Source organism: Pinus tabuliformis, chromosome J (genome assembly GCF_031772625.1).
Source record: "Pinus tabuliformis cultivar Carrire ecotype Pingquan chromosome J, CPIR1, whole genome shotgun sequence".
NCBI lineage: Eukaryota > Viridiplantae > Streptophyta > Pinopsida > Pinales > Pinaceae > Pinus > Pinus tabuliformis.
In genome coordinates, this window is record NC_142295.1 from 1440135364 (window position 1) to 1440279542 (window position 144179).

The window sequence follows — 144179 nt, forward strand, 5'->3', positions numbered from 1 at the left end:
TTCTATGACTCTAAATTCAAATATGTAAATTAGAATCTCAAATGTCATGATTCGTGAATGATAATAGTTATTCAACCAAATTATGATTTTTAATTTATTGAAACATTGGGAATTTGGCACTTGTAAGTTGTCGAGACTCATTTTGCTTCTCACATCATAGTCTTAACAAGGCTTATGCAAGTGAAAGAAACATTACAATCAATAGTATGTAGCTAAGTTGCATGAAACGGGGAAACGGGTACGAGTTTCCGAAACGGGAAGCGATACGAAACGCGACCTCCCCAAATTTTGGAAACGGGGAAACGCGAATATATATATATATATATATATATATATATATCTAGAAAATATTTAAATATATATATATGTGTGTGTGTGTGTGTGTGTGTGTGTGTGTGTGTGTGCAATCATAAAGCATAAATGATACATTATAATTTATTAAACTTAAACATTAAGATTTAATTTACATCACATTTACTCATGAATGATCACATAATGAAAATAAAAATATCGGAATATCCAAAAGCAACCTTTATTAGATATCCAAATCTCAAAATCAACCTTTATTTATATTTATATATGAGGCTGCAAGTACAATAAAGACTATAAGGCTGCAAGAGAGAGATCCAAATCAGGATTTCTGCATCCACATCCCATTCTTTAGAAGGACCACTGTTGTATTGGGAGTCTCCTCCTACATAGTCGAACGACCTTAGCGCTCTTGATTAAATACACGTTTCATACCCTAGTACCCTACATGATTTTGATTATTGGGAGTTTCCCCTGCATAGAGGGCTTGGTTCTCTTGATTAAATAGAAGTTCCATACCCTAGTACATGATAAAATCCAATGGAAACATTGCAACCCCCTCAATCCTGAAATCCTGAAAAACAAATAAGTCTGCTGGATTTTGAGTGAGATCTAAAATTCTACTTTCTCCATATGAAATCCAATGAGGGCGAAACCACTCTCAAACATCCTGAGTCATTTCATGGTAATGTTAAAAATTTAAGTAAAAGGATGAAAATGAAAAATAAAGGAGAATATCACTTTTACTTTAAGAATTTAACATTACCATGAACTGCATGTTAGGGAAAAAATTCACTTTTATAACTTTAGACACACATCTAGAAAATTAAAAAACAAATTTGAAAAAAACAAAAAATTAAAAAAAAACACAATTCAATTGGGAAACGTGGGCTGTACGGCCTGGAAACGCGTTTCCGGCCGTACGGCCACGTTTCCGTTTCGGGAAACGTGGCCATACGGCCGGAAACGCGTTTCCAGGCCGTACGGTACGCAGAAACGCGGGAAACGTGGCCGTACGGCCGGAAACGCGTTTCCAGGCTGTACGGTACGCGGAAACGCGTTTCGTTTCGTTTCCCGGGAGGAAACGACCCCTAGGGCCACGTTTCCTGCAACTTAGGTATGTAGTTTTCTTTAGAATCAATGGAAGCAATCCCAATCTGATAGAGTACACGCAGTGAAAAGGTTGGTTGTTGATGATGAATGGTGGGATAGGGTGGAGTACCTCTTGGCATTTACTACGCCAATTGCGGATTTGCTCCGCCTGTTTGACACAAATATGCCTAATTTGAAAGAGGTGTTTGAGGGCATTGATTCCATGATAGAGAAGATGAGGATGGTTATAAATGCCAAGGAAAAGGACCCAAATGAATTCTTTTACAAAGAAGTAAAAGATATATTGACCAAAATGTGGAACAAGATGACCACCCCATTGCACCTTTTGGCCTATGTAGTGAATCCAAAATATTATGTTGCAGAGTTGCTAAATGATCCAGAAAAAATCACACCAAACAAAGACCCAGAAGTCTCACAAGGATTTAAAAAAGATTTTAGAAAGCTTTTTGTAGATCCTAAAATTGGAATTCAGACTCGTTCGGAGTTTTCTTATTTTGTGGGATCAGAGGGTTGGGGTGTTGATATTGATTGTATGCAGGACAAGACCAGATTAAGTCCAATTAATTGGTGGAACTACTATGGTGGGGAACTTCCACATATCCAAAAAATAGCCATCGGGATCTTGTCACGGGTTGCTAGTTCCTCTTCAGCAGGAAGGAACTGAAGTACATATGGCTTTATCCATTCAGCTAAGCAAAACAGATTGGGTTCTAAGAAGGCTAAGGAACTAGTGTATGTTCATTCAAACCTTCGCCTTCTGTCACACAAGAGAGATGAATACAAATTTGGCTCCGTCAAACTATGAGATGTAGAACCAAAGTTGTCTGACTTGGATATGACATTGAATGCTAGGTCTCATATGAATTTGTTTGATGAAGAGGCACCAATAGTTGAATCTTCAAGTGGGCATGGCAGCGATGCTCCCACTTCTAGAGAGGATGTGGTTCTTAATAACATGAATGAAGACATATTTGATGATATGTAAATGTAATTTATGATGGTGTTTTAAACTTTTGAACAATGAATATCTAATACCATAATATGCCATATGAATTATGAATAATACTAGTACACTACCAGTCATAGTTCATTTTGTAATTTGTACTATGTAGTGTGAATTATTAATTTTGGTGATGATGTTGTAACTTGTCATGTTAATGATTGAAATTTGAAACAGAAACTTGATGATATGTTGAATCATGAATGTTATTGTTATAATAATCATTATTAACTAATTATGATGACAATGTTTACGCTGAATTGATGATGATGATGATGATAGATGATAATTGATTATGTATTTTTAGATATAGAATCTAAATTCTAAAATATGGATGGTAATACGAAATTCTTATTTTTTTATATATGTGTGTGTGTATGCCATTTCTTTTCCGTATCGTATCCAGATTTTTTGAAAGATTGTCGTATCCATTTCAAACCCCGTATCCGCATCCGTTTCCATATTCGTTTCAATGCAACTTAGATTGAAGAAAGTGAAACAAAGGAGCAAGGTGGAAATGCTAAAACAGAAGCAGGGCCGAGCAGGAGAAGTAACTCCCCTTTTGATGCACCTACTCAAAACTCTCAGGCAGATATCCCTCAAGAAACCTTTCCCACTGATACACCAGCAAAGGACTCTCTTATTGAGAAAGGAATGCATGCTGAAACACCAGTGGATGTTACCAGCGAACAATCTGATAGTTATGAATAAGGGGAATATCCTATTATGCAGGAAAAAACCCCTGACAGAAAAAAGTGAAGAAGAGACCATTTAAAACGCCTGAGGGAGGCAAATTCCAAAAGAAAAGGATTAAAATTGGTGTTGCACCATCACCTGATCCATCATCCAAAACCCCCAACTGTTGCTACAGAAGAATTGAAGGAATCAGAGGAGCAGACTAGCAAGGATATGGAGGAGTCTGAACAAAAGTAGGGCGATAATCCACCATAGTGTTATCCCTTATACAAGGCCCCAAGTATGAGAATAATCACAAGGAGACTGGCAATAGTTTCAAAACGGTAAGAGATTTATTGACAGAATTGAATCTCCCACAACGAAGTTGATAGATTTGTAGACAGATTTGTATCTTCCCACTTCAGGAAAAAATATATACATGCAGATGAGGTAACGCAACTATAAATACCCATATATATAAGAGAATGTGAAAGAGCCATCCCCAGTTTAAATATAGAGATCGAAGAACTGAACAAATTTCTAATAATCTAAACATTAAATTGACCCTGACCTTATTGGAATTCTTTCGGTTGAGGAATATTTTGGAATGAAATTTGACTGGCTATGTCTTGATCTTTAGGCCAACAATACTACTTTCAACTCAAGAACATTGAAGTTGAATGACAAAAGGATTTACCAGCCTTTACCAATTAACCATAGCCAATCACCAGCAGCTCCTACAAATAGCCCTGCTATCACAAATAGTACTAATAGATTTCCTAGTGCGTTCTGTTCAGGTCCCTGCAAAATGTCCATACTTTAATTAGTGGAGAAGCTGAAGTAATATATTAATTTTATCATCCTATTATTTGCCTGAGCATAAAGACAGTTAAACACAATTAAATGAAATTATAAAAATGTCCAGGAGCAACCAAAACAGGTCACAATAATCAGACTGTGTGGTAATCTCTTTATCATTCACTATTTAATGGCACATACACACCCACACAACACATTCCACAGATGAGGGGAAGGCCAAGCAAGCACACATATTTATCCCTGTAACCAATTAACTATTATGGTAGTAAAAGGGCTGCTATCTCTGTGGACACCACCATTGGCATATGACTATGGAATGTTTGGATTTATATGCTGCTGCAAACCAAACCTATCACCAATTTGAGATAGCACATAAGAGGAGAGGACTTTTCAAAGCCATAGTAAGTGATTTCCAAGATGTCAAACACACTGTATCCAACAGTTTATTAACTTATTTAACCATTCGATGTTTGTTATATGCACCTGTGCAACGTATATCATAGAAGAGGAGAACCCAAGCAAGCACACAAATTCATCCCACAACCAAGAACAACTTTTAACAACCAGAATAAGGTTCTTTAGGATCATAGATATAACACTAACGCTAATAATAAATTAAACTTTCCAGAAGAGATCAGAGGGAAGAAGCAGCGAGAAACCAACCTTGTATCCTTTCGGCGCAACAGTGAATATACAAACTGTAAGGTATCCATTGGACACGCCGAGCACAATACATAGGAGCAACATCCAACCTTCGGCACCATATTTTGCAGTAAAATAGAAACAAGGAATCAATCCTAATCGAGAAAGCGAAGCAACTGTTAACCAGCGTCTGTTTTCCAGCTTTATAGTTTCGATTAAGGGAATGTATCTCCCAATAAGATCTCCAACATTAAACATTGCTATCAAAACAAGGGCATACCTGCGATAGTACAGAGTCATTACAAAAATCTTGAAACCAGACACACAAACCTGCATTTCAAAACTCTTTCATCCATTACAATTTTTTGTATCTGACCCATATAGAATATTCAATATTGTCATTAACATGTGGTTGTTCGGTTTATTTGGGTAATGCACAATCCAGGCACCAAATGATAGGCAGAACCTTCTGTTAGTTTTATTTGCCTTGTTAGCATTCAAAAGAAGGGAATGAAACCCAAATAGAGGAAGTACTACCATAGCATTTGAGAACCACTCTTGGGCCTAGAAGTAAGGCTAATGAAATATTATGCATAAATACATTTCAAAGAATTAATATAAAAATGTTAAGGAAACACTCGCTTATTAATAATTTAAAAGCAAAATAGTAATCACCTGGCAGATGCCAAGTTCTTCGCTAGTAGGTTCTTAAGGGACTGAAAAAGAAACACAGAATTGCCAAGACTGGCCTTTGAAACATCCAGTGTGGAAACAATGAGCAAATTAAGCATATTTTTTGTGTGGATTTTCCAAGCACCTTTGGATACAGATTGGTTAGATCTCCCATGCTTTTTCTTAGAAGCGCATCCATTAGAAAGATTCTATCTTTGCAACCCAAGTTTCTGTAAGAAAAATGCTCAATGATTTTGGTTCGATTCGTCTTACCATTTTCTCCTTTGTTTGGTCTTTACGATGTAAGATAACTTTCAAAAGCTTTAAAATAATTCTATAAAATGGATTGGCATGATTTTGTAAATGATCTATCAAGTTAAATCAATGCCAAGTCCTTTCTTCTTGGAAAGTATATCATAGCAACACATAACGGAGCATAATAAAAAATGAATGGGAAAGTGAAGTCATGTAAAGCTCTTGTTATATTCTTTCCTTTGTCATATAAGACAGTTTTGTAAACCCCATAAAAAGGTACAGTAGTACATTTTTACAACATTTCCCCCACATAAGAAAGGGGTTGACTTGTCACTTCATTTAACAATAATTACTCTATCTATTCATAGTACAGATTCATTCTTGATTTTTTTTAATTATTTTATTTTTTATGGACCTGAACAGATTTCAGAAATTGAAAACAAAGACTAACTGTGCATACCTTTTCCCAAAGTACAAAACCATTCTTACTCTAATAGCACTCATCCCTAATTTTTCCGTGGATGAACAAATCTCAAAAATTAAACATTGCCTAACCGAGATCTGCTGTTTCTCAAAGAAAACACAGTTCTTGCTAATGACAGTTTCTCAAGATCTAACCTATCTATTGGACTGAGATCCTCTCAGTTTTTCAACATAAGACATGGGAAATTTCTATGGATGCTTGGTGGGTTTATTGCTACTGCTAACATTCATTTGCCAATAATATTTCTGCTACAGCTCACAACATACAGCATTGAGCATACAGAGGAGAGCCAAAAAGATATAGGAAACTCCACTACAGGTTATAAATACTGAGCTTAATTCGATAAATGAAAAAGAAAACGAACAGAAGATCCAACAGGGGTATCCACATCAAGCTACACAGTGATTTTAAACTGGATAAAACCCCTTCAGGAAAAAGATAAAATCAATGGACAAAAATTAAACTGTATAGAGTTTTCCTTAGAGACAATCACCTTACTGAGTCTGATCATTTCTGTCTTTCCAACTGTATGCTCATTGGTGTTGATTGCCAGTTTAACGCCCATGCTTCCTTCAAGCTAAATATTTCCCTTCTCGAGTCTGCTGAATGTTGCAACACTGTTGCAAGGGTATGTAATTTGGTGCCCCCTATAGGGATAATGGATCGCGTAGTTTAAACAGACCACATTTTTGTTTGGAAAATAGTAGAAATTGCGGTAAGATTTTGAGAAAATCTGGAGGAAATGTTTGAAAATCTGAGTTATAGTTTTCATTTGTCAAGCTTCAGGATTTTAAGTGCCCAGGGCTTTTGATGATGCTAAATCATTTCCATCATGATTTAAGCACTCCCACAGTCAAACTTCTTGAAAAAATCTCACCAAAATCCCATGAAATTATGGCCTTCTTAGACAACGCCAATAATGGGTAGGCTCTTTGATGGGAGGCAGTCATTCTGGTCACTAAAAGTTCCTTCGAGGATGGGGTAAGATGGTTGCTAGAAGTCTGCAAGGTAAGATGGAACCAACTTTCCAGCAGGCTTCTGGATGCTCGACAATGGGGGAGATCCTTTTAAATTTTAATAACCAATTTGAATAGAATATCAGTGGATTGGAATCACAGCTCCATCTCTTTGAGGATTACAAGGCAAGAGAGGCTAGGAATACAGGCCGTGTGCAAAGATGGGATTTAGGAATGTACCTTCTAAGTTTTTTTTGGCACTTAAAGCACAAGTATAAATAAAAGGGATTTTTGTCATCCAATACCATGAGTCGAGAGGCTCATTTTACAGTTCAGTATGTGGAAGATGCGTAAGTTTGTCCGTCTGTCCGTCTCCCTTTAAAATAAAATTAAAAATTAAAAATTGTGTTCTAATTGGAAAAATAATGTCGGTTGTAATAAAAAAATTGAATAGAAGTAAAAAATGCAATAATAAGATATTTAAATCTTATACTTTTCAAAAATATTTCAACAAGAGATTTAAATACATTATTTGAATATCTATGTTAACTAATTTAGGTCAATATCAACTTCATATATATAGAGAGAGAGAAAAATGTTAAAATAAAACATTTTAATGATTTATATAAAAAATATTCAATGTGAGTTAATAATAAAATAAATTAATAAGAATTAATATTGAAGTATACTTAAAAATATATTAATAATAAAAAACCATTTTAATTTGTGTGATAAAGTGTCTCATGTAAATGTGATGTAAAATATTTTGATGTAAATCAAGTATATATTATATATCATTTAAAGAAAAATTATGTATATATCATGAAAAAATTAAGTTTTTATGGTTAAAAGTTAAAACGTTTATTTGGTCATATATATACTCGATTTAGCATTCAAAAATACAATTTAAACAATGAAAAAAAGACACTGTATTTTGCACTCTAAAGAAGTTTGCACGTGAAGAAATTTGATCCCTCTCAACTCATGTTAAATCCGTACTTAAGTTGGATCTATACTGGTAGTGTTTAGAGAAAATGAACTAATGTTTTCACATATATCCCATAAGTAATTTCACTGGGGAATTTGACCCTTTACAAAATACTTCTATAAAGCTTGTTAAATAAGTGGTTCTCATTTTATGAAATGATGAAGCTTGTTAAAGGAGTGGTTCTCACTTTGACCTTTGCAGAATAAAGCTTGTTAAATAAGTGGTTCTCACTTCTATGAAATGGTGTGTTTTCTATCGTGGATGAGTTGGATGTCCATGTGGGTGCTCACTAATGACAAGTTTCTAGGTCTTAATGTTCTTTTACTGGAATTCTACAAATAAATGTGTTAGATGGTAACCTTGACATGTTTGAAAATTTGCTAAGAAGCAATTCGAAATGGTGGTATGAGAGACGGTTAATGTTAATCTTGTCAAAGCTTATCCTTAAAAGGGACTTGATAGGTAGGTGGGATTCAATTATTCTTCCCAAATTTCTTACAAAATTCAAGCCAAAACTTTGGTTATGAGAATAAAGTTTTTTCATCACTTAGATCACATGCAAGGAACAACTTCAAATTAAATCTATTAAGGGGAAGAAAATCTTGATAATCTCATAACTTCTTGGGAGACTCTAGAGTGGATGTAGATGTGAAAAAAAGTGAGCAAAATTTTGTTTTTTTAATTGAGGTCAATAATGAATTGAATGGAACTTCAACCCTAACATGTTGGCCTAATTGAGTTTCGCCTCTTTTTATCAATGCTCAATGGCAACCCTCGTTTCCCAGGCATCTGCTATAGTTCGTGTGAATGGCATGACATATGACTCTATTTAGTTGCAAAGCTCTATTCTACAAGGACGCCAAAGGAAAACACTTCAAAGCAACACAAAGGTATAACACTCTAGGCCAATAACTAAACTAAAATATTGATGGAACTTCAACACTAACATGTTGGCCTAATTGAGTTTCGCCTCTTTTTATCAATGCTCAATGGCCACCCTCGTTTCCCAGGCATCTGCTATAGTTAGTGTGAATGGCATGACATATGACTCTATTTAGTTGCAATGCTCTATTCTACAAGGACGCCAAAGGAAAACACTTCAAAGCAACACAAAGGTATAACACTCTAGGCCAATAACTAAACTAAAGAAATAAACTAAAATATTGATGTAATATATATATATATATATATATGAAAATTCGTGATCAAAAAAAACCTTAACTACTGAAGGAAGGAAATTCACTTTTGGAGAGGAAAATCATAAATACTTATACATTGTAGAAATCCACCACAACTGGGAGGCAGTTATCATACATACTAATACAATCCTTCAAGTCTCAAACTTCTAACCGCAAGTCAGCCCCTTTTAGCATTACCCATGTGAATGTGTCATTTTTCTGAGAGTTAGGCTGTCCTTTGTTACTTGGCAAAAACAAAATGACATTTGATTATTTAATTGGGGCCTTTCACTGGCACAGTAACAGAATGAGTAGTAGAATCAGACGAGTATTTTGATTTTGTTTCTTCCAAACAGTTGTGTCTTTTAGAGATGTAGAGATCTCCAGAAGTTTAGAACCACTTAGTTAAAGTTTTGAATGTATGCCACTTCTAAACCAGGTTAAAGATTTCCTTACTTATGGGTAACATTTCATGAGTATGCTCAGAGACAAATGTCTTCGGTTGTAATGAATATATCTTATTCAATTGGAAGGTTCGTCTATGGATCACTTGTAAAACCCAAACCTGTACAATCTTCGATGGGAAAGACGACTGGAATGTCGTATTTGCCAATTTTTATTTGAAATATATGGTTACCATCTACAAATAATAAATAAAAAAACCATTAATCTCATCCTATAAGAAGGCATCTCAAACAATCTAAAAACTAGAAAACATTAAACTCATCTTATAAGAGACTATCCCAAACAACTAAAAGCTTTTATGGCCATTGGCAAACTTTTAGCAAAGAAATAGAAAGACATATAATTTTTCTGCCAAACCATAGTGTTTGATTGTTACTAATATCCTCTGGTCATGGTATGATGTTGCATACTTCTGTGGGACAGCACAATCCTCTCTGTCAAGAAACCTTTTAGACAGCAAAATTCTTCTAACTGAGTTTCCCATATCAGTCAAATGTCAACTTTTCTTTCAACATAATTAAAAATATAAACTATTGCATAGGAATGAGAGCATATGACAAATAAGTCTGATCATAAAGAAATTCACAGTGCATTCTAAAAACATTCATGTATTCAGCATTCATGTAATGTAACAGATCAAACCAAGTTAGGAAACCCACCATGAACCCAACTGATGTTTTCCTGTATCTTCTGATAGGAAACCTGGGAAGATAGATAATGTAAGCACATAAATAGTGAACATATCGAACGCATAATCCAAGTTCTGCCTCAGCAACTCCCTATTGTTTAGACGTTGTGAATCTCCTCTGTCATTCTCCTTCAAGACATAAAAATTCATGTTATTCTCCTTCAACACATAAAAATCCATGCTAGTAACTGCATTTTTTTTGTTAGTTTACAGTCAACAAAGAAAGTGAATAAGCATGATGAGGTTATTCCTTTGTATTCTAACTCTTATGTCTATCTGTTATGAATTCGGTGTTCATTGGAAGTAATTGAAATTGCACTTAAAAGAGAAGAATAGTATTTACATTTAGTGATAGTGTGATGCCTCCTGCTGCCAAGTCTGCGGCAACAGTCTTTGAGCCCTCAGCTGCTGCCTTCAAACGGTAAAATTTGACAATTTGTAGCCGTGGGAAGACAAGCCCGTAGAGAACAACACATACGAGCACAGAAACGGTACATATTGCAAAGAATAACACTACGAAACAGTACAATGTGAGTTCAAGATTTAACCCTAAAACACGTGATAAATAACAAAAATATTTTTGGAAAAACGAAATGTAATTTTGAACAGAGAAGCGCTCTACTATTTTTGAAATAGAAGAAAGTGATTGAAAAAGTAGTAAATCTTGTCTATGAACCAGCGTCTATCAAACTATTAAGAACAACACTTCAAGAATTCTCAGATAATAATCAAAAAATTGCTCATCTGTTATTGAATAAATACTTATATTAATTTAAAATATATATATATATACAAGTTTGATTTCTTTCACTATTTGTTGATGATAACAGCAATATTCTTTCTTTGAGTGGCTGTAGGCGCATAGGACTTGTTTACAACTGCGATGGACAAAACGATATGGAGTTTGCTGGGGTTTAGGAAATGCTACTAATAATGAAATTAAAGTGTTTGCAACCTTGGAAAACCTAATTGCTCTCAGAGATAATGATACGAAAGGACACAATAATTTTGATTAACTCAATAGTGATACAAAAATCTCTCTTCATCGAACTCTTTCCATAACCCTAAAGCTATCAAAATTTGTCGAAGTGCTATCTCAGTGATAGGTGAATTCAAGCATATTGAGTTCTTCCACATCCTCTGAAGCTTCAATATAAAAGTCGATAGGAAGGCCAATCTGGGGATCGTTCATCTAAGAGAAGGGATTTTTAAGACAAATAAGAGGTTTGATTGACAATAGTGTCATTCTCCCCTTCCAATGGCATGTAAAGAATTAATGACAACTAATACGGGTCATGACGCTTGTTAAGGGAAAGAGAATTTAAGATGCATGCTACTCCATTGCTCACTCTAAAGAGTGGTTGATGGTGCCATCTTCTCTCATGCGTGGGGTTTCTTTGAGTTTCCGTTTACTGTTTCACTTGGTCAAGGTGGTTATTCAGGCATATTCTCTAAAGGTGGATTTAGGAATATTTTATTATTAACTAACTCCCGACACATGGGAGGTTGTCACATATTGAAAGAGGTGCTATTGAGGTGGTAAGGAAGGCACCCTGGCTTTGAGGGAACAACATGTGCTATTAAAAAAGAGTTTGTTGGACATTTATTCAAGATGTCTAATTTGTTGATAAGTTTCTTTGGTTTAAGCCCTAATTCATCACCGTGAAGAGCATTGGCTCACGGTTGGACACATATCTTGAAACATATTTTATATTTTGTTGTATTTTATTTTATTTATTATTATAGTTCGTAAGGCAACATGCCTGTGGAACTCAAGATTTTTTGATGGTGTCGGAAAGACAGGCCTTGTGCATTTTTGTTTGGAATGATCTTGGTTTTGGACTTTTGGCTATATAAAAAATCTGATTTAATTTCTTACAAGGAAATTAACAGTGAATAACAGAACTAGGAACTAGGAACAACAAACAATTTTAAACCATGCACACAAAATCAGAACACCAAGGAAAAATAGCAGAACAGCTGAGCCATTTTATTAATTATGGGAATCTGAGTACATAGAAATGGGTAGGAATGATGGAACCTGGGCTTGCTAAGCAAGCTATGAAAAACCTAGGTGGAATCTTGCTGACCTAAATTCTGAAATGGCTCCAAACTGGAAATGTGCACTGCCCAAGAATTTTGTTGTTGGCTGCCAACTGAAACTGAAGATTTTGCCCTGTACATTGCTCAGAAAATTTTGAAACTTCAACTAAAGACTCTCCTCCAAATACCCACAAAAACCTAGAAAAGCTTTGGGCTAGTTCCAAGTGACAAGAAAGCCCTCCAAGAGGTGCATGTGGCTTTCTCGCTGGTTGTACAAACTGCTGAGAAGAAATCTGCTGCTTAAGCCCCAAATCCACCCTTAAAGGAATCCTCCAATCTCTTCTCCTACACTTGCGTAGACTCCGCACACAAAACCCCTGCGCACTGCCAAAGGAGGATAAATTCGGCCCACATAATTGTTGCACTCTAGCCCTGCAAAATCACCACCAAAACTCTGGCACCAAATAGAAAAATAATCCTGCAATTAGCCAACTCCTCCAACCCACTATAGTTGAACCAAAATGTGCCAAATAATCCTACAATTAGCCAACTCCTCCAACCCACTATAGTTGAACCAAAATGTCCACATGTACTACCTTTGCGCCCAGGAAGTGCACAGAACTGGAACTCTACTGCAATTGTAGCCTTGTAGGAGCCCGAAAGTGGACTCTCAAATTCCTCACTAGGTAGACACTTGAAGTTCTTCGAAGATGAGGGTGGAATTTTGCCTGAAATTCCTATGTTGAACAACACTCCAATTCCCAAGAGTGGTCGAATTGCGTATGTGAGATAGTCAAAAGATGCCCTAAATGCCTTCTTTTTTGCCTCATATACTCTCAACCCATGCATAACCCCCATGTTGGCCCCCACAATCCACTAACTGACCTCCTTTTCCCTTGAGGATCAAAATGCCTCCTTTAGTGGGCCCCACATTTCGCTAAGGATCTAATTTTCCCCTTTTTTCTCCCAAGTCCAAATGCCAAAAATGGTCCCCACGCCAAAATTGTCAAAATTGTGGTACACATAAAAAAATTAGGAAATTGGGAATATCACAGCCCTCCCCACCAAAATTTGCTTGTCCTCAAGCAAATGCAATGTTGGGTACTATAAAGCCTGCTCACTCGCCCATGTAGCATCCTCCTCAGGTAAGTCTGTCCATCTGACCAGGAACTACCTAATGACCTTGTTCCTAATTATCCTCTCTCTCACCTCCAAAATGACCTTAGGAACCAGTACTAAATGTCCCTTCTCATCCAAGGGTGGAAGCTCTGTTGAAGTTGTTACCAGCTGTCCCAATGCCTTCTTCAAGCAAGACACATGGAACACATTATGCACTATGCTTCTTACTGGAAGCTCCAACTCGTATGCCTCCTCCCCTACATGATTAGTCACCCTGTATGGTCCATAGAAACGAGTCTTGAGTTTTTCAGCCCCTTTCTACTTGAGATTTGATTTTCAATATGGCTATAGGCGCAAATAGACCATGTCCCCGACCTCAAATTGCCTCTCAACTCAGTGGCGATCTGAATAAATATTTTGTTGATTCTGTGTGGTCTGCAAAGTGTCCTTGAGAACCTTGAGTATCCCTTAGCTCTCTTGGGTCTAATCTTTGGCCCCTAGGGCCCTGTTGTCTCCAAACACCATGTCAACAAAAGATAAAGCATCATAATCATAAAGAGCTTGAAAAGGGGACATACCTATGGACATATGATAGGTGGTGTTGTAGTAGTACTCCACAATATGTAGCCACTTCACCCATGTTTGTTGTTGCCCTATCACATAATTCCTCAAGTAGCCCTCCAACCATTTGTTCACCACCTATGTTTGCCTGTTTGTCTAAGGGTGGTACTTAGTGTTGGGAGTGAGTTCTGTGCCCACCAGTCTCGAGCTCTTGCCAAAATCCCCCCATGAATTTGTTGCCCTGGTCACTAACAATGGTCTTGGGGAGACCATGGAGTCTGAACACCTTCCTAAAGAACAGTTCGGCTACCTGTAAGACCGGGCAGGAATAACAAAGAAATGGGCAAATTTCATAAACTGGTCCACCACCACATAGTGTTGAAATTTGGTACCGGAGGATAGGTGGTTCCCTTAGGCTTTGATCTTTGGCCTAGGGAAAAGTGTCCAAAAGAATTTAATTTTTCTCCTAAAGTGACTTTATAATTTTATAAAGTTAAATCTAATTTAAAAGTGACTTTAAGTGATAAAGTTACTAAGTCTAATTTTAAAGTAAATGAAAAATTAGAAAGGAAAAGTGACTTTGGAAATAAATGACTAAGTGGGTCTTTATTAAAGTGGGGTGAATTAAAAAATAGAAAGTGAGATTTAAATGAGCATTTAATCTCAACCATTGATCTAAATCTATTTCAGCCATTGGATTTAGAGATCACCCAAAAGTCACTTGGATCACCCAAAAGTCACTCGGAGTTATATTAAAGGAGGAAAAGGTCATTCATTCTTTCATGAGCAGATTGGGAGAAGGAGAGCAAGAGAGCAAGAGAGATTTCTGAGCAGAGAGGAGAAGGAGACAGCAGCTTGGCACACATTCCAAGGCAGCAGTTGAGCAGATTTGTACAGCTGATTCAGCACATAGTGAAAGGCAGATTTTTGCACAAAAATCGAGGAGCAGTTTGCTGATTTTTTCTGCACACAAAACGTTGGCCGTACAGCATTTATTGCTGTCTTGTTTGCTGTAATTTCCAGATTGCTGTGAGGCACGGGAAAGGAGATAAGTTGTAAATTTGCTTGCTGATTTTTTGCTGAATAATTCTCACTGTAAAAAGGCAATTTTCAGAAATAAAGAAGAGCTCTCAAACTGGTTTTCCCCAAGAGTTGTAGGGGGTTTTTCCAGGGTCAAGTTGACTAAAAATATCAGTGTTTTAATGTGTTTTAATGGCTGTTTTTGATTGCTGATTTTTAATTCTGCAATTTCCAGCATTCTGAAAAATTTCCAGAATTTGTGTTTTCAGCAATATTTATTTTTTTCAGTTTGTTAAATGTATGGTTATGGGAATGGGCATTTAACTACATGGGAGAAATAAGGAGAAACTGAAAACCGGGGTGGGAAAACAGAAATTTTTACATGGTATCAGAGCTTGAGTGCTGAAGGGCAGTTTGGGACAGCAAAAGGAAAAATTACAGTTGCTGATTTTTCACTCAGAAAATTCCAGCAAGCTGATTTTTCATAAACAGCAGTTTTATCTTTACTACAGCAGTGCTATTTTTCAGTTTTAGGACAGCAGGATGTCACTGGGATTGAGGGTAGAGGATAGGTTGGATGGGCATACAAATTACAGTGTTTGGAAGGAGAGAATGCAGAGTATCTTTGAGGAGGCAGAATTCTGGGATATCATGGTGCATACCGCACAGAACCCTGTTGTTGTGCCCACTGATGTTACTCAGTTGGCTGAGTATAAAAAGAAGAACAATAAGGGTAAGAGGCTGATTCTAGACGGAATCAAAGACCATTGCATTCCTCATGTGAGAGGAAAGAGCAATGCCCATGAGATGTGGACAGCATTGTCCAATCTCTACCAGAGTACCAATGAGAACCGGAAGATGGTCCTGAAGGAGAAGCTGAAGAACATTAAGATGGGTAATGATAGTGCAGCTGGATATCTCACAAAGATTACTAATGTGAGAGATGAGTTGGCAGCGATTGGAGAGGCCATTCCACCCACTGAGTTGGTGCGGATTGCAGTGAATGGCCTCCCCCGTTCATGGTTGAACTTTGCTGATGGGGTTTGTGCACGTGAGACCCTTCCCACATGGGAAAGGTTTTGGGATGATTGCATTCAGACAGAGATCAGGAAAGGACAGCTTGGGGCAGCCAAGCCAGTTGAGCAGGATGAGGACGTAGCACTGGTGGCAGGAGGCAAGAAAGGCAAAGGGAAGAAGCAGGCTTCCACAAGCGGTGGTGGGGGCAAAGGCAAAGGTAAAGGTAAATAGGGGAACACACAGAAGGACTATTCCAAGGTGAAGTGTTGGAATTGTCAAAAGATGGGACACTATGCAGTTGTGTGTCCGGAGAAGAAGAAGAAGAAGGGGAAGAACCAGGACGTGGCAGCTTCAGCAGAGATTGAGGACTTTGCTGGTCGTTTTGACCGAGAGTTTGCGTTCACTACGTGTGAGTCCTCTAGTGCAGGATCACCTGCCACACAGGTTCAGAGGGAGCATGCTTTTCCCTCGATTAGCGGAGCATCTACAGGTATCTGGTATGTGGACAGTGGGGCTTCACGTCACATGACAGGAGTCCGTGAGTACTTCTCAGAGCTTTCAGAGAGTGGCACTGATATTGAGGTAGTACTCGGTGATGACAGAGTTGTTAGAGCAGTCGGGGTGGGGACAGTGACATTTCAGAGGGAGTCCAAACCTCCCTTGAAGGTGTCAGAGGTTCTTTATGTGCCAGGGATGAGGAAGAACCTCATATCCGTCTCAGCTTTGGAGGACAGAGGATATGAGGTACTGTTCGGGGGAGGACAGGTGTTGATGTATCCCAGGGGCACTCCAGCTGATTCAGCTAGAGTGATAGGTGTACGCCATGCAAAGGTGTACAAGTTTTCATTTCAGCCCCTTTTGGCATTGAGCAGTAGTACCGACAGCAGAGCTAGCAGTTCTGAGCTGTGTGAGATTTGGCACCGCAGGATGGGACACATGTATCATGGAGCCTTGAGGACATTGCGGGAGATCACCACAGGTGTGCCAGATTTCAGTACTGATCACTTTGATACTTGCAGAGGTTGTGCGATGGGCAAGTTTGCCAAATCCCCTTTTCCCAGCAGTGACAGCAGAGCGACAGGGATACTTGATTTGATTCATTCTGATGTGAGCGGTCGGATGTCTCATGTTTCCTTGAGTGGATATGAGTACTATGTTTTATTCATTGATGATCACTCCAGGAGGACCTGGATTTATTTCTTGAAGACCAAGAGTGAGGTCTTCAAGCGGTTTCAGGAGTTCAGAGCTCTTGTGGAGACACAGACAGGTCGGAAGATCAAGTCCCTGAGGTCGGACAATGGAGGAGAGTACACCCTTGGAGAGTTTGTTGATTATTGTGCGGAGGCAGGCATTAGGAGGGAGTTCACTGTTCCTTACAACCCCCCGCAGAACGGGGTTGCGGAGAGGAAGAACAGATCCATCATAGGGGCTGCCAAAGCCATGATACATGATCAGGGGTTGCCATTGTTCTTGTGGGCAGAGGCCTGCAACACAACTGTTTACTTGCAGAACAGGAGTCCGCATCGTGCCTTGGGGCACATGACTCCGGAGGAGACTTTCTCTGGGAAGAAGCCTGATCTTGGTCATCTTCATATCTTTGGATGCATTGCATACTCCTATATACCCAAGGAGAAGAGGACCAAACTAGAGCCCACCGCAGAGAAGGGTATCTTTGTGGGCTACAGTGAGACCTCAAAGGCCTTTCGGATTTACATTCCTGCACAGAGGAGAGTTGTTGTCAGACGGGATGTGAAGTTCGAGGAGGACAGGGCCTTTAGGAGGTCACGGGAGTTAGAGTATCTGGATCAGCCAGACCCTCAGCAGCAGTTGAGTCAGTCGCAGGGATCCAGTGGGCAGGGATCAGGAGGATCCGGAGGTACATCTATGAGGATGTCAGGTCCGTCAGTGAGCAGTGGCTCGCCGAGCCAGAGGGGTGGTGCTCCGGGCAGCATGCAGAGCAGTTCACTAGGGAGTCCACTGATGGACAGTTCACACGGTACCTCAGCTTCTACAGGTTCAGGTGCAGGCAGGAGGACAGCAGACAGACAGTCAGGAGTTCAGGCTACTAATGGTGATGAGGAGGAGGAGTTTCATTCTCCTATGGGAGAAGCATGCTCAGGGAAGAGGAAGCCCAAGTGGCTTCAGGACACCTTGAGAGATGCCACATCTGTTGCTGAGCCGAAGAGGCCGGTCAGAGAGAGTAGACCACCTGAGAGGTTTTGTAGCTATATGGCGATGGTTACCAGCATCCTTGACTCTGAGCCTTCTAGCTATGAGGAGGCAGCTAGCCAGCAGGTCTGGAGAGAGGCCATGCAGGAGGAGTATTCTTCTATCATGAAGAATGATGTTTGGGAGGTGGTGCCGAGGCCTGAGGGCAAATCCGTGGTTACTTCCAGATGGCTTTACAAGGTAAAGCATGCTACAGATGGCAGCATTGAGAAATTCAAAACGAGGTTTGTGGCTAGAGGGTTCTCCCAGGTAGAGGGAGTTGATTATGAGGAGACCTTCGCTCCCGTGGCTCGATATACTTCGATCCGCTCCATTACATCGATAGCAGCAGAGATGGGTTGGAAGATCCACCAGATGGATGTGAAGACCGCATTTCTCAATGGCTTCATACAAGAGGAGGTGTACATTGAGCAGCCACAGGGCTTTGAGGTGCATGGGAAGGAGTCCCATGTGTGCAGATTGAAGAAGGCCCTTTATGGCCTGAAGCAAGCTCCCAGAGCTTGGTGCTCCAGGATAGATGCATACTTGCAGGGGATGGGTTTCACAAAGAGTGAGGCAGATCCGAACCTTTACTTTATTGTGATTGATGAGGAGCCTCTCATTCTGGTGCTGTATGTGGATGACTTGATCATTACAGGTGGAGAGAGACTCATAGAGCACTGCAAGAGAGATCTTGCGACGGAGTTTGAGATGAAGGACATCGGCTTGATGCATTACTTTTTGGGTTTGGAGGTGTGGTAGGAGGAGGGGCATTTCTTCATGGGGCAGGGGAAGTATATTGTGGACATCCTTAGCAGATTCCACATGGAGGATTGTAGACCCATGTCGACACCAATGATCACCAACTGGAAGAAGCTTAATGCTTCGGATTCCGAGTTGGTGGATCCCACATTGTACAGGCAGCTGATTGGTTCCTTGATGTATTTGGTCAACACTAGACCAGATATCTGTTTTGCAGTCAACACGATGAGTCAGTTTATGTGTGAGCCTAGGAAGGTTCACTGAGTGGCTGCAAAACACATTTTGCGGTACTTGCAGGGGACAGTGGATTATGGTCTGGACTACAGGCAAGGAGATGGAGTGAGATTGGCAGGGTACACTGATTCTGATTGGGCAGGTTGTGCTTCTGATAGGAAGAGCAGTTCAGGGTGTTGTTTTGGGTTGGGTTCAGCAGTAGTGTCATGGTTCAGCCGGAAGCAGCAGTCAGTAGCACTGAGTTCAGCGGAAGCAGAGTATATGGCAGCCAGTCTAGCTAGTTGTGAGGCTATCTGGCTTCGCAAGATGTTGTTTGGCTTATTTGGTCAGCCGTTGAGACCTTCAGTGATTTACTGTGATAATCAGAGTTGCATTAAACTCACGGAGAATCCAGTATTTCATGACAGGTCAAAGCATATCGGGATCAGATATCATTTCATCAGAGACTATGTTCAGAAGGGAGCTGTGAAGCTTGAGTATATTTCCACTGATGAGCAGGTTGCAGATATCCTTACCAAAGCCTTACCACGGGGCAAGCATGTCTACTTCATAGACAAGATGGGTGTGGTGAGGAACACCTTCCTCGGTAAGAGGGAGTGTTGAAATTTGGTACCAGAGGACAGGTGGTTCCCTTAGGCTTTGATCTTTGGCCTAGGGAAAAGTGTCCAAAAGAATTTAATTTTTCTCCTAAAGTGACTTTATAATTTTATAAAGTTAAATCTAATTTAAAAGTGACTTTAAGTGATAAAGTTACTAAGTCTAATTTTAAAGTAAATGAAAAATTAGAAAGGAAAAGTGACTTTGGAAATAAATGACTAAGTGGGTCTTTATTAAAGTGGGGTGAATTAAAAAATAAAAAGTGAGATTTAAATGAGCATTTAATCTCAACCATTGATCTAAATCTATTTCAGCCATTGGATTTAGAGATCACCCAAAAGTCACTTGGATCACCCAAAAGTCACTTGGAGTTATATTAAAGGAGGAAAAGGAGGAAAAGGTCATTCATTCTTTCATGAGCAGATTGGGAGAAGGAGAGCAAGAGAGCAAGAGAGATTTCTGAGCAGGGAGGAGGAGACAGCAGCTTGGCACACATTCCAAGGCAGCAGTTGAGCATATTTGTACAGTTGATTCAGCACATAGTGAAAGGCAGATTTTTGCACAAAAATCGAGGAGCAGTTTGCTGATTTTTTCTGCACACAAAACGGAGGCCGTACAGCATTTATTGCTGTCCTGTTTGCTGTAATTTCCAGATTGCTGTGAGGCACGGGAAAGGAGATAAGTTGTAAATTTGCTTGCTGATTTTTTGCTGAATAATTCTCACTGTAAAAAGGCAATTTTCAGAAATAAAGAAGAGCTCTCAAACTGGTTTTCCCCAAGAGTTGTAGGGGGTTTTTCCAGGGTCAAGTTGACCAAAAATATCAGTGTTTTAATGTGTTTTAATGGCTGTTTTTTATTGCTGATTTTTAATTCTGCAATTTCCAGCGTTCTGAAAAATTTCCAGAATTTGTGTTTTCAGCAATATTTATTTTTTTCAGTCTGTTAAATGTATGGTTATGGGAATGGACATTTAACTACATGGGAGAAATAAGGAGAAACTGAAAACCGGGGTGGGAAAACAGAAATCTTTACACATAGATGCAATCTCGTCCCTAAACAACTGGGATCCCGGTGATGAAGTCCATGGAGATACTCTCCCACTTCTACTCCAGAATAGATAGAGGCTGAAGTAATCTTGTCAAGTGTGTGTGCTCTACCTTATTCCTCTAGCACGTGTTGCACTCTTGCACATATCATTGCACATCCTCCTTGAGGTCCCTCCAAGTAAAACGCTCCCTAGTCACCCTGTAAGTCTTAAGGAATCATGGATGCCCTACTAAAGGTGAATCATGTGTTGCCTTTAGGATCTTCTCCCGAAGTTGGGAGTCGGGAATTAGTGTTATCAGAATTGAACCAATCATCGAACTAGTAGACCCCTTAAACCGGGAACCAATAAGAACTAGACCAGAACCGGTGAAATAACCGGACCAAAAAACCAATCAACCAAAAACACATAAAATATTTAAATTTTAAAAAAATCCACATATTAATGTGCATCCATATGAATCCAAACCATTTATACACAAATAAACAAAAGTTCTCATTTGCAGAGCATGTAAGAGTGCACATAACCAAAATAACACTGAGTACAATCCATCTTTGAACCAAAAATACATCAAAAAATGACCTAGATGATCTCTAGCATCCAAAAGGAATCATGCTACAACAATTAACTACATATCATTAGAATCTCTACCTATATTGGGATCTTCGTTATCAATATCACCCTATAAGCATTAACATAAGATACAAAATGCTTTGCATGTCAATTAATTAGTAGGATCATGATAGAGGAGTTCAAAAATCAATGCCACTAACATCAAGGTACATAGAGGAATCGGTGTTCTTGACTAAATGCTAGTTCAATACCCCCATGCATGACAAAGTCCAAATGAAACAATGACATCCCCCAATCCTGAAATACTGCAAAACGATTAAGTCTGTTGAATTTTGAGTGAGATCTAAAATCCTACTTTCTCCATATGAAATCCAATGAGGTCGGAACCACTCTCAAACATCCTAACTCATTTCATGGTAATGTTAAAAATTTAAGTAAAAGGATGAAAATGAAAGATAAAGGAAATGTTACTTTTATATAGGGTCATAGGATTGAATATTAGGAACCTATTGTGGACTAGTGCCCAACTAAGACAAAAATTGAAAGAAAAAAAGCAAAGCAAGCCCCATTTATTGCGTTCTACGCAACTTTATCAAACCGGTACCGAACCAGCCAGTTTGGTGAAAATGGTCAGTTCAGTACCGAACCAGTCAATTCAATTAAAGTATCGGCCTATTCAATACTGAATTCGCCAAAACAGTTCAAGCCACTGATCCAAACTAGTTTTTGCCTCAAAACAGATGGATCGACCGATTCAAACCTGTTTAGCCCGGTCCTGATAACACTATCGGGAACCATATAAATCCAGTTCTTGTAATAAATTTACGTCATCCATGACCTTGTACATGTCATTTGCAAAGGCTCCATCCAAATCTCATATGTTTGTTGGTTCTTAGAGTACTCTACTAGGAGTTGTGCCTTCTAATCTTGCGCAACATCCATGAGAGAGAGTGTCGGGGGTCTCTTGGAAAGTGCATCAGCTACTACATTGTGCCTCCCTTGACATACTATATCTCAAAGTCATAAGCTTGGATCTTACTGACCCACTTTTGTTGCCTCTCGTTGAGCTCCTTCTACTTCAAGAAATATTGCAAGCTATTGTGATTAGTCTTCATCCAAAACCGATTACCCACCAAATATTGTTGGAACTTGGCCAATGCATGAATTATGGCCAACATCTTGTCATATATAGAATATAATCTCTCATAGCCATGCAGCTTCCGGCTCTCATAAGCAATAGGATGACCACCCTGCATCAAAACTGCTCCAATGCCCTCTCTTGATGCATCACACTCTAATATGAAGGGCTTTGAAAAATTTGGTAGTGCTAAAACTAGGCATGAACTCATCACTACCTTGAGGTGCTCAAAAGCCTCTTGTGTTATATCGAACCACTCAAACGCCCCTTTTCTAGTGAGATCTGTAAGGGGTGTTGCCCATTGTGAAAAGCCCTTCACAAATCGCTTGTAGTATGTACATATGCCCAGAAATCCTCTCAGATCTGTCACACCTCTAGAGGCTTGGATCTTCTCCTAGTGGACTCGTACCCCATCCTCTCCAATCACATGGCCCAAGTACAAGATCTCCCTCGGGCCAAACTTGCACTTGGACGGCTTGGCGTACAACTGCTACTCCTCCACGATGTGCAACACCTCCTCCAAGTGTTGTAAATGCTCCTCCCACATACAGTTGTATATCAAGATGTCATCGAAGAATACCAACACATATTTTTGCGTAGCTACTTGTCAAACACATGGTTCATGCAAGATTGGAAAATAGCTAGTGTTGAAGTTTCTAAGTTTACTTAGTTAGAAACCCTCCATGCACTTTATCTGATTTATTCCTACCTACTTGTTATTTTCCTTAACAAGTTATTTACAATGTAAATACTAAAAATAAACACTAGTGCATGCTCAACATATTACAGATTAGCAACTAAAAGAAACAGAAACAAACATGCCATATGACACCATTATCTTTGAACTAATGTCCTCGAAAAAACCCAATGTGGGAAACCGGTGCAGCTATCTGAAAGTTTTCTTATTAAGCAATATCAAAGTACAATCTGGGTTCTAAAACTAGCCTACCCAACAGAGAATTTCCTTGGCAGTAATACCTCTCAGTTTCTGACAAATCTTCTAGCTGAAACCCGGATAATCCTTCCGGCAGCTACTCAGCACAAATCTACCCCAGAAACCCCAGCGTCAGCCTCTCTTTGGACTGTGTCAACCTCTCTCTGCCTCACACTGGCCCTGCATCACCCCGGATGGGTCTGCATCAGCCCTGGGAAGCCCTGCGTCAGCCCTCTGGCCCTCTGCGTCAGCAACGTTGCCCTCTCTGAGGCTCTACGTGGCACTATGTGAGCCCTGGCTGGCTCTGCGTCACTCTCCTTGGCTACTGTGCTACTTTCCCAGCACTATCTCTGCCTCTCTGTCTCTCTGTACTCAAATGCCCCTCAGTTGCATCTCCCAATCACTAATTCTATCTCAGCAAATCCTGCTATAGAGAATAGAATGACTGATCACTCTGGTGTATTCTCCAAGTGACCCTCAAGCCTCCTCTTATACTTTTCTTGTTGACATATCAATGGTCAAGACTAAGTCCCTAATCAACGGCTAAGATTAGATCTGGCTTGATCCATGTCTTTTGGACCATTCTAAAACAGATTCATATTAATACACATTAATATTTTATTTTCCCTAAGTTTAGACTTAGGGACTCCATTAAAAATATTAATTATTTTAATATCTCCTAATATGTTTAGAATCTGACCAAACCCTTTCTGAGTATTGGAGATCTCATGTGCCCCAACCTCTCCACCAAATTTCGTGGCTAGAACACATCTGATGATACCCCAAATCAACACTCCCTCTTAGCGAGGACTGTGCTCTAGTAATACTCCTCACTGAGTATTACTCTGATCATTCGGCATCGGTACCTGTGCTGATGCTAGGCCTTCCTACCCAACATCCTCTGCACTGCTGCATCGCTGCCCATGGTTCTGCCACTGCCACTGCCACTGCGGCATCTGTACGACAGCTCCCTCTGCATCTGTGCTGTTGCTGGACCTTTCTCCTAGCACTACATCCGCATTGCACCTCCTCTCATCATGTTGCATCATGTTGCCCACTGTTGCACTGCAACTCAGTTACTAAGAAGTAAGTAACTGATCTCCCAATATGACCTCCCTGTTGGGCTAGAGACACCCACTGATGTTGAAGCTCCCTCTACCGCTGACAAGTGCTCCCTCTCTGACCTCTGCGTTGCTGCAACAACTCCCTGCATCTCGCATCGTTGCATACCTCTCTGTGCCATCCAGCACTGGTGCAACACTCTTGTGCCTCTCGCACTGCTGCAGTCTGCTAGCCTCGCGTTGTCTCGGGACTCCTACACTGTAGCTCTCTCTGTCGCTCCATCCACATCCGTCTCTACGCACATCAGCCAGTCCTGCTACTCCTCGTCGGAGCTCCCGTAGCAAGGTCTAAACCAAGAGGCTGGGTACCTCGAGGATCCTGCCCGTCATCGCCTGTAGTCCACCTGACTATAGCTCGATGTCTCCCCACTTCCGCTCAAGTGGTGCATGTGCACTTATGGCACAGTCATCGTCTGTCAAAACTGCCTTCTCTGCCCGTGCTGGCGCTGCCTTAGTCTCGGAAGACTCTCCCTTACTCCTCTTCCTTGGACACTGGGTCGCATAATGACCCAGCGCCCCACAGTGGAAGCACTTGATCTTGGAAAGATCTTTCTTCTTCCACTTCTCCTGCTTTCCTTCAAATGCTAGGGCCACATCTTCCTCCTCCTGCTTGACTTTGATCCCCTTGCTGCTGCTACCCGTCTTTGACTATCGTCTGATCTCTTCCTGGCGAAGAGTTGCCCACATCTCGTCCCAAGGTGGAAGTGTTCCTCTGCCCAGTATACTCTGGACAAATACTTCCCAGTCTTCTGAGATAGCATTCAGGGTTGTCCTCACCATCAACTCCTGATCTGGTGTCGCCCCTATAGCAGTCAACTGATCTCAAATCTCATTCAGTCCTCCAAGGAAGGTGTCAATCAGTTCTCCCTTCTTCATCTAATACAACCTCAATTGATTCTCAAGCAATATTCTTCTCTACACAGAAGTATGCTGGTACAGCTTCTTGAGAGCCTCCCACATCTCAAATGTTGTTTCCTTCTCGGCTATGTGTGGTACTACATGATCCTTGACCCCGTCAAGGATAATGCTCTTGGCCCTCGCAATCGCCTTCTCATACCTGTCATTATCATTGGGATCGAATGGGATAACTACTACCTTCAAGGCAAAGTTCTTGACACGATTCCTGTCAAGTACGGATAAGATTTTGGCCTTCCAGACTACAAAGTTCGATGCTCCGTCCAGCCTATCCTGGTCTCTTACTCCGTCCATGTAGTGCTATGATGCTCCTCTACTTCCCTCCTGGAAGTTCTTTGTTCGACTTCTCTGGGTCTCTACTTCCTGTCTAGAAGTTCTCTTCTGGACCCCCTCTGAGTCCTGATTTCTCTCCTGGAAATCACTTTTGTTGCTGTCGAGATGCCCCTACTCTTGTGCAACCACACCACTAATTCGAGTTCCTCGGCTAGAAACCCTCGGTAGCAACTCCTTTGGCCTTGCTCTGTCAGGTACTATTCTGACTACAGTACCTCACCAGCCTCACTCTGTAATATTCCCACAGCCTTCCAAACCCCAGCAACCTGAAGGTGAAAGCTCCTAGGCTCTGCACAATCTTGGTACCGCAACTCGGCCTCCTCAGCCAACTGCGTCAGCCCTCCCAGCTACTGCATGGCTCTGCGTGAGGCTTCTCTTGCCTTCCTTCGCCTCTGCGCTGCCTCTTCCCGACTCACCCTTGATGACGCAGGCACTGCGTCACCCTTCCTTGTTGCTGCTCTGCTAGAAACAACTTCTGTTACCTCGAGGCAGTTGTTTTCTGCTGCTATTGCTCTGCTCGGCTAATGTCCTTTAGTCCTTCTGTGATCTGCAATCACACTCTGATACCATGTTGAAGTTTCTAAGTTTACTTAGTTAGAAACCCTCCATGCACTTTATCTGATTTATTCCTACCTACTTGTTATTTTCCTTAACAAGTTATTTACAATGTAAATATTGAAAATAAACACTAGTGCATGCTCCACATATTACAGATCGACAACTAAAAGAAACAGAAACAAACACGCCATATGACACCATTATTTTTGGACTAATGTCCCCGGAAAAACCCAATGTGGGAAAATCAGTGCAGCTATCTGAGGGTTTTCTTATTAAGCAATATCAGAGTACAATCTAGGTGTTGAAACTGGCCTACCCAACAGAGAATTTCCTTGGTAGTAATACCTCTCAGTTTCTGACAAATCTTCTGGCTGAAACCCTGAATAATCCTTCCGGCAGCTACTCAGCACAAATCTACCCCAGAAACCCCAGCGTCAACCTCTCTCTGCCTCACGCTAGCCTTGCGTCGCCCCGGATGGGTCTGCGTCAGCCCTGGAAAGCCCTACGTCAGCCCTCTGGCCCTCTGCATCAGCAACGCTGGCCTCTCTGAGGCTCTGCGCAGCTCCCAGCTGCCTTTGCGTGGCCCTACGTGAGCCCTAGCTGGCTCTACGCCACTCTCCTTGGCTACTACGTTGTTTTCCCAGCACTATCTCTGCCTCTCTGTCTCTCTGTACTCAAATGCCCCTCAGTTGCATCTCCCGATCACTAATTCTATCTCTCTTAGCAAACCCCTCTCTAGAGAATAGAATCACTGATCACTCTGGTGTATTCTCCAAGTGACCCTCAAGCCTCCTCTTATACTTTTCCTGTTGACATCTCAACGGCCGAGATTAAGTCCCTAATCAGCGGCTAAGATTAGATCTGGCTTGATCCATGTCTTTTGGACCATTCTAACACAGATTCATATTACACATTAATATTTTATTTTCCCTAGGTTAAGACTTAGGGACTCCATTAAAAATATTAATTATTTTAATATCTCCTGATCTATTTAGAATCTGCCCAAACCCTTTCTAGGTATTGTAGATCCCATGTGCCCCAACCTCTCCACCAAATTTTGTGGCTAGATCACATCCGATGCTACCCCAAATCAACATCTAGTGCATTAGTTAGCCCAAAGGGCATAACTAGGAACTCGAAGTGGCCATAGTGACAACGGAATACGGTCTTCAGGATGTCATGCTCCCGCACTAGAATCAAGTGGTATCCCAAGCACAACTCTATCTTACAGAAGTACTTAGCTCCTCTCAACTCATCCATCAACTCATCTATGTGTGGGATAGGATATTAGTTCTTCAATGTCTTCTTGTTGAGTGCCCGGTAGTCAATGCACATATACATGTCTCGTCCTTCTTCTTCACCAACACCACAAACGAGGCAAAGGTGCTTGAACTCAACCTGATGTAGCCCAAGGCTAGCAACCCCTATATGGCTCTCTCAAGCTCATCCTGATAAGCATTGAGATGTTTTTAGGGTGCAAAAATGACAACATAGACCCCCTCCTCCAGCTCAATAGTGTGCTCAAATCCTCTATCTCGAGGACCACCTAGAGGAATGTCTCTAAAAAATGTTGAGTGCCTCTCCAACACTGCTAGAATGTTTGGGTATGGCTCCATGCCTAGGTCCCTATCTCTGAAATCCTAAGCTCCACTACCCACGCTATATCTCCAAGTCATAAGTTTGCCTCCATCCAGTTGGGAGATACTGTCTATGGTGGATAGTGTTGACACCTAATCTTCATGATTGGGGAATTTTTAAAATAAATAAATCAGGAATGTGAACAGTCATCGGAAGATGAACTGAACAATCACTCCTAATGTATAAAACAATAACATACCTATGGAATAAACACACCAATCAGCTTTTTCTGCCTTTTGGAGAGTTACTGCGTGGCCTGACATGGTATCAGAGCCAGTTCTAAAAATAGTTGTAACTCCCTTATCTCTACCACTGCCTCTGTCCTGAAATGCTCTGCCTCCATTGCATTGCATTCACCTGATTACTCTGTCCTGAGCGCTGCTCTGCCTCCAGCTATCAATTGAGAGCTACGTGTTGCATTCTACGTGAACGGAGATTTGGAATCGAGTATCCATTGAAATCATTTCTACAACGTAAGGCCGCATTTCATTCTCAAGTGGTTCGACGGTTTGTGTTCCACGAGATCTCTACAGTTCAAGCCATTTGCTAGGCCCTAGATCCGAGCTTGTAGCAGCCAAGGTCGAGTTCACCCTCCTGTGGGACGAGTCTCATATTGGCCAGAGTCATTACCACTGTTGTATGTGGATTCTATTTCTACTTATACATATTCTGGACACAAGGAGAGAGGTCGCAGAGGTTTAAAGTTCGTTGAGTATGCGAGAACCCGTGCAGAGTATCTTTGCTGTGGAGGAGCGGCCGTGCGTGTCAACACAGGAGATGTAGCCAATTCTGTCGAGTCCGCACAGAGGGATTATCTCGAGCCACCCTTTGCAGAAGTCTGTGCAGAGGAGTTGTTTGCAGAGTGTTCGAGAAGTTTGTGTGGGTTAAGATACCTGTTCGGGGGCCTCGAAGTCCTCGTTCGTGGAGTAGTATTTAAGTTTTTGGCGTAGTCAGAGTGTGAATTTTTGGAGTAGTCTGTGTGAATTTTTGGAAATTTCTTCAGGTTCTTTTTTTTGAAATTAATGTAGAAATGTATTTTTAGAGAAGAGTAAAGGTAATTACGCATTTCTATGGCGTTAAGAAAAGAAATTCAGTCCTCGGAAGCGTCCTTTGCTTAACCCAAACATAAAAGAATATGGTTCCCATGGTTCCCTTTACCACTAGTGAAAACCGATGCATAACAGGTTGTTTGCCACGATAATCAGGTTGTTGGACCCGCAGATTTGGTTGTGTTCCCTAAGGGAATGAAATGCACTTGGGAGATGTCTGAAGCAGTTGATAAGCATTACAGCTTTGACTAGCTGCGTATTGTGTCTCATATAAGTCTGTTAGTTATTGTATATTGTTCCTAACGTATATATCTACCTGCATTTCACATTAAAGCCATGGAACTACTGCTGCTATACTCTTAGAAGAAAAACCAGCAAGTTGATTTCTTCATATGTCTTTTATAATGGCTAGTTTTATTTAAAGACGTAGATCAACCTCTGCATCCTTGGAAACATCTGGCTGTTTATATGAGGATCCTTGAAGGGATTTGAAGAAACAGTACATAAAAGTATTTGAAATTTTTTTGCCCTTTTGAGTACAATTTCACTGTATATCAGCAGAAGTATTTTTTTCTATCAGCAGAAGTTTTTTTACAGAATGCATTCAATCATCTCTATGGTAGGAATAGTTCTCACTGGCAAGGAGAACTACCCTGAATGGTCCCGGATGATAAAACACACCCTCATCTTCAATGAGTTGTGGAAGGGAGTGTGTGTCGGAGAAGAAGACAATGATCCAGTGCAGCCTACATCAGACAAAGAGCTCGTCATTTGGGAAAACAAGAACAGCAAAGCCTATGCATTAATTGCAACATCTGTAAATGAAGAAGTAAGTCGCCATATTTCATCATATTCAACTGCCTTTGAAGCTTTACAAAAGCTAAAAGAACTCTATGACTCACATTTTGCACTTGAAGTTGTTCAGCTCATGATTAAACTCTTCACTCTTGAACTGAAAAATAATGATCCTCTTGCTCTTGCATCTGAAGTAAAGTCTATAATGCATGATATTAAATCCACTAAGGTTGAATTGGATATCCCTCTTATTGCTTTTCTCAAGGCACTCTATCCTACCTACTCCAATTATCTTGAGTCTTTACAAGCAAATGGAAATCTTAAAGATATAACCTTTGACTCTCTTGTGAAAAAGTTTGCTGAAAGAGAAAAAGCCTTTGGAAAGAAGACAGCTCCTAAATCTTCTGAAGAGACTGTGTGCCTTGCTCATAAAGAAAAGCATCCTGCTCAAGATTCTACAAGAGGAAGAGGTTGACGAAGAGGAAGAGGAAGATACTTCAAAGGCAGGGGGGGCAGACATTCTCAAGGAGAAAAGGCAGATCTGCATTGCATTCGCTGCAAACGAAATGGATCACATGATGCTTCTACATGCAAGCTACCATGGGACAAAATTGAGCAGAAAAGAAACCAGCAGAAAGGTAAAACTGATGATACAGACAAAGGTAAAGCACCTGAATCCGCTCACTATATTGAGGCACAATGTAACATTGGAGTAAATGAAGATTTGTTTAATGCTTCACTTGCTTCTTCGAAAAATGATTGGTTGCTTGATTCAAGAGCAACCTGTCACATGACTCATAGAAAATATTTTTTTGAAGATTTCACTGACAATGTTGATGGAGCAGTATACTTTGCAGATCAGTCAAAAATCAAGCCATCGGGGCTTGGCACAATCAGGCTTAAACTGCCTGGTCTTCCAGACTTTCTTCTGGATCATGTTCTATATCTCCCACAGCTCAAGAGAAACTTGTTGTCCTTGGTCCACATCCGCCAGCAAGGTCACTCCATTCATATGTTTGATGGCAAGCTTGAGGTAAGAAAAGCATCTGACCACTCACTTGTCATGAGGGGAATAGAAGAAGAAAGACTTCTCAAACTGCAAGGAACCTCTGCTCCTGCACAACATTTCTCATATATTTCTCATCATGAAGAAGGTACACTTCCATCAAGTTTATTATGGCATGCTAGATTTGGACATTTAAACTATGACAGTCTCCACTTATTGAAGAAAAATGGTGTTGCTGGTTTGCCTACAATTCCTAGGAAACATAAGCAATGTGATGCTTGCATTCTAGGAAAGCATAGCAAACAGTCTTTTCATGATTCACATTCAAGAGCACATAAGAAGCTTGAACTCATTCATTCAGATTTATGTGGTCCAATGCCTGTTCCTTCTGCAAATGGAAATAAATATATCATGACATTTATTGATGATTACACCAGAATGTGTTGGGTTTATTTATTGAAGAACAAATCTGATGCTTTTCAAACATTCAAGAATTTTCATAAATGGATTGAAAATGATGCACAATCTCATATTGGGTCTATTCGCACTGATAATGGAAAAGAATATACATCAAATGAATTTGAAAACTATCTTCGCCAACATGGGATCAAACATCAAACAATTGTACCTTATAATCCCCAACAGAATGGTGTAGCAGAAAGAATGAATAGAAAAATTTTGAATATGGTACGATCCATGCTTTTTTTCAAAAATGTAAAGATAATGTTTTGGGCTAATGTTGTTCTATGTGCTGCATATATAAAGAATAGATGTCCATCTAATGCTATAAGAAACAAGACTCCTTATGAATTGTGGTATGGACATGTTCCTTCAGTAAAACATCCCAGGATCTTTGGTTCCACCTGTTATGCTTTGATACCAAAGGTAGATAGAAACAAACTTGGTGCTAGAAGTCGTAAGTGTATCTTCTTGGGGTATTCAAACACCTCTAAAGCATACCGCCTCTATGATGAAGTAAATAAAAGGTTTGTTGTATTTAGAGATGTTATTTTTCTTGAATCATCCAAATCTGACAATGTTGTTGAGCGGCAATTTGATCGCTTGGATAGATTCGCAAAAACGAAATCATTTCAAGAATTTGATAATCAGATTCCACATCTTGAAGGGGGGATTCCTATACTAGATCAACATGTGGAATCTTTTTCTGAAGAACAAACTCCCCTGCATGAAACTCCAACAACGGATGATGCTTTAAGTGATGTAATTGATAGAATTGGGAGACTCAATCTTGATTCAGTCCCAACTCAATCAACGGAGCAGCCTGGACCATCTCAGAAAGGTCCCCCAAAGTGGCGGACAAAGACACTTGAAAGTGTTCATCCTGATGAAATTGGAAAAACAGGAACCAAAAATTCAAACCGACAAAATGGAGGTGATGTAGATGACTCAAATTCACCTGTTGATATGGATGTTACTTATGATTGTGAATTGAACTTGTCTACAGATTTTGAACCAACTTCCTTCAAAGAAGCTGCTTCTCATGATGAAGGGAAAGAAGCGATGCAAAAGGAGTATGATGCTCTCATAAAGAATGGCACTTGGAAGCTGGTTGATCCTCCATTTAGAACCAAACCAATTGGCTGCAAGTGGGTCTACAAGAACAAGTACAAAGCTGATGGCTCACTTGACAAGCACAAAGCTAGGCTTGTGGCAAAAGGCTTTGCACAGAAGGAAGGGGTCGATTATGAGGAAACTTTTGCCCCCACAGCAAAATGGGTCACCATCCGGACACTCTTTGCACTAGCTGCTCAGAACGGTTGGAAAGTCCATCAAATGGATGTAAAAACTGCATTCTTGAATGGAGATCTAAAAGAGAATGTTTTTATGTCCCAGCCTGAAGGATTTGCTGTGAAAGGACATGAACATAAAGTATGCAAACTTGTGAAGTCCTTGTATGGCCTCAAACAAGCACCGCGAGCCTGGTATGAAAAACTAACTGAGCATCTTCTGAAACTCAACTTCAATCATTTTGATCTTGATGATGCAACTTTATTTGTCAAGAAAGTTGGCAAAACAATTGTGTATCTTGTGGTATATATAGATGATCTTTTAATGACAGGGAACAATGAAAGCTACATTGCATCCATAAAGAAGGAATTAGGGAAAAGTTTTGAAATGACTGATTTGGGCTATGTTCATTACTATCTTGGCATTGAAGTAACCCAACATCCAAAATCCATATTTCTTTCTCAAAAGAAATACATTGGAGATTTGTTAAACAGATTTGGCATGACAGAGTGCAATCCTCTTTCTACTCCAATGGAACAAAACTTAAAGCTCACATCCATTGAAGGAAAGGAATTTGAGGATGCAACAAAGTATAGACAGCTTGTAGGAAGTCTCATCTACCTCACTACTACCAGACCAGACATTTCATTTACTGTTGGAATCCTCTCCAGGTTCATGCAAAAGCCTTGTGAGGGACATCGGTCTGCTGCAAAAAGAGTTCTAAGGTACTTGAAGGGAACTCAAGACCTTGGAATCAACTATACACAGGTGGACGACTTCAGCTTGATTGGATACTCTGATTCAGACTTCGATGGAGACAAAGAAACTGGGGTATCTACTTCAGGATATGCTATGATTCTTGGATCAGGAGCTGTCTCCTGGAGATCACGCAAACAATCAGTTCCAGCAGATTCCACAACTGAAGCAGAATACGTGGCAGCAGCTGAAGCAACGAAAGAAATTGTGTGGCTCAGGAAAATTCTTGAAGATTTGCAGGTAAAACAAGTACAATCAACTCCACTCATGATTGATAACACCTCTGCAATAAAGTTGGCCAAGAATCCAAAGTTCCATGATCGAACAAAGCATATCAATACTAAATATCATCTGATTCGACATCATGTTGAGGCCAAAACAATCCATCTCCATCATTGTTCCACAAATGAGCAAATTGCAGACATCTTCACCAAAGCACTTGGAAAGGAAAAGCTTGAACGATTTAGAATGATGCTTGGACTCACCAACATCCCTTCAGATTAAGGGGGGGAATGTTGACACCTAATCTTCATGATTGGGGAATTTGTAAAATAAATAAATCAGGAATGTGAACAGTCATCGGAAGATGAACTGAACAATCACTCCTAATGTATAAAACAATAACATACCTATGGAATAAACACACCAATCATCTTTTTCTGCCTTTTGGAGAGTTACTGCCTGGCCTGACAGATAGGAATGCATGCCCCTCAACACTACCTTCTTCCCATCAGGCCCCATAAACTCCATCTCCAGTGCCTTGTAATCTTTAGTTACATGCCCAAGAGAGTACAACCACTGGACACCCATCACCACATTGGTGTCTGGCACATTCACCACAAAGAAATGGTCAGTGACCAAATGGTTCCCCATAGTCAAGGTTAGCTTGGGGACATATCTGGGACACTGCATGATCTAGTTTCGCGACACTAGTATTGAGAATCCCTCAAAGGATTGTGTGTGTAGCCCTCTCTTCTCTATAACCTATGGATCAATAAAGTTGTGGTGGCCCCATTGTCTACTAGAATAGATACTTGCTTCCCTTGAATAGTGCCTCTAATTCGTAATGTCAAGTACCTCGGAACCCCTGTAAGCGAAGCAATGACACCTCTTGTGGGAACTATGAAACTCTCGTCTCCTCCTACATCCTAAGGCCTATCCTCCCCTCCAATGGCCTCATGCTCTATCTCCTCCTTTGGATCGTTGTCTAAAAATACCTCTATGTAATGGGCCTTGCCCTTAGTACATTTGTGGCCTAAGGCCCATGGCTCCTGGCAAGTGAAGCAAAGCTTCCTCCTCTAGAGATCCCTCCTAATATCATCATCAAACTGCCCTCGTCCTGTCAATGCCCTCTATGGAGGTCTAGTGTCCTTACACCTCCGTGGAAAGATAGTTCTAGGAGGTGCTCTAGTCTTAGGGACTATATCTAGCATGCCCCTATTCCGGGTTATAGCATGATACGGCTTATAAGCCCTCACCCATCCATGCAATGGGTTTTTCAACCCCTCAATGAACAGCATGATCAGTGTTGCCTCCGAAATATCTAAAACCATCATAGCCAGCCTCTGGAACTCCGCCATATAAGCCTGTGCTTCAAATGCACCAACTCCTGAAAGTGCAACTCTGGGTCCTTCCTATCAAAAAGCTCTATGAGTCTCTAAGTGAACTCCATGTAAGAAGTAATGGTTGCATGACCCAGAGTAATTAGTCTACGGTACCACCACTCCTACACATCCCCATCCATGCATAGGGTGGTGTTGACGGTGCTAGACCCGCCAACGTTTAGGGGATCTCCTTGGTATGAAGTCCCAACTATACCTCACACCATTTGGTGTAGGAGTCCCATCCGGTATGATGGCCCGGTTGCCATTATCTTAAAGATATGTCTTAGCTCTTACTTGCCAACACGTGAAAGTGGTATACCTAGTCTTCAAACAGCGAGGTTCGTGTGCCTAGTGAGTGTTTAATGTTGCTTGTGTCAAAGTTCTTTCATTGCAGAGGGAGAGGGTGAGAGTGAGTATCAAGTCGAAAGGGAATAGTCCCAACTCAGTTAGAGACACACAACACAGCAGGATCTGCACAGCTTCTGGGAAAGTAGTCCACACGGATGCGGCAATCACAAACACAAAGGTGAATAGATAGCACGTACAACACCTAGCGGAGTAGTCCACACAAGTGTGATGGTCATTATAACAAGTTTACAAGAATGAGTCTGTCTAGTGTCCAGCGGAGTAGTCCACACGGGCGAGACAGCGATAACAACTGATACAACACATTTCCAACAGCATATGCACTAAAACAACCGAATAGTTCAACTATCTTAGTACAAGTTAAAGCAACATGCATTACAAGCATCCAAAGAATAGTCTTACAAATGAATACAATACATGTGTGAAAATGTGCTGGCCTGTGACGAGCTTCTGAGTTAAGCAAAAGTTCCAAGACACATTTGTACACCATACATCACTTACCCCAATAGTGGAGCGTTGGGGCCACTGGTCGCTCCTCAAAGAAAAGATTACACACTCTCAAAGATATGTGGGAGGAGCCAAGGTGAAAATTCATTTGCATGTACAAATGAGGGGTATATATAGCCAAGGGTGAAACTAGCCCTTGTGACTCTTTGACTTCCCTCATCACTGTTCGACTTACATGACTCTTTAACTTCATCCGTGGGTCTCTTGGACTTCGACATTACATTACATTGATTACACAAGTATGACCCAAAGTAGTGATGTGGCCGAGGTGACTCAAGACACAACTCGACATGACACTGTTGTTGAAGAAAAGTGTAACTAGGTTCGGTATTTGTCAATATAATTTTGATCTTTGTACTTGTCAAGAAAAAAATGTATATATTATTTTTATAAATTATATGAACGACTTTCTTGCTCATTCCATAGGTTTAGGAAAATCAAAGAGTCAAAATTATGTTAAAGAGAGCTCTTCTTGAGCATTTATGTAATGTATATGGGTCAACCTAGTGTCAAGTAGCCCTTCAAGACAAGCACCATCCTCCAAAGAAGAATGATCTTTGTCCTTGTCAAAAAAAAATATTATTTTTATAAATTATATGAATGAGTTTCTTGCTCATTCCATAGGTTTAGGAAAGTAAAAGAGTCAAAATTATGTTAAAGAGCTCTTCTTGAGCATTTATGTAATGTATATGGGTCAACCTAGTGTCAAGTAGCCCTTCAAGACAAGCACCATCCTCCAAAGAATAAGATTGTCAGCAACACGATGAGAAAGACAGCCAAGTCGGCTTCATAATATATAGAGATTACATATCGGCTCAATAAATAGACACCACGGTTCGTTGGAAAATACTGAGAAGGGGGGTGAATCAGTATTCCTTAGCAGTAATCACTTTTAAATCTTTTCAGAGCATTAGTTAATCTTCAATTATTATTAACGTTTATGCAGTAATAACAGTAAATAAAAGAACCCAGGAGGCACAAAGATTTTAGGTGGAAAACCCCCTCCGGGTCAAAAACCACCGAACGCTTTTCTAATAAATTCTTTAATCTTCAGCCCCAATTGAAATGAAAGCAACAACTTCCTAGAATTCTAGAAAAGCATTCTTCTCCAGCTCCCACTGGATGGACGCTCCAACGCCCGAGATTCTTCAGTAGTCAACTGAACAGATGCCCCAACACCCAATGAGCTACAACTCACCCTAGCACCACCCTACCACCCTAAAGTTTTCACAGGCTTGAACCTGTTGGTGACTTCATGACCTAACCTAGCACCACCCTACCACCCTATAGAAGAATAAAGGAAGAATGGACTCCCGTATTAGGAAAAATGGTCCACTTTACAATGCTATAGAATGATGTAGAAGAAGAAGACACACTAGACCATAACCCCAACTATGACACAGCCACCTAATGATGATCCTAGACCTCCCGACACTACCTCTTCAACTCTTAGCAGATAGACACTTGTACAACTTTTATAATGATGCTTTTACAATGACTCTGTACAATGATACTTTTACAATGATTGTATGCAGTGCTTCCCACTTGAAGACTTCATATGGTGAACTTCTTGCTGCCATTTTGCACCTTGATTGTTGCTCTTGCCATGCTACCCTTTCTCACTCTTCAGAACATTAGATTATGCATTGAATCTTCTCTTGATGAATATATAATACCTGCAAAAAGTCTTCAAGGAAATACCCATGACATGATAAAACAAAACTTACCTAATCCTGCAGAGCATATGTCAGTGCTAAACAAAAACAATAAATTAGAATACAAAGAACCTAATACAATTAAGAAATGAACATGCATATACAGAAGATACTTACCTGTAGCTTACCTCTGTTGCATCATTTTTCTGCACCTTGCTCTTTGCTGCCCTAGGAAGTCTGGTCCTTTGCACCCCTTGACAGCACTTGATCTAGTTTTTCTTGCCTTCTAGGAGCACGATATTTAATCTGATGTGTCTCTGTGATTTCATATCCTCAATATGTGATCTTTAGTCTTGTAGTATCCCTCTGAGTCTTCTTTCCAATGCCATAGGTCTGACCTGATTTGGACTCTTCAAGACAAAGTTATGCCCAATCTCTCACAATGACCTAATTATGGACTAGTTCAGTAGAGCGAACTTGTACGGCGTGCCACATGTCACTGTTTCCTCCTTCGGCTCTGAAATTGATACACAGAAACCCACCGTCCATGCATTATCCGCCACTTCTTATAGAATTCCAATCCTCTTCTCAGAGAGAGTTATGACGATTTTCCCAAGGTCACTTCTTTGAGATGAAATTCGGGAGCCTACAAAAACCCTAACTTCCACAGATCATATCTCTGAAAATATAGCGAACCAAGATCTAAAATTCAGTCACGACATTCATCAGGATTGCGAATCAAATGGGTTTTCATTTTAGAATCTAAGACTTCGCAAAAATTAAGGTATAGCTAAAATGCCACGATCACACATTTTGGAGGATATATGAGATTTCTTTTTATAGAGTTGAGAGGGGCTTCTACAAAGAATGTTGGAGGGATTTTAGGAGCTTAAAAAATTATTAATTATTGACTATTCAATGACCAAAACCAATTATGAGTGCCATGCCACAACCCCATAGGATTTTAGCCCATTAACTAGGGTTACTAACTTCAAACATGAATATCTCTCAAACCGTGAAGAATTACTTGGCGTGCCATATATCAACGGAAACATCTCGACGAGTAGAATCCATCTAGAAGATCCTTGACTCAAAACAGAGTAAGTTTTCAAATCAAAATTCCCTTGCAAGATCAAGGTAGCCCCTGGTGCTGCTTGGGTTGACATCAATGACAACCTTAGATCATCTTTAGATCAACACGGTTCACAATGACACGTCGGCTAAAATGGAAGATGAACCACTATATATACCCCATTAGGGTCTGCACAAAACAGGGGTACAGAACTCGGATCCTCTGAAATCTCGGATGGGTACAGTGACTCAGAAATTTCGGATAAGTGCAGGAGTTTAGGTTTTTCGGATGGATGGATCTCTGTGTTTTTCATTGATGTTTCAGCCTCCTCACAGTCTCAATAAAGCACTGTCTAGGCATGCTAAAACACAATCCCAATCTTAGAATATATGCGTTGAAATACACTCTCAGCATACCTCTGTCTCAAGCATACAGTCTTGGTATTTTTGTGAAGAAGAGGATCTTAAAGAATCACCCTCAGTCTCGGCATACACTTAAGATGCAATTATATTCCGAACTTAGAAGTAACAGTCACAAGCATGATGATGATCTCAAGTAACAGTCACAAGCATGATGATGATCTCGATATATATATCTTAGCATAAAGATCTCGGTGATCCTACAGGAATACTCTCAATATACATACATATCTCGATATGGACCTCATTGTTATGATGGTGATCTCGATGAAGGTGCAGAGATGATCTCAGTAAAGGCATAGTGGTGATTTCAATGAGCAGTCATGGTGCAGCGATAATGATGATCTTAGTAAAGCAGTAACGATCATGATGATCTCAACAGTAAGAAGAGGATTGGTGTCTTGGTCTTGGAGTGGCTTGATAGGTCAAGGGTCATGGTCTTGGTATTCGTCAATTGGAATCTCTATAAGAAGAATTTTGAGCAGGTTTTCCTCTCCAAGAGGGAGAGGTTTTGGCCCTGGCAGAAAGCCAACTTCTTGTGTTCTTGTCTCTTTGTTTTTGGCAGCTATTTAATTAAATAAGAAACACACACTCTAATAATGTCAACAAGAAGATTGTACTAATAGGAAAATTAAAATGCCTCACAAATAGTTATCATGCTAAGAAGAATCTCATTATTTCAATCTGCCCTAGATTCTTCAACATCGTATCAGAGTTAAAGTACTGAAGTCAAATGAAGGGCAGCGAAAGAGGCATATAAGGATCTGTCTTCAAGGACATTAAAGTAGGTTGAAGGGATTAAAGGAGCAAGTATACAACAAGCACGTCTACAACAGTCATGGAGTATCAACTTTAGTAATCACAATCATGCACTCAACTCATACTCAATTTGATGGAGTATATCAGTGATCCTCACTTCTTGATCACTGAACTTTCTCCATGCCATAAAAGATAGTCTCAGTATATATATATATTGCAGAAGTAATCCAAGGAATACCTCTCACAATCCATGATTACATCATTGTCTCAGTATAGTCATTACATCAAGATAGTTTCGGTGATGAGACAGTCTATCTATACAGTGCCACCCACAGTTTAGTTATGTTATTCATTGACAAGTTTGGGCTCTCAATACATTGCCTCTGTACACAACGCACATAGACAGCACTGTGCAGTGCCATATCAATACACTTGTCACAGTCTCGAATTATGTCTATGATTATGATCTCAATAGCATGGTGCTCTGATTATAACATAGTATCACTAACATGTCAACAATATGTTGAAGTCAAAAGTACCTTAAAATGGATTGGGAAGGTCGTGAAGCAGTCTGGGTGATGTCAAGACCACTGATGTCATGGTGCTAGAAGGCCTCCAAGGAATTCGTGATGAAAGGATACTAATGATGGGCAGTTCAAGCAAAAGAAGCATCAAGGTGAAGATCTCCTCATCACACCAAGTAAGTATCTTTCAATTTTATAATCAGATTTGGTTAAATGCTTTCATGATTGCAAGGGGATTTATAAATCAATTAGATAATCAAAATTCCTTGCATAGAATAAGGAGGATTGTCATAATCCTCATAGAAAAGAGAAATCATTGATATCTATGAAAAGGTCAAGCATTGTTTGAATCCATCAAGAGATTCATAGGATTCATATGATATCACTCAAAATTCCTCTCATACCTAAATAACAGAACAGGAGACATAAAGAGAGATATATGAAATGCTAGACATACTCTCGGAAATTAAAGTAAAGAAGGTCACTTAGACCTACACAATAGTAAAGGTATCAAAGAATGAAGGAATAACTTCATGAAGATCTAGAAAAGATGATAAGAAGGCAGTCATCATTGATGAGCAAGATAACAAATATCAATGAACAAAGAAGGTTACCTCACCCGACAATTTGTGGTCTCTATGCTAGATAGAGAAAGACAAGTTGCAGTGTATAGTATTAAAGGATAAAAGAATTCAACCATGTGCAGAAAGGAAAGGCAAGGTTGGTCCTCAAGCAAAGACAAAAATAAGTATAGTTAAGATTCAATGCTATAGAAAGATTTTGGAAGCTCATATCACTGAAAGATGGAGGAAGCTGAAGAAAAGGGCCAAGGAAAGAGGGAGCAACAAATCTATCCTATGAGTAAGATAGTATCCCTCACAAAAGGGTCCTATCATAAGCTCTTAAATCTTGTGTTATAAGATATGACAATGATAATAAGATGCATCATGGCACCATGGAAGCATTATAAACAAGAGCTCGTAACATCTCCATAAGGATCATGAAGGACAAAAATCCGTAGTAGACAACATAGAGATCTTGGGAACCTCAGTGGACATTGAAAGAAAGAAAGGAGTCATCTAAGGCTCATCATACATCAAGTCAAAAAGGAAACATCTGCCAGTTGGGGATATACAAGATCCTCAAAATTCTCTAATGGAATCATCATCGTAGGGTTCACTAATCTAGAGAGGAAGCAAGTGTTTCAACAAGAACTCCAACGTATGGAATCCATGAGATGATGATATGACATGAAATAGATCAAAGGATTGAAGATCTTTTCAATCAAGGAAGTTGCTGGAAGAAGGCTCGATGACCTCAACGTAAAATAAGGTATGTATTTTTGTGTTTAATATTATAATGTCATGTCATATGGTTGCAAGTAATATGGATATTTGCTTCTATCTTAAGAAGCATGATCAAGAGAAAAATGATATCTTCCTCTGAAAAGATGCATGAAAGCATAAGTCGCACTAGATGAAATAAACATAATATGTCCTCATATGAAGTATGAGGTGATTGACTACAATAAAGAAACTTTGATTGAAAGCTATGAAATGTGTGAGGAAGGAAGAGATCGTGAGATATGCAACCATGATGAAGGCAATCAACATCCAAAAGACCAAGAAGATTTGACTAGGAAATCTCCTAGAAAGATATGAAGACTCTAATGAAAGTCTGAAAAGAATGAAGACCCTTGATAATGGATATCTTTGGGAGATGTGACAATATGTGTGCAGGATGCTCATACCTACAAGATGTCATGATGAAGAACCATCTCGTAAGGTATGATTTAATTTAATTTAATGTTTTAATTTCTTGAATAATATCTGGATGAGTTCATGCAGGGCTACTAGAACAAGACTTGTAAGTACAAGTGCAACCAACATTCATGCGATGGATGGAAACTCCTGAAAGAAGCATGGAGAGAAAAGAAGTAGCCATATGAAGAAGGTTCCAGATATGTACCAAGAAGGCCACTTTCCATGAAGAAAGGAATGACATGACGGAATAAGAAGGAAAGTGATCGAACGTTGTTGCCCTACAAGGAAGAAGCTCAACTAAATTTCATGACATCAAGGAGAGAATTTGATTAAGCAGCTTAAGGACCCACAAAGAAAAAGTTGCTGATATATAGAAGAGTCCCTAGCTAAGTGTAGTAGATCTGACCGGAAAATATAATAAAAATACCAAATATGCCCAAGAAATAACACAATAGAAGATAAGAACTTCAAATCTTTATTAATCAAAACCCTTGAGGTAGGGTAACACCATACAATCAATCCTTAAGAAAGAATAACACTCCACAAGTCATATGCTTGCCAATACAATGATCCTTGACATCTTTCAATGGGGTGTCTCTAGCCTCTATATAGGCTTCATACATACAATATCATGGGTCTCTCAATACCATATATCTAATACAATGGACTTATCACATTATTCCTAACTACTTGTGGTCCCTTACATGATGCGGGTTAACCACTTTATTTATTAACTATGGCCCATCACATTATTACATTATTCCCTTGGGTGCCTCCCTTTGTACCCCGTAATATCCCCCCTAGGTATACTACATTCCACCCCCCTTAAACATGTTTCGTCCCCAAAACATAAAAGAACACAAATAATAAGATCTACTCAAAATAGTAATCAACTGATATCATGCATGTGCATCTAGCCATCCTAGAGACAGGTGATTACTCGATTTAGCGAGTGCCTCGCTCGCTTGAGATGGGAGCTAATCCTGGCGGTTCCTCTATGTTATGATGTGGGTGGATCGTCACACCTCTCTATCTGTCGTGCAGGGGTTGTTGTCCTTGTTGCTAATTCGTTGCCATCTTGTTGGTTGTTTTTTTGTTGGGTGATGTGGGTGATGATATGCTGAAGTTTTAACCAATGGTGTATCTTTCTTTAATTCACCACGTAATGGAGCCTGAGTGGTATCTGGTACATGTTGTGGCATCTGCGATTGTTGCTTATCTTCCAGTATTACTTCAACCACGAACTCCTCATCTGATGTGTTAGTACCTGCAACATTTTCTGCTTCAGCCTCCTTGGACTCTACCTGTTTATTGATGGAAATATCCTGTAATGTAATTTTCATCTTTTTATACCAGAGCTTCAGGAATTTCTTCTGCATTTTAATATTGATAGTACCAACAGATTCCACCCAAGGTTATCCCAAAACAACATCCACATTAACCATATCTAAAACATAAAAATCAGAATGCAATACATACTTCTCCATAGACATCTTCAAATCTTTATAAACTTGAACAGTCTCATTATCAACCTGTGTGTTTTCAATGTGTTTTGTTGGAACGTGCAATTTTTTTGCCAAAATAATATTGATAAAATTATGCTTGCAACTAGAATTTATAGAGACAATGATCTTCTCCTTCTGAATACATCCATGAACCTGTAATAAGGAGATACCAGCGGAAAATAGCCCCTTATGTTCCACATTATCCTGTTTTCTAGCATGAGACCATTTGTCTAAAAGGACTTTTCAAATTCTTCATTAGGAAGGCTTACCATCTTTTTGTTGTCAAGTGAGTCCCACCATATGGCCGCCTCATCTTTAAAATAAAGCCGTGCTATATTTTTCCAAAGTGTTGGCCATGTTGACTTAAGATTTTTTAGGAATTATTCAATAGTAGGACCATTATCACGTCCTATAAAAATCATTTCAGTAGAAGCCATGAAGTAGAATGAGGATTTTGAAAAAAAAATTACTTACTTTATGCGGCAAATTTAAAATGGCCACAACTTGGTTAATAGGCTCAAAATCCTTATTATAGCTTGTTTTCGGAAATGAAACAACCATTCTGCATCTTTTTGTGTGATAGAAATCCTGATACGGGCGCTCTGAACTTTCAAATTCGCACTGGAACTGTCCTTCCATCACAAAAAATTCTGAAAAAATAGTTGATTTTAAATCAGCGTATCTCCCTCATCTGGATTCCAATTCGACCAATTTTTTTTCTCCAAATTGGGTAATTTTTCAAAAGGAGCTCAGATCAACAATCTATTTTCTTGAACTCTGCACAAAACTCTGAAAATTGACAAGAGAGCCGTCGTCCACGAATTGTCGTCAGAAAAATTTCTGCAACACAATTGATTTTAAATCAACGATATCTCCCTCATCCAGACTCTGATTTAGCCGATTTATTTTTTGAATTTGGGTATTTTTCCGCAAAGAACCTAGATCTGCTATTTGTTTTTGCAAATTTAGCACTAAAAATTTCAGATCTGATCTGCAAACTCGCTGCCCCAAAAAATTCTTGATAAGAACAAAATAATAAATTTAAAATTTAAAAAAATTGCTCCCCCTCTTCGCCCAAGAAAGTGCTCTAGTACCACTTGTAGTAGATCTGACCTGAAAACATAATAAAAATACCAAATATGCCCAAGAAATAACACAATAGAAGATAAGAACTCCAGATCTTTATTAATCAAAACCCTTGAGGTAGGGTAACACCATACAATCACTCATTAAAAAAGAAGAACATTCCACAAGCCATATGCATACAATACCATGGGTCTCTCAATACAATATATCTAATACAATGGGCTTATCAGTGTATCACATTATTCCTAACTACTTGTGGTCCCTTACATGATGCGCGTTAACCACTTTATTTATTAACTATGGCCCATCACATTATTCCCTTGGGTGCCTCCCTTTGTACCCCATAATATCACCCCTAGGTATACTACACTAAGAGGGAGCTCTGACAGGTCCCTAATCAAGAGGGAGTTTGAATTAAGATCACCCCTAATTACAAAGGAGTGACAATTGTGTTTTTCCATGTCATGGGTCATGCACTAGACCAGGACTAACAGCTGTAAGTCTAGATGAAGGCCATGAATGCAAATGTAGACACATGGTAAGCACAACATCCTTGTCTTATTTTTGTCTTTACTTGGGAAGAAAGAGTGGGAGGATTAGGTAATCATCTGGCATCTGATACTCTTTGAGGATGTGTAGGGCATCCAAGGTAAGAGTAGGCAAGAGGATCGATATTCTTTGAAAGTTGGGAACCCAAGATAAGAATAGTCCTAGAAGGTCATACTCAGTGAACACCCGGGTGAGTATGTACCTTGAGAGAAAATGATGAAGGTATCTATAAATCATTGATCTCGCTAGCATTGTAGCTCATGGTCTCGTGGAGATATGGAGTTGTTAGTCAAGGCCTTGCACTATGACAATGTTAATTGATATGATGCTATACAGATGGGATTACCAATCTGATTCTTCTTATGAGAAATTCTTCAGATTGAGAATAACCAAGTACCATTGTAAATACCTCCCTAGTTAAGAGGGAGTGTTGACGAAAAGTGTAACTAGGTTCGGTATTTGTCAATATAATTTTGATCTTTGTACTTGCCAAGAAAAAGAAATATTATTTTTATAAATTATATGAATGAATGAATTTCTCATTCCATAGGTCTAGGAAAGTCAAAGAGTCAAAATTATGTTAAAGAGCTCTTCTTGAGCATTTATGTAATGTACATGGGTCAACCTAGTGTCAAGTAGCCCTCCAAGACAAGCTCCATCCTCCAAAGAAGAATACTGCTAGCAACACAATGAGAAAGACAGTCAAGTTGGCTTCATAATATATAGAGATGACATGTCGGCTCAATATATAGACACCACAGTTCACAATGACAGGTCGGCTAATATGGAAGACAAACCACTATATATACCCCATTAGGGTCTGCGCAGAACATGGGTACAGAATTCGGATCCTCTAAAATCACGGATGGGTACAGTGACTCAGAAATTTCAGATAAGTGCAGGAGTTTAGGTTTTTCGGATGGATGGATCTTTGTGTTTTTCGGTGATGTTTCAGCCTCCTCACAGTCTCAATAAAGCATTGTCTAGGCATGCTAAAACACAGTCCCAGTCTTAGAATATATGCGGTGAAATACACACTCGACATACCTATGTCTCAAGCATACAATCTCTGTATTTTTGTGAAGAAGAGGATCTTAAAGAATCACCCTCAGTGTCGGCATACACTTAAGATGCAATTATATTCCGAACTTAGAAGTAACACTCAGAAGCATGATGATGATCTCGGTATATATATCTTAGCGTAAAGATCTTGGTGATTCTACAGGAATACTCTCAATATACATATATATCTCAATATGGACCTCATCGTTATGATGGTGATCTCGATGAAGGTGCAGAGATGATCTCAATAAAGGCACAGTGGTGATTTTTGTAGAAATTTCTAAGTCTGAAATGTTAGAAATCCCTACTACATTATCTGGTTTAATTTTTCCTACTTGTTCATTCCATTAACAAGTTATTTATAAATATAAATACTCAAATAAACACAAATGCAGCCTTAACTCATATACAGATCAACAACTGAAATAACTGAGACAAACACACAAGGGACACCGTTATTTTTGGACAATCGTCCCCGGAAAAACCCAATGCGGGAAAACCGGTGCAAAAGATATGAGGGTTTTATTATTATGCAGTTTCTAAATACAACCAAGGTGCCAAAAATGGCTCACCCAACAGAGAATGTCCTCGGTAATAATACCTCTCCTCGGAGACAAATATTTCGGCTAATCAATCACCAGATGAACGATCCCACAACAACTATGGTAGCTCCTTCGTTGGACAGTGAAAGTTGCTCCAAGCTTCTCCTCTGTTCTGCATCACTCTAATAGGGGCTATGTCACCCTCTCAGCTCACCAACACTCAGTCTGCCCCACAAAAAATCTCCTAGCGTTGCCTCTTGGCCCAGTGTCATCTCTGCTTGCCTCTGTGCAGCTACTGAAGCCTGTGCGTCAGCCCCTTGGCTCTCTGTGTCAGCCCTCTGCATAACCCACACTGGCCTCTTCAACTTTTGCGTAAGTACTAGCTGCCTGCGTCAGCCTCTCCAAGCTCTGCGTTATCTGTCTGGCACTATCTCTGCCTCTTTGCTATGTATTCTCGGCCTCGTGCCGAACTGCCCCTCGTTGTAACAAATCACTAGCTCGATTCTCTCAGTAAAACCCCACTCCATAAAATCGAACTGACTGATCAATTTGGTGTATCTCCAACTAACCCTCAAGCCTCCTCTTATACTTTTCTTGTTGAGTCTTCAACGGCCGAGATTAAGTCCCTAATAAACGGCTAAGATTAGATTTGGCTTGATCCATGTCATTTAGAACATTCTCACCCAGTTTTGTATTAATACCCATTAATATTTTATTTTTCCTAAGTTTAGACTTAGGAAAATACCCAACGGCCGAGATTAAGTCCCTAATAAACGGTTAAGATTAGATTTGGCTTGATCCATGTCATTTAAAACATTCTCACCCAGTTTTGTATTAATACCCATTAATATCTTAATTTTCCTAAGTTTAGACTTAGGAACCCCATTAAAAATATTAATTATTTAGTATCTCTCAACCGGGTGGAATTTCCCCAAACCATTTCTGGGTCTTGGAGATCTAATGTGCCTTAGCCTCTCCACCAACTTTCATGGCTAGAGCACATCCGATGCTACCACAAATCAACAATCCCTCTTAGCGAGGAATGTGCTCTAGTAATGCTTCACCATTGAAACATCACACTGATCCTCCACACCAGTACCTATGTTGATGCTTGGCCTGCTGCCTCACATCATTTGCACTGTTGCTTCTTGTACTACTGCCCATGACACTGCCATAGCCACTGCTACATTTGTACTGCAACTCCCTCTCAATATGTTGCCCATGCTACCTCTAGCACTGCCACTGCTAACTACTGCACTGCAACTCAATTACCGAGAAGTAGGTAACTGACTTCTCCCAAATACTGACATCCCAATCAGTCTGAAGCCTCGTGAAACTGAAGTTGCCTCTACTGCTATTATGTGCTCCCTTTGTTGCAACTGCGTTGCTGCATACACCTCTGTGCCTCTCGCACTGTTGCAACCTTCACTGCGCTACTACAGACTTTTGCACTCTAGCACTACCTTTTCGCTCCATCACACCTTGCTCCACCTGACACCTGTCATCATGCTACTGTCATTAAGGGCTCCTGTAGCCCGATGTGATCCAAGAGTTTCGGCACCTCAAGGATCCTGCCCCTTTTCTGTAGTCCTCTCGACTACAGCTCAATGTCTCCCCACCTCTTCTCTAGAGGTGCATGAACACTCATGGCACAATCGTCATCAGGCTCGACATCCTTCTCCACCTTCGTTGGAGCAGCCTTTGAGTCGGAAGCTTCTACCTTGCCTTTCTTCCTAGGACACTGGGATGCATAATGCCCCAGCTCCCCACAATGGAAGCACTTCACCTTGGAGATGTCCTTCTTCCTTTTCCCTTGTTGTCCCGCAGATGCTAGAGCCGCATCCTCCTCCTGTTTCTTGATTCGTCCTCCTTTGCCACTACTCCCCGCCTTGGTCAACTGTATGATCTCTTCTTGGCAAAGCGCTGCCCACATCTCATCCCATCCTGGAAGAGTGGCCCTACCCAAAATACTTTGGACAAATGCCTCCCACTCCTTGGAGACTGCATTCAGGGTAGTCCTCACCATGAACTCTAGATCCGATGTAGACCCCATGGAACTAAGTTGGTCAGGAATCTCCTGCAATCTGAGAAGGAATGGATCTATCTGCTCTCCCTTCTGCATTTGATATGACCGCAATTGGTTCTCTAATAGCATCTTCTGCTGCACAGAAGTGCCCTGATACAAGGTCGTCAAAGTATCCCACATCTCCTTTGATGTGTTCTTTGCAGCGATATGTGGTATGACATGATCTTTGACCCTGTCTAGGATCATGCACTTCGCCCTTGGCATTGCATCCTCATACTACTCATTCTCAACTGGGTCGACCAGGATAGCCACGGCTCTCAAGGCAAAGTCCTTGATGTGATGTCGATCCAGGACTACCAGGATCCTGGCCTTCCAGATGACAAAGTTGGAAGCCCCATCCAACCTGTCCTGATCCCTTAGTCCGTTCACTGCCATTTCAGCTCCTCTTCTGGACTCCCTCTGAGATTCGACTTCCCTCCTGGAAATCTCCCTCTAAGTCCTGATTTCCCTCCTGGAAATCCTCTGGCCAATTGTCGAACCGCTCCTCTCCAATCCTCCTTGCAACTGCAACTCGGATCTGGATTTCTTGGCTAGAAATCCGTCAAGGTAGTGACTCCCTCTACCTTGGTTCCGTCTCCTTAGGTATTGTTCTGCACTGAGAGAAACAGCACACCACCAGCTTCTCAATCAAAATCTGCCCACAGCTCCCCAAGCCCTAACAACTGAAGAAACTGAACCTTTCAGGCTCTACGCAATCCCGCCAACGGCAAAATCTGTTCCTCCTGGACACAGCGTCGATCCTTCATGGCTGAGAAAGATGATCGGGCACTATGTAGGTCTGATCTACCTCACTCTGCTTCTGCGTTGACCCTCCTCCTAGCTCGAAGTGATGACGCAGGCCCTCTGCGTCACTTCTTCTTTGTTGTTTCCGCTCTGGAACAACACTATCTCTTGGGACAGCTACTACTGCTGCAAATTCTTCAAATTACTACTAGTGCCTTCAGTTCTCCTGTGATCTGCAACACTCTAATACCATGTTGAAATTTCTAAGTCTGACACCTTAGAAATCCATACTGCATTATCTGGTTGAATTTATCCTACTTGTTCATTCCATTAACAAGTTATTTATAAATATAAATACTCAAATAAACACAAATGCAACCTTAACTCATATACAACTAAGCAACTAAAATAACTGAGACAAACACACAAGGGACACCATTATTTTGGACAATCATCCCCAGAAAAACCCATTGCAAGAAAACCAATGCAACAGATATGAGGGTTTTATTATGCAGTTTCTAAATACAACTAGGGTGCCAAAAATGGCTCACCCAACATAGAATGTCCTCGGCAGTAATACCTCTCCTCGAAGACAAATATTCCGACTGATCAATCACCGGATGAACGATCCCATAGCAACTACGGTAGTTCCTTAGTTGGACAATGAAAGCTGCTCCAAGCTTCTCCTCTGCTCTGCGTCACTCTGATAAGGAATGCGTCACCCTCTCAGCTCACCAGCACTTAGTCTGCCCACGAAAAATCACCCAGCACTGCCTCTTGGCCCGACGTCAACTCTGCTTGCCTCTGTGCAGCTACTGAAGCCTCTGTGTCAGCCCCTTAACTCTCTACGTCAACCCTATGGCCCTCTGCGTCACCCGCGCTGGCCTCTTCAGCCTCTGCATAAGTCCCAGTTGCCTCTGCATCAGCCTCTCCAGGCTTTGCGTTGTCTCTCTGGCACTATCTCTTCCTCTCTGCTATGTAGTCTCGGCCTCGTGCTGAACTGCCCCTCGCTGCAACATATTACTAGCTCGATTCTCTCAACAAAACCCCGCTCCAGAAAATTGAACTGACTGATCAATTTGGTGTATCTCCAACTGACTCTCATACCTCCTCTTATACTTTTCATGTTGAGTCTTCAACAGCCGAGATTAATTTCCTAATCAACAACTAAGATTAGATTTGGCTTGATCCATGTCATTTAGAGCATTCTCACCCAGTTTTATATCAATACCCATTAATATTTTAGTTTTCCTAAGTTTAGACTTAGGAACCCCATTAAAAATATTAATTATTTTAATATCTCTTCGACCGGGTGGAATTTCCCCAAACCATTTTTGGGTCTTGGAGATATTATGTGCCTTAACCTCTCCACCAATTTTCATGGCTAGAGCACATCCGATGCTACTACAAATCAACAATTTCAATGAGTAGTCATGGTGCAGCAATAATGATGATCTCGGTAAAGTAGTAATGATGATGATGATCTCAGCAGTAAGAAGAGGATTGGTGTCTTGGTCTTGGAGTGGCTTGATAGGTCAAGGGTCATGGTCTTGGTATTCGTCAATTAGAATCTCTATAAGAAGAATTTTGAGCGGGTTTCCTCTCCAAGAGGGAGAGGCTCTGGCCCTGGCAGAAAACCAACTTCTTGTGTTCTTATCTCTTTGTTTTTGGTAGCTATTTGATGAAATAAGAAACACACACTCTAATATTGTCAACAAGAAGATTGTACTAACAGGAAAATAAAAATGCCTCACAAATAGTTATCATGCTAAGAAGAATATCATTAATTCACTCTGCCCTAGATTCTTCAACCACTGCTGGTATGCACATGCTAGTTGTGTTGTCCGTGTCGAGTTGTTGTGTTGTTGAGTGATGAGTGTGCCCGTGGTGTACGATAGCTTCAACTCTGCATGGAAAACTGCGCGGAGTCTTCAATGGTCTTGGCGTTCGCTTGATGGTTCATGCATGCGCATGTGTCTCCTTCGCTTGCTACTTGGTGTGCTTCATGTGTTCATCCAACCGCGAGCGAGTCTTCTAGCATGCGTTCATTGTTCATACCGTTCGTCGTCGCACCATGTTTCATCCATGTACCTGTTTCTGCAATCACTCATGACGAGATGACATCAAATCCAGAAATCCCCTAGTCTACCATGATGCATTGTCTTTCGTTTCTGGGTGCAGGTGACCCAGAGAAAGGACAAGGCTCCAAAACAGCGCAGAGCACATGTCAGACCGAGATGTGAGGTTCCGAGACACTGTCGGGACAAACTGCACAGGGGTCACTGAGAGGTTGGAGTGAGCAGTCCAGGACAGTGGTGACATCTGCGAGATCTGGCTCAGCTGGGAGGTAGAATTGCACAGTTTTTATGGGGAAGATAGTGCAGGCAACAGGAGGCACTGGTAGTTAAAACTGCGCAGATTTCCAGAGGAGGTCAGGATTGGGCTGCAGGAGCCTGCTGGTCAGAATTGCGCTGATCTGGGAGGCAGTCAAGCAGGTTGATGTCTACGCAGTTTCTGGGCTGAGCGAGATGTCGAGCAGCAATTGGACTGCCTGAAAAAACTGCGCAATTTCAGGAGTGGCAAGCAGGCCGGCAGGGGCACTACCTGACAAAACTGCGCAATTTCCTATGACAGTGCAGTGACAGGTAGCGGGTGCTTGTCACTCATGTCTGTGCAATTTCTGGGGATGAGTGTAGCCCTAGGTCACTGCTTAAGTCAAATTCTTTGGTTGACCAGTGGGAGGCTTGATAGATAGGCTTGTGGGAAGCACAGACTAAGATGGCTTCTTGGGAAACTTTTGCACAATTTTGGATGATAGCCAGCCAGGTTGATTCCAGGATTATGCAGTGCAGACTGCCTAGAGGGCAGCCTCAAGCTCTGTGCAGTTCTGGGTAGCAGTGCCTAGTCACTGAGGGTTGAGACTGCGTAGTGCAGCTCAATGGAGGTCCGACCAGTGAAACAGGAATCGGGAAAAAATCGGATTAATCGCGAGTGCAAGTCGGATCGGCGGCAGAAAGATCCGTTTCGAATCTGGGCGTGTCAACTCGCGTTGACCGAGTGGTTTCCACAAACTTCCATAAATTTCTTCCGATTTCGTCCGATTTCTTCCGATTTCGTCCGATTTCCATAAATTTCTTCCGATTTATCTATGGAATTTACACGAACAAAACGCTCAACGGGTTTAAATGATTATCCTTGTCTGGAAATCGAGCTGAAGTGTAGATGGCCAAATTTCAGCATACACATAAAATGACTTGAATCCACCTAAATGGAGGTTTTGGGGCTGGTTTAAGATTCTGGTCGAAATTGCATACCATATATATCACTGCAATCTACCACATGGTCTTTGCATAGCACGCAGCAGACCACAGCCTCGATGTATATACTAGGGCCTTCAATAAAAAATATTCAACGCGATTTCCAGATTTCGTCCAGCCTCAACGTAGGAAGAGTTTAATTCACACCGTCGAATCCACCTAAATGGAAGTTTTGGGGCTGGTTTAAGATTCTGGTCTTTGTATATATGAGAGTTAACATTGATATATACTTCGAACTAATGGGAATATCATTCGGGAGTTTACGAATTCGTAAATTCATTTTGTTTTTGGGACTCATGCTTTTGTTGGGTGTCATCGCTTCCCAGTCAAATTTATTTGCTAGTATTTGCACGGGTGTGAAATGGAGAAGGGGAACATGCAAGTGTGAGGGACACTAGTTTAGATTTTATGTTAGATTTTGTGAGAGATAATGAACAGTATGTTGAAAAGTGTGTTAAAGATAAATCTTATTATAGAAAAGGTTTTGGGTTAATTAGAATTTTAATTAAATTTTAAATTTTTATAATTTGTAAATTTATTTTTATTATTTTTAATTTTTTTAAATAAAATATTTTTTTAATTTATAAAATTTTGAAAATAAAAAATATTATTTAAAATATATGAGATACTTATTTATTCATGATATTTTGGACATCTATTGATATTATGCATTGTTTGGACATACCTTTACCCAATATTAATGAAAAATGGTTTTTTTAATTCAATATATGTGTATATTTTTATTTAATGAATTTGCCGATTTTTTCCCGATTTTTTCCCGATCCGATTAAAACTCTTCGCTCTTTTGCCTCGCCGATTTATTGCCGATTCCGAGTCTGGTAACATTGGGTCCGACTGATGGAGGGTGGTCCAGTCAACAGATTTTCCGAAAAAAAAGGCTAAGTGTGTAAGCGAGTGAACTCGTGTATACATGACCTTGCGAACACACACTCAACATGACTCGATGACAAGACACCTCAAACCACAAGACAACATATGCTCAGTGTGACTGAGTGCGGGACTGTCTAATGGTGAAAGCAACAAGTGCAACACTTTGGATAGACCTTCGAACGACCATGACAAAACTTGTGTGACAGTGCTTACACATTGTGTGTGAGTTTGACAGTGTTTACATAGTCGAAACAACTCATGCACACGAAGACAAACCTTCGATATCACCAAAACAAGGTCGCAAGCATGACATGACAATCAACATGTCGAAGACGATAGTTGGTCAAACAAGCGAAAAGGAAGCAAGACATGTAGAGGAAACACATGAAATGACTTTTTTGTGTTTGCACACATGCATGTTACTGAAGACAGGATGATATGACAATGACAAGCAGTCCTGCAAACTCAACTAAGAGGTGTACTTCGAAAGGTGTTCTTTACTTACCATACTTACCCTCAAGATGATCATGCATCCGACGGAGTTTGCATGCGGTCCTGATCTTTTTCCATCACTTGGTTCCTTGGTCCTTCTCCTCAACTCCTTGGGAGTGATCTCAGCATGTCACCTTTTCCTGTAGTCACTGAGAGATAGATCAACGCAACTTCAACGGGCAGCGATTGTTGTCGGGATGAGGCCCTAGGAGGACAGCTCTGTGCAATTTCTGAGTGCAACGCAACCCGGGCAATTGAAAGGAAATACTGTGCTGTTTTTGGATGCAAGGCACTGCTGCACCACTGAGGGACAATAGTGCGCAATTTTTGGAGACAGTGAGTTCCGACTGGGGGAAAGACACTGGAGGAAACCACTACACAGGTTTGGATGCCAAGGGAGGCTGGGGTCTCTGCGCACTGCGCAGTTCCAGCAAGCAAGGGAGAAAGCTTGAGAGTTGCAGAAGCAAAGTGCATAGTTCCATGACGCTGGATGAGGCTAGGTTGCTCGGGACATGAGCTAAGTGTGAGATCAGTGAAAAACATGTAAACAGTTATAGGACTAGACTATGATCATACAAGAACACTTAGTGATACAACGTAAACCATCCAGAATGTATACAACATACTTTTCTTAATGCAACAACCTTTGTGACAAGGGTGCGTGAAGTGAGTGTGAAACATGTCTATGTGACGATAAAAACTCATGCGTGCATGCTTTCTCTTGAAGCAAGACAACATTCCCTTTGCATGACAAACAACAATCCCTATTCCCAAAGATGACACATGCTGTATAAAGATGAGAACATGAACAATTCTTAAGATCAAGGAGGGGAAGCTTGAGATCATCAGCTTACCAATGAGTGACCAAGGAACGAATGATCGCAAGATCCAAGGTAGGCTTCGAAATTTTCATGCGAGCCAAAATTTTGGAGGGTGGTGAACTTAATCGCATCTACCTCCCTCATTGAGTTAATCTGGAAATAGGTGTCCAGCTTTTGCACCCATGCCTTAGCCAAACGTTGGTTGATCCATCAAAGTTGGGGAGGGTTATTTTCCCCACTATCCTCTGCACATGTTGTTTTTGCTGACCTCCCCGATGTGACGACCCAGCTCCACCTTTGTGCTTCTCCTTCAGGTGACAAAACTCCCCAAAGGACATAGCCATTTTGATCCTTGTGTCCAATGCATCATACTCATCAATCCTCTCTAAAAACGACCTCAACAAGACTGTGAAAGAATCTAGCTCTCCTGTAGGTCCATCAATAAACTGTGGCATGGTGGGATGACTGGAAGGCCATTCAAGCATGGGGTCCCTGGCTGGTTGGTGCGTGCGTGTGTTTGGCTCCCTCATCGGTTCAAGAACCACCCTCACCACTGTTATCCTGCATGCCCCGGTTCTACCACTGTACACTAGCTAGCTACGCTAGCATGTCCATCATGAGTTTCTGCTACCTCGCCAACTCTGCAATCGTCAATTCCTTGTCTCTTTGTCCAAGTTGTTCTTTGTTCTCCATGGGTTCTTCGTCTTAGATTCCAAGTTCTCTGGCATGCTCTACTTCAGTATCTGAGAAAGGGTCACGCCCTCTTCTACCTTGGCCCCTGCCTCTGTGAAAAACAACACCCCCAAAACGAGGTGGCATCACCAGTTCTTGCACTCATAGTTGGCCAAGAACATGCTCTGATACCATTGTAATATTCTGACTAGGAAATTAACAGTGAATAACAAAATTATGAATTAGGTAACAAACAATTCTAAACCATGCACACAAAATCAGAACACCAAGGAAAATTCGCAAAATAGTTAAGGCATTTTATTAATTATGGGAATTTGAGTACATAAAAATGGGTAGGAATGATGGAATATCGGCTTGCTAAGCAACCTATGAAAAATCCAAGTGGAATCTCGCTGACCCAAATGTTGAAATGGCTCCAAACTGGAGTTACGCACTACCTAGCAATTTTGCTACTGGCTGCCAATTCAAACTAAAGATTTGCCATGTATACGACATAGAAAACTCTAAAACTCCAGCTAAAGGCTCTCCTCCAAATACCCACAAAATCTCAGAAGGGGTTTGGGCTAGTACCGGGTGACAAGAAATCCCTCCAAGAGGCGCGAGTGGATTTCTTACCGGCTATATTAACTACGAAGAAGGAATTTGCTGCTAAAGCCCCAAATCCACCCCTGAAGGAATCCTCCAAGCTCCCTGTAAAATATCCTCTGAACACCCTATTAGGGTTCTATATTATATAGGATCAATGATCATTGAGTATTTGCTTTCAGTATTTCAAACTGTAAATAATATAGCTTTCTGCAAATGATTTCCAGAAAAGTGAATAAAAAATGAAAAGAGGGTATAAATACAAAAGCAAAAAAAATTAAAATTAAAATTAAAAAATGATAAATGAACCCCATAAAAAATGAATAAACATGAAAGTGACGCTAACTTAAGTGCCACTACTAGACTTCTGGCTTTGTAAAAGAATAAATAGATGAAATTGTGTGCAGCTTGTTTAAAATGCCACAATACTTTTTTGCTTGAAGCATATTGTTTAATCATGCTCAAGTTGTCTTCAATTTATGTAAATTAGGTTAGAAGGAATAACCCAACCAAACAGAGTAATCTTGGTTAAGATTAGATAGGTAGAAATAGGTGAATAATGTTAATCCAACTGTTTAATATGGATTAATTTAGCTTATTAGATTAGTCTAGTGTTTGAAATAGATAACCTTTGTCTTTGAGAATAAGAATTCAAGGGGTTTGCATGCCCAAATGCACCCACTTTCGTTGTTTTTTAGCATTAGAATTGGCAAATGAGGATTTTTTATGTAATATGTCTGAAGTATTTCATTATCCAAAGTTTCATACTTTGGGTTATATTTTATACACCAAAAAGATTTGGCGGGCCCTCCGGTGTTAACATCCCCGCACTTACCTACCACCCGATCATCCCCCGCTTACATCCGACGGCCCATAAAGAAGTTTGGAACCCCCCGAAGCAACAAGGTTTAACGACGACGGGAAGGAGTTCAAAAATCGGTTTACCGCTCCCGACGTGGTGCCACCAGGTGAGTTCGGACCCCCCCCCTAAACTCGATACCACCGCACCCCCCCGAAAGTGGTTTTTCCTTCCCACCTATCACAAATTCCCGCCAATGGTAGCCTCCACATCTTATCACAGCCGCCACTCCCATTGCGCCACCTCACCCATGTCATGTCATTCCCGCCAATGGTCCCACTCCACTCTTTCCCCAATCCCCAACTGCCACATCAAAGACCATTTCAAATTTCAGCTTCCATTAATATCCTAACCATTTACCCGTGTCATTACAGGGAGTTTAATGCTTTAAGAGACTGTTTATCTAATGGTTAAGACTAGTTTCACTACTGATAAATACAAAATTTCACACTCCGATCACACTTTCTTTCTATCGCTTGTTCAAAAGAATTCCCTCCCCTTTCCACAGCATTTCTACTGCACATCATTCATTAATCGCCAGTGGTCTTCCACTCTTAATTTCCCAAATTACTCGACTCACTTCCTTACTATTGCAGTCTTTGATTCTCATCCTACAAACCACCATGGCACCTAAAACTGCCCCTGTGATCAATCCGATGCTAAATCCCCCTATTGATCTAGACCATATTCCACTTGCAGACCAAGATTATAAAATCACTGAAACTCAATGTGAATTCGACTTGTTGGAATTGCGCTGTTGGTTCAGAGACAACTTCCTTGACCAATCCGACGAAATACATCTCTGGCAATCCAAACTCCCTCTGTTTGCTATTCCTCAATCCCATCATTTTCTTGAGTTTTTCCTAAGATGCCAAAACTCTTACCTTGCAAGCAAGAGGGCCATAATTTCCCCAAATGGTGAAATTCTCTTCACCATCGCAGCTGACAGCATTAATCAAATTATGCAAGTTCCCCACTGTGATTCCCTCTCCCCTTTCTCCATTGAAGCTCTCAGAGAAATCTACCAGAAGTTAACTTTTCCCTAGAGAGCAGTTATCTTTGAAATTTTCCTCCCTGAAGATTCCCAACTCCCTAAGAAAAATCCCCCATATCCCTCTTCTATGTTCCCTCAAAGAAAAAGACAGATTATTTCTGTTTTGTCTTCCATTCTTGGTTACTACTCAGATGAGTTCGTAGATGAGCCTATTCTAGGCTTTTTGTCCACTATTTCTTCAAAAGAAGGACCATCAATCACCTTTGAATATGGTCACTTCTTATCAAATATAATTCATGAACAATTCCTTCAGTTTTTGACTGAAGGAATGTTCAGATTCTCATCTATTCTTATGTACATGTTTATATTTTTCCAAGCAGATAAGTTTCCATTCTCAGTGCAAAAACTAGATCAGCAAGGAGAGCCACAGTCAGTTGTTTTCTGGACTTCTTTAGTCAGAAAACAATCACAAGAGTACAACTTTTCAGAGTTTATAGATCAATTTGTATATCCAGCCACTTGTGTGTTGAGTGGCCAGTAGGTTCCAAGGATCAGCGAAGAAATTCATAAGGTTCTACAGCTCAATGAACAGGTTAAAACAGGGGATTGGTACCTTTACCAATCATTTACAGAGATTAGAGTGTATGGTTCAGAGCTGCCACCATACAAACTACCCAAATACTTACCCATGAGGATATTTTCCTTGGAATATATCAGGCAAATAATTCATTCTGACAATATTCACTTTGTGGCAGCCAAGAAAAAATCCCAGTTCAGGATTAAGACACAAGTTGGACCATTCATCTACAACACTAGAGCAGCAGGAGAGGAAGCAAACCTCCTGCTGAAACAAATGAACTTCCCTCTCAGTTTCACTTGGTCTTATGACCCCTTTGGGGTAATTTCCAAGTTGAGAGTAGAGAAAAAAACTACACCATATGTGCACACACAGAGGCCTGAAATTGAAAAGTATATGAACCAGCACACTTGGGTGGAAAACACGTTGCAGGAGGCCGAGGAGCAGGTACTTTCAAGGATAGCTTCAGAGACTCCACTACCCAAAGAGAAATCAGAAAAGAGAGCAAGGGAGGATGATTCCCCAGTCACCGAAGTATCAGCTAAGGAATTTAAAATATATACTAAGAAGCTTAAAGTTGGCTCCAGTTCTAAAATAGAATTTCCATCACTGGATGACACACAAGGCACCATTGTGCTCTCAGGTTTGAAGACTTTCAAGCTAGACAGTGGAACTATAGAATCTCCATCATCTTCCTCAATTACAAAGGATATTCCAACTATTGTCCCTCAAACACCTAAAACTTCTACAGAGTAGAGACAGTTGGACATTTTTCAGAGATACAAGGAAATCAAGCAAAGGAATGAGGCCATTCATGACAACATATCAACTCAGTTCAGAAAAAACAGTCCTCTTCCATTCAACACAGACTCATTTCAGCATATGATACAGAGAAGGGAAGAATGCATATGGCATTCTTGCAGGCCCAGGTCCCTCAACCAAAGTCAGCAACAGACTTCAAATAGACCACTTTTGAATTTGAGGCAAAGGATGTCCATCCTTTGGATCAAAGGTGAGATGGTATATTCGACTTTCACACAGACTGCTATCACTGCCTCAAAATTACAGCTCACTCTAAATAATGTGTAGTCTCAACTCAAATTGGAGAAAATCTCCTCATTGGCCAAGGATACCAGAATCAAATACTTGGAGGAGATGATAGTCAAAGCAGGCCTTGATCCAGAAAATGCAAAAGCTACAAAAGAAATAATCAAAAAGAAGAATGTTGATATTGCAGCATTGAAGAAGCAATTGAAGTTGCCAGCAACCGAAGACCCCCAGGCTAAAGAACTTGGAGAGACAGAGCTACAAAAGGAAGAAATGCTAAAGCTGCTAGTGGAGCAAGCTACCCAGATTAAAGAAATGGAAGCAGAAATGGATAAGTTAATAAAGGAAAAGGAGCATAATTCACAGCTTGTTGTGGTTCCTCTTGATGCAGTTCCTATTGCATCTCTGCTTCAGACAGGAGTCTCTACAGCAACTACTACTGCCGGAACATCTTCCTCAACAGTGCTTCCCACCTCAGTGGTGGATGACTCAGTCAAATTGGCACAATCTATGGAAAATATGACAATACAGGGAGAAGAGCTGAAGAAACTGAAGCAGGAGATAAAAGTTTTGCAGGAGCAGAGTGCAAGGCATGAAAATGCCTACTTGACAAAAAGACAGAAAACTCACAGTTTGTCCCAAAGATTACAGAAAATGGAAGAAGACTGTGCCATGGGCAAAACATTGGCACAGGTGAAGGAAAACATCTGGAAAACAATTAATGAAGACATGGGAGAAATTTGGCCTTCCATCCAAATCATTTTTGAACAGAAGGAACTTTTTGAAAGGTCAACTGAAGCCATTGAGCAAGTTAGAAAGCAGCTAGGAGACAAACCAAATGAAGCTACTGAGCTGATAAAATTTCTAAATTCCAAGAACAGTCAAGAGCTAGAAGAATTAGAGATTGAAGACAAAACTGAGACAATTTTGGAAGTTAGGAAGGTGCTGACTAAAAGGAACCTGATGAGACAGCTGGAGGAGAAAGGGAAAAACATGAACACAAGCATACAAAGATTCTTTTCCAAGCTGGAGCCTCTCTACAAGAAGGGACTTCCAAACCTGTTAGTTATAAATGACAAACTCAGTACATGGCCAGATTACAGTGCACAGATTATGAATAAGGCGAGAGACAGCTCGAAAGTTACAGCCGGAAGACTCAGCATGACAGGAAGGGTGTTTCTAGAAGCACTATCGTTTGATCTCGACATCCAGTATGCAATTCTGAATTTGTTCATCACCCGGCCGACATTTTCCAGGTATACCAAAGTTGATGAAGTGTACAGAAAATTAATGAAGATGAATATCCCAAGCGAACAACATTGGGATAAACTCTGTGAATTACTAGAGTAAATGGTAAATTTAGCAGCACAGCTCAGCATCACAACACATCCAGTTTTTCAGCACCAGACAACCAATTGTTCCTTCATTTCGGTGCCACCACTTCAGACAGTTCGATTTTCCTCATTTCATTGTAATAAGTTAGCTTAATTCAGTCCTATCATTTTGTAGATACATCCTTGTCATCTTGACAGGATATTTTTGTAATTTAGTTATAAATACTTCAATTGTTGAAGTAGTACAGGTTGGTTTTTGTACGAAGAAACACTATTGTATATCTTTTGTTGAAGCATCAGCTGATTTTCCAAAGTAATACAGAAGCTCTTTCACAGGATTCATGTGTCAAATTGGTGGTGAAGTACATCTATATGTTATATGTGTTTATATCTCTCTGTTTATAGCACATGATTGTTTTCTAAAATCTGAATTATTCAATAGATAAATAAAGGGCAGAATTTGTTTAAATCTACACTCTACACCTGGCTACGAATAATTTTTATGTTTTCTTCTGATCTTTGAATATAGAATTTAGGTAACAATGCTCTATATTTTAAAGTGAACCTTGCTCTATTCTTCTTCTCCATTTCACAGAATTTAAAGAATCCAGTCAGTTTGGCTACCTTGCCTTGTGAGATCTATCTATAGATACTCAAGTTAATCAGTATTTTATGTATCAGACTCCATAGCCCAATGGAAATCTAAGTTATCAACCAACCACTCAAATACAAATCAAACCCCCAAACTTCATAGCTAGCCTAATATTCAACCAAACAAAGTTAAATCTTACAAAGAGAGCCCTCTCTGAAGTTGGTAGGGCTAGATCCCAGCTTCCAAAGTTGGTTTGTGGTTACCTTGGTTATTTTCTTCTGCAACCTCAGAAAATAGTTGAGTGCTAACATTTTGGCGACCATACTGGGAATTAAAATAATCCTTTATTCCATCATCATAAGATTATTTCCCTAGTTTCTATATCCTTATTTCATGAAATTTAATGATTAACTCATTGGAAATAAAGGATTAGAGGTTGTTTTACTTTTAAAAACAAAAACGAAAAAAAATTGGCTCCAAAAAGAGTTTATACTCGAGCCAATCCTGATCCAGACCCACTTGAAATTCTAGACAATCCCGAAAGAATACTCAGAAGGAGAAGTTTAGTTAAAAGCCAGGGAAGCAATAGCCCCCTTTCAAGGGCCAATTCTCTTCCTGAGAACCTTGATACTATTCACGATATTCAGTTTGACCTTCCTTTCGAGCATAGTCTTTTCAGGACTAAGTCTGAATCTTTTGTTGATCAGACTGTAGTTGATGAAGCCATTCTTCAACCATATAAACCAATAAGACCATCTGTTGAACTTGATTTGGATCAGCAAGCCCTTCAAGAGTTTGACAAACTACAAGATCTTGTTTCAGCCCTTGATTAGGTTGTACATCAAACTTACATACAGCAGTTTGTTGAGCTCTCTGCCCTCACTATTGCTACAGCTGCTTCATCCTCTCAATCAATTCATCCGACATTAGTTGGCCCCTCTTCTATAATTTCAACTACTCATCCAGTAGTATCTCAAGTAGTCACCCAATTAATTCCCACAAATCCTATATCTTCTCCTCCCTTAAGACCAAATATCATGGTTGCTCGCTATGCACCTCTGGTTCTACCTGCACAGTTGCATAATATGCCCCAAGACTATCAGACTAGGATACCCTAGTTTGATGGTACTATTCCTGTGACTGCACAACAGCACATTGACAAGATGAATGACTTCTTTGATCTTCACTGAAGTAGATGAGAATGATGTAAAACTAAGGCTTTTTGCTCAGAGCTTAGGTGGAGAAGTCAGAAAGTGGTTCAAAGACCTAGCAACTGGTAGTATAATGTTGGCATTATGTTGCATGTGTTGTACTTGATGGCAAACAACTCATAGAAGATCAACTCACTTATATATATCTAGATGAATCTACGGAAGAGATATCAGATGACAATTCTCAGTATGACAAGTCCAAAGGGGGAGATTGTTGGCATTATGAGACAAGTGTTGTCCTTGATGGCAAATCACACAAATGATAAATTATAGTGCAGCAAATTTATTTGATAAATTATAGTGCAACAAAGTTTATTCCATGTAGAGAAAATTTCACGCACTTTTATGCAGAGAAAAGTTTATTCCATGTAGAGAAAAGTTCACGCACTTTTATGCAGAGAAAAGTTTATTCCATGTAGAGAAAAGTTCATGCACTTTTATGCAGAGAAAAGTTTATTCCATGTAGAGAAAAAGTTCACGCACTTTCATGCAAGGAAAAGCGCGTATATGTTGGAGAACTTACCTTTGGTCCATGGTAGTTAAAAAGTTTATTTCATGTAGAGAAAAGTTCACGCACTTTTATGCAGAGAAAAGTTTATTTCATGTAGAGAAAAAGTTCACGCACTTTCATGCAAGGAAAAGCGTGTATATGTTGGAGAACTTACCTTTGGTCCATGGTAGTTAGTCCTTGGTATTTGAACCTATGGTTTTGGACCATGGTACCTCGTCAGAAGTGTTGATCCCAAGTATTGGGTTCGTGGTATTGGTTTATTATATGTAGAGAAAAAGTTCACGCACCTTCATGCAAGGAAAAGCGCGTATATGTTGGAGAACTTACCTTTGGTCCATGGTAGTTAGTCCTTGGTATTTGAACCTATGGTTTTGGACCATGGTACCTCGTCAGAAGTGTTGATCCCAAGTATTGGTTCATGGTATTAGTTCGACAGTTTTTTGATCCTATGGTTTTGGACCGTGGTATTGAGAAAGGACTAAGGCTATAAAAGAGGAAGGAGATCATTTGACAAAGCATCATCTGAATTATCTGATTATCTGATAAAGTGCTAGATCTGGAATACTGTGATTGGGTTATGGTGCAGATCTGGATCTGAGCTAAAGAGGGATCTCACCGATTGATGGAGAACAAGATCTAAGGATAGATCGGGATCAAATGGTTTGAAATGAACTATCTCTATATATTTGATTATGCTTATTCTAGATCTGTATATTGAAAAATGATTTGAACTGGGTATAACTTAAGTTTGAAATCGCTGCAAGTCATGTTTGAATATTTATAGATCTGTACGTGGGTTGGCTTTGGTGTAAGCGCGTATATATGCAGGTTTGGTTCATTGTAGTAGCGTATACAATTTGAGCTATGATATTTGAAGTCACAGATCGTTCTGGCTGTTGATGGGTTCTGATGACAGTTTAAAGGTGTCAGTATTCTGCATATCCTGTTTGGTTGATTGTGTTTAGCTTCAGTATTGATGGATGAGAACTAATATTGGATCAGGATCATAATGACTCATATTTATGTGATCTGATGGACTAGATCTGGGTGCTAACACATATATTATCCTTGTATATGTATTGATCTGGTGTTTGGGTGATTCAGAAGATTGATTGATTATGTGCTTCAATGATATTAATGGGTCCAGTATGAAAATTGGATGAAACGTGGCCTTTCAGATTATGTGTTGTGCTTCAGGAGTATCCAGTCTGAAAATGCATGAAACGTGGTACCTGGAGGAGAGAAGATTGTAGGTCGGCGCCTACGTACTAGTATCTTAGCTAGTACAAGAGCTAAGGGGGTGGTAGCTCCCTTCCAGGAGAGACTGGAGAACGAGAGAGGGTTGTAGCTCTCTGCAGGTAGAAGCCTGCGTACTGGTATAAGACTGCACCAGTACATAAATATTGTAAAAGGATTTTCTTATTAAGAAGAAGATTGAGATGACTTGCAGCAGGTGGTTTTCTCCCACATTGGGTTTCCACCTTATATCATGGTGTTCATGTGTGTGACTTATGTGTGATGATGTGTTCTATTTTACTGCACCTGTTTACTGTTAATATGGTTTATAATGTTCTAATGCACTCATTAAGGATCAACTAACTGAATCATAAGAAGTTGTGGAAGTAGCATATATGAATCTGAATATGGAAATGAAAAAGTTTTATTGATGTGATAATACTGATTCACCCCCCCCCTCTCAGTATTATTTCCAACATATAACTGACCTTGCTGCTTTTCACCAATCTTTCCTAACTAGGTGGGAAATAAAAAAGAGTCCTCTGCAGATCCTTAATGATTATAAAAACCTTAAGAGAGGTCCCAATGAAACTGTAGAGGAGTATTGTGACAGATTCAATAGGGTTTATAATGCAATTCCCATTGCCATTAAACCACCCCCGAGCTTGGCCCTGATACATTTCCCAGAAGGATTCGATGTTGATATGGCCTATCAACTAAGAGAAAGAGATCCCTCCACCTTAGAGGAGATGCAAGCAAATGCACTTAAAGTAGAGGCTAATTTATTAGCCAAGAAAGCTAAGTTAAAGGCTGAAAAAAGAGTAACAATAAAAGAGGAACCTTCATCTTCTGTTTCTGTTGATTATAAATTAGACAGTCTACTAAGAACAGTAGAAAAAATGATGGATAGAATCAATATAGCTGATAGGAATCCTCAAAGAGAAAATCAAACTGGGAAAATAAGAAATCCAAACTATCGAAGAAATCAACCCTTGAATAAACAAAGAGACCAAAAGGGTCCAGACCAGCAGGTAATACCTCCTTTTCAGGAAAATTATACATATGAGGAGGCTGAAGTAGCTGATGATACAGAGAATACTCAAATAAATCTATTAGGAGTAAATGATAATGACTATATTTTTCTTACTGAGGAAGATCAAGACCTTTTCCTGTTATCCCAAAATGAAATAGAACCTAAAGAAACAGAGGATTACAAGAAAGGCTTTGAGAATGCTATTATGGAAGTTCACAAACAATACAACCTCAGGAGTAGAAAAGTACTTGATACTCCTCCAAAGAAACCAGTTGAAACACCTACCAAAAAGAATGTTGAGATCCTTACTCAAAAGAATCTTGATGTTATAATCCCGAAAAAAACCTAACACCGCATCCAAAACAATTCAAACAAATGATCCCTCTACCAGCCAACCAAGATATATACCCCAAAGAGATGGGGTTGATAAACTAGAAATTGTCAATTCAAATAAAACACAGGCATCATTTAATATAGAAAACGAATTGGCAAAACTCAAATCCCTATTCCTTTGACATAATTGATGATTGAAATGCCTTATAGGTTCCAAGTAATGAAAGCATTGAGCATAAGAGAAGGCGCTAATACAGTTAATGTATCAGATGATCAACCCGAATTACTATTTGGCCCTGAAGTTGATGGCAAACTTCAAGAGGGAGATGTTCCTCCCTTTTATGTTAGTCTAACTATTCATGACAAAATCTTACACAATGCTATGCTTGACTCAGGGGCTTCCCACAACCTTATGCCGAAAGTAATTATGGAGAAGCTGGGGTTAGATATTACCAGAAGGTATAAATACCTGTATTCATTTGATTCTAGTCAAGTGCCTTGGACTTATAAAAGATTTGTGTGTAAATTTAGTCCAAATCCCTGCCAAAAGTGTACTTATGGATATAGTTGTTGCCGATATTCCACCCAAATATGGAATGTTGCTTTCCCATTCATGGGGAGCCAAACTCCAAGGAACTTTACAGATGGATATGTCTTATGCAACAATCCTTGTCTTTGGTCAGAACAGAAGACTCTATAGAGAGAAACTCATGAAATTCATGGTCACCACTCAGGATAGGCCTAACAATTATCCTATATATTCTGTTCATTCTGATTTGGACTCATTTATTCTTTACAATGATGTAAGCACACAGGAACAAATTCAAAGCCATAGTACTGATTTTTGTCTCAATGTTGATGGTCAAACCTTAATCATTGACCAAGATAATTCAGAGGAAGTTTTGTGGAATTTGGGTTTTGATGGATCAGTGAGTAAAGAAGGAGTTGGTGCTGGTGTATGGGTTTCTAATTCATATACTCATCACTCAGAAGGTCACTCTTACAAATTAAATTTTCAGTGTTCCAATAATGTTGCAGAGTACGAAGCCTTGCTCTTAGGATTACAACTCTTGAAGAAACTTGGTGCAAAACGAATTGCCATTCATGGAGATTCTGAGTTAGTGATAAAACAAATCAAAGGAGAATACTCTACAAAACATCCTAGGATGAGAGCCTATAGAAACGTTGTGTTAGACTTTCTTGATTCTTTCACTGAATATAGTTTGTCTACAGTTTCAAGAGATCAAAATATACTTCCTGATGGTCTTGCTACTTCGGCAAGTACTTGTAAATTACCATTTCGTCCCACTCGTCCATATACTGTCGAAGTAAAGAATAGACCTATTGTACCTGATAACATTAGATACTGGCAGGTTTTTGGAGATGATGCTCAAATTCAAAACTTTTTGCAGTCTAAAGATGAATTTGAAGATACTAATATAGATGTAGAGTTTGATATAGAAGATATTGTACATACTAGTGTAAATAAATTAGAATTGCATGAAATAAATGAAGAAAAACAAGAAACATATATTTTACAACTGAAAGACAACATCCTACCTAGAGGGCTTGTTCCTTTAGAAGATTTATTTGATTTCAATGATGTAGCTAAGAAGCCCAAAATTGAACCCACTGGAGCTGGGGTTGAGGAACATAACATTGGGACTGAACTTCAACCTAAAATGATCAAACTGTCTAAATCCTTACCTCCAGCTGAAAAGTTGAACTACATTAAATTGTTCAAAGAATACATTGATGTTTTTGCTTGGAGTTATGAGGACCTCAAATCCTATGACACCAGTATCATACAACACAAAATTCCACTGAAAGAAAATCATAAACCATTTAAACAAAAGTTAAGGAAGATTAATCCCATACTTATGCCTCTGGTTGAAAAAGAGGTAAAAAGAATGTATGATGCAAAAATCATAGTACCTCTAAGATATTCCAAATGGGTGTCCAACTTAGTGCCCACTCGGAAGAAGACTGGTGAAATCAGACTATGCACTGATTTACGGAATTTAAATAAAGCCTCTCTAAAAGACAATTATCCTCTGCCTAAAATGAACCACATCTTACAAAAGGTAGTTGGATCTATTAGGATTTCCTTATTAGATGGATTCTCTAGTTATAACCAGGTCTTAGTACACCCAGATGATCAAGAGAAAACAACGTTTACTACACCTTGGGGCACTTTCATGTATGTGAAAATGCCTTTTGGTCTAATGAATGTTGGAGAAACTTTTCAGAGGGCCATGGATTTTGCTTTTGTTGATGAAATGGATCATTTCATAATTATATATCTAGATGGCATTATTGTTTTTTCGAAAACAGATGAGGAACACTTAAATTACCTAAGAAGAGTTTTTGAAAAATGTCGAAGATTTGGCATTTCCCTCAACCCTAAGAAAACTTTATTCAGTTTGCAAGAAGGAAAATTGTTGGGACACATTATTTCGAAAGAAGGAATTAAGATAGATCCCAGTAGAATAGAAGCTATATTGAAAGTTAATCCCCCAGGAATATAAAATACGTTCAATCTTTTATTGGACAGATAAAATTTTTAAGAACATTCATTCCGAATTTAGCTGAACTTTTAAAGAATATCACCAATATGCTAAAGAAGAATACTAAGGTGAAATGGAACATGGAAGCTAGATTGTCCAAAAATAACTATGTTGATGTGATTGGTTCTTCTACATGTATTTTTCTCTGGATAATTATGTGATAACTGCAGTAGAATTTATTTTAATATTTGTTGAAGGGATTTCGTAAATAACTTATTGTGAATAATAAGTAGGTGAAATAAACCAGTTTCTGTAGTAGTAGAATTTCAGTTTAGAAATTTTCACAAGGACACATTCTACCCCACAAGAAGCCTATAAAGGAAGGACTACGAATTCATTTGGTGCATCTCTTCTTATTCTCTCCATTCTCGCCAAAAGTGCAAAGTAGGAGATTGGGAAAGTCTGCTACCGAGAAGCCAAAGTGAATACGAGTTTGGGGGAGTCTAAAGAGTCAAGAAAAATCAAAATTTTGGTGGTGGTCTCTCTCTGTTTCGTGTTCTGGATTGGGAGAACGAAGTCTCCCAAGTTGGACTGTTGCCAGAAGCCATGAGCTATCGCAAGTTGCTGCATAGTCGAAGTTGTTGGAAAGAGATCAATCTTCTGGAGGTTGACTTGGTGTGGAGGGAAGGTTTGGTCAAGGTCTAGGGTGAAGAGTCTCAAAGAATACTATTGAAAGGAAGAATTACTTTGACTGGGTTTTCCCCTCGAGGGGGGTTTTTCCCTAGCATGTGCCTACATCTTGTGTTCATTGTTTTATGTGTTGTTGCTTTGTGTAATTACTTGATGAACTAAAGAAAGAAGATATAAGAATCGTAATAACAAGTAACATCACAAGTAATTATCAAGATCGATAAAATCTTTACTGTCTTTCTGATTTTCCAACATGGTATCAGAGCTTTGGTGAAGAATGAAGAAAAAGGCAGATCTATTATCTCAGGGAAGGAGTCTATCATATTTAAAAAGGATGTCTAACTCTATCAAGGGAGAGAACAAGCTTGAAGGAGCATCTAACTTCAGATCCTGGAAGAAGAAGATTGACCTAATCCTCGAAAAGAACAAGGTGCTAGATTTGGTAAAAGGAAATGTAAAGAAGCCTACGGAAGAAGCTAGTGATGCCGAAAAAGTGAAATTCAGGGATCTAGAGTTGGTGGCTATGAATTTGATGGTAGAAAGGATCTCTATGGCTGCCAATCCCGAAGAAGTATCAAATGCTTATGCTTCTCATCATAAAGAAAAGAGATCAAAGGGACGAAGGAAGAAAGTTGACATGTCTCAGATAGAGTGTTATCAATGTCATAAGAAAGGTCACTACAAGAGTCACTGCCCCGAGAATCCAAAGAATAAGAAGAGAGGAAGAGATCAAGCCAAATTTGTTGAAGAAGGAGAATCAAAGAAAGTCAAGCCTAAAGAATCCGACATTAGGGACTTACACTATTAAGTCATTTTCTTTACATAACTTGTTTTATATAGAATTTATAAAATTGCTTTAAGCTTGTAGGTTTCCCTCAAGCTTTGGTGGGAGCTCCCAACAACTCTTAGATAAGTATCTCATGTCTTTTCAGTTTTGGGATCATGTACTCATTTAGTTTTGATTATATTAAATACTAATCACCTTTCTCCCTTTGTTGTCTTGATTAGGAAAAACATCCACAAGAAGGAGGATCTCTCAAGACAAGGTTAGTCAAGAAACAAAGGTATGCTTTGAATTCATTGATTGAAAGGATTATTCATTTGATGATCTATTACTAACCTTGTTATGACTAGCAACATTGAATCCTAATGATTCTTGTTTGGGTGATTCATCTCTTGATAAATCTACCCACCCCACTCTTATCTGATTTGGTAAAACCCTAGACAGGTTCTGGAAAACCCTAACCGAAGGGTATGCTAATGTGAATGTTTGAAATCCTAAGTTGCTTAAGGTGATTGTGAAATGCTAGTTGAAGTTTTATTGATAGTCTTGTTTGGGATTTTGGTGTGATCTGGAAATCCTAACTAGTTAGGATTGAGTGATAAGGTCTGAAATCCCGGAACCTTTGAAGTTTTGGTAATGTTGGGTTTGTTATGTTTCTACATTGGAACCCTAGCTCATTGGGGTTTGGTGGAATGTATGTTTCTACATTGGAACCTAGCTCATTGGGGTTTGGTGGAATGTGTAATCAAGACCCTTACATTGTCTTTAAAATGTTCCTTTGTGGTATGAGTGTGTTTGTCTGATCAAACCCTAGTGTAATCAAAATGATTGTGAAGTTGGGTTTGACTAACACATGATATGATATATTTGCATGATGATAAAATCTAGGCATATATAGATATGTGCTTTTGGTTGAAGTCCTTGGTTGGTCTAGGACAAGATGTATTAATATTGTTGGACATATGATATGCTTATGTATGGTTATGAATTCCTAGATATGCGTTGACCTAGTCATTGATGGTCATAGTCCTTGTCTGAGATTCTAGGATGTTGATGTTTGAAAATCTAGGGTGTTATAGCTAAACCCTAGTGAAGTTAAAAGTTGTTTAGTATGTGTGACATAACAATCTGAAATTTATTAGATGATTGTTGGAAAATGAAAATCTAGGGTTTGGCAGTTAAAGCCTAGTAGTGACATTGTCTAGTGTGAAATATAACAATCTGAGATTTATGCATTGGAAATCTAAGGTTTTGGAATTAAATCTTAGTGAAAGTAAAATCCCTGGAATATGATGATTTGAGATTTGTATAGGATTGTTGTATTTAAAAATGGAATTCTAGAGTTTTGGAGTTGAACCTTAGTCAAAGTAAAAATCTCTGATGAATGTTGACAATATGATAATTTGAGATTTGTGAAGAAATTGTTGAAATTTGATTTTTCGGTTGAGTATGATGATTGCTCGGAAATCTAAGGTTTGTAACTAACCTTAGCAGTAGTTGGTCATGTTAGTGACTGATTGATGGTTGATTGAAAATGTAGGGGTTTGGAACTAACCCTAGTGGAAGCTAGGCAAGTTAATGACTGTTATGATTGACATTGGTTGATTCTTTTGAAACCTAGGATTTGTACGAATCCGTAGAGAGAAGTCTAACACATGTATTTTGGAAGGTTGTTAGATGATTTGTAGATCCATATTTGTGTGAACGGTTTCTAGGGTTTGTTATATGTTGTAGTAAGGCATGTCATACCTTTGGAAGACATATTGAAACCCTAGATGTAATAAGTATTGTTATGAAGTAGTCTAGGGTGTATGACAAAGTACCTAGCAAGATGTTGAAGAGTATATGTCTCTTGTTTTTAAGTCTGGGTATCTGATACATATATGAAATGCTTTCAGGATTCTTATATGGCTTACATCATGCTTCTATAGTTTTGGTTGTACTTGCTATCTAAGCTATGCAGGTACATAATCTTCAACTTGGTGAAGATGCTCGATGTGACAAGCAAGTTGTGCAGGTACACAGTCTTCAACTTGGTGAAGATGCTCGATGTGACAAGCATGCTATGCAGGTACACAATCTTCAACTTGGTGAAGATGCTCAATGTGACAAGCATGCTGTGCAGGTACACAATCTTTAACTTGGTGAAGATGCTCAATGTGACAAGCAAGCTGTACTGGTACAAAATCTTCAACTTGGTGAAGATGTTCACTGATGTGATAAGCATGATGGGGATGATAATAACTCTGATGAAATGGTTGGAAGCCACAAAAGATTTTCCGATGTCAAAAAGGAAGAAGCTAATCTCCTGGAGGAAGCATGAAGAGAAGAAACCTCCCTAAGATTAAGAGGGAGTCTGATTAAAGAGGTGCTTCCTGGTTGAGAGGGAGTGACAGATATGGTTCTCTGCTTCATGTGTCATGCACTAGACCAGAACTAACAGCCATAAGTCTAAGTGAAGGCCATGAGCAGGATAAGGAAATTGGAGAATGCATTTTGAAGTGTTGTTGAAAGAAGAAAAGCAGGATTCGATTGAAGAAGATGTTGTTGCATATGAAGTAAGAAGAAAAATGTATGATTGAGGAATCTTCTGTCAAAGATTCGGTTGATAGTCCTACTGTGGAGAATTGAGAAGCAACATTTGTTGCTTGGAAGACCCCGGAGGTTTATATTTATATACTTGTGAAAGTATTTTATTGATTGGGGTTGTGTTTGTACATGTGAATCTCTCGAAGGAAAGCATGTTGGTTACCAATCAGTTTGATTGGGAGAGATTGGTTATTCTTGATCTATTGGATCAAGGGGTGCTGAGCTTTTGCGAGTGAAGCATTGCCTAGGGAGACATCTAGTTGACATTTTGTGTTAATGTCTGAGTCCCCAAAGTTGGAAAGGTGGCATTGGTCATTGAGCTCATACACATTCCTGGATTTTTGGGTTGGTGGTTAGCAAGTAAGCCTGATGGTACCTAGAGGGGTTGAAAGTCCCACCTGGATAGATTACCCTGGTCAGGAATCTAGTACATGGCATTGTGATGCCTAAATTGTTGAATGACTGGTTGGATAGATCGCCTGGTTAGGAATCTAGTCCATGGCATTGCAATGCCTAAACTGTTGAATGACTAATTGGATAGATTACCCTGGTTAGGAATCTAGTCCATGGCATTGCGATGCTTAAAGTTCTTCATGGTTCATATAGTTTGAGATCTTCCATTATATATGTACATTATGAATACCTCCTTAGTGAAGAGGGAGTGTTGGAAAAAGTAACTATGTTTGGTCTTCAATAATGTACTTGAGTCATTATGAAATGTACTTGTCAAAAAGAAAAAGGAAAATAATTTTTATTATTATTATTGTGACTTACTAAAGCATGGGTTTCATGCTTGGGTCACCATGTTTTAGGCCAAAGTCCCCATTGAGGACTTCTAGGATTTATTTGTCTATAGAATTATTGTACATTTAAAGAAACCCTTCTTGGGGTTTTAAATCATGTAAATCGGTTAAGTATTGAGTCAAATATGAATTATGGAACCTCCACACCATGTCAGCCTAAGAGAAGATCAAGTCGACCTAAGGACCCATTCTACCCCACAAGAAGCCTATAAAAGGAAGGACTTCGAATTCATTTGGTGCATCACTTCTTATTCTCTCTCTTCTAGGCAGAAGTGCGAAGTAGAAGGTTAGGAAAGTCTGTTTCCGGGAAGCCGAAGTGAATGTGAGTTTGGGGGAGTCTAAGGAGTCAAGGAAAATTGAAATTTTGGTGGTGGTCTCTCTCTGTTTTGTGTTCTAGATTGGGAGAATGAAGTCTCCCAAGTTGGACTGCTGCCCGAAGCTGTGGGTTGTCGCAAGTTGGACTGCTGCCCGAAGCTGTTGGAAAGAGATCAATCTTCTGGAGCCCAACTTGGTGTGGAGGGAAGGTTTGGTCAAGGTCTAGGGTGAAGAGTCTCAAGGAATACTATTGAAAGGAAGAATTACTTTGATTGGGTTTTCCCCTCGAGGGGTATTTTTCCCTAGCATGTGCCTACATCTCGTATTCATTGTTTTATGTGTTGCTCCTTTGTGTAATTACTTGATGAACTAAAGAAAGAAGATATAAAGAATCGTAACAACAAGTAACATCACAAGTAATTATCAAGGTCAAGAAAATCTTTACTGCCTTTCTAATTTTCCAATACCCTCATCAAGCATTAGACTCCAAAACTCCCGAAGAAGTTTTCACCGGTAAGAAACCTGATTTTTCTCATTTTAGAATTTTTGGTAGCCCCGTGTATTTTCATGTGCCGAAAGAAAAGAGAAGCAAATTGGATGCATCTAGGAAGAAAGGAACACTTGTGGGCTATAGTGAAACTTCAAAGGCATATAGAATCTATGTGCCTGGTCAAAGAGAGGTGGGAATAAGTCATGATGTCAACATCGATGAAGATGTTGCCCTTGAGAAGGTTAGAGACCTTCCTATTACAAGGAAGGACAACAAAGAAGATACAGGAAAGCAGGAAGAACCGAAGGACGATTTGATGCCCGATGCTGAAGGACCGATGGATCCCATTGATCCACCTCCCCATGAGCCCTACTCCTCAAAAAGAAGACCCTCATGGCTCAGGGACACTCTCGAAGATGTCGAAAGACATATTGCACCAAGGGGGCCATTTCATGAAAGTAAGAAGTTGAATAGGTACCAAGAATACTTAGCTACCACGAGCACCATTATTCAAACTGAGCCTTGCACATTCGAAGAAGTTTGGAAGAATGCTATGAATGAAGAGTATGTGTCGATTATGAAAAATGATGTCTGAGATGTGGTCCCTAGACCCAAGGACAAGTCGGTTGTCACCTTGAAATGGCTCTACAAGATCAAGCATGGAGTTGATGTTAGTGCTGAAAAGTTCAAGGCCGGGTTTGTTGCTCGAGGCTTCTCTCAAAAGGAAGGCGTGGACTATGATGAGATATTTGCACCAGTTGCCCAATATACCACCATCTGTTCAATCATTGCCCTTGCTGCCTCTCAAGGATGGAATTTACATCAAATGGATGTTACGATGGCCTTCTTGCATGGCTCACGTAAGGAGGAAGTCTATGTAGAGCAACCTGTGGGGTTCGAAGTTCAAGATCGAGAGACACATGTATGCAAGTTGAATAAAGCCCTCTATGGGTTGAAGCAAGCTCCCCGGGCTTGGTATGAAAGGATCGATAACCATCTGATGAAACTGGGTTTTACAAGAAGTGAAGTTGATCTGAACCTTTACTTCAAGGTTGAAAATGATAGACCTCTCATCTTCGTATTTTATGTGGACGATCTCTTTCTGACAGGTGCGGACCCTCTCATTTATCAATGCAAGAGGGAATTGGCTTCCGAATTCGAGATGAAAGACCTAGGATTGATGCACTACTTCCTAGGCTAGGAGGTCTGGAAAAAGCCAAGTGAGATTTTCCTTTCTCAAGGAAAATACATTGTGAAGCTACTTGAAAGATTTGGGATGGTGGATTATAAATCTGTGACTACTCTGATGGAACTCAACTTCAAGAAGCTATGCAAAAGTGTTGTTGGGTTTGATTTGGGAACCTTCTGAGTATCATCAACTCGTGGGGGGGCTGATGTTCTTGGTGAACTCTTGTCCGGACATATGCTTTGAATTGAATACATTGAGTCAATTTATGGTCGAGCCTCATCACATACATTGGATTGCTACCAAGAATCTCTTGAGATATCTCTGGGGCACAATCACCTATGGACTGAGATACACTGTCGGAGATTTGAGGTTCCATGGTTATTCTGACGTTGACTGGGTTGGAAGTGTGGTGGATTGTAAGAGCACATTGGGATGTTGCTTCTCACTAGGTTCTGCTTCGATATCATGGATGAGCAAGAAGCAGAAATCAATTGCTTTGAGAACCACCGAGGCTGAATACATTGCTACAAGTATGGCCTCTTGTGAAGTTGTTTGGTTGAGGAAGCTCTTTAGTGAGTTGTTTGGGCATGTGTTGGATACCACCGTGATCTTCTGCGACAACCAAAGTGGGATTCGTCTTTCTGATAATCTCGTGTTCCATGACCGCTTAAAGCATATTGATAGCAAGTACCACTTTATCCGAGATATGGTACAACATGGAGCAATAAGGCTCCATCACATTGGGACTGATGATCAGGTCGCAAATATTCTTACAAAGCCCCTAGATAACCTTCTGTGAGAGACTTGGAGTCATGGAAAGACGCTCTTATGAGGGTCCTGTTTGAATTGGATATTGAGCTCTGGGAGCTCCGGGGGGCTTGGGGTACTTCTTGGAGCTATGAGCGACCATAGGGTGAGTGGTTCACCTTCCCCTAGTGGTGCGTTGTGTACAGGGTGAGTGGTTCGCATATGAGCAAGATGAGTGGTTCACCTTCTCCTATCGATACATCCTACCCATGTAGTCCTGGACTCATGGGAAGTACCTCTCATCTAACCAATGAGTTGGGAAATGAGGATAGGGACCATAGCACTACCGATGGACGCATCGTGTACTGTCGTACTCCCTATGCTAGGATGTTTGATATTGATCTAGGATCAATTGAGACTGACTTCGGGTCAGTGGAGAGTGGCAAGGTCTTGTGACTCACTCTCGATCATTTCTTCTTCATTATTTCTTCATGGTTCAGCAGAGCAGAGCAGGGATGACAGAGATGGTACAGATTGACAGATGATGTAGCGGGTGGATTTCTCCCTAGTTAAGAGGGAATGTTAAAATTGGCAACTAGGGCCAACTCCACCTTGGACAGCTTATATGAGGGAGATGATATTTTTATTAGAATCCTCTTTCTGAGAGGTGCAAGACTGATCTAAAGATCATCTTGTTTGGATGAACAGAAGTGAGATTTTGAATTTAATTCTCACACATGTGCAAATTGTCAAGGTCAACCAGAAGTCTAATGTAGGCTCATGTAACCCCAATAGATACGTCTCCACCCCTCATCAAATTGTATAAACTCCTCATTTGGGCATCATCACTCAACACATCTTTCTGTCTCCTCTCCTCATTGGTTCGTACAACAAAGGAGCAACTCTTCTTCTTCTCACATTGACTTGGATTGACCAAGAATTTCAGGCATAAAATAGGACTGTTTTGGGATATTTGCAGGGGCGTTGACCAAGGGTCAACTCACCTATTTTGACTGTGGTTTTCAGGCAGGTATTCCGATCTCTTGCGGCCACATCTCCTGGCACGAAAACTAAGGCAATTGGACAGGTTGACCACAGAATCTTTGATCGCAACCTTGACTCTGCATTGACCGAGATTTTCAAACTGTTTTGGGTTGACTTTGACTGCCTTTGGAGGTTGAGTTGATTGGGTTTGACCGAGCTCACTTGGAGAAGATTTTATGCTAGTTTGACCAACATTGACTTTTTGGTTAGGGCATCCTGTTGACTATTGTTTGGCTGGACTATTTTGACAGTGATTGAGCAAGTAAATTTTGTATGATGTACTCTCTCCCTTTGCTGAAATTTTGAAGAATAATAAGAAGATTTGATCAAAGTGTTTTCCCCACATTGGGGTTTTTCCCTGGCATTCGCCAAATATTGTGTCCTCTTGCCTTGGCTTGTCTTCTGCTTATTGTTTATGTTCTATCTGCATTTACGATCAATGTTAATGTCATTGCTTATTTGGAAATTGATATTGGGCTAATAAGAAAAATTGAAGTAAATTGCTCTAAAGCATAGAACATACCATTTTTATCTAAAATTAACATCATCACATATTGTCCATTGAAGTATAAATATCTTGAATCAATTGTCCCATGCCCTAATTGCCATGTGAAATTGTTCTAGAGACCTCCTTGATGAAGTGAAACCATCCCAAACATTGGAATCATCTTGACCTCATTTCTCCCAAAGGATTAGGCATTGGTCCTCCACAGGTAATCACCCTAAAACATATTTTCTCACCTTTCTCTCTTTCTTTCTAGGTCTACCCTACATAGGTTACCTAGGGCATCAATTTTCTCACAATATAACCATCGAAACACTTAGATTTTTGGCCCACAACTACGATGTAGTTTACTCTAGAGGCCCACCAAATTTGAAGCAAATCTAACGGAGGGATCTCGAGATATTGCAAGCCCTAGTTCAAGGACCATTCCTGCCCTAGGTTTCCCTTAGCTAGTGACCTCGTTTGGATCATTGCATTCTATTCCAAGAAGATTTATCGATTGATCCTCTTCTCTTCCACGATTAGGTCAACCCCTCCTTGAGTGACCAACCCCTTACTTGACCTAATTTTGGGTCCACTTGGTCCTCTGTGGTCCCGCAACTTTTTGAAGATATCTCACAAAGACCATTTAGAAACCAAGTCTTCACAAGGGTTTTTAGGACTAGGTCCCTCCTTTACAAAGCTTATTTGCAAAACCTAGCCCCTAAGACCCTCTTGGCCCTTCTTAGAGAGCCTTTCATCTTGCCTCTTGGGCAAGCAAGCCATATATTGAGCCTCTCTTGTGAATAGGCCTCTTCAGGAATCACTCTTTTCCCTTTATTGACCCATTTATCTAGGTGATTCCCTTCATACCGAGTCTCCTCCCATCGGTGAAAGTCCATAAAGAGTAGGGAGCTTTAGTTGAGGTGACAGTGGGCTATTGCTCCATTGTTGCCCTTGACCTAGCAGTTGCCCCTCTAAGATCCCCTTCTAGGACCCCTGCTAGTTTGAGCAATAACAGGAACCAATCTGCGATATCATGAAGAGAGTTCCCATTTCTTTTTGACATGCACAGAGGTTCTTTGCCGACAAGTATGCTAGATAAAGGGGAAATGAAACATTTTGCAATCTTCTCATACATGCCCCTATAGGCTGTGTTCCAAAAGCTCTTGTGATAGATATGCACAGGTTCTTCCTCTTCTGGGGTCCACTTCAAACCCAAACCTTTGAAATCAAACTTCACACACACTGCATCCAAAAGATAGGAAGCCATATAGAATTCTGATTGTTCCTCTTTTGTTAGTTTCTTGGTTGCATGGGCATTTGTATTGATGGAAGATGCAAGTATGCTTGCCCAATTGAAAATTGTTCCCTTTGTGGCAATTGTGTACATCAAGGGGACCCATGTCCCTATAAATTTGTCGATATTTGCCTTCCCATAGAGTTTATCCATCACGGCAACCATCAATTGGTACACCTTCCTGAGAGATTTTGTTTTACAAACTCTATATGCCTTAAGCTTGAACTTAGTTGGCTCTTGCCACCATGACTTCAAGATATCCTTGGTGGGTTCACTAAAAGTGGATAACCATCTAGTATTGAAGGCTTTTTCACATTCGGGCAGCTTATAATAACTTGCAATATCGGCAGTGGTGAAGGATGTTATAAGCTCTCCATTATGTCCCTTGATTGCCTAGTGATCTTCATCTGCGTGCTGCAAGATCCATTCTATCCTTTCGGCGAATGGGAAGACTGGTGGGTGCACTGCCACTTTGTGCACCCAAGATTTTTTGACATTGATATACACTTGAAAATCCTCCTTATCCTATAGAATATCTTTCTTTGCAAACTCTGAGTAAAGTTCTCCCCAAGAGAGTTTTATGGTCTTGTCAATACGACAAGCATTATCACCATAGATAGGTAGCTTTGGAGGACTATCCACGACCCCTTCTATGTTGCTTTCAATTCTTCCAGAACTCATACCAGATCCTCTAACTACGAGCAGCCCCATCTCTCCGAAGGAAGATGAGATGCTTAGGTAATCAATATTGATGGTACCTGATGTTGATCAACAACATAAATGTTAGTTCAAACAATGATAATCACCGACTATGCAAGGGAAGAGTAAGGTCTAGGCTAGGGTTTCAGGAAGCCAGAGCTTAGGAGGCAAAATGGAAACCCTAGAGCAAGTCGCAGGCTTAAATTAGAGGGCAGGTCACAATTTCAACAAGGTCGCAAGTTTAATTAGCAGGACAGGTCGCACTCTCCAAATGTAGTGTAAGTTGCATTTCAATATGGCAGAGCACTAAAGACTGTCACTGCGACTTGCAAACTATGGACAACCAAAGTAAAATAACCTGGTCGCAGTTTATCAACAAGGCAAGTGACAGGCTCAATCTATAGAGTAGGTTACAGTTTTAATTAGCAGCACAAGTCGCGTTTTAATTTGCAAGGGAAGTCGCACTTTGCATCTGTAGTACAAGTCGCATTTCACATTAGTAGTGCCACTAAGGGTTGAAATCGCAATCTGTGACCTCAAGAAAAACTTGTATGGTCCAGTGGCAACCTAATGTGAAAAATCCACAACTGGAATCCTATTGCAACAACTGGTATTATTTCTTCTAATTGATAATTAATTATTCAGTTTATTGCTACACCAACATCAAAATAAACACAATGCAACCTTCACAAATAAAATTGCGGAAAAATAACATGTTGGAAATTGAGAAATGCTAGCACACGCACATAAAATATGAGAATTATTTTTGGACGAATGTCCCTGGAAAAACCCAACTTCGGAAAATCGGTGCAGTAGTGAAAGTTTTTATTATTATGCAGCAGTGAAAATATGAGTACAACCTAGATGCCTGGAACTAGTAATCCACAGCAAGAAATTTTGGGCAAAATTATTGAAGGGAATTTACCCTTCCTCCACCAGCAATACCGACACAACATGCCTTCAGAAACTCGGCCCTCTGATCCCCTCTGTCAGCCTTTGCGCTGCTCTGCGCAGTCTGCTCGACGTAGAGCCTCCAACCAGTCTCTGATGAAGTTACTCTGCCTCCAGCTGCTGAGGAAATCGTCTCTCTTGAAGCTTCTTCATCACCCTCTGCGTTGGACTGCACAGTCACTATGACATCTAGCCTCTGACTAGTCTCTGATGAAGTTGTTTTGCCTTCTGCTGCTGAGAAATTTGTCTCTCCGACCCTCTAGAACCTCTACCCGGCCTCTGGATCTAAGAATGATTTTCTCTCCAGCAAATCGAATTGCCCTCTCTAAAGTCACTGCGCAGTGCTCTGCACTACCTCACTGGGATAACTCAGCCCTCTTGTTGTTGCCTCTCTGGATCTGGATGTTGATTTGTGGTAGTGTCGAATGTGCTCTAGCCATGAAAATTGGTGGAGAGGCTAAAGCACATGAGATCTCCAAGACCCAGAAATTGTTTGGGGAAATTCCACTCGGTTAGAGAGATTAAAATAATTAATATTTTTAATGGAGTTCCTAAGTCTAAACTTAGGAAAATTAAAATATTAATGGGTATTAATATAAAACTGGGTGAGAATGTTTTAAATAACATGGATCAAGCCAAATCTAATCTTAATCATTGATTAGAGAATTAATCTTGGTCGTTGAAGACTCAACAGGAAAAGTATAAGAGGAGGCTTAAGGGTCAGTTGGAGATACACCAAGATTGATCAATCAGTTCGATTTTCTAGAGTGGGTTTGCTGAGAAAATTCGAACAAGTGATCTATTGCAGCGAGGGGCAGTGAGTACATAGCAGAGAGGCAGAGATAGTGCCTGAGGGTCAGCGCAGTGACATGAGAGGCTGACGCAGAGGCAGCAGGAGTCACACATAGGTAGCTAGAGACCGCGCAGAGGCTGAGGGGCTTGCGTGGGTGACGCAGCAGTCCAGAGAGCTGACGCAGAGGGTTCTAGAGCTACGCTGAGGCTAGCAAGGCTGACATAGAGCCTTGGAGAAGCCCCGAAAGGATTTTCGTGGGGCAGACTTGCTGAATATATGTCTCTGAGAAGAGGTATTACTGCCATGTAAAAATCTTTGTTGGGTGAGCTAGTTTGGCACCCTAGTTGTACTCAAGAAATCTGCATAATAATAAAACCCTCAGAATTGTTGCACCGTCTTCCCGCATTGGATTTTTCCAGGGACGATTGTCCAAAAATAACGGTGTCCCTTGTGTGTTTGTCTAGTATTTCAGTTGTTGATCTATATATGAGTTAAGGTTGCATTTGTGTTTATTTTCAGTATTTATATGTATAAATAACTTGTTAATGTAATAAACAAGTAGGTGAAATAAACTAGATAATGCAGTAGGAATTTCTGACATGTCAGACTTAGAAATTTCAACACTGGAAAACTTCCTCTAGATCACTGTCCCTGCCCCTCACTCACTGCTTCAATCTCTAGCTCTCTCTCCGGCAACTAACTACTGCTACTCTGAAAATCGATCTGCTAAGAAATTGAACTGCTCAAGTGTATTCTTCATCACCACATCGACCTCCTCTTACAATCCTATGTTGGAGCACCAACGGCCAAGATTAAAACATAATCAATGGCTAGGATCATCTCTGGATCAATCCATGTGAGTTTCTAGATGATTCTCCCCTTGACTTAATTAATAATGATTAATTAACTACATTCCCTATGTTTAGACTTGGAAATATTTTAAAACTGGTTAACAATCTAATTAAGTCATTTCTAGGCGAAATTTCTAGAAACGATTTCTGGGTTTTGGAGATCTCATGTATTCTAGCCCCTCCACCAAATTTCGTGGCTAGAACACATCTAATGCTACAAAAACTAACACCTAAGATAACAAGTTGCATCGTTAATTCTTATCCCAAATCGTGGGACTAGGTGGCGGAGTGGATGAGACAAAACACAACTTGCAACTTAGCTAAGTCACTACATGAATTGCAACCTTATATTAGTTGCCATTCAAGCCTATATCACAGATCATGGTTAACGACTGCAATTTGATGCATAATAGAAGTGTGATGGCAGTGGATTCATTCATCATGAGATTGCAAGGGAGGCACAAGCGTTTGGGTATATGACCAACGTAACTACATCCCTTACATAAAATCCTTTCAAGTGACTTCGAATGGCTTGAACAGAAAACCCTACGGTAAGATCAAACAATGTATCATGGAAATTGACCCCTAAATCAAGTGTGACATCTTTACACGGATGAACGTTACTTTCGAACCATAAACTCACATAATGCCAGCCACAAACATACGCAATTAAGTTGGGCTTTAGATGATGGCTCGAAGTCTGTGGCTCAACATGGTAGTCATGAACAAACCCGCGAGATTGAGTGCAGGCTTACGGCAAGATCGTTGGTGTAGAAGTGGCAAACTAGGGTTCGATACCACTGAGTATTGAGAAGCAAATCGAGAATCATGACCTAGTGGCTGAGTGCAGGAGTAATAGTATAGGAAGGCTCGAATCTAGAGTTATTAGCATGCGGGGGGAGGTGAAGAGCCAATTGGCTGAGTGCAGGAGTAATAGTTTAGGAAGGCTCAAATCTAGAGTTATTAGCATGTAGGGGAAGGTGAAGAGCCAATTGCATATTTGTTAAAATAAACCAAAAGTAATGATTACGAAGAGTAATTGTTACTTACCATACGTCGCATTTGCACAAGCTAGCTAGAGGAGGGGTCGCTTGCTCGGTCGTTGGAAGCAAAATGAAGAAGAAATGAGAGGCAATTCTATTATAAAGTGAAGGCACATGCGAGGGAATTTGCATAAAGGAGTTGTGCGATGGGTTTTATCGCATGCGATAGGTAAAAGGTCGTGGCAAATCACATAGGCAGACCACAGCGAGATGTTGTTCTAGTCTCACAACACAGTTTGCGACCTATGGTACACAGTGCCTAGAAATGGTCATAGATCACAATCCCAGTGCCTAGTAAGGTTGCCTTTGCAATTTAAAGGTGCGACTAGCGATGTGATTTTCCCCTTTTTTCTCCTAAGTCCAAATGCCAAAAATGGTCTCCGTGCCAAAACTGTCAAAATTGTGCTACACTTGAGCAAATTAGGAAATTGGGGATATCACATCTGAAAATTTTGTATTTTATATCATATGATTTAACTATTATTTTTTAATATAAAATCTAATCAATAGAAATAACAGTAATATTCTTTCATTCACTTTTACATCTCCTTCCACTTCAAGTATATATTGTGCCTTTCTTTTTGTTAGGGTATACCTTCTAGGTCTACCCTATCCTACTCACAACTTTCTTTTTCCTTTTTATCTTCTTTTTTATTTAGGTTTTTGGTGTTGTTTAACTATTGTACGTTTTCGATATTTTGGTTGAAATTTGGCGAAACAAATTTTTTGTCAGATTGTGAATTTTGTTGTTTAAAATTTAGTTGAATGTATAAATGGATTCAACACCATCAAAAACCCTTGGGACATTAGGGTTGTGCAATGTTCACATATACAACTTGTGATTCCAACAAATTCCTGCCAAATTTCAAGTAAATTTGACCGAAAAATATACCTAAACGTAAATAGTTAGACTGCAGTTTTTTTTAATAAGATACTTACATCCACATGTATATATTATGATTAGAAAACAGGAAGGGAAGATCAATAAGAATTCTATGGACATAAGGCATAATAAACATACAAGCTCCTTTGCGAAGGCCCTCTTTTGAGCTTTCGAAGACTGCTTTTGTGATGAGTCTCAATGCAGATGTAGCAGTTCCTGATGCTGCCAATCCCGCTGAGAAAGACTACACATTTATAAATAGAAACATCGTTGTCACTTGAAAGTTAAACCCATATCTTGATCTTCAACATGAAGAATGAAAATAACAGAGATTATGGCTTGCCTGAATAAAGTCAGGATGCATATACGATAAATCTCCAATCATTCCTCCCTGAACATGAGCATCGGCAACACCAAATGCCGCACTTATTATACATATGCCAAAGAAAGGTCCTAGTCCTCCCTTTCCCGATGTTGCAAGGTCCAACTATTCACAAAATAAAGATCGTTAAACCAGGAAAATGCAACTTTACAAAGTGGATTTGTGGAAAACATCATAACTGCAAAGTTCATCTCTGAATGCTTACAACGAGAACAAGGAGTGTGCTAATGCTAAAAAGTATAAATCCCAATAGTATCCGGCGTCTTGTATTGCTAGTAGCTTCATAGTATGAAAGTATACCCATGGTTATCAGTGCGAATGGCTGGTATACAATAGTCAACACTCTTGAAGGGTGGTATCGCTGCAGAACAACACAAAAAAATATCATAAAATCGCCATAAAAAAATGTACGTCTCTCTTGCCCATTAATGTCTCAGACAAGTAATCACAAAGAAACCAAACAGATTGATAATGTATCACATTGATTATCAAACATATATAATATATTTTTTTCCGATATTAGCAGCAGAAATTACAAACAAGCAGATTAAACCATTCTAACTAATTGATTCAATTTTGAAAAGTCTTATGGAATGATTCATATTCGCAAAATTGTAGAATATCTAAATCAAAATCGATTTTATTACGAGAATTGCACAATATTGTAGTTTTGTTTCTTCATTCTCTACCAACTATTGAATATAATAATTGAACTTAACTCGATTGCAAATTCTAGGAATCTGATAGACAGGAATGAAGTCAATTGTTTAACCTCATTCTTGTCTGTCAGATTCTGAAATTTTCTCATAATTTACAATCTAACTAAAAATATCCAAATATAATGGCAATACACTTCCATATGCTTTGTCCACTCCTTCAAAAAATAGGATTATTTGTAAATTTCGAAATACTCCACTTATCCTTGTGAAAGTGTAGTACTATACTTTTGTGTGACTTGCAAGTATCTACTATATTACAAGCTACAATGAAAGAGGGAAGAAATATTGAATATTGCTTCTTACTCAATGACCAAATTACGCATGTATTAAGGCTGAACCTGCCTAATATGAATATATATACCTTGTACGTTAGAAAGCCTCTCATCAACCATATAATGTGATTGATTCTATACTCTAAATTACGCTTCACATATGTCAAAATTCTCCTGATTGTCACTCGACAATCAACCTTAGTAGTTGTAATAAATTTAGAAATGTGATTTGCTACAAAGCTCAAATCCCATTTAATGGCTGTCAGATAAATCAAAGTCCCATCAATGGTTTATACAGAGATGCATTTGTTAGTTTAGAGTAAAATGTGGTTAATATCTTGAAGTCAACCTCTATAGGTGTAGATGTTGCCTTACAACCAACCATTTTAATTTTAACAAACTTTTAACATAATTTGTGTGTAATGCACATTGGAGGAAATTTGAGAAATAAAATGGATGTTTTAGGAAAATAATAAAATAATAGTTAAATAAAAAAGTAAGAGCTGTGAATTTTCATAGATCAAGAAAGAAAACTAGAAATCCATTTTCCAACTGGAAATCTGGCCATATGGTTGTCTCATTTCACTTTTCAGCGATTCTTTCTCCATTCAGGTTGGAAATTAGATCAATTTCTCCAACATAAGAACAAAATGATGAAAACTCAGAGGCTATAATCATTAATGTCAAAAATTGTAAAATAGCACTTATCTTTTCCTCATTAAACTTTCTTTTCATCCTATTTTCCTTGATAGGGATGGGCCTTATTTAGGAAAACCAAGTGATAAAAGCTATTCATCTCAAATATGCATGTACATCCCATTTTTGGTTCTTGTAAGCTCATATATGCATATATCAGATGACAGTAGAGTATACAGATTACATGTAAATGGCAAATTCTTGTGTTTCTTGTGCGTGATCTTGTGTTTTAGTTTGTGTGTTAAGTGCTTTCTCCACGTTTAAGCTATGCACACGAAAATCATCTATATCAATGTCTTCTCCTGAGAGTGAAATGACAGGTTTAATCCAAAGACAACTTACTATTAGGGTTATAGCATTGCGGATCTCCAAGCATAGAATCCAAGTTAGAGATCACCAAGTTGCTTCCAGTTGAAAGTTTTCTTGGAAGCTTGTCCTCTAGGTAAATTCTATTCATGAAAAACTGTTTGATGTTGAAGTCTACTGGACCCTAAACTTTCAATTATAGTTGAGGTCTGTCATTGTATTTTTATGACTGGCTTAATTTTGGGTCAGCAAATGCTTGTATAGCAGATTTTCAGAGGAAACCAAGGCATTTACGACTTTTAACTTATAATATCTAGTAGTGGCATTTGCCATTGAGAGTTCCTAGTATCTCTTACTCTCTCAAACTTCCTAAAATGTAACTTTTGTATCTACTCTGTTCTCAATGTATAGCTTTTGTTGATGAATCATGATATGTTATCTTCAACTAAAATAATAAATACAAATAAAAGCACACATTTCTATCCCGATTTTGAATTCCCATGCTTATGATACATTGCAATTTTGAATTTTCCAACTTAATCAGACACAGCAGAGCTAGCAATTTTCACTACGAATATCTCATGCTCCACTTTTGTAGCTGTATTAATTCTTCGAGTTATCTTGGAGAAGCAGTGACACTTCAACCATAAAACTGATCGGTAAAAATCTGATGGTTGGAGCAAAGTATTACCAACACAAAATTACAACAAGAAACTAAGAAAGATTAAGACAAGACTTTGTAAATTGTAATACTAACCGGAAATATAGATTCATAGTAATCTTCAATTGTCAACATACTATTCCAGGGGAAAAGGCTTCCAATTCCGAGAAGCCAACAAACTATGTATGCCCCTTGTCTTCCCTGTAATTAATTAAGCAAGATTAGTACATGCAATTTTCATTTAGAATCTCTGAAATGATTTTATAAATGTTCAAACCAAAGTTAATGTTACTTATTAATTTTTCTCTGATGTAGACAAAACTGAATATGCTGACCTGTTTTTGAGCTGGAGAGTTCTGTAATTCATCACGTCCAAAAGCATTGCTTATTGTCATGACTGCTTTCTTTTAATGATCAGGCAGCGGGCCTATATTTGGACGGAAAACATATTTTTCAGAATATATTCCATTTTTCTAATTCAAAGCTAAAATTCCTTCCAGTTTATGACGTTCAAACAAACGGAATCCTTTTGCGTTAACAAGTTACTGTTGTAATATACTACTAACCAGGCAGCTATGTAATGAAATTATTAGTGGTGGAATACTAATAATTCAGCAAATACAGGAAAGAAATAACACCATTATGTCCTAGACATGCCAAGTCTTTATCCTCTTGGTTGGAAATATTACTTCCTGAAAACAACATATTTAACAAAGAGAACTTTTCTAAAACTAGCCAACGCCAGTGTATCCAACAACATTGACATTTCCATTGGCATGTCCTCAAAATGTGTGGAAGTATCAAACAAGTGTAGTGCACTTCCCTATACACACTCCTCTTTCTTCATATGACTTTGTAGGAAGCTCTCAAGTTCGATACTCCTGCAAGTACTGCTACAGAGTTCTAGCTCTGAAGGAACTCATATTTCAAATAGGTAAATGCATTGTATATTGGTTCCAAATGATAGACACAGTGATGGAAATCATCAGTTGATCCTAAGCTCGATTATATGTCTCTATGAAATAGCATTAAGGAATCTGTTTCTATAAAGCATTGGGTCCAACTCAGTATGGACAAAGGAATAAGGTTTGACTTAAAACCAGGCAAGACTTAAGAGTTAATTCAGGAAAGAAATAAGGTTTGACTTAAAAACAGGCAAGACTTAAGAGTTAATTCAGGAAAGTTGGGCAAAACAAAATACCTTGGACAGAAATTTTATTTTTTAGTTGTCAAGTTTTACCCGATTCTTCCCCAAGCCCAAGTCAGATCCTCTGATAACACTCGAGTTCGGCTCGAGTCAGAGTTAGACAATGAGTTCTGACCAAGTTAGGCTTCGACTCTGTCTGATCTACTCAAATTTAGATCCAGCTGAGTCAAATTAGCCAAGTTAACTCAGCTGAGCCTAGTAACTATGGATATATCATATAAGTATCTTTACCAGTTAAGGTAGTAATGTCCCAAACGTGATACAAAAAGCAAATACAAAGTGATGAATCATCACATTGTATGTTGATTACAAACACAGTAACAGTGAATTCCATGCATGCAGCCCATTAGCTGTAAGAGAGAATACGGATAGTTAGTTTATTGTCGATTGCTAGCAGGCAAAGACCAATGGAGAGAACAAAGACTTATAGTGAACAAACTTAATTCAGATAATGAAGAGCAAATCAAAGATCATAAAATAAATTGAATAGAAAAGTAATCCTGTAGAAGCATGTTTTTTATTTGCTGATGATAAAAGAGGCCGAGGCTTTTATGCTGAAAGACCAAACTTGACAGCGGAATACCTAGAAAGTGTCCAATATTTCAAGAAGGCAAATTGAATCAGAACACTAATAAGGCAGAAGGTAATTGTGTTAGGTAATTAATAATAGTCTAATTTTAAGTCACAGTCAAACTAGACATCAAATTTGTATATGAAAACCCTTGTTTATGGGACAAGGGACCTCTCGAGTCTCCTCCCAATAATTTGATTGCTAAAATCACAGAAACATATATAATCTACTTCTCTGGATTTGAACCTATAACATCTCCTCTCCTTTTGGCAGTGAACAATATGCACATATTTATCGATAAGTATACACGTCTATCATAGAATACAAATCTACCGGACACATAGACCTTGGAGAGTTCATACCAGGTCTTAGGATTTGCATACTATTGTTCTTCAGATTTTAATTGTTAATCACCAAGATAATGGAGAATTTTCATATTTTAAGCTTGTAGGACAATGCTCTCTGCTAAGGATAACACCCTAAGGGCCAAACCATTATTCTCTCGCAAGGCCATAAGACTGGTTTTACAACGATGTACCTTGCAGATGATGCATCATCTATTAGGAATCCTAAGTTGTACAAAATGTTGATGAATAGATAAGTGCAAAGAGGTTATCCATATATACATTCTTAAAATTAATTGCTCCATCTTATGTTATTCTATTGTCTCTAGTCTCAGTTATCTTTGCAATTTCCATGTCCACAATAACTACAATTCTTACTACTACAGTGGTGTTGTCACTCACTGCTTCACAAGTTATCAATTGCTTCAAGTGCCAAACAACAGTGAAGTTGATGCCAATTTTTGAGCCACAAAAGCTATCAGAGCTTAATCCGAAATCGGTACCTCTCCATTGCGTAGTGCTCGGAAAGAGCTTTCCACCGGTATATGGAAGTCCAAAACTGGACTCCTAGAGCATAAGTTAAGGCATTCTGAAGTCTACCTTGGAAAAGCCAAACAAACCCAAGAAATGACTAAGTGTCGAGGCAAATCGCAATCGGAGGTCCGGAGTGCCGATCGTAATCGCATATCGGCGTCAGTGGGTCTAGGCAGGTTAGGAGCATTGATGTTGGAAGGAACAACGATCCGCCAACTGCCGATATCGCATATCGGCGGTCGGCAGGTCCAGGCACAGCTTTTATCGCATTATCGGCGTATCGTAATCCCAGCAGTCCATCAGTTACGACATACTCCAAAACATGCAGGGGACCGATACTGCGATATTATGTTGCACCGCCAGGGAGGGGCTGGAAAGTGTTAACAAAGAAAATCATGGGAAAATAGGGGTCGAGCCTCCCCTTTGCTCTCTCCTCCACATGGTGCAATCCCGCATCACGGCAGTCTCACAGTTCGGCATATCAGCGGATCTAAAAACTTTAAAGACCTACAAACCACCGATTTGCGATTTTTGTGTAACATCGTCGGGGGCCGAGAAAACAATTTACAAAGGAAAAGGCCAACAAAACAAGGGTCGGACCTCCCCTTTCTCTATCTTCCACGTGGCATTGACGATTGACGATCGACAGAGGTTGTAGTCACAAATTGTTGAAAATCGCCAATATTGCGATATAGAACAAAATCGTCAAGGAGGGCCGAATTTCAAATACAAAGGAAATGCCTACAAAAACAGGGTTGAGCGAGCCACTTTCTCTCTCATCCAAGGGGCCACTTGGCGGCCTCCGATTGGTCCACCGAGCTGACATGGCAGCTGACATCACCAGTGGCGTGGCACGTACAGAGAATGATGTGGCGGGTGGACACATGTCACTCGTTTTTGGCATTTTTAGGGGTCCTATGGGTATGTTTTGGGATGCCACGTGTCACCACTCATGGGGAGACACGTGGCAGTGACGACATTAGAAGGTTCATCGACGATCACGCAATGTAAAGCTTCTCTTCCGCTATGTTTCCTCCCCAGCTGCGATTGCGATAAGGAAAGGGACCCCTCAAATGCGATAGGTTATGTGTTTTATTGAATAGGGATTTCGCATCCGGGATATCGGCCAATGTGGTACAAAGGGAAAACAATGGCATTTCAGGGTATAAAGGAAAATGCCCCCCCACACGGCTGCTCAAAGCCTTGGCGCTCAAAAGACTAAACCCCTAGTCCCAGCCCCCGGTTATATTGAGGAATGTCACACAAGGGGCTATGATAAAGGGGGCCAAAGGGGAAATTAAAAACGCCTGCATGTTCATCTATTTTTAATGTTAAAGGTCCACAATCGTGTTGCACAGAGAGCGCTATCACAGAGATTTAAATGGGCGGATGGGTCGGCAACTAAGGACTTTAATGGAGCATGGCACAGCTGCAGAGCAGTATGGGGGGAACTCAGGAAGACTTAATGGCACAGCATGGTGCTCCATTCCCTCTACACAGAAAAGGACCGCTTGGACACACGCCTTTCCCACTCCGCTCCCTATTCCACCGAACAGGTCACTCAGGCAATTAAGGCAGAATTGACAGAAACTGGCCGAGCAACAGTGAACCGCCTCAAGCAGCCTAAAAGAAGCCTGATGACAGCAGGGATGTGGCTCTATCCAAGGCCTCCACTGAAGCAGCAAAGTGACACCTTCCCTTTCCTCTCTCAATTTTCTTTCTCTGTGCATTTATTTTTGCATTTTTTCCAAGAAAGGGATTCGATCCCTACTGTAACCTTTAGGTAGGTGGTAACAGAGCCTTATAGAGCCGAGACAGCTAGTCTAGCATGACAGCTGGGGCTTGAGCTCAGAAATCAAAGCCCTCCCCCTCTTCTTATAAATAGGGGGATGAAATCTATAACACCAGGGTTCCGAAATTTCTCACCCGAGAGGGCTGAACTCTGTGATACCATATTTTGGCTCATAAATCTGTAAGTGAATGACTGTTATCTTAGATTGTATAACTTTACATAGGCAGATCTTCAAACTATCACAAAAATGGTGGTGATTCCTCCTCCTTAGCATTACAATATGTTTTTCCTTTTGTTAATTCCATTATGTTCATATTCTTCTTTGCATGTGTGCTACAATAGCTGCTAGAAATTATTTCATGCTTCCTTACAGATCCATGTGTGTTGATTTATTAATGCATAATGCATGTATGAAGGGCTGAAGTATATCTTTAAACTGCTCTATAAGAATCATAGCACCCATCCTCTCTTCAGTCCATTATTTCTGCTTGTAACTCAAACAAGTGTAGAATTTCCCATTGCTTGCGGCTCTATGTTTTCAACATAGAATTCTGGATGTTTTGGGCTCTATATGATGAGTTATGCTTTCTCCTAATCCTCTTTCATTTACTCAACAAAGCCTATTAATTTGTAATCCCCTTTGAAGTAATCAGCCTCCATTGTTCTATGTGATACTACTGGGAACTGTGTGTGTGAAGGAATACCCGAAATATATAACTCATATCTTTCAAGGAATGAACCAAGCCCCCTCATTATCTTTCATTATGTGACAATTGGAGTGTTGCAAATGTTGATTTGTGGTAGCATCGGATGTGCTCTAGCCATGAAAATTGGTGGAGAGGCTAAAGCACATGAGATCTCCAAGACCCAGAAATGGTTTGGGGAAATTCCACCCAGTTAGAGAGATATTAAAATAATTAATATTTTTAATGGGATTCCTAAGTCTAAACTTAGGAAAAATAAAATATTAATGGGTATTAATATAAAATTGGGTGAGATGGTTCTAAATGACATGGATCAAGCCAAATCTAATCTTAGTCGTTGATTAAGGACTTAATCTTAGTTAATCTCAGTCGTTGAAGACTCAACAGGAAAAGTATAAGAGGAGGCTTGAGGGTCAGTTGGAGATACACCAAGATTGATCAGTCAGTTCAATTTTCTAGAGCGGGGTTTGTTGAGAAAATTTGAACAAGTGACCTGAGTTGCAGTGAGGGGCAATGAGTACATAGCAGAGAGGCATAGATAGTGTCAGAGGGCCAATGCAGTGACTGAGGAGGCTACGCAGAGGTAGCTAGAGACTACGCAGAGGTTAAGGGGCCTGCGTGGGTGACACAGAAGGCCAGAGAGCTGACGCAGAGAGGCAGAAGGCTGACTCAGGGGATTCCAGAGCTACGCAGAAGCTAGTAGGGTTGATGCAGAGGCTTGGAGAAGCGTCGGACGGATTTTCATGGGGCAAACTAATGCTGACAAGCTGAATATTTGCTTCCGAGAAGGGGTATTACTGTTGTGTAGAAATCTCTGTTGGGTGAGCCAGTTTGGCACCCTAGTTGTACTTAAGAAATCTGGATAATAATAAAACGCTCAAAGCTTTTGCACCGATTTTCCCGCATTGAGTGTTTCTGGAGATGATTGTCCAAAAATAACGGTGTCCCTTAGGTGTTTGTCTCGGTTATTTCAGTTGTTGATCTGTATATGAGTTAAGGCTACATTTGTGTTTATTTCAGTATTTATATTTATAAATAACTTGTTAAATGGAATAAACAAGTAGGAGAAATTAAACCAGATAATGCAGTAAGGATTTCTAACGTGACAGACTTAGAAATTTCAACATGGTATCAAAGGGTTACAAATCACAGGAGGACTGAAGGCACAAGCGTAATCAAAAGTATTTGCAGCAGTAGCAGCTGTCTCGGGAGACAGAGTTGCCCCTAAGCAGAAAGCAGCAGAGAAGGAGTGACGCAGAGGACCTACGTCATCATTTCAATCCAGAGAGAGGACCAGCACAGAGGTAGAGAGAGGCAAAAGAGGCTCACAAAGAGCCACGTCATCCTACTCAGTCAGGTAGGCTTGACGCAGTTGGCCAAAGGAGTGATTCAGCCTTTGTCGGGATTGTGCAGAGCTGGAAGGCTCTGTTTCTTCAGTTGTTGGGGCATAGGGAGCTGTGGACAGATTGTGGATTAGGAAGCTAGTGGGGCACTGTTGTTGTCGAAGCAGAAAAGTACCTAACAGGACAGAACCAAGGTAGAGGTGGTCGTTGCCTTGATGGATTTCTATCCAAGAAATCCAGATCCGAGTTGCAGTTGCAAAAAGGATCGGAGAGGACCGGATCGACAGTTGGCGAGAAAATTTCTAGCAAGGAAATCGAGACACAGACTTCAGAGGGAGTCTAAGGGAGAACTTCCAGGAGGGAAGTCGAGACTCAAAAGGAGTCTAGGAGAGAACTTACAGGAGGGAAGTTGAGACTCAGAGAGAGTCCAGAAGAGGAGTGGAGATGGAAATGAACGGATTGAGGGATCAAGACAGGTTGGACGATGCCTCCAACTTTGTAATCTGGAAGGCCAGGATCCTATCTGTTCTAGACAGACATCGCATCAAGGGCTTTGCCTTGAGAACCGTGGCCATCCCAGTCGACCCAGCTGATAATGAAACGTATGAGGATGCAATGGCGAAGGCAAAGTGCATAATCCTTGATGAGGTCAAGGATCATGTCGTACCACATATTCTCGAAAAGCATACAACAAAGGAGATGTGGGATACTTTGACGACATTGTATCAGGGCACTTCCATGCAACGGAAGATGTTATTAGAGAATCAGCTACGGTCATATCAGATGCAGAAGGGGGAGCAGATAGATCTATACCTCAGCAGATTGCAGGAGATTTGGGACCAACTTACTTCCATAGGGGCCACGCCGAATCAGGAGTTCATGGTGAGGACCGCCCTGAATGCAGTCTCCGAGGATTGGGAGACATTTGTCCAAAGCATTTTGGGCAGAGCTAATCTTCCAGGATGGGAAGAGATGTGGGCAGCTCTTCGCCAAGAAGAGATCAGACGGCTGACCAAGGCAGGGAGTAGCAGCAAAGGAGGTCGAATCAAGAAAGAGGAGGAGGAGGATGCGACTCTGGCATCTGCGGGACAGCAGGGGAAGAGGAAGAAGGACATCTCCAAGGTGAAGTGCTTCCATTGTGGGGAGCTAGGTCATTATGCAACCCAGTGTCCCAGGAAGAAGAATAAGGGAGAGGCTTCTGACTCCAAGGCAGCTCCGGCTAAGGCGGAGAAAGAAGTCGAGACGGATGACGACTGTGACATGAGTGTTCATGCAACTCTAAAGAAGAGGTGGGGAGACATCGAGTTGTAGTCCAGAGCACTATAGAAGATGAGGGGCAAGATCCTTGAGGTACCTAAACTCTTGGATCATATCTAGCTACGAGAGCCCTGAATGATAGTAGCAAGATGACGGATGTCGAGAAGAACCAAGATGTGATGAAGCGACAAGGTAGTGCTAGAGTGTTGGGGTCTGTAGCAGCGCATTGGGGTTGCAGCAGTGCGAGATGCACAAAGGTGTTTGCAACAATGCGAGATGCACAAAGGTGTTTGCAACAGTGTGGGAGGCACAATGTAGGTTGCAGCAGTGCGAGAGTCACAGAGGTGTTTGCAGTAGCGCATAGGCAGCAGAGGAAGCACAAGATAGCAGCGAAAGTAGCTTCAGCATCATGAGGCTTCCGGACTGACAAGGGTGTCAATAGTTGGGTAGATCAGTTACTTACTTCTCAATAACTGAGTCGCAGTGCAGACGTAGTGTTGGGAGGAAGGACCAGCAGCAGCAACACAGATGCAGAGGGAGCTACAGTACAGATGTAGCAGTGGTAGTGGCGGAGCCATGGGCAGTAGTATAGGAGGCAACAATGCAATGGATGTAGGGCAGCAAGCCCAGCATCAGCACAGGTACCGATGCTGGAGGATCAATGTGATGCTCAGTGGTGGAGCATTACTAGAGCACATTCCTCGCCAAGAGGGAGTATTGATTTATGGTAGCATCGGATGTGCGCTAGCCATGAAAATTGGTGGAGAGGCTAAAGCACATGAGATCTCCAAGACCCAGAAATGGTTTGGGGAAATTCCACCCAGTTAGAGAGATATTAAAATAATTAATATTTTTAATGAGGTTCCTAAGTCTAAACTTAGGAAAATTAAAATATTAATGAGTATTAATATAAAACTAGGTGAGAAGGTTCTAAATGACATGGATCAAACCAAATCTAATCTTAGTCGTTGATTAGGGACTTAATCTCGGTCGTTGAAGACTCAACAGGAAAAGTATAAGAGGAGGCTTGACAGTCAGTTGGAGATACACCAAGATTGATCAATCAGTTCGATTTTCTGGAGTGGGGTTTGCTGAGAAAATTCGAACAAGTGATCTGAGTTGCAGCGAGGGGCAGTGAGTACATAGCAGAGAGGCAGAGATAGTGCTAGAGGGCCAGCGCAGTGACTGAGGAGGCTACGCAAAGGCAACAAGAGCTCCACAGAGGCAGCTAGAGATTGTGCAGAAGCTGAGGGGCCTGCGTGGGTGACGGAAAAGGCTAGAGAGCTGACGCAAAGAGGTAGAAGGCTGATGCAGGGGGTTCCAGAGCTACGCAGAGGCTAGCAAGGTTGATGCAGAACCTTGGAGAAGCGTCGGAAGGATTTTTGTGCGGAAAACTAGTGCTGAGAAGCTGAATATATTCTTTCAAGAAGAGGTATTACTGTCGTGTAGAAATCCTTGTTGAGTGAGCCAGTTTGGCACCCTAGTTGTACTCAAGAAATCTGCATAATAATAAAACCCTCAGAACTGTTGCACCGGTTTTCCCACGTTGGGTTTTTCTGGGGATAACGGTGTCCCTTGTGTGTTTGTCTCAGTTATTTTAGTTGTTGATTTGTATATGAGTTAAGGCTACATTTGTGTTTATTTCAGTATTTATATTTATAAATAACTTGTCAAATGGAATAAACAAGTAGGAGAAATTAAATTAGATAATGCAATAGGGATTTCTAACGTGCCAGACTTAGAAATTTCAACAACAAACCCCTCACATATTGATATAACCTTACAAGCACTCCTCTATTTAAGATGTCCTAGGCACTAGTCTACAATCAACCTAGAGGCTGTCTCTAGGGAGCTTTCCTTGCCTCCTGCTGCACTTGTGCTGTAGGTGCAAGATTTAGCCACAACATCTTTCTAGCGTCGTTGCCGGGGAACGAATTAGAATATTTTTCCCTGGGTACAACAAAGTTTTACATTTCCCCTGTTAGGTGAGCTAGGGAAGTGTGGGTTGAAGATCTCTCACCTTGGCGACTCCACTGTCAATTCTATGGTAAACATCCTAGCAACTCCACTGTCCATATCTCTATTTTGATCATCCTAGCTTTTAAGCAACCCCATACTCACTCTGATGCTACAGCAGTTGAAAACTCTCCCTGCTTTCGAAGTTGAAATCAATCACATAGGGAGGTTTTCAAGATGGCCCTTCCTGCATTCCTGGCCAACCAATTTGCCCCACTGGATTTCTCTTCCATTGCTGGTTATCCTAACCATGTTCCTTCATTTCATGAGTGGGATAGCTATTTGCCTAAATTCAGTGGGAACTCAGAGAGAAGACCTAACCAGCACCTCAAAGACTTTCATGAATGCATGGAGCAACAAGGTATTCTTCTTGAAGATGTACTAATGAAGTTGTTCAAATTGTCTTTAGAGGGGGATGCTAGGGTTTGGTTTAAAACACTACCTCAGGGCAGCATATCTTCCTTGAAATGTTTCCATACAGCATTCCATCAATATTACAAGACATTTTATTTACCGAATGCTATGTTTGAAGATTGCTGCAAATTTTGTAATGATGAAAACAATCCTGAGGTTGATGAATCTGCTGAAGATGTTTGTGGAGCTCCTCTCCGAGAAAACATCTACTCTCATCAGGAAGCATCACCAAAGGCGCAAGAAGAGGAGGCTGATCAGGAGGTCAGCAAAGAGGCTCTAGTTCACAATGCACACCCTTCACATGGGGAACAAGACCAAGACCCTCCTCCAATTTGTGATTCTGAGGAGGAGGAAATGGTCATGAAAGTACGGAAGGAGTTGTTTACCAGTCAATGGGGAGAAAGCTCCCAATAGCAAGTTTTTCAAGAAGAGCCCAAAGATGAATTGTTGCAGAAAGATTTATGCCAAGACTTCTCAACAGACCCTCCAATTTATGACTCTTATAGTTCTGACAGTGAAGAGTCTGTTGCAGATTTCCAAGACAGTAGTCCCATTGAAAAATGTGTAGTTAAAGAGTAGCAGTCAGTTTTTCTTGGAAAGACTGAAGTTGAGGGGCTGAAGGGTGTTTGTAGCTGCCATAACCAAAAAGACATCAACCAGCAGACTGTATGTAAAGAAGAGGTTGCTGCAAACATTCCTTGTCTATTCCATGACCCTGTGGCTAAGTACATGAGCCTATTCTTAAGTCAGCACCAGAGGTCATTTCAAGAGCATGTATCAGGTTCCTTGTTTGAAAATTTTTCATGGTGCATGCTCATTTTAATTTTTGTTTTTCAGCAATGTGAAGGCATAAGGCCCAGTACTCTAATGCTCGCCTGGCTCCATTGGAGGGTTGAACTAACTTAGGTGAATTGAGCCCTATGCATGTTGAAATTTCTAAGTATTACCCGTTAGAAATTTTATCTTTATTCTTCTGGTTTATTTCTCCTACTTGTTAATTACAAACAAGTTATTTAAACATATAAATATCAAAACAAACACAATACACTCTCAACCATCTACAGATCAATAGCTGAAAGAAATAGCAAACACACAAGTGACACCGTTATTTTTGGACAACTCGTCCCTGGAAAAACCCAACTTGGGAAAACTGGTGTAGCAATTCTAAGGGTTTATTTTATTATGCAGTCTATCCTTGAGTACAACTGGGTGCCAAACTGGCTCACCCGACAGAGAAAATGATCCGGCAGTAATACCTCTCTATTCGGAAGCAAATATTCAAAAAATTTGCCCCACAAAACCCTCTCCAGCAACCTCTGAAGCTCAGTGTCAACCCAGAACCCTCTACGTCAGCCCTCTGAGGCACTACGCAACCTCTACGGCCCTCTGCATCACTCCTGCCGCCCTCTGCGTGGATGACCCAGGCCATTCTGGCCTCTGCGCAGTCCCTTCTGGCTCTGCGTGGCTCCCTATGGCTCACCATCTACCTCTCTCTGCTTCTGCGCTGGTCTCTTAGCACTATCTTTGCCTCTCTGTCTAGTACTCACTACCCCTCGCTGCAAACTGATCACTGATTCGAATTTTCTTAGCAAACCCTGCTCTAGAAAATCGAATCACTGATCGCTTTGGTGTATTCTCCAACTGACCATCAAGCCTCTTCTTATACTTTTCCTGTTGGTCCTCCAACAACCAAGATTACATCTGTAATCAACGGCTAAGATTAGATTTGGCTTGATCCATGTCTTTTGGAACCTTCTAACCCAGTTTTATCTTAATACCCATTAATATTTTATTTTTCCTAAGTTTAGACTTAGGAACTCCATTAAAAATATTAATTATCTTAATATCTCCTAAACCGGGTAGAATCTGCCCAAACCATTTCTGGGTCTTGGAGATCTCATGTGCTTTAGCCTCTCCACCAATTTTCATGGCTAGAGCACATCCGATGCCACTCCAAATCAACGCTCCCTCATAGCGAGGATTGTGCTCTAGTAATACTCCACAATGAGCATCCCTCTGATTATATGGCACCGGTACCTGCACTGATGTTAAACCTCCCCGCCCAACGTCCTCTGCACTACTACCTCCTGTATTGTTGCCCATGGCTCTGCCACTGCCACTGTTGCATCTGTACAGCAGCTCCCTCTGCATTTGTGTTGTTGTTGGTCCTTTCTCCCAACCTCCCCCTCTCATCATGTTGCATCGTGCTACTACACTGCAACTTAGTTACTAAGAAATAAGTAACTGATCCACCCAACTACTGACATCCCTGTCAGGCTAGAAACACTCCCAATGTTGAAGCTCTCTCTGTTGCTATCAAGTGCTCCCTCTACTACCTCTGTGCTGCTGCAACAACTCCCTGCCTCTTGCACTGCTGCAAACCTCTCTGTGCCATCTTGCATTGTTGCAACCCTCTTTGTGCCTCTCGCACTACTACAGCTTGGTAACTCTGCGCTGCCAGGGACTCCTGCACTGTAGCACTCTCTGCTGCTTCATCTGCATCTGTTTCTATCGACATCCGCCAGTCCTGCTACTCTCTCTTCAGGGCTCCTGTAGCAAGGTATAATCCAAGAGGTTGGGTACCTCAAGGATCCTACCCCTCATTGCCTGTAGTCTTCCTGACTACAACTCGATGTCTCCCCACCTCTTCTCTAGAGGTACATGAGCACTCATGGCACAATCGTCATCCTCCTCTACCTCCTTTTCCGCCTTCGCTGGCGCTGCCTTGGAGTCAGACGCCTCTCCCTTGTTCTTCTTCCTCAGACACTGGTTCGCATAATGACCCAGTTCCCCACAGTTGAAACACTTAACCTTGGAGAGGTACTTTTTCTTCCTCTGCTCTTGCTTCCCCGCAAATGCCAGAGTTGCATCCTCTTCCTCTTCCTTCTTAATCTGAACTCCTTTGCTACTGCTTCCTGTCTTGGACAGTCGTCTGATCTTCTTGGAGAAGAGTTGCCCACAATTCTTCCCAATCTGGAAGATCTGCCCTGCCTAGTATGCTCTAAACAAATGTCTCCCACTCCTCGGAGACTGCATTTAGTGCGGTCCTCACCATCAACTCTTGATTCGACGTGGCCCCTATTGAAGTCAGTTGGTCCCAGATATCCTTCAACCTCCCAAGGAAGCGATCTATCTGCTCCCCCTTCTGCATCTGGTATGACCACAGTTGATTCTCAAGTAACATCTTCCTCTACATGGAAGTATGCTGGTACAATGTCTTCAAGGTGTCCCGCATTTCCTTTGTCGTCTCCTTCTCGACAATATATTGGACCACATGATCCTTGACCCCATTAAGGATGATGCATTTCGCCTTGGCCATTGCCTCCTCGTACTTCTGATTATTAGCCGAGTCAACTGGGATAGCCACTGTTCTCAAGGTGGAAGGCCTTGATGCGATGTCTATATAGAATGGAAAGGATCCTGGCCTTCTAGACCACAAAGTTGGACACCCCGTCCAGCCTATCCTGATCCCTCAGTCTATTCATGGCCATCTTTCTGCTCTTCCTTTCAACTCATCCGAGTCTTTTTCGACTCCCTCTAAGTCACTACTTTTTGTCTGGAAGTTCACTGATAGACTCCCTCTGAGTCTCGATTTACCTCCTGGAAATCCGCCTGCCAATCATTGAGTCGCACCTCTCCGATCTCCTGTGCACTTACAACATTGATCCGGATTCCTTGGCTAGAAATCTATCCCTCTACCTTGGTTTTGCCCGCTAGGTATTGTTCTGACTTGGCAGCAACAACACCCCACCAGCTTCACTCCCCACAACCTACCCACAGCCTCCTATGCCCCAGCAATTGAAGAATTGAGCCTCTAGGCTCCGCGCAATCCCAGCACTGGCTGAAATGCTCCCCTAGCCAACTGCGTCAACCCTCCTGGTCTTTGCGTGGGCCTTTTTTCCCTCTTCAACCTCTGCGCTAGCCTCTCTCTGGCCCGAACTGATGACGCAGTCCCTCTGCATCAACCCTTCTCCGCTGCTTTCTACTAGAAACAGCTTCTGTCACTCGGGACAGTTGTTTCTGCTGCAAATGCTCTGCTTCAGCTAGTGCCTTCAGCTCTCCTGTGATCTACAACCATGCTCTAATACCATGTTGAAATTTCTAAGTATTACCCGTTAGAAATTTCATCTGTATTCTTCTGGTTTATTTCTTCTACTTGTTAATTACGAACAAGTTATTTAAACATATAAATATCGAAATCAACACAATACAGTCTCAACCATCTACAGATCAACAGCTAAAAGGAATAGCAAACACACAAGTGACACCATTATTTTTGGACAACTCGTCCCCAGAAAAACCCAACTTGGGAAAACATTGCAGCAATTTTGAGGGTTTATTTTATTATGCAGTCTATCCTTGAGTACAACTGGGTGCCAAACTGGCTCCCCCGACAGAGAAAATGACACGACAGTAATACCTCTATTCAGAAGCAGATATTCAAAAAATTTGCCCCACGAAACCCTCTCCAGCAACCTCTAAAGCTTAGCGTCAGCCCACCTGGCCTCAGCATCAGCCCAAAACCCTCTACGTCAACCCTCTGAGGCACTACGTAGCCTCTACGGCCTTCTATGTCACGCCTGCTACCCTCTGCGTGGATGACGCAGGCCCTTCTGGCCTTTGCGCAGTTTTTTCTGGCTCTGCGTGGCTCCCTCTAGCTCAGCGTCTACCTCTCTCTGCTTCTGCGTTGGTCTCTCAACACTATCTCTACCTGTCTGTCCAGTACTCACTGCCCCTCGCTGCAAACTGATCACTAATTCGACATTTCTTAGCAAACCCCGCTCTAGAAAATCGAATCACTAATCACTCTGGTGTGTTCTCCAACTGACCCTCAAGCCTCTTCTTATATTTTTCTTGTTGGTCCTCCAACGGCCAAGATTACATCTCTAATCAACGGCTAAGATTAGATTTGGCTTGATCCATGTCTTTTGGAACCTTCTAACCCAGTTTTATATTAATACCCATTAATATTTTATTTTTCCTAAGTTTAGACTTAGGAACTCCATTAAAAATATTAATTATTTGAATATCTCCCAAACCGGGTAGAATCTGGCCAAACCATTTTTGGGTCTTAAAGATCTCATGTGCTTTAGCCTCTCCACCAATTTTCATGTCTAGAGCACATCCGATGCTACCCCAAATCAACAGTGCATAAGTAGGAGTGTATATAAGTGAGCTCACCAGTTGAGCATTTACTTTCCAGTTGTTAGAGTTTTTTATTTCTGCATTTTAGATTGAGGAGGAAAGTCCCATGGAGATTTTGCTGATTTCAAAGATTCATTTATTACTGACTCCAGGCCCAATGGTGAAGGATATTCATTTGCAAGTTCTCAGCACCTTGCCAACAAGGCACTATCCCCAGTAGGAGCCATTGTTGTCACTCACTGCTTCACAAGTTATCAGTTGCCTCAAGTGCCAAACAGCAGTGAAGTTGATGCCATGTTTTGAGCCACAAAAGCTATCAGAGCTTAATCGATCCCTCTCCATTGCTGCTCGGAAAGAGCTTTCCAATAGTATATGGAAGTCCAAAAATGGACTCGTGGAGCAGAAGTTAAGGCATTTTGAAGTCTACCTTGAAAAAGCCAAGCAAACCCAGAAAATGACTAAATGCAGAGGCAAATCGCAGTCAGAGGTTCGGAGGGCCGATCGCAATCGCATACTGGCGTTGGCGGGTCCAGGCGGGTTAGGAGCACTAATGTTGGAAGGAACAACGATTCGTCGATCACCGATATCGCATATTGGCGATCGGCGGGTCTGGGCACAACTTTTATCACATAATCGACATATTGCAGTCCCAGCAGTCCATCAATTACGGCATACTCCAAAACATGCGGGGGGGCGATACTGCGATATTATGTTGCACCGCCGAGGAGGGGCTGGAAAGTGTTAACAAAGAAAATCATGGGAAAACAGGGGTCGGGCCTCCCCTTTGCTCTCTCCTCCACGTGGCGCAATCCCGCATCACGGCAATCCTGCAGTTTGGCATATCGGCGGGTTCTAAAAACTTTAAAGACCTGCAAACCGTTGATTTGTGATTTTTGTGTAACATCGTCGAGGGGGCGAGAAAACAGTTTACAAAGGAAAAGGCCGACAAAACGAGGGTCGGGCCTCCCCTTTCTCTCTCTTCCACGTGGCATCGGCAATTAGCGGAGGTTGTAGTCACAAATTGTTGAAAATCGTCGACATTGTGATATAGAACAAAATTGTCGGGGAGGGCCAAATTTCAAATACAAAGGAAATGCTTGCAAAAACAAGGTCGGCCAGGCCACTTTCTCTCTCTTCCAGGGGGCCACTTGGCGGCCTCTGATTGGTCCACCGCGCTGACATGGCAGCTAACATCACCAGTGACGTGGCTCGTATAGAGAATGATGTGGTGGGTGGACACGTATCACTCGTTTTTAGCATTTTTAGGGGTCCTATGGGGCTGTTTGCAAATGCCATGTGTCACCACTCACAGGGAGACACATGGCAATGACGACATTAGCAGGTTCATCGCAATCGACTATCGACGATCGCGCAATGTAAAGTTTCTCTTCCACTGTGTTTACTCCCCGGCTACGATTACGATAAGGAAAGGGCCCCCCAGATGCGATAGGTTATGTGTTTTATTGAATAGGGATTTCACGTCCGGGATATCGGCCAGTGTGGTGCAAAGGCAAAACAATGGCATTTCAAGTTATAAAGGAAAAGGCCCCCGCATGGCTACTCTAAGCCTTGGCACTCAAAAGACTAAACCCCTGGTCTCAGCCCCCGATTATATTGAGGAATGTCACACAAGGGGCTATGATAAAGGGGGCCAAAGGGGAAATTAAAAACGTCCGCTTATTCGTTGTTTTTAATGTTAAAGGCCCACAACCATGTTGCGCAGAGAGCCTTGTCACAAAGATTTAAATGGGCAGATGGGCCAGCAGCTAAGAAATGGAGCATGGCGCAACTGCAGAGTAGTATGGAGGGAACTCAGGAAGACTTAATGGCACGGCATGGTGCTCCATTACCTCTACACAAAAAAGGATTGCTTGGACACACATCTTTCCACTTCGCTCCCTATTCCACCAAACAAGTCACTCAGGCACTTAACGTAGAATTGACAGAATCCAGCCAAGCGGCAGTGAACCGCCTCAAGCAGCCGAAAAGAAGCCGAATGACCGCAGGGACGTGGCTCTATCCAAGGCCTCCACTAAAGCAGCAAGGGGACACCTCCCCTTTCCTCTCAGATTTTCTTTCTCTGTACATTTTTTTTTGCATTTTTTCCAAGAAAGGGATTCGACCCCTGCTGTAAGCTTTAGGTAGGTGTTAGCAAAGCCTTACAAAGTCGAGACAACTAGTCTAGCATGACCGTTGGGGCTCGAGCTCAGATATTTTGATTGTAACTCAAAGCTCTCCCCCTCTTCTTATAAATAGGGGGATGAAATCTATAACAAGGGTTTCGGAATTTCTCACCCGAGAGGGCTGAACTCTGTGATACCATATTTTGGCTCATAACTCTGTAAGTGAATGACTGTTATCTTAGATTGTATAACTTTACACAAGCAGATCTTCATACTATCACAAAAATGGTGGTGATTCCTCCTTCTTAGCATTATAGTATGTTTTTCCTTCTGCTAATTCCATTATGTTCATATTCTTCTCTGCGTGTGTGGTACAATAGCTGCTAGAAATTATTTCATGCTTCCTTACAGATCCATGTGTATTGATTTATTAATGCATAATGCTTGTATGAAGGGCTGAAGTATATCTTTAAACTACTCTATAAGAATCATAGCACCCATCCTCTCTTCAGTCCATTATTTCTGCTTGTAACTCAAACAAGTGTAGAATTTCCCATTGCTTGCGACTCTATTTTTCAACATAGAATTATGGATGTTTTAGGCTCTATATGATGATTTATGCTTTCTACTAATCCTCTTTCATTTACTCAACAAAGACTATTAAGTTGTAATCCCATTTGAAGTAATCAGCCTCCATTGTTCTATGTGATACTACTGGGCACTGTGTATGTGAAGGAATACCTGAAATATATAACTCATACCTTTGGAGGAATGAACCAAGCCTCCTCATTATTTTTCATTACGTGACAAATGGAGTGTTGCAAACCCCTCACATATAACCTTACAAGCACTCCTCTATTTGAGATGCCCTAGGACTGGTCTACAATCAACCCAAAGGCTGTCTTTAGGGAGGTTTCCTTGCCTCCTGCTGCAGGTGCAAGATTTAGCGACAACAAGTGGCATGTCCCATAATAGCCCTCTTGCTCTTAACACATACTTTTAGAGTGTCAATTGGGTGAAGCTTGGGTGGTGGGAAGGAGTCGTTGTTATCTTTTTCACCTAAGTTATAGTCTCACCGAGATTGATGTGCTTGTTTCTTGGGCGTCATTTCTACAGGAAACATAACCAACTCACCTAAACACAGGTGGATTTTCCATGAATGTAGCTAATATCTATCTCTCGTCCAGTGAACCACATAAAAATATACATACGTTTAAAGTAGCAACTAGAATTACTTCCACTAAATTTTTAACTTCAAATTTATTAGGCATTCACATTACTGATATGAGAAAGCAACTCATACCACTAATACTAATATACAAAAGAGAAAGAAAACTGAACAGATACAATGGTAACCAAAATAACACAGATACAAAAGTCATGTAGAACATAAAATGCTCTCCTCCAGATGTAACACATAAAATGCAAAATGAGGGGAGCAAGAAGAGGGATCCCTAAGGGAGTCATGAATCACCAAAAATAAGCCAACACACTGCCTGAGAAGTATTAAAAACTTGCTTGCAGGATTGTGGATAAGCACGGGACTATGACAAATTCATTCAATCTGCAAAACATCCAAGGGAGGCAGGGAATCCAAGCCTTAAATGTGTGGATTATCAAGCAATTCCCTCCACAGGCTACCCAACCAACGATGGTATCATCCAGAACATGATCTTAAACCCGAACCCAATTTCACCATACTCCCCAGTAACACATTTCCATCGTAGAAATTTCTATTTCTGTCACTCTTCTTCTTCAATATCCCCTTAAAGGGTACAAGCTGCGTCTCAGAAACTGATAAAATTTCGCCCCGTCCAAACTCAAACTTAATAAACTGAATACCTCACCCAAAAAAAAACATGGGAATTTTTCAATACAGAAGCTCACCTGGATCTATGTGTGTTGCAGTCTGCTCTGAATCCGCCGCTCAATGAACTAGCACAATGCGCGCCTACTCTCAATAATTGAGCCTGGCTTCTTTGGCTGTTGCATCAGCAGTCAAATCATACCCATTCTTTTCATCTTGGAAAACAGCATAACGTGTTTGGTCGGGCTCTGAACTGGTTGACAATCCTGCGATAAATAACTTGTAGGCATGCATGGCTATAACATAATCCTCTCAAAAACCGAACCTGGCGTTCACATTGGCTCAAGTTCTCAGCGAATCCTTTCACTCTGAAACATTTTATATCATCAATCATTGTTTGTTTTTTAAGTTGGCTCAACTTCCGAATCCTTGACTCTAAAGCAATCATGAGTTTTTAGTTTAAGGAGGTTGGTATTTTTATCATTGTTTTTTAAGTGGGCTCAACTTCCGAATCCTTTGACTTTAAGCAACCATGTGTTTTTAGTTAAAAAAGGAATTGTCTTTAAAGAGGTTTTTTGGAAGTTTTTCCGGTGGGTTTTTCCGGTCAAAATCCGGCAGCAATTTATAGGAATCGCAAGTTTGATAGCTAATTTCTGCACAATCAAAGCGTTCCAGGGTTTTTCAGGGTGCTGAATCCAAATATGCAGTTAAAAAACCATTTTAAATAATACAAATCAATATTTAACCTCAATTTTTTCCGCCGGATTCCGTCACTGGAATCTCCAAAAAGTCGCACTAAAGACAACTCCGTTAAAAAACGTTGGTATTTTTTAATTAACAAATTAAAGTAGTGTGATAGATATTTTAAAATTTAAATTTAATTTGCTGATGAAGTAAGCGTTTTTTATTTTTGATTTTGTTAATATCATAAAGATTATCGATATTTTTTTTTATGCTAATGGTGTTTTGGAAATTGATCGACTTTCAATTTTAAGGTGTTTTGGAAATTGATTAATTTGTAATTTTTAAAATACGATTGATAAGAGTTTGTTTTTATTTTAATAAAGATTATTTTCCTTTTTGTCCTAGTCAAGATTTAAATATACTTTAGATTTTCTAGATTTGATTCAGGTTGATGAACTTTTTAGTTTTTTCCCAACTCTTTATCACTCCACAATTTTTTCTCAAATTTTCACATAATAATAATTTTAATATCAAAGGGACTTTATTGAGACAACAAGTTTTCTCGAAGGCGTTTTTTCGAACTGGAGCTCCCGCGCATTATGAGATCTCGACAGGCCTCCCGCCAGCCTCTGCAGGCCCGCCTGGGCTCCTTCCTCAGCGCCTCTCTTCGGACCCCGTGGTCTCTTTGGGGCCTCCTGCCCGGCCCCAGCGGTGGGGCCTCCCCTCGGTCTTTTTTCGCTGCCTTCTGAGAGCCTGGCTCCCCTTCGCCGCCATGCCTGGGACCGACTCCTCCTCGCTTCAAGACAATGAAGATCAGGAAAAACTTTTTGCTTCCCTCATTCCAGAAAACGCCATCTCAAGAATCTGTCCCACTGCATCAAAGTTTGTCAAGAAACTAGCAGACATCCCAGAAGTTTCTCTCCCTCCCAGTCTCCCGAGGAAGGCTGCGATCTCTCTAGCTGAGAGGGGTCTTGTTGGCCAGTTCACTGGCCTCTGGCCTTCGCCCAGAGCAGTCCAAAAATGGGTGGAACGCAACTGGAACGCGACCATACAAGGGAAAATCGCTATCAGATTCTGCGGAAGGGGCTTCTATACCTTTCTCTTTGAAACAAAAGAAGATCAGAACCTCATCTTCAGAAATGGCCCCTACTTCATGGATTCGAGAGGTCTCTACCTGAACAGATGGTCCCCTGACTTCGATCCGGAAATGGACATCCCAAACGTTGTTCCGGTTTGGGTTCACCTGCCTCATCTCCCTTTGCATTGCTGGGGAGACGAATCTGTGAAGGCTATTGGGAACGCTGTTGGAAAATACATTGACAGATGTGAACCAAAGGAAAACATGCATGCTTGTGCAAGGATCTGCATCGAAGTCGACTTAGGGAAAGGCCTACCGGAAGCGATCAAGATCAAAGTGGATCAATGGACCCATATCCAGCAGCTGGACTACGAGCAACTACCATTCAAATGCAAGGTATGCCACGAATATGGACATTTTGCTAATAGGTGTAGTAAGTTAAAAGCAAATGAACTAAATGAAAATGTTGAAACCTCTGAAGGCTCATGGGAACAAGTAAAAAAGAAGAAATCAAACCCTCCCCAGCAAGGCCCCAGTTCTAAGCCCCTCCCGGAATCCCAAGCTGCCCCCCCCCCCCCCCCGCCACCCATCTCGACCCAGCCTCTCCCCTCCTCCTCCAACCCCTTTGAAGCCTTGGCTGATGAAGATCCCTCCTCCCCCCCTCCTTCCCCTCCAGCCACTGCTCTTGCAGTAATCCCCTCCCCCTCGTTGCCCCTCTCCTCCCCCCTTCCCTCAATAGATCGTATTTTAACAAGAAACAAAATCAAAGAAGCAAATCTCACCTCTGATCCACCGAGGAAAGCCGGTAGGAAGTCAAACAAAGAAATAAGAGATGAAACAACAGCAAAAGAAATGGCCACGGGAACTCAGCAGCCGATGGACTCATTCTTGGACAAGCAAAAAGGAAGCGGGGAAAAGACAAAGGAGAAGAGCGGGGCTCACCAAAAAATCAGTAAGTAATGATTTTGGTCTCTTGGAATTGTAGGGGGCTGGGCTCCTCTCTAAAAGAAAATGCAGCCCGGGACTTAATCACTCATGAGCAGCCAGACCTTTTCCTAATCCAGGAGACCAAAATGACCAATCAAGACTTTCAAATCCTCACAAAAAGATATAAAAACTTCGCAGGTACAGCAACAGATTCAGTGGGTGCCTCAGGAGGCATAGGTACTTTATGGAACAAGAAAAAATGGGACCTCATCAGCCAAAATTCATCCAACTGGTGGGTCAGAACTGACCTTAAAAACAAAATTTCAAAAGAAGAATACACAGTCCTCAACATCTACGCCCCGAACCATTTCAGGGATAAGGCATATTGCTGGGACTCCATCAACTCAGAGCTGCAGGTCTCCCAAGACAGGAACATAATTATGGGTGGCGACCTGAACCTAATCAGGAACATCGAGGAAAAAATAGGAGGGAAATTCCTCGCTGATCCTTCAAGAGATTCTTTGGAAGCAATAATAGAAACACACAAACTCATTGATATCCCCCCTAACAATGGCAAATATACATGGTCCAACAAGAGAGCAGGAATCCACAACATCAAAGAGAGACTGGATAGGATACTAATCCATGAAAGAATTGTAACAGGTTTCTCCTCAGTCAAAAGAAAAATAGTTCATGCCACAGCCTCAGACCATAAGCCTGTGGTTCTGATTCTCGACAACGAAAGAAATCTCGGTCCCCTACCTTTCAAATACAACAAAATTTGGGACACCAAAGAGGGCTTCAGAAACCTCATCAAAGAACACTGGGGTAAGGAAATCATCGGTTCACCCCACTATATTTGGGAATCAAAACTAAAATCCTTAAGAGTTGCGATTAAACAGTGGGCCAAAGAGAACGCAGCAATGGAAAACAAAAAAAGAATCGAGCTACACAGGCAAGTGGAGCAATGGAACCAGGAGAAAGAGGATCATCTTATCTCAAAGGAAGAACAATCCCAAGAAAACGAAATGTTCAGGGAACTCTACAGGCAGAACAGAGAGGAGGAAGAAGAGCAGAGACAGAAATCGAGGTGCCTTTGGCTCAGAGCTGGAGACAAAAACACCTCCTTCTTTCATAATAACCTTAAGATTAGAAGAGCTGGAAATCAAATTGATAAAATCACTGCTGATGGGAAAGAACTCAGTGAACAAGAGGAAATCAAAACAGCAGCGTACAGCCACTTCAAATCCCTCTTATCAGCAGACCCCCAGTATAGGGACAGCGCGGATTTCCTTCAACCAGTTGAGCGCAAAATTTCCGAGCATCAAAATAGAGAATTGGAGCAGGATGTTACGGAGGAAGAAATAAGGCTGGCTCTGTTTAGCATGCAGCCGGACAAGGCCCCTGGCCCGGACGGCTTCACTGCTGCCTTTTACAGGAACCACTGGGACATTATAAAAAAAGACTATGTTAGGATGGTCAAAAATATCTTCAAAAAAAATAAGATGGGAGAGAACACCAAAACCTCACATCTGGCGCTTATTCCCAAGGATCCCAACCCCCTCTCTTTTGAGCGTTTCAGACCTATTTCTCTTTGCAATGTCTCCTACAAAATAGTAACCAAAATCCTGGCAAATAGACTGAAAAAGCTCCTACCTTTCCTTATATCAGAGAACCAAGGTGGATTCGTCCCTAAGAGACAAATAACGGACAATGTAATTCTGATCCAAGAAGCAATTCACAGCAGCATCAATAGAAAGGAAAGAGGTATGATTATAAAATTGGACATGGCAAACGCCTTTGACAGGGTCAATCATCAATTCCTTACAGAGGTCCTCAGGAAGTTTGGAATTTCTAGCAAATTTATAAGCACCATTATGGAGTGCATCTCAAACCCCTGGACAGCCCCTCTAATAAATGGCAGACCCAGTCGCTACTTCAGAAGCACAAGAGGATTGAGACAAGGCTGCCCCCTCTCTCCCTTCCTATACATCATCATGGCAGAAACCTTGAGCATCCATCTGGAAAATCTTCGAAAACAAAAGGAGATCACAGGGATCAGCATAGCGAGAGGGATAAAAGAAATCAATCATTCGCTCTTCGCAGATGACACCCTTTTAATAGGGGGAGCTTCAAGCTTAATGGCAAGAAGATTTAAGAGAACTTTGGACACCTTCCTGGCAGTCTCAGGGGGATTGCTAAACAACAGTAAATGCAAAATCTATACGTGGAATGTCCCCCTCCAAATCATGCAAAGAATCTCCTTGATCATGGATATTTCAGTTCAAAGAAACTGGAGCCACTTCTCATATCTGGGTCTGCCCCTAGCAAAAGAAATAGTCAAGTCTGAGATATGGATTAAGCAAATCGAAAAAATGAGAGGGCTCCTACAAAGTTGGGGGCTGTCCTGGCTAAATCTGGCGGGTAGAACCACCCTCATAAAGGCTCTCCTCTCAGCTCTCCCCATATATCAATATGCTGTCACTCTGGCCCCTGCCAGCATTCACAAGCACATGGAGTTAATCATGAGAAGTTTCCTATGGCAGGGAGGGAAGCAAGACTCAAAAAAATTCAGCCTTGTCAGATGGGACCAAGTTACCCTCCCTTTCGAAAAAGGGGGCCTAGCAATCAAAATCCCAAGTCTTTCCAACAAAGCGATGGGATTCAAATTGGTGTGGAGAATGCTAACGGGAAAAGGCTCCTGGTGGGTCGAGGCCATTAAAAGGAAATACCTCAATGGGCTGAACTCCAATGTCCTCACTGAAGTAATTGTGGAAAGGCCTTGCACTCCAGTTTGGAAACTTATTAAAAAAGTCCTCCCCCAAATCAAAAATCACATCTCTAAGTCGCCTGGGAATGGCAAAGAAATAAACATATGGACGGACAGAATCATGGGATCGGAGCCAAGAAATCTTCTACAGCAGTTCAGCACTTTGAAATTATGGATGGAGGCCAAAAATTTGCAATCTTTATTTGACATTTCAATTTGGGAGCACAACACTTGGTTAGCTTGGAAGGATCTCCATCTCCCAAATAATCTTAGAAAACAATGGGCAGACCTCAAGATCTCTCTGACGGGATCAGCTCCCCTAAACAAAGATGCTTGTGACAGTTTCATCTGGGATCCTAGCGGAGGAAATTTCACTGTAAAAGATGGGTACAAACTCCTACAGTCAAACCCCACCCTTGGCAACTGGAATCTTCGGTCAGCTGTGTGGAATACTGAATGCCTTCCAAAGATCAAATTCTTCGCCTGGACCCTTCTCAAAGGAAAGATTCTCACGGCCGAGAACCTCAAAAAAAGAGGAATACATGGTCCCTCAATTTGCTGCCTCTGCTGCGCTGAGGAGGAGAGTAGTCAACACCTCTTCTTAGAATGCCCATTTGCACAAAACTGTTGGAAGCAAATTATCAGTCCGCTGAGAATAAGAGACACCTTCGATCAGCTCCCCACCCTCAACAGAAACTGGGAGAAATGCTACCCCCACACAAGAAAAGGCAAGGCAATCATCACCCGCTTGTGGAAATGCATTCCCTCAACTCTCAGCTGGCAAATTTGGCTCACCAGGAACAACTGCATCTTCAACAACCAGAAGCCTAATCCAACCCGCACCCTGGCAAAAACCATGGGCCTTATCGCTGAAATGATAAGTGCCAACTCTGTCTCTCAGCCTGACCGCTCCAACTGGCAGAAGGAAGAGGAAGATTGGTTTAACAAATTCTGCTTAATCTATGCCAAGAATATCCAACCTCCTCTCACTACAGGCAAGAGGGGGGACAATTGGAAACTCAGGGGCTCTCAAGAAGTCATAGATCAATGGATGCAAGAACAAAAGAAATTCACCCTACAGTTCGACGGTGCATCCAAAAATAATCCGGGGAAAGCAGGGGCAGGGGGACTAATTAAAGATCAGAATGGCCAAACTCTTCTAACCTATGAATGGGGCCTGGGAAATATGACGAATAATATGGCGGAGGCCTACAGCCTGCTTCTAGGCACCAACATTATGAAAAAACTGCAAGTCAAAAACCCAATTATAATCGGAGACTCGGCAATAGTGATTGCTGCAATGGCTTCAGGGGGAGAATTCAAAAAACAGGCTCTCAACAACATTAAGCACAGGATCATGGACAACTTAAACCAGCTTGGAGACATCATCTTCAAGCATGTCCTGAGGAACAACAACGTGGAGGCGGACTCTTTAGCCAACAGGGTTGTAAACAGATCAACTGGCCAGGTTCGTGAGAATGACCAAATCTATGATAAGCCAATCCCATAATTCGATCCGCCCTTCAGTAAAGTGTGGGAATCATGATTACATCAGTCATCGCAACATCCCTTCAGCCTCTCCTCACAAAGCTGTCAATCAGCCTGCCGACTCCTTCCTCCCTGACAATATATCCATCCTCATCATGGTAGCTGCCAATGAAATCTACAGAGATATCAGGAACCGGTACGGGACTATGGAAAGGCAGAGGTCTCGTGACAAGTTAGGCAACAGTCCTCTCAAGACTCAAATAGGCTGCACAAGCAATCCAAGAAACGACATCCCAGGCAGGAAAATCTCTGAGCCGCCCGATCCGAATCTGATGCTCAGCCCCCTGAGCTATTATATATTCATCAGGAAATCACTCTTATCCTCCAACCCAGAGCTCCAGTCTTCAGCTGCCACAAGAGAAAAGGTTCGCACCCCAGTCGTGCTCCCCTCAGAACGTCTCAGGTGGTTTTCAGTTCGACCCACAGTCAGTCTAGATCGTGCTCAGTGCTCACCAATCGAAGAAGGCTCGCAACCTCTGCCAGGCGGGGTAAAGTCAATGATTTTCGTGCATCTCTAATTTATATCTCTAATAGTTTCTCTGTTTTTTTGAAGCAGTTCTTCCCATCTTCGCCGCTTCCCGCTTCCCAGATCTCCGCCTCTTCCTTTACCTGTCTCCTCCCTCCCATTCTTCTTTGTGACAGAGGTCGCTCTTTCTGTCGATCCTCGCCCCTCTTCCAGTTCCTCTCTTTTCACCATTTCCCGAACTGCCAGCCTTCTTTCTTCACACTCCCTCTCATCCCTTCACCCCTCTGCGCTAACCTACATCTCTCCCTCTGTCCCAAGATTCACAAGTATTATCTAAGCCCGTCAGAAATGGCTGAGAATCCTCTGGAACGCGTTATAACCAACAGCAGCTGCACTCTGTGCAAAGCCCATTGTTTCATGATCGCCCGATTTGTCAAACATTTCAACGATCTCAAGGAAGAATTCCAGGCAGACAGCAAATCCAAGAGAAAAAAGTTGGAGAAACAGAGAGCAGAGATTGAAGGTCTCAAAGAAAAGTGCAATCACCTGGAAGAAGCTATAAATCACATAAAAACAATGACTCAAAGTATGCAAGGAGAGACCTCGACAAAGATCAGTGAGAAAAAAGAGCCTCAGATCGACGATTCAGTAAACCAGCATATGTAACTCTTCCTATGTTTTGTAAATTCTGCTTTCTTGTAGGCCAGTTTATACGACAATATAGTCGTTATCTCTTCCAAATCTCAAACTTCAAGTCTTCTGACTCGGATCAAGGGTCTGCGCACCCATTTTGGATCCACTCTTCTTCGCTCCTTCCACCATATGTAACAGGACTTGCTCCCCTTTTGAAGTTTTTATAATACATCAGTAATCGACCTTGTTAAAAAAAATATTTTTAATATCATAAATATTTTGCAAAATTATCTCTTCCGTTATCCCTTAATGGTATCGTTAAAATTGGGTATTCGTATGTCATCCCTGCTTGAGCCTAACGTGGTCTTGATGAAACATAGAAGTGAAGCCACTGGATTCGATGAACAAAGTTGATTAAATTCGAAGTTTGTAGAGTTTCATTTCTAGGTGAATGTGTTCAATGAAGTTGGAAAATTTTAAGCCAAACATGAACAACCCAAGGGATGGTGCACTTGGTTGAGTTCTTATTGCTAAGTACCTCACCTCAACGCCCTTGGAGTTAGGCCCCACTAGTTTTGTCATTCTCGTGGATGTAGCAGCCACTCACAAATAAGCCAAACATGAACACAAAATATTTCACCAAATTTGTCTAAAATTATATTGAAATTTGTTTCAAGTTTAAATAATAAAAAAACACAACAAAAAATAAATAAATAAACAACAAAACCCTAAAGGCTAAAACCTACTCTCACAAATAAGTCAAACACGAACACAAATAATTTAAGTAAATTCATCTAAATTATATTGAAATTTGTTTCGAGTTTAAAAAAAAACAACAACAACAACGACACCAAAATAAATAAATAAATAAACAACAAAAACTTAAATGCTAAAACCTACTCACTTAAAAAAATAAAAATAAAAATAAATAAATAAAATAAATCCAGGTTGCCTATACTAACTGAATGTAAAACTTGCAATGAGCGGAGGATAACCGACTTTTTGGACCCGAAACTTTTTTGTTTCGTGGTCTTTTTCTTCTTTAGGTCCGTTTAGAAATCTAAAGGACTTGCAACTGTCTGCCCCGATTTGCTGGAGGCGCGTCAGTTCTTCAAGGGCTGGTTCATAAGGGTTTCAGTTGCAAAAGTGCTAGAAACTTTAGTGTAATATTTCTGATAGTTTTATGTCCGTCAGATTTCACGATTCTTTTGGATGGGTTTTTGTAAGCCTCCTATTGAGCGCTTCGAGTCATCTATGTTTGGTTTAGCTGGTTAACTCCTTAAAACTGTGTTAGACTGTTCTGGTCCTTACCATGTAAAGCCTTGTATATTATGTAATCTATCTTGCGGTTAATAGAAGGTTCCACTCTTATTTGACCAAAAAAAAGAATGTAAAACTTACAATGAGGGAAAGATTAATTTTGGATTAAGTATTTTGGGAGAATGTTGGGAGCTATATTGTTAATTTACATAGGACATGATTTTTTTTAATAATATTTTTCATTTATATTTGTTTATCTTTATCTTGACAAATTTGATATATTAATTTTTCATTTATATCATATACACTTAAATTATATAAATTTATATATTTGTAAACAATTATGATGATTATGATGGTGATGATTAACGTCCTCTAAGACCAATGCGATCTATCGGACCTCAAGGAAAAAAAAAAAAAAAACAAACAAACAAACAAACAAAAACAAAAACAAAAACTAATTGAGATTCTTCTAAATCTTGTTTCTATGATAAAAAATAAGGGAAAGAAGAGCTCCAAAATCACTATAGTTGGGCTGACTTAATAAGTCAAGAAGATTGGAAGTGTGTCAAAGGTTAGGGAATTGAGAGTGGATGTGAGTAAGAGTCGAACAGTCTAAAAGGAAGTGTTTTTCATATTCCACCCAATTACTATCGTAAATTTGACAGATTCTATCGTCCCAGGGAGTCTTGGGAGTAGACCATTGTTGGTCAAAGTTGTCATTGATGTCAATATGGCATTGGCAAATATTCTTGTGATACATGTCCTAACCTTTGAGATGTTTCCCTAACCTCATGAAAACCCTAGGAGAAAACCCTAAGCATGAACATGATGCATGATCTAATGATGAACAATGAAGCCCTAGATGTTCATGATCTATCTTGAATGATCTAATGATGCATGATGATGAATGAAGAAGCCCTTACCATAAAACTCTTCTAGGCACATGCATGTAATACACCTTTGTCCTTATGTGATAATGATGCATGGATAAATGATTGGAAAATAGGATGGCCTAAGGCTTAGCCTTCATTACAGATGCCCATGAAGACATATTGAAATGGCACCCTAAGCCTTATTGAATGATGCTTTAAATAATGAGCCTTTACCTTGAATGTCAAAAATATAAAATATTAAAGGTTGTCAGGATAACAATGTCACAAAATATAATTTTGTTGATGGAAAAAAGGCCTCAGTTAAGGATAAAAATGGCACCAACTTGTAAAGAACATTTTTCCCTTTCTAACGAGCTATCACTCCCCTTCTCACTCCTCTTCGATAGAGATAAATCAATTTTACAAGTTGGAATAATATATTTTCTATACAAAGTCGACCTGAGCCAACTTATGCAAATCGACCTCCCATCCAAGTGACATGTCTTTTCGTTTATGGTCAAAAACCAGTGTAAATACAAGTTAAACACTTCATTTCAAGTATCAATCTCGTTGAACAATTTAGAGATAAAACAGGAGGCCGAGAAGATTAAAGGGAGATCACAGTTACAACATCTTGGGCAAATTCTATTGATTGCAAACTTGCTGAGAAGCTCGGACCTGAGGAAGCACTACAACACAAAACCTATGGAAGAAGTCCATTACAATTTAGTTTCTGGGCTAGGTCATGTGGTAAACACCTCGGAGCTGTGGCTATTAGAGCTCGGACCTCCTAAACTCTGAACACAAGACCTGTAATACATGTGTATGGACAGATCTGTGTTGGTGTAGAGCTCGGATCACGTGATAGTTAAGGCAACAGACTTCAGACCTGTATACTCAACCTGTGGAATTGCATAATTGCAGTGGAGGCTCATATTCGGAGTCACAGTCATCTCAGGCTCAGATATGTGGTAAGAATGTCTGTAGAGGCTCGGATTACTACCCGTTAAGAGCTCGGATCAGAATCTTGCAAAGCTTGGATAGCCTTGAGAAGCTCGAACTGTTGCAGTGGATAGTCATCCCAAAAGGCTCAGACAGTTAGCATTGTAGAGGACCTACAGTCATTTGTGGAAGCTCATACTACAGTGACATTTGAGAAAGCTCAGACCTATATGAACTCAAACTATACTTTGACCGATGGAGACTTAGCCTTTAAAGGCTCAGACCTATAGCAAACCTTGGCATTACTTTGAAAATGTTTTAAGGGTACCTTCAAAATTCCTCATGAAGTAGTATTGGAATAAACAAAAGCAACCGTTGAAGTACTTGCTGGAGTAGCATCATTATAAATCACTTGAAGCAGTCATCTCTGAAGAAAATATTGGAAGATACCTTGAAGATATTACGGGACATCCTTTGATTTAAAGTATTGAAGCCATCATTGTTGAAGCCTTACGAAGACTAAACTTCACAAGACATTGGAGCAGCGCTTTGAAATTTCTTCGAGCAGCACTTTGAAATTTCTTCGAGCAAATTTGATATAGCTTATTGAAAACCTTTGGAGACCATGATGCATTGTTGAAGTCATCATGAGGTAACTTTGAAGATCTTGTTGGGGTGAAATGAAAGGTTATGGTGATAGCTTCTAAAAGATAAAGTTGTTATTGATGAGCTAAGTGGTTTGGAGATCGTTTGAGGGTGGTGTTGAAGGTGAAGATATCATCAAGGCTTGGGAGCTTGAAGAGTCATTAAACTTATCTTGATGAATTGAAGTTGTGGTTTGGGGCCCTAGAGGATAAGAGTCCTCAAGAAAACAAAGTTGGAGCTTGTACCAGAGATAGGGTTGGAGTCTTGTGAAGTCCAAGTTGGTGCTTGGCAAAATATAGGTTGGAGCTTGGTGGATTGGAGATTGGTGTCTTCATCTAGGGTTGGAGCCCTAATTATTATTGTACTTGATTGATTGTAAAGAGGATTGGAGTCCTCGTCATTGGTTAATAAAATTATTATTCTATTATTGCTCATTTTGTGTTCTAATTATAAGTGATCTTAACTTGTAAAAATAACAATTGAAAAGAAATATTGATTCACCCCCCTCTCAGTATTTCCAACAACCATCGCCCAGTTTCATTTTGAAGATCATGAGAATTAGTTCTCATCTTGGTGACATTCATTTTTTCCTTAGTGTTGGTCAACACAGAGAGATAATTATGGTTATCGAGGGTGGGGTTGATCACCTCCTTATAGTTAGCTTTCTTTTACCCTCCAACTCCTTATTGTCCCACAACTTGTCCTTAAAATTGGAGGTAATAGTATCTTTAATATTATCATTCCTTCCCAGGATGATCTCCTCCTTAATCCCCCAATGGTTGAGTCAAGACTGGGCATCCTTATACCCGCTCTTGAGGCGAAGGTGGGGGTTTTGACTAAAGTTAGAAGTAATCTTTGGGAGCCTCTTGGATTCCATGTTGTAAAGCTTCTTCTTATACATCAGATATCTAAACATAGTTGTATTTTCAATGGGGGACAAACCAGCTTTGATCAAGAGGATAGGATACGGAGTATTTTCCTTGACTTGAGGTTGTAGGTTATGAATTGTTTTTGAATCATCTCAATTTTTCTCCTTGACTCTCTAGATATTCTGCAACCCCAAACTTCACATCCATAGACGATAGGGGTGATGAGAGTCTCAAAGAGGAACCTTTTTTACTCCAAATTCAAAGATCAACTGAATTACAAATGTTTTCAAGCTCATAATAAGCCTCCAATAATCCTTTTCTCGATGTTGTAATTATAGTTTTGTATTTATTAAAATTTGAATTAAAATATTCAATTCATTTTTCTTTTAATATAATTATTAGTTTATAAAAAATATTGACATGAAAAGAATGAGTACCTTGCATTAATAAAGATTAATAATTGCAATATCACAGTTTACTATGTATTATGCAATAAGATATTCAAACTCTCAACTACTCATCAAACAAATTGTAAAAAAAAACAAAACAAAAAAATATTTATATAGTTAAACTTTGTTAATTAAAACAAATTTAATGTATTTAAATTAACTAATTAAAAATCAAAACAATACCATTACATTATACTGTTGTCGCAGTATAATAACGTTAGTAAGATTTAATATTTTCAATTTCACTATATTTAAATATAAAATTATAAAATTCATTTTAAAATATTAAAATTTTAAAAAACATTTAATTAAACTTTCAAATCATTATTAAAATATTAATATATATTAAAAATAAAATCATATTTTATAAATCATTAATATTTATGATTTTCAATATATACCTCAGCCTAATTGAATCCAGAAAAATGAAATCAAAATTTCAAAAGTTTTTTTTTTTTTTTTTTTTTTTTTTTCAGAGGAAAAAACGAGATAGATTATATTAAGGAAATATAATGATCAAAATACAAACAGAATGCTGTATGATAACCAGTCCAGCAAAGAGGCTATCTAAATATTGATCCATATGAAAAAGAGAGGATGATAAGCATAAGAAGCCGCATATAATGAAAAAGTCCAGATGTAGGCCGGAAGAAGAAACCCTGTGAGCCCAAAACGAATAATTGCTCTCCATGAGATAGATATGACAGATATTGCAGCGTAAAAGCTCTCCTTATGACAGATATGAGTAATGGAATCCAAGAAAATGACTTAAATGATCTCAAATTTGCAAAATTTATGTATTAAATTAAATATATTCATACGTTGAGTAATTGAATCCAAGAAAATGACTTTGAAATATTCAATATGTATATATAATTTTCAAAACTTATACGCAATAAACTTCAGGAAAATGACTAAAAAATATTCCATAATTTTTATTGTCTCAAAATTTCTTTCCAATTTAATTTTTAATATAAATATATTCATACGTTGAGTAATTGAAACCAAGAAAATGACTTGAAATATTCAATATGTATTTATAATTTTCAAAACTCATACACAATAAACTTTGGGAAAATGACTAAAAATATTCCATAATTTTTAATGTCTCAAAATTTCTTTCCAATTTAATTTTTAAGAAATATAAAATGAATGTTGAAAGACCTAAACCTGCGCATATCTTCTGGGCATGTCATCATTCTTTATTCTATTCAACTTTGGAATATTCCGTTCACCAACTCTGAGCATACCTATGTCGGTTTGTCTTTTGGTTTTGTAATGGTTTTCTCGGGGCAAGTCTACTATGGTAACTAGGCGGTGGTCTTTTTATGTTTACGATAATAATAATTATTAATATAAATTTTTTTAATAACCATCATAATTATATATTTTAATTAATTATTTGGTAATTATGATTAATTATTAACCAAAAGCTAATTGCAAATTAAAGCTAATTTTTTTATAAAAGTGAATTTTGATAACCATTAAAATTTTAAATGCATTAGATATTTGTATTTGATAACTATTAAAATTTCAAGTGCATTAAATATTTGTAATTTAAAAACATTTTATCCATAATTTTAACAAGGCCGTATAGCTAGTGTTACGTGCTTAGTTTAATAAAATATTTTAATTGTTGAATTGAGGCTTTTGTAATCCATATCAAGTTCATAAGAAAAAGTTTTTTGGCGTGAATCACATGATAGATAATTTGTCGACGCGTTTCGAACCAACTAGTGTGGTTCATCGTCAGGACAAGTTGAAGAATCAGATCTAGACTGCATGTTAAATAGTCAGAGCAGAACCTATAACGACTATATTTGACGAGTACCTGGTCAAATATAGCCGTTATAGGTTCTGGTCAAATATAGCCGTTGTAGGTTTTGCTGTGACTATTTAACATGCAGCCTGGATCTGATTCTTCAACTTGTCCTGACGATGAACCACACTAGTTGGTTCGAAACGCGTAGACAAATGATCTATCATGTGATTCAAGCCGAAAAACTTTTTCTTATGAACAAAATATTTTAATGTCATAATGTGTTGTATGTACTCCAAACAGTAATAAAAATGTAAAATGAATCATATGAATATTTGTTTAACATTTTATTATTATTACTTTTTTTAACATAATTAAACATATTTTTGGTAGATAAAGGTTATCTATATATATATATATATATATATAATTGACATTGAAGAGAGTGATAACAAGTTAATAATTATTTATTTAATATTGAATGATGCAATTTTTTTTTTATATAATGCTCATATTATAGTACACATGTCATGTCATTAGAGTATAGATTGATATAATGAGAGTTGTACAAATTGTACACATGTTATTTTTACATATTTTTTTCAAATTTATATTTTTAAATTATTTTTTTTAAATTAAAAAATAAAACCCATAAAAATTGTCTATTCAATACTTTACACCAATGAAAAATGGAATTTTTGAATTTAATTACAAATTATTTGTGTTTATGGTACATAGTAATTAATATGTAATGTTATTTTTTTAAATTATTTATATTTATTGTACATAGTAATTAGTGATATAGTACATAGTAATTAATAATAGAGAACACAAAAGTCAATTCTTGTCTTCATTACACAATATGAGGGGAGACATTTCAACCAATCATTTTTGAGATAAATAGAAATAAATTTCATTTAAAAATAATAAATTTAATTTCATAATGTTAAACTTTGGATAGATTTTTAAGTTTTTTAGTTAAGAAAAACTAATAACAAGTCAATGAAAAACTGAATACCTTATATCATGCCAGCGCGCAAGTATAATAAAAGTGATCTTTGATAACCAATAGAATTTCAAGTGCATTAGATATTTGTATTTGATAACCATTAAAATTTCAAGTGCATTAAATATTTGTAATTTAAAAACCTTTCATCCATAATTTTAAGATTTTTTTTTTTTGAAGTGAACTTTGATAATCACTAGAATTTCAAGTGCATTAAATATTTATATTTGATAACCATTAAAATTTCAAGTGCTTTAAATATTTGTAATTAAACTTTTCATTGTAAAAATTTCAAGTGTATTAAATATTTGTATTTGATAATCATTAAAATTATAAGTGCATTAAATATTTGTAATTCATAGACCTTTCATCCATAACTATAATACATTTTTTCATAAAAATGTTTCCTTATGCATTGCATTCCTGCAATGCATTTAATTAGTGGATATTAAGTGAAGTTACAAACCTTACCTTAATATACAAAGGCATGTACTTTGCTTTCCATAACTTTAAGACATCTTTTCATAAAAAAATAGACTTTGACCACCATTAAAATTTCAAGTGTATTTTTAGGCCGATAGGCCTTCCTTTGAATGAGTTTTTTCGTCTACCTTTTCTTTCTATGATTGACATCTGGCGTGCAACTCCAACTGGCATATGATTGACATCTGGCGTGCAACTCCAACTGGCATCTGGTTTAACCAAAACTGCTTTCCATTTCTGTTCCTCCTCTTTCCACTTTCTGCTCTTCCTGTTCTCTTCCACGACCTGCTGCAATGTTTCCGGGCTCTTCCATGACGGCGTCCAACTCCAACTGGCATCTGGTTTAACCAAAACTGCTTTCCATTTTTGTTCCTCTTTCCGCTTTCTGCTCTTCCTGTTCTCTTCCACAACCTGCTGCAATAATGTTTCCGAGCTCTTCCACGACCTGCTGCCATAATGCTTCCGGTTTCTGCTGGAAGAGGAATCCTCTGTTAATTTCATAATTTATGGTTTGTTCCATGGTTCTGTTTACCATAATCAAAATGTCTCTGGTGTAGGGCATATGTTCAGAATGTCGAGCTTGTAGAACGATCAATTATTGCAACTGGAGACAACTTGTGGATCTCTTCTTTATGAGCTCCAGGTAATGTTTAATGTTTCTTATATTTATTTCAGCTAACCATGAAAAATATGCTATGGATTGTATAGTGGTTTGGTGGCTAAAAATCTGCTCAATTTCAGTTAATATGGGACGAAATGGGCGAGCCGGACGAGGAAAGAGATAAAATGTTGCTCCAGCTTGAACAAGAATGCTTGGAAGTTTACAAACGGAAAGTAGATCAATCAAATCGATCACGGGCTCAGCTTCACCAGGCTATTGCCGATTCCGAAGCAGAGCTCGCATCCATTTATTCTGCCCTCGGAGTTTGCCCTACCATGCCTAAACAGGTTAAAATAACAAGACCGAAAATATGCCTTTGCAGTTTATATCATGGTTTCATTTTGAATTTTAAATCTTACAAGACTCTGATATTGGTTTTACCTGCTCCATTTTAGGGAGACAGAAGAGCAGGGAGCCTGAAGGAGCAGCTGGAAGCGATAACTCCTCTGTTGGAAGAAATGCGTCGGAGAAAAGAGGAACGGATTCAACAAATTTGGGATGTTAAAATGCAGATTCAGAAGATTTCAAATGAAATTTTGGGACGTGTAGAGCTTAGTCCGTCCGCCATTTCAGTGGACGAAAATGATCTATCTCTTAGGAATTTTGAAGAATACCAGAAGCAACTTCAATCGCTTCAAAGAGAAAAGGTAAGAATTACTACTGCTTCACTATTTTATTTTGTCTTATGCTTTTGCTAATAGCTGCAATGTGGGATAACCCTAAAGAGAGTTAGGATTTACCGAGTCTATTAGGGTATTTTATGGGTTTAACCGTATTAGCTATGTTCCAAAAAACCAAAAATTTATAGCAAGAAAACAAGTTCAAGCTTACAAAAAATTGGTAAGAAAATGGTGATAAGATGTGTATTGTTGTATAAATTGCTTTGAAAAGATCAAGCTTGATGGAGCCAGTGCAGCGTGTTGTATCACTGTGGGATGGGTTTCGTCTCATGCATAGAGCCGAAATTCATGAGGACCCAATTTTACACATTTATGATTTTAATGGGGTTTGAGTTTTGCTAACAAATCTATCATAGTTCCTTTAATTTTTAAATACTTTTAATTTTCTCAATTAATTCAAGTGTCTAAACCCCTTGTTTATTTGTAATCTGTGGATATGTCTTTTGAATTTGTGATCTGTCCTTTCGCCTTTGTTTTTTATGTATTTTTGTGTATCTGATCTGTTCTTTTGCCATTCGTTTTTGATGTAGAGTGAGCGTCTCTACAAAGTCATCGAATTTGTCAACACAATCCATGGATTATGCTCTGTCCTTGGCTTGGATTTTGTACGTACAGTAACAGATGTGCATCCAAGCTTGGATGAGTCTGAACAATCCAAGAGCATTAGTAATGACATTGTTGATAGGTTGGCTGCGACAATTCAAACATTGCGAGAAGAAAAAAAGAAACGAATGCAAAAGGTTATTTTCATGAGATTGCCCATGCAATTTGTTTACCCCTTGTTTTGTTGGTTGCTATTACCCTGATCTGTATTGCAACATAATGTGGTGCATTGGGCTGATTCTTTTGATTTTTTCATATCTCCAGCTTCAAGATTTGGCCACGACTATGCTGGAGCTTTGGAATCTAATGGACACCCCTATGGAAGAGCAACAGATGTTCCAGAATGTCACCTGCAACATTGCAGCTTCAGAGCATGAAATATGTTCTCCCAATGCCCTGTCTATGGAATTTATTAACCATGTAGGCTTGAGAAATTTGGATGATCCTCTGCATGCATGCATGCAGTATTTATGCATATTGATGTGGTGCGAGCCAGCTTGTTTGTTTAGATTCTTAGTCAAATTATGATGATACAGGTTGAAGCAGAGGTTTCAAGACTTGAGGAGCTAAAAGGAAGTAAGATGAAGGAGCTTGTTCTTAAGAAGCGAACAGAGTTAGAAGAAATTTGCAGGAGAACACATCTCATTGCTGAAAGTAATACTACGTTGGACAAGTCAATTGCCTCCATGGATTCTGGTAAGTTCTCTTGGGTATTGTTTCTTTTACTGCTCAATTCTGGTAATCTCTTTTCATGGTATATACTTAAACAATAATAATTTATTGTAGGGAGAACATATCTTTGATAAAATTATTGGAGTAATTCCTATCTGTTAGGTGATACTTATTTGCTTTCCTTTTATTTGTTCACAGGGTTAGTTGACCCTTCCGAGCTTCTTGAGAGCATTGAAGAGCAAATTGCAAAGACTAAAGAAGAAGCATTTAGCAGGAAAGAAATCTTGGAAAGAATTGAAAAATGGTTAGCTGCCTGTGAAGAAGAGAGTTGGCTTGAAGATTATAACAAGGTAAGGAAGACAAGAACTAGAGATAGTGGAATTTTGTTGTCAAAATTTTCCTCATTGTGACACAAGCATGTGGATATTGATAACTTTGACAGGATGAAAACTGGTACAATGCAAGCAGGGGTGCACACCTTACCTTGAAGCGTGCTGAGAGGGTGTGGGTAGTTGTTAGCAAGCTCCCTGAATTTATCACTCTGAGAGGAAGACCTCGATGTTACTTTGCCCTCGCTGCTAGATGCAGAGAAAACACTGAATGCTGAATTTATCACTCTGAGAGGAAGACCTCGATGTTACTTTGCCCCCGCTGCTAGATGCAGAGAGAAGATGAATGTATCTCTCTAAGGTTTCCTTGCCTGATTCCATCTCAGTTCTTGATCTTCATTCAAATAAATTGATCTTCATTCAAATAAATTGTATGGGTCTATAGAGAAACTCTTCAGTGACAATATCTCATATTCTTGCCCATCCCTAGGGGGATGCCTGGAGTTCATCAATTTGGCCAACAACGAGATCACAGGCAGGATCTCGGAGATCAATGGCGAGCGCATCATCAAGTGGCTGGACTTATCAGTTAATCGTTTGAAGGGCAACGTTCCAACTTCGATCTCCATGTTAAAGAAAATTGAGCGCCTGGATTTCTCAAGAAATCGGATGGTGGACAAGATACCGAGGCCCATGGGCGAGCTGAAGGAGCTGAGATGGTTGGATCTGTCATGGAACGGTTTCAAAGGGAAAATTCCAGGGCATATGTTGGGTCTGAAGCATTTGAAGCATATGAATCTAAGAAACAATCGTCTCTGTGGCCAGATTCCACAAGCGAAACCCTTAACTGTTTTCCCGGCTTCTGCTTATGCTCACAATGATTGCCTCTGTGGGTCTTCCTTCCTACAAGAACCAAAAGCTTTGATCATGGTGGCCTTTAAGCAAAAATTAATTAGTGGGTCTGGTACAACGTCTCATTGCAATTGATATTCATTATTTTAGAGAAAATTTAAATGATGAATAGTCATTGTTGCTTGCCAGTGAGAGGGTCGACGCTTTCGCTTTAAGTAGATATGTAGGTCTGGTAAATGTTGGTAGCATTTCATACCAGAGCCCTTTCCTCAAAATTGGAACTGCATTTAATAAAAATTAAATTTATATTTCATTGTTTATGCCTCTCCATCAGAGGTGAGGATGCTTTTTGAAACATGCACTGAATTTTACTATACTGACCATAGTACTTAGTCCTGAGATAACATCAATAAGGATGAAAATATCGATGTCAATAATTTTGTACTTAGTCCTGAGATAACATCGATAAGGATGAAAATATTGATGTAAATAATTTTGTATGAAAGTGAAGTGAATCCTGCAATGCGCATATATAGAGCCATTAAGTGATCTAAAATGTGGTAGGTAGATTAATTCCACAAAAACAATTGTTGAACTTCAGACTCTCTCAATCCTCTCTTAAGGTGATATGTGAGGAGATGCCAACCTAAAGGAAATATGCTACATGTCACTACCGGAATTGAAAAATGAAAAATTAGAAATGGAATTTCTTGAAGAGTTTCATGATTTGATTTTCTCAATCAGTGGTGTAGGCTTCTCTAAATCTATGGATCTCATTTTTGGTGCAGTCAATTTTATGGAAAGACCATGCAAAGTTCACAACATTTGCTTAAGAAGTATTGCCCAGCTGTATGAATTATACAGTTTGTCAGAGCTTCATAGTGACAATGGTCTGCACTGTCCAAACACACATAGATTTGATACAAACTGCTCATTTTTAAATAAATTCAAAACATATTAAAAATATATATTTATATATAAAGAAAGATTTCTCAACCTTTCTTTAAAATATTTCTTATTGCACTGCACTAGTGTGGCAGGTTTCACGAAGAATATGAATCAATGTTGGAGAAGAGTTACAATTGTGGAAGCATATGTTTGTGTAAAAGTTAAGCAATACCCAAATTGACAATACAATTGAGATTTTATATATATATATATATATATATATATATATATATATATATATTAATAAAATAATTTAGACTGTAGATGTTATGTGGTTTCCAATATTCATTATTTTCTATTTTTAATATTTTTTAGAAAAATATTTGTACTTTTTAATCTTTTATAGAAATTCAACAATTCCAACTTGATAAGTCTATCGACCTCTCTTTGTACCTTTTGGGACAATTGCTAGTAAATATTTGTATTTGATAACCATTAAAATTTTAAGAGCAATAAATATGTGTAATTCAAAAATCTTTCACCCATAACTATAATACATCTTTTCATAAAAATGTTTTCTTATGCATTGCACTCCTTAAATGCATTTAATTAGTGGATATTTAGTAAAGTTACAAACCTTACCTTAATATATATAGGCATGTACATTGTTTTCCATAACTTTAAGACATCTTTTCATAAAAATAGACTTTGATAACCACTAAAATTTCAAATGCATTAAATATTTGTATTTGATAACCATTAAAATTTTAAGTGCATTAAATATTTGTAATTCAGAAACCTTTCATCCATAACTATAACACATCTTTTCATAAAAATGTTTTCTATGCATTGCACTCTTGCAATGCATTTAATTAGTGGATATTTAGCAAAGTTACAGACCTTACCTTAATATATATATAGGCATGTACCTTCATTTCTCTATGAACCAAATCAATTGCTTGTTTTTATACTTCTTAGAAAAGAAGAAATAATGTAAATTCATCGTGTTAATTCTATTTTTTTAAATATATAAGTGTTTCTTACATCAGAGTGGGTGGACCAGTGAGGCGGTGGAGCCATTGCAAAAGTGGCAAAGTTTTTGTGTGTTGTGGAGGGTGATCTAGGTATAATTGTTCATCTCAGACTAGACCCTGTCACCAATACTAGGGATGAGGGGAAAATCTATCTAATTTTTAAGGAAAAAATAGGGATAAGTGTGAAGGTGGGGGGTAGGGCGGTCGACCCCGCCCCCCAGCCCCCCCCCCCCCTCTCTTGCAACATTCTCTCTCGTAAAGTGCCTCATCCAGAGAATAAATCAGAAGTACTAAGAGGGCCCTTGGGGTTTCTACAGTCTCCCATCTTAGGAGATCAATGGCAAGCAAGTTTGAAAGGACAATGCATCCCTAAAGCTGCCAGGAACCCTAGATTTGTTATTCCAACCAATTGTCTAGAAGATCACAATAAGCATATGAGATATCATGCTTTTATCTGCAAGTTTATAGGAGGTTAGCCCACAGAAAGAGAATTGGAGAAGTGGATACAACAGATCTAGCAACCTAGAGGAGAAGTGGACTTACATTTGGGTCCAAAAGGTTTTTTCACTATTATATTTACCTATTTGGAAGATAAAGCTAGACTTTTTGAAGGAGGACCATATTTTTATAATAATGCGGGACTCTACATTAAGCACTAAGAAGCCTGTTTCAATCCAGATAAAGGGGAGTTTCTGGCTACTCCAGTTTGGGTCTGTTTGTATTCTCTTCCAATGGACTTCTGGACACCAGAGATGTTGGAGGGCATAGGAAAATCCCTCGAGCAATTTGTTAAAATATCATAAGTTATGAAAAGAGGTAAGAATATGTCTTATGCCTGACTGTGCATTTATATGAATATATCTCAACCCCTGTCGGACTCAATAAAACTAGATTATCAGGATGAAATCTGGAACCAAACCATATATTATGAACATGTACTGTTTCGGTGTTGTCATTGTCGATCCAGGTGGATATTGGTGGCCACCCGCCTATTCCACCTAGATCCTCATCATTGTTCTTTCGTTTTATTTATTTATTTATTCCAGTTTCCTTAATTGTAGCACAATTTATTATTTTTGGTAGTTTTTTTTTCGGGTCCTAAACTTCCAGAGCCATTTTGAGGCCCTAAACGACGTCTTTTTGGCAAAATGGCTCAAGTCGTTTCAAAAGAAATTGCATCAGTAGTTGTAGTCCTCGTAGATATCTTTCCAACAAGGTATCATATGCGTCAAACATAGATAATATGACCAAGTTACAACCCCGGGAAGTTGGCTGTCCAATTAACCCCAACGGGACCCATAAACTCTTGGTGTTACATCTCCTCGGGTTAGGGTTTTGGTTGTTTAGGGTTTTCTCTTATTGTTCAATAATAAAAAGGCCCTTGAACCTCATTGTAACTTAGTTCATAGGAATGTAGTCATCACATATCTTCTCAAAGATAAGCTACCATCACCCGAGCTAGTCTTATTTCCATTCTGTTTGTCAGCATATTCAGTATTTGATATTAATGAAATGAAGTGTTATTTCTGTTGCATCTCTATATTTATGGTTATATCTATAATTTGTTGTGCTCCTATCTAAATCCAGATTAGTGGTATCAGAGTGGTCTGTCTTTCTCTGTTTTTCTCTGCATGTCCCCAATGAGGTCAGGATATAAGGAGTTAGGGGTTGATCTGGTTGAACCTTTGCAAGATCAGCCTTGCAAACCCCGACGACTGCCCATGGGGGAAGAAAAGAAAGATGAGGGAGCAGGAAATCCTATCAAAATATTGCTCGAGGAGGCCCTCGAGAAATAAAGGAACGCGATGATGGATAACTTTGCCTAGATCCTTCAACGGTTGCCCACCGACGGTGCATCCACATCCAACAACCACTCTGGAGGCTCCACACCTTTTAAGGTACAAGTAAACTTTGACATTCCCATATTTGAGGGCCAAATAGATGCAGATGTTGTAGATAAATGGTTAAATTTTCTAGAAGGATATTTTTTTGTTCATGATTTTTCCAGTCGGTAAAAGATTACTTTTTCTCTTCTCAAAGTCTCCCCCCACGTCAAGGGCTGGTGGGAAACCTACTGTGAGCAGGAGGATGAAAGTACGACCTCATTATTCTCAGCCGCTCCCACTTCGAATTGGGATGCCATCAAGGAGTAGTACTACCCTGTCGGGAGCTATGAGGAAAAATACATAAAGTGGACCATGCTGTGGCAGGGAAGGGACCAAGATGTGCTAGAGTTTACCAATGTTTTTCATACCCTTCACACGAAGTTGGGTATCAAGGATTCTGAGAAACATTTGGTACTCAAGTACCATGGCTACCTACATAGATACATTCAAGACGAGATGGAGTTCCTGGACATCTCCTCGCTCAGCACGGCATACTGATACGTCGTCAAGATTGAGCAGAAGTTTAAATAGAAGAAGCGATACTTTGGGTCCACGAATTTGAAGCGAGGGAAGGTGCCGCCAAACCGTAGAACAAAGGACAAAGCTAAGGCAGGACGGCCCATGACAACCCACCAAATCCACAATCAAAGGACAACACTGTGAAGCCGAAGAAGGACACGAGAAAGTGGTGTGAGTTGCATAAGAGCTTCACTCACAACACAAGTGAGTGTCGGGCCAAGCAGTCATCGGTGGCCAAGCTGAAGGCTTCAGAATCAGATGCATGTTCTGACTCTGAGTCAGAACCCGACAAGGAGAATGACAAAGGGAAGCAGATTATCCATGCGAAGCCCAATGCCACTGTTGCCACCATGAAGATCCAGAAGGAGGAACCCAAAGATCCGGAGGAGGAGGAGCGTCTCTTCCACTCCCAGATGTGGGTAAAGGGTTCCCCGCTACAGTTCATTGTCGACAACGAGATCCAAAAGAACCTCATTGCAACAGAGGTTGTGAAGTGAATGGGCTTATCGACCACGTCACACCCACAACCGTATACCATTGGGTGGCTTCACTAAGGGTGGGATCTTCGCGTGAGCCAATAGCGTCGCCTTCCATACAACATCAAGCCCTTCACAGATGAGGTATTATGTGACGTTGCTCCCCTTGATGTTTGTGATGTATTATTGGCCAACCATACTTGTGGAAGTGACATTTGTGCATGAGTTAAGGCCTCATGTTGTTATTGTTACCTTGGGAAATAATTTGTACAGGATACTAGAGGTAGCACCATTTACCGCCATCTCTTTGGTTACTGCAAAATAATGCAGTAAGCTCATTTCCAAAATCAGGAAATTTGTTTTCTTGCTAATATGCCCTCAGGTAAAGCAGAAGACGGTGGCCACGACCTCTAGACAGGGCTCCTGCACACGACAACAACAGATGGACAAGGTCATGGAGGAGTACAAGGACATCTTCACCTCCCCTGTAGGTGTGCCTCTGCAATGTCAGGTCAAGCACTCCATCGATCTGACCCCATGTGCATCATTGCCCAATGTACCAATATATCGGTGCTCCATTATGGAGAACAATGAAATCAAGAGGCAGATTTAGGAGCTGCCACAAAAAGGTCACATTCGTCCAAGTTCATCGCCCTGTGGGAGCCCGATCGTGTTGGTACAAAAGAAGGGTGGGATTTGGAGACTATGTAGTGATTATCAGGCGCTGAACAAGATCACTATCTAGAATAGGTACCCGATCCCACAGATTGGTGACCTTCTGGACCAACTCAAGGGGGGGAAATATTTCAACAAGATCAACTTGAAGTCTGAATATCACTAGGTACCAATCGAACCCTCTGATGTGTGGAAGATTGCCTACAAAGCCAAGGAGGGCCTTTTCGAATGGTTGGTTATGCCTTTCGAGTTGATGAATGCTCCTACAACTTTCATGAGGCTGATGAATGACATCTTGTTTTCATTCACCAACTCATTTGTAGTGGTATACTTAGATGACATCCTGATCTTCAACTAGAGTTGGGAAGAGCACCTCCACCACATCCGATAGGTTCTCCAGACACTGCGACAACACAAGCTGTGTGTCAATTTGGAGAAATGCACTTTTGGCATGACCCAGGTTCAATATCTAGGATACATTATTGATGAATGGGGGGTGCATGTGGTTCCAGCCAAGATCCAAGTCATTTGGGATTGGCCAACCCCAACCACTCTGATAGAGCTTTGCAACTTTATGGGTCTTGCCAATTTCTACCACTGGTTCATGTTGGGGTTCTCTCATATCACTTGGCCCTTGAGTCAGGTCACCAAGGGAGGAGCGAAAGAAAAATTATTTTGGTTTGAATCTCAATAGAAGGTATTTGCAGAGTTGAAACATCACCTCTGCTCTACACTAGTTGGAACAACCATTTGAGATCGACACAGATGCCTCTGACTATGCTATTGGGGCAGTCCTTACTCCACAGAGGCATCCAGTGGCATATCACAGTGAGAAACTTTCAAACAGTCCGGAAGTATCCCACCCATGACAAAGAGATGTATTCCATTGTGCAGGCATGTCGACAATGGAAGCATTACATTTTGGGGAAGGAAATGGCCATCCACACATACCATCGACCCCTACAATTCATACAGATGCAAGGGAACTTGCAGAATGATCGCCATTAGAAGTGGTCCACATACCTACAATAGTTCCATTTGAATATCAAGTACAAGAAGGGCAGCATCAATAATGTTTCAGACCGCCTCAGTCAACCACCGATCATGGCATTAGCCACTGTGCTCAACTCTTGTGGGTATGAGACTTCTAATTGAACACTTCTCTACAAAAGCGACCCAGAATTTGGCCACACATACCATATGCTCTTGGAGGGTTAACAAGTTCCATATTTTCACCTCGAGGATGCTCTGTTATGCCACCTGGGACACCTTTGTGTTCCTTCAAGCAAGCGTGCCAAGATGATTTGCGAAGTGCACTACAGCCAGGCCGCTGGGAATTTCGGGGTCGAGAAAACAGTGGTAGTACTGTAGAAGTATTTCTATTGGCCGAATCTTCGACATGATGTCAGGAAATACATTAGATCCTGCACTGCCTGCACCATTTCCAAACTGACCATCAAGAAGCAAGGCCTCTATACTTTGCTACCTACCCCTAGTCGACCTTTGGAATCCATCTCCATGGATTGCATGTTGGGCCTTCCTTCTACTAAGCATGGCAACGACTGTGTTTTTTTTGTCGTTGATAGATTCTTGAAGATGGCCCTTATGGCGGCCTGCAAGAAGAATATCACAACAGAAGCCACTACTAAACTCTTCTTTGAACAAGTGTGGGTACACTTTGGGATCCCATAGTCTATCATCTCAGATCGGGACAACAGGTTCCTTAGCACATTTTGGTTCAGTCTCTGGTTGATGTTGGACACCAAGCTCACTAAGTCCATAGCTTTCCATCCCCAAATTGATGGCCAGATAAAGGTCGTCAACAAGATGATCGTACACATTATGCGCATGTACAACTCAAAGCATCCATGCACATGGGATGAGAGCCTCCCCTATGTCCAGCACAACTATAACTGGGCTCTCCATAGCTTGATTGGCCACAACCCTTTTCAGGCAGGCTTGGGATTCCAACCACTATGTCCCATTGATGTGTTCATACCATTTGCAACGACTAGTTCCTTTGTCAAAGACTCCACCCACTTCATCAATGAGATCAAAGATCTAAACCTAGATGCCAATGACATATTAGTCAGTTTTGATGTTAAATCTCTCTATACCAACATTCCCATAGATGAAGCCATGAATGTGATCCATAAAATCGTGAACTCTGACACAGCCAAATTAATTGAGGTTTGTCTCAAATCTACCTTCTTTAGTTTTAGAGATGAAATTTATGAACAGACATGCGGTGTAGCCATGGGATCCCCTCTATCTCCTATCATTGCAAATCTCTTTATGGAGGATTTTGAAACTAGGGCCATCGAATCTGCCCCATTAAAACCCAAACTTTGGAAAAGATTTGTCGATGAAACTTTCATTATTTGGCCTCATGGAAAATAAAAATTAAATGATTTCCTACAACAACTAAACATTCTATCCAATTCCATCAAATTTACCATGGAAATAGAGGAAAATGACAACCTTCCTTTTCTTGACATCTTAATCAAAAGAAACAAAGATGGCTCCATATCACACCAGGTATATCGTAATAAAACCCATACGGAACATTACCTACATGCCAACTCTCATCACCATCCATCCCAAAAAATCGATGTTCTCAACACTCTAGCAACCAGGGCCGTTCGTATCTTGGATGAAAATCACTTTGAAGATGAGAAGAACCATCTTATGAATGTATTCATAGAGAATGGATACAAAAAATACCAAGTGATCAAAGCCTTTAAGAATGCAGAGAATCCTAAAAACAAACAACCACTAGATGATCATTTAGGCAAGGTGCACCTCCCTTACATATTAGGCACAACAGATAAAATTGCGCACATTTTAAAAAAGAACAAAATTAGAACCACTTTCAGACCCATGAACACCATCAGTAGATGCCTAAAATCAGTCAAAGATCTCGTTGATCCCAAATGCCACAAAGGAGTTTACATGGTTCTGTGTTCTTGCGGAAAAACATACATTGGAGAAACTGGTTGATCAATCCATACTATAATTCAAGAACATGCCGCCGATATAAAACATAACCGCTCAAAAACCTCAGCTCTGGCTGAACATTCCAATAAAACCAATCATCACATACGCATTGAAAACTCTAAGGCGGTAGCCAAAATTGATCATTATCACCATAGAAAACTAAGAGAAGCCATAGAAATAGGTAGAAACCCTAACAACCTCAATCGAGATGAAGGATGGAAAATAAGTGACAATTGGATTCCTACTTTAACATCCTAGAACACCCTCTCCCAACTCAACCCTTCCCCCATTACGCTTGACCTCCCTCCCCAACCTGCTCTCTCTCTACACTTCACACTAGTATTAAACACTTACCCTAATTTCCAATTCTTAAAATTAAAAACAGTAATTTACATCTTAAACTAAAAACAAAGAATCTTATATTACTAATATTAACATTAATATTAATTAATATTAATACTTTTTAGAACTAAGTCATATTAACTTATTGATAGAAAATTGATAGAAATCTCAGATAAATGAAAATAAATTCTAAACAAATAACTAAATTAGTTTTCATTACTAACATCAACATTAATATTTCCTCATTCATAGTATTTATACATATAAACCATTAGATCATAAATAAAATAAAAATCACTAAAATTACAAAAATTCTAAAACCAAGCACTAATATTAAAAATTAGTACTAATTAACATTAAGATTATTATCGAAATCAAGCTAATTAATTTACTCTAAAGCAAGAACAAAACCAAAATAAAATTAATTATAAAATAAAATAGAAACAAACATAATATAATTAATTATAAATAAAAATTTATTTTAATATTATTTGTATTTTTATTCTCAATAGATTGGAAATAATTAAAAATCTTATTATATAATTAAATATTAAAAATATTAATTTACATTTTAACTAATAAACAAAGAATCTTAGATTAAATAATTAAATTAGCTTTCATCACTAATATTAACATTAATATTAATTATCTTAATATATAATTAAATATTTCAATTTAAATCATTTTATTTTATTATTAGTATATAATTAAATTAAATCCAAATATTACAAAACAATTATGATAAGGTCGGCTTCCATTCCCTGTGCATCTCTTAACCCTATTTATTCAAGTCCAATGAGATCTATCCTACACAATTACTGATCTATCCTGATGATGAGCCACGATGGATGGCTCGAAACGTTGATTCAAACAATTATGGATGTGAGAACTCCAGAAGAAAACTACACACAAAGCACTAATCGCAGAAGCCTCAAAACAATAATAGACTCAGGCAGATTCGGCTCATGTCCAGTCCGAAGCCAACAAGGAAAATAGCTTCATTGAGCACATTCAACACATCCTCCAATAGGTCCAGGACATATTGGACAAAGCCAATGTTAAGTACAAGCAACGACATGATCAACATCGGATGCCACACAAGTTCCAGGTGGGCGACAATGTTTGGCTACATTTGTAGAAGAAGCGCCAAGTTGGGCCCCTATATTAAGGTTGTGGGAGATAATTCTTTTGAGCTTAGCATTCCTCCATTACTTGGCCTGCACCTAGTGTTCAATGTGGACCACCTTCAACCATACTTTCCACCATTACTGGACACATCTGACATTGTAGAACAACTCACACCAACAAAGTTAAATCTAGACTGCATAGAACAAGCTGCAACTGATCAGATCATGGACATGTAGATCAAGAACACTCGCTAGCAGAAGATCCAACTGTATCGAGTTGTCAAAGCCAGCCAACTCATGCACCAAGGCAAATGGCTCACCAGGAACCAAGTTTAGCAAACGTTTCCTCGTCTCATGGAGGAATTCAACGCAATGGAGACCATTGCTTCCTAAGGGGGGAGGACTGGTCTAGGTGGATATTGGTGGCCACCCGCCTATTCCACATGGACCCTCACCATTGTTTTTTTTTTTTACTATTTTTTGCAGTTTTTTTCGAGTCCTAAACTTACGGAGCCGTTTTGAGGCCCTAAACGACGTTTTTTGGGCAAAATTCCTGTAGTGATTTCAAAAGAAATCAAATTAGTAGTTGTAGTCCTTGGAGAGATATTTCCAACGAGGTATCATACGTGTCAAACAAAGATAATATGACCAAGTTACGACCCCGGGAAGTTGGCTGCCCAAATAACCCTAATGGGGCCCATAAACTCTTGGTGTTACATCTCCTCAGGTTAGGGTTTTGGTTGTTTAGGATTTTCTCTTATTGTTCAATAATAAAAAGACCCTTGAGTCTCATTGTAACTTAGTTCAGAGGCATGTAGCCGACACATCTCTTCTCAGAGATAAGCTACCATCGCCCGAGCTAATCTTATTTCCATTATGTTTGTAAGCATATTTCAGTATTTGATATTAATGAAATGAAATGTTATTTCTGCTGCATCTCTATATTTATGGTTATATCTATAATTTGTTACGTTCCTGTTTCAATCTGGATCAATTGTCATGAGCATGACCATTTATTCAGGGAATTCCCACATCAAAAAAAGGTGTAGCTTGGCAAAGGAGACTAGGACAATGAAGGGTTTACTAGAGTCACACCTAAGCAAAGGAAAGCAAGAGGGCGACCCACAACATCTCTTCCTCTTGTGGAGGACCCCAATGCATTTTCGTTGTTTGAGGCAATGGAAGAATACCTTCCTACCCTGGAAGATCACCCAATGGAAGATAAATCCAAAGAGAACCAAGCCCAGAAAAGAAAGATGGAAGACCAAGTCCTCGAAGAGAATGATGTTGATTTCTTTGGTTTATCAAGGATCGAGGAGGTAACATTCTTAATGAAATGGGATTCCAAAGAATACTCCATAGAGGAGAAGGTAATGGTGAGTATGGTGAATGATTGGGCACATCATGTTGAGAATGCAACAAGATGATGGAGCTTAGTGGAAAGAAGTCGCCTTCACTAAGTGGGCCCGCAGGCTATTTTTGGCGCAAAGTCTATTTTTAGTCTATTTTTAGACATATGGATCATGGTCTATGAGTTGCAGGATGCTATTTGTGGATGATTGGTCATGTTGGTAAAAATAGATGGAATTCTATTTTTAGAGATATGGGTGGTTTCTATTTTTAGACTGCCAGGCTAAAAATAAAACAGTCGAATATTATTGTCTCATAATAATATTTGGACTATAAACATAATCTTATCCTCTTGGAGCACTTCAGTTTGAGCTACATATGTGGCACATGCAGCTGTCAGAAGGAAATACGCTTTTCTTGTGGGTCAGTTGAGCTATTGCATGCAGGACTTCAGTTAGAACTCATGTGGTTGAGTTTCGATGGAGTTGATTGTGGAGTTGATGGAGTTGTGTTCAATTTGACTTGGTTGAACTAGTTGTACTTAGTCTAACTGCAAATAGACTAGTGATGAGTGATGTGAATTAATTGTTAAATTAATTCACTAATTATTAACTCATAAAGCAACTGAATAATACATCAGTTAACTTAGTGCATGTACAGTTCAGTGGAGACAGGTGTTAGAGGTGGAGATTGCTATTAGTTGTGACTATAGTTGTGCATGAGATTTTGCACATGCATGGATTGAGTATTGCCAATGAGGATTGCGTGGTTCAGCCAATGAAATATGAGTTTGGATCAGCCATTCATCATTATTCTTATGCAGGATTGCGCAGTGGAGGCAGGCAAACAGTGGAGGAGATTTGAGGCATCAGATCTGAGCTAGTTTGTGTGTAACAGGTGGAGATAGTACTGAGTACTTGTGAGGAGTATTGTACTATGTATTGTTACATGTTCTCAATCAATATAATATACAGATAGTGTGGGGTTTTCCGCTGTATGCTTTCCCCAGGTTGCATACTGTGTTAATGTGCGCATGTGATTGATGTTTCATTGTTTTTAATTCCGAAAAATTTATGATCAATGTAGAGGAGGTTATGTATTATGCATGTATTCCACAATAGTGTATAATCGGGATAATCTTTGTGAATAAGTGTCATATTATTCAAAATTTCTACATGGTATCAAAGCTATTGATCATCAGATCTATTATTCATAAAGTGTTTACATTTTATTTCTTCAGGCAGAGTCTATAATCGGGTCAGGTAGCCTCTGGATTCATCCTTCTTTTGGAAGGTGAGATATTCGATAAAAGCCCATACAGTCAATCTCTGTACGAGAAATAATTTGTTCTCACGAATTTTAGATCAGAAGCGGTTGAGTTTTGAGCTGGTGGAATTCAAATTTGCAGTAGTGTTTTCTTGGTGTCAAAGTTGAAATGTCTTTCAACGGATTGCGATTGGAGTATGCCCTTGAAGGCAGCTCGAATTATATTGCATGGAAAGACAGGATGGAGGCGGTGTTAGATGACAATGGTTTGAAGGAGTTCATAGGGGCTGAGGTCCCAAAGCCTACTGATGCTGCTCACGTTGAGGTTTGGCAAAAGAAGACAACAAAGTGTCGAAGGATTCTGTTGGAGGGTGTGAAGGATCACATTGTATCCAGTCTGCATGGAAAGGCTTCTCCATACTTGATGTGGAAAGCGTTGACAGATTTATTCCAAAGCAAGAGCGACCAGAGGAAGTTGGTGCTCAAGGATAAACTCAGAAACATTAAGTGTGAGAATGGAGACAGTATGCCCAAGTATCTCATGAAGTTCACCCAATGCCGGGATGAGCTGGGAAGTGTGGGGGTGACTGTCGATGATGAGGACTTGGTGAGCTTGGCTCTCCTTGGTCTTCCAAAGAGTTGGCATTCCTATCAGGACTCTGTCCATGGTCCGGAGAAATTGCCAGGATGGGAGAGACTTTGATTGGATCTTGTGCAAGAGGAGATTAGGCGGAATACTAGGGACGGATCTTCATCAAAGGCATCTGATGAAGAAAATTGCGCTTTGCCTGCCCAACCAAAGAAGGGGAAGGAGAAGGGTTCTCTTTCCGAATCCAGTTCTTCCAATGATGGGAAGAAGGTTGACAAATCGAAAGTGCGATGCTTTCGTTGTCATGAGGTGGGCCATTATGCTGCAAATTGTCCACGGAGGAAATCCAAGAAGGGATCCGGGGAAGGATCTGAAGGTGAGGCACTTGCTTCACAGTTTGAGTTGGATTTCACACTCTTCGCTTGCATGGTTTCATCCATGCTGGGAAGTGGTTGGTTTCTTGACAGTGGAGCTTCTTTCCACATGACTGGTGACAAAAGTTTGTTCAGTACTTTGGAGGAGAAAGATCTCCAGATACTCATAGCGATGGGTAATGATGAGAAGTATAGTGTCTCAGGTGTAGGCACGGTTATTTTTCAGAGGGAGCATGGAGCTCGCCTTACCTTGACCGATGTCAAGTATGTACCAGGACTGAAGAGAAACTTGGTGTCGATCGCGATGCTGGAAGACGGAGGCTATGATGTAGTCTTCAGTAAGGGAAAGGTTTTCCTTAGACACATCATCACTAGACAGGTGAAGCAGATTGGTTCACGGGTCAAGAACCTGTATGCTCTTGAGGTTCAAGATGCATGCAAAGCCTTGAGCAGCGAGGCAATTGATGGAGACTTGGTGGTTGAGAGGGAGTGTATATTAACTCTCAACATGCAGAGCCAGAAGAAGTCTCAAACGATCATGGAGGAGCCACGATTGGTGCAGCAGCTTCAGGAGGTTGTGGAGCAGCCACAACAAGGGAAGATGAGAGGAGATCGAGTAGAGACATCTACTCATGCAGAGACCTCCAGTAGGGGGAAACTTCGAGCCAGGTGGGCTGAGGGATCGCATGCAGCCATACCTCCAGGTAGGTGGTGGGGTGATGTGGATTGATCGTCCCAAGGAGGAGGGGCAGCATCCTTGAGGTACCCAACCTCTTGGATGAGACCTTGCTACAGGAGCCGTGATGTGGAGTAGCAGGAACTGACTGATTGGGTAGAGACAGATGCGGATGGAGCGGCAGAGAGAGCGACAGTGTAGGGAATCCCAGGACAGCGCATAGCTAGCAGGCTGCAGCAATGCGAGAGGCACAAGTGTTTTGCACAGTGCTAGGTGGCACAGAGAAGTGTGCAATGGTGTGAGATGCATGGAGATGTTGCAGTAGCGCAGATGTCAGAGAGGGAGCACTTGTCAGCAGCAGGTAGAGCTTCAGCATCAGATTATGTTCCTAGCCCAACAAAGTGGTAAGTTGGGAGTGTTTTTTGTTGCAAGTGTTGTTGGAGCAAGTGGACTGGGAAAATGTGTTGCATGCAGAACATTCCAGAGTTGCAGGATAGGGGTTGCAGATAATCCATATCTTGTTGAGAGAAAGTGTTGAGAATGCAACAAGATGATGGGGCTTAGTGGAAAGAAGTCGCCTTCACTAAGTGGGCCCACATGCTATTTTTGGCGCAAATTCTATTTTTAGACATACTGATCATGGTCTATGAGTTACAGGATGCTATTTGTGGATGATTGGTCATGTTGGTAAAAATAGATGGACTTCTATTTTTAGACATATGGGCGGTTTCTATTTTTAGACTGCTAGGCTAAAAATAGAACGGTCGAATATTATTGTCTCATGATAATATTTGGACTATAAACATTATCTTATCCTCTTGGAGCACTTCAGTTTGAGCTACAAATGTGGCACATGCAGCTGTCAGAAGGAAATATGCTTTTCGTGTGGGTCAGTTGAGCTATTGCATGCAGGACTTCAGTTAGAACTCATGTGGTTGAGTTTCGGTGGAGTTGATTGTGGAGTTGATGGAATTGTGTTCAGTTTGACTTGGTTGAACTAGTTGTACTTAGTCTAACTGCAAATAGACTAGCGATGAGTGATGTGAATTAATTGTTAAATTAATTCACTAATTATTAACTCATAAAGCAACTAAAGAATACATCAGTTAACTCAGTGCATGTACAGTTCAGTGGAGACAGGTGTTAGAGGTGGAGATTGCTATTAGTTGTGACTATAGTTGTGCATGAGATTTTTCACATGCATGGATTGAGTATTACCAATGAGATTGCGTGGTTCAGCCAAGGAAATACGAGTTTGGATAGCCATTCATCATTATTCTCATGCAGGATTGTGCAGTGGAGGCAGGCAAACAGTGGAGGAGATTTGAGGCATCAGATCTGAGCTAGTTTGTGTGTAACAGGTGGAGATAGTACTGAGTACTTGTGAGGAGTATTGTACTATGTATTGTACATGTTCTCAATCAATATAATATACAGATAGTGTGGGGTTTTCAGCTGTATTCTTTCCCCGGGTTACATACTGTGTTAATGTGCGCATGCGATTGATGTTTCATTGTTTTTAATTCCGCAAAATTGATGATCAACATAGAGGAGGTTATGTATTATGCATGTATTCCGCAATAGTGTATAATCGGTATAATCTCTATGAATAAGTTTCATATTATTCAAAATTTCTACACATCAAGATCCGGGGGAATTATCCAAAGCATAACGTGAGTAGTATGCAGTTGCTTACCTTGATTGGAAGACGAAGAAAAGGCATTCCTCCAGAAGAGATAGGTTTTAAATCTCTGAAAACTCTTAAGGAAAGAGGGAAAGAGATATTGATTGAAGATCTATCCAAGGATATTAAAAAAAGAGAGGTAGAAATAATAAGAAGGACTCACTACAAAACTACTGGAGAACATATTGTTAATTCATGCCAGGTAAATGTTTTATCAGGGATCTTTCCATCCCTTCAATCTCCTTGAAAATGAATATTTTGACATGGAATATCACAGGACTAAATAGTAAGGGGAAACAAAGATATCTTAGAGATAGGATATGGATGGAAAATTCAGACATAGTAATCCTACATGAGACTAAACTAGTGGGGGACAAATTAACCCTCATTATTGGAATTTGTCGGAGAGGGTTTCAATGCATGTCACTTGATGCTAAAGGCAGTGTAGGAAGAACTACAATTTTGTGGATTCCTCTCCAGGTGATATTCCAAGATTGGTTTGCTAGGTCTAGATTATTGGCAAGAAAATTATGATATATAGGAATGACAGAGGAAGTCTATCTAACAGTGGTGTATGGTCCCACAGTCATAGCAGAGAAACATCTCTTCGTGGAGCAATTTTTAAACATCAAATAGGCAGTCAATAACTCATTATGGGTGGTTGGCAGAGATTTTAACTTGATTAGATCGCTTCAGGAGAAGAAAGGAGGTATTCGTTGATTGGGTTGTGAAGCAAACATCTTTTGATAGATATATAGAACAACTCACGTTGGTTGATATTCCAACTATTAATGGTTTGTATACTTGGGATAACCGTCGAGGAGGGAAACACCAAATAGCAGGTCGATTATATCGCTTCCTTCTCTATGAACAGGTGATGCAGGAAGACATCTTTGTGGAAGCAACGATTTTATATTGCCTCGGATCGGATCACTGGTCAGTGGGGCTAGAGATAGATTTCAAGGAAGCACCTCGAATCGACCTTTTAGGTTTGAAACCTTTTGGCTGAAGGACCAGACTTCCTAGAACTCCTAAATCAGTGGTGGCGGGAGATTGAAGTTTATGGATCATCTAAAATGTAATGTTTTCAATTTAAGCTTAAAAACCTAAAGCGGGTGGAAGTATGGAACAAACATGTTTTCAGAAATATACTACATGACAAAGCTAAATTGGAAGATGAGATGCAAGAGATACAACAATGTATCATCTTCGAAGCTCGCTCTCTGAAATTGATAGGTTAGGAAGGGATCATGTTAGGTAAATTGGAGCAAAGCCACTAACAGGAAGAAATACTTTGGCAAAAAAAAAGGGGTTCAGTGGCTCCAAGAAGGGGAACATAATGCCAAGTTCTTCCATAACTCTATGTTGCAACAATGTCATCACAAAAATGTTTTTTTTTTATAATGGGAGATGATGGTGAGGGAAATATCCTCCACCAAGATATTGAATTTGAGTTGGTAAGTTAATTCCACGATAATCTTTCAGAC

General features: G+C 40.0%; 2 protein-coding genes across 2 annotated transcripts; one reads left to right on the forward strand and one right to left on the reverse strand.

Moving 5' to 3' along the window:
- Positions 1-3543: 3543 nt before the first annotated feature.
- On the reverse strand, positions 3544-107041 carry LOC149232775 (equilibrative nucleotide transporter 3-like). The gene is made up of 10 exons (XM_089376565.1): positions 106699-107041; positions 87697-87788; positions 87458-87562; positions 84913-85068; positions 84669-84812; positions 84464-84569; positions 10588-10757; positions 10216-10373; positions 4580-4838; positions 3544-3898 (listed from the first exon to the last, which is right to left on the reverse strand). Exons 2-10 carry the CDS (start codon positions 87754-87756, stop codon positions 3791-3793), a joined length of 1266 nt encoding a protein of 421 aa, XP_089232691.1. The 5' UTR covers positions 87757-87788; positions 106699-107041; the 3' UTR covers positions 3544-3790.
- Positions 107042-124014: 16973 nt separating this feature from the next.
- LOC149232776 (65-kDa microtubule-associated protein 1-like) lies at positions 124015-126545 on the forward strand. The gene is made up of 5 exons (XM_089376566.1): positions 124015-124320; positions 124884-125093; positions 125221-125376; positions 125493-125652; positions 125827-126545. Exons 1-5 carry the CDS (start codon positions 124132-124134, stop codon positions 126036-126038), a joined length of 927 nt encoding a protein of 308 aa, XP_089232692.1. The 5' UTR covers positions 124015-124131; the 3' UTR covers positions 126039-126545.
- The last annotated feature ends 17634 nt before the right edge of the window (positions 126546-144179 follow it).

What these genes read in the sequence shown, in the direction of transcription:
- LOC149232776 (XM_089376566.1), top strand. Translation starts at nt 124,132, where the DNA reads ATGCGTCGGAGAAAAGAGGAACGGATTCAACAAATTTGGGATGTTAAA. An exon ending in AATCGCTTCAAAGAGAAAAG is followed by an intron (nt 124,321 to 124,883) that starts GTAAGAATTACT and finishes TTTTTGATGTAG; the next exon opens with AGTGAGCGTCTCTACAAAGT. An exon ending in AATTGCCTCCATGGATTCTG is followed by an intron (nt 125,653 to 125,826) that starts GTAAGTTCTCTT and finishes ATTTGTTCACAG; the next exon opens with GGTTAGTTGACCCTTCCGAG.
- LOC149232775 (XM_089376565.1), bottom strand. Translation starts at nt 87,756, where the DNA reads ATGACAATAAGCAATGCTTTTGGACGTGATGAATTACAGAACTCTCCA. An exon ending in ACTCTCCAGCTCAAAAACAG is followed by an intron (nt 87,563 to 87,696) that starts GTCAGCATATTC and finishes AATTAATTACAG; the next exon opens with GGAAGACAAGGGGCATACAT. An exon ending in TTGCGCCGAAAGGATACAAG is followed by an intron (nt 3,899 to 4,579) that starts GTTGGTTTCTCG and finishes GACATTTTGCAG; the next exon opens with GGACCTGAACAGAACGCACT.